The sequence below is a fragment of the Falco rusticolus genome, chromosome 10, assembly GCF_015220075.1.
Source record: "Falco rusticolus isolate bFalRus1 chromosome 10, bFalRus1.pri, whole genome shotgun sequence".
NCBI lineage: Eukaryota > Metazoa > Chordata > Aves > Falconiformes > Falconidae > Falco > Falco rusticolus.
In genome coordinates this window covers 7,322,212-7,466,390 of record NC_051196.1, presented here as the reverse complement: position 1 = coordinate 7,466,390, position 144,179 = coordinate 7,322,212, and the positions used below count along the sequence as shown (strand labels likewise).

General features: G+C 41.2%; 2 protein-coding genes across 12 annotated transcripts; one reads left to right on the top strand and one right to left on the bottom strand.

The window, feature by feature from the left end:
• Positions 1 to 7,630: 7,630 nt before the first annotated feature.
• RIC3 (RIC3 acetylcholine receptor chaperone) lies at positions 7,631 to 36,552 on the top strand. 11 transcript variants are annotated; one of them, XM_037402038.1, is made up of 11 exons: positions 7,631 to 7,859; positions 15,112 to 15,335; positions 16,616 to 16,694; positions 18,786 to 18,879; positions 24,857 to 25,005; positions 26,109 to 29,026; positions 30,948 to 31,086; positions 32,347 to 33,846; positions 33,964 to 33,997; positions 34,962 to 35,127; positions 35,446 to 36,552. In XM_037402038.1, the coding sequence occupies exons 1-6, from the start codon at positions 7,712 to 7,714 to the stop codon at positions 26,600 to 26,602; spliced, it is 1,188 nt and encodes a 395-aa protein (XP_037257935.1). In that variant the 5' UTR covers positions 7,631 to 7,711; the 3' UTR covers positions 26,603 to 29,026; positions 30,948 to 31,086; positions 32,347 to 33,846; positions 33,964 to 33,997; positions 34,962 to 35,127; positions 35,446 to 36,552. The 11 variants fall into 11 exon arrangements, with proteins under 11 accessions (XP_037257935.1, XP_037257938.1, XP_037257934.1 ...); XM_037402041.1 differs by having other exon boundaries at positions 32,347 to 32,733; positions 33,745 to 35,127; XM_037402037.1 differs by having other exon boundaries at positions 32,347 to 33,658; positions 33,745 to 35,127.
• A 6,361-nt stretch (positions 36,553 to 42,913) lies between these two features.
• On the bottom strand, positions 42,914 to 118,649 carry TUB (TUB bipartite transcription factor). Its single transcript, XM_037402031.1, is given in 15 exon segments — positions 42,914 to 48,274; positions 49,632 to 49,803; positions 50,193 to 50,291; positions 55,242 to 55,356; positions 56,463 to 56,575; positions 57,141 to 57,332; positions 58,217 to 58,338; positions 62,925 to 63,092; positions 74,181 to 74,315; positions 86,069 to 86,231; positions 87,655 to 87,706; positions 118,103 to 118,235; positions 118,238 to 118,319; positions 118,321 to 118,400; positions 118,403 to 118,649. Coding segments are annotated over 15 exon segments (2,007 nt in total). The 3' UTR covers positions 42,914 to 48,140.
• Positions 118,650 to 144,179: the final 25,530 nt, after the last annotated feature.

Below are 144,179 nucleotides of genomic sequence, written 5' to 3'. Positions count from 1 at the left end.
CACAGTGTTTCAATCACAGCATCATCCCCATCCTCCTTTTCCTCAGCTCCTCTGCAGTCACTGTTACTTCACATCATCCTCAACAGAACTAGATACATATTTATTCACCCTGACCCAAAAAGAAATACAGTAATACAACCTGTTCTCTTTGTTCATTAGCCAGTTGTCTGCTGGAGGAGGCTGTAAGAGAGCTGAGCTCAGCAGAAACTCTCTGGGCATAAAAACCAGCTTCCTATGGAAACTGTAGGACCGGTGCTTCTGGTCTGTCGGCTCAGACAGACTCCCCAGGCGCAGCAGCTGGGCAGATGCGAGAGGCACAGAAAGCATTTCCAGAGACACAGGTCCAGATTTTCTACTGGACGCTGCCACAAGTGGATCCTGCAAGTGGGTCTCACCGTGGGGCTGGAACCCAAAAGACTCTTTTGCATCGCTCCCAGCTGATACTGATACCAGTGTGGGGGAGGTACCTCAAAAAACAGTGGGGCCTCTTTGTACTAGGTCATGATTTGGCCCAGTCTACACAACGTTTGTTTGTTTGTTTGTTTGGTAAACACTGTGCAGATGTAGATGATTATCTTTCTTAGTAGTTCCTCTATGGAATCTCTCTCTTTATCTTTAGTCACATGAAAACATATCAGCTTATAAGGGGCAATTGTTAGCAAGTTGAGCCTATGAAACAGTCGATTTGATTTTCTCAGCAGCTCTTTCTCTCTTGCCTGGCTTCCAGTAATGCCTTTTGCTAGAAGCAAAGACCCTGAAAGGTGCAGCAGCTTTGTAACAGACCTGCTCCCAGATATTTCATCCTGAAGCTGTGCTCTCCAGGTTATGGTATTAGTTGTGCTCCAGTTAGTTCAGCCTGATGGCTGGATCAAACCATATGTCAAAGGCTCACACCAACCCTATGACTAAGTGTCTTGGCTGACACTGCCATCTCTGTAGCATCACCAGAGATGGGTCACTCATATTTGCTCACAGAAACTGTCTTTGCTGTTTGTTTTGCAAGATTTTTGTTTGTTGATACCATCAGGGAAACTCTTCCTTGGTTTTGAACTATTTCACGGTAATAGTTCAAAATCACCCATATTACCAGGGAATTTCCATTGTCATTTCTTGCTCAAGGTAAATTTTCTTCTGTTACTTCTTTCAACCTGGCTTTCATCTGGGTTTCTGAACCTTCAAAGATTCAGAAAGCAAAACGTTATGAACCCCACCTGGTTTCTAATGCTAGTATTACTCTATTGCACTTCCTAAGTGAATTGATGCACTCCACAGACAGGGGTTTGTGTCGCTTCTCGGTTGTTGGTGTTCAATATCCACACCTACAGGGTGCCCATCAAACTCTGGGCAAGACACCCCCTGCACCCTTTAGTGTCAAGGAAGGAAAATATAGTGTGATCTATCACATCTGAAAGCAGACCTCCACCTGTGATCAGGTGAATTATACCTTAAAAGTACCAATTTCCCACTGATCAATACAAACATGTCTCAGATATTTATAAATGTGTATGTATGTCACAGATCGCTGAAACTACTGACATGAATCCACTTCTCCAGTCCCATTCTTACACAGCCCCCAGATTTTCTATTGCCTTGTGCCTTCCATCTCCTTGGCTTCCCACAGTAAAGGACTGGCAATACAGACTCCAAATAATTATCACCTCCTGAACAGTGACAGTCCTGCCAGTCACACTGTGCAAGGAACATGCCTTCAGAGAGCACACTCGAAATGCTGATCCCAGTTATGCACCCAGGAGACAATCCCAATTATCGCTGTGCTGGAGTTCTGTTGACTTCAGTGAGAATTTACATGCACTCTGAGCACGCTGGGGTCCATCCAGGTGCTCCTCCTGAAGACAGCCACCAACAGAGGCAGCTTTGCGAGGCCGGCGTCTTCCTCCATCCAGCATCTTTTCCGAGGGAGGCTTTGCACTGTAGTCAGCACAATAAACGCTCCCCAGATTATCTGTACCTGAGCCACAATGAAATTGATTCAGAATGAAGAACATCTGTTTCCAAGTAAAGTGAAAGTTTTGCCCGGTAATTGATAAAATTAGAGTTTAACTGGCCCTAAAGGTGGCTGGCATGTAGTAAAGAGGCCATGTTCTCTGGTTCCTACTGTACTAAATGCATCCTGTAGCTGAAAGAAAACAGTGATTATCAGAAAGTCAATTGTCATTCTCCCTCTTTAGAAAAATTCCCATTAAAGATAAAGCCAATTTTAATTAGATTAAGTATCCAATTACTGTAATTACATTTTTAAAAAATTCACATCATGAGGATGACCCTTTTAAAAAGGGTTACAAGAATAATTAGTGTATTCATATTAACCAAAATGTATTGGATAATATTTATACCCAGAAGGCAAAGTACATTACACATATTTCACCTTTGGGGAAAGCTTGCAAATGTTTTGGCAGTGGTATGAATATTTATAGGGAAGAGCGTGCTTTAGCAAGATTATATGAGAAAGCATTTATATGCTCACAAATTTTTACCCAAGGGTAAAGTATACATAAAATGTAGTGCAGAGATTACGGATATGCAAAGTACGACTTAAACGAGGAATTTATATCAGTTTGTTTAATTAATTGGAGAAGAATACTATTTCCCTTTTTTTTTTTTTTTTGTGACAGAAGGGCCCACGGAATTCAAGTCTGAGCTTTCTTTCTGCTGATCAATGACAGCAAGAAAGGTGCAGGGAAAGGGTCTTCCCTCTGCAAGGCATCACCTTGTCCATAGGTTAAACCATCCTCTTTAATATGTTCCTGATCACACCACGTAAGCGATCCCATCTGTCACCTGATGTTACCTACCAACTCACCGCGGAGCTGGAAAACACGCGGGCAGCCTCTAGCCAGCACTGCTCATTTAGGGGCACATCCTCCGGTTCTCAATACGGGGAAGACTCGAAGGCATGCCAAACAGGTTTGCTCACGCACAGAAGACAAGAAACCACGTCCTTGTTCCAGGCTACCCGCGGAAGGCACAGAGGATGTAACCCATTTTTACCGCTTAGGTACAGCGCTGGTGTGGCATCCTGCAAGGACGCTAGCTGTGCAAGCTCTTGTGCTGTGCACGAACCCCTGGCTGCAGGCTAGCGAGCACAACATGCCACAGAGGTCCTCCCAGCAAGTACTGCCGGTGGCAGCCTAACTATCGATTCTTGTCTGCTCTGCAACTAACCAATGGATTTGGGAATTACCAAGGCATTACATTCTTCCTCAGAAAAAAAGCCCTCAGGCTTCCTACTGGTGTTTGCATTTACCTAATACTGGCACTTTTTACCTAATTAAAGTATTTACCTAATACTTTACTACTAATAGTAGTAAAGCTGCCCATATTACTATATTATTGGCCCTTTACTACTAAGATACTCTGCTATGAGAAGTATGCTTGCAGCATGCACATAGACACCTTGCTAAGTTAGGTGGGAGAAGCTGTGCTGGCCCAGCTTTTGGCAAAACCTAGACATATAAGGAGAGTCTTGAGTCATTTGTCAGTTTGATTAAGTTAAGAAATTTGTTCCTAATTTACATTTATATCAAAGATTGTTCATTTTTATAGCAATTTATATGTGTCCAATCAAGAATGAGCAGACAAAAAAAAAAGACAGGCTTAAAATGATTCATTCAAGTTCTTTCACATTAATTTTCTCTTCACTGAATTATCAGCAATTGTACTCGAGCATTCATGCTTCTCCTGTTTTCCAGAATTGTTGAATATTGTTTTACATAATCTGCAGTTTGGTATTCATTAGGCCATAGCATGTGGCTTCTGCAGCTCTTTACCGACGCGTGCGAAAAAGGTTCTGGCTTCTGAAGATGACCCTCCCTTTATGAAAGGAAAAAGTTTAAATAAGTTGCAAATATTTGTGCAAATGGATGGTTGATTTGATGCCGATATTGCCAGCATGGACAGTACCATGAATGTGTACAATTTCCACAGTTCACACTGTCATTGCCTGGTTTTTGACCTTTCTTGCAAAATAAAGTAGCCCATGAAGATCCTTATGAAAAAAAGCATAAAAATAAGAAAAAACCCAGTGTGATTCATACTGGATAAATTGTATTTAAAAACTTTTTCAACATTTGTCCCACAATAAGGAGAAACTGGGAAAGCTGGTAAGCACAGGATAGCAGAGAGGCAGGTAAGTGGGAGGATATCAGGGATAAATAAATATGCAGAAAAGGAAATTAATTTCTAATGTTCCTTTCCAGAAGTTCAAAATGCATCACTTGTTGGAGATTGCTATTGATACGTGCTGAAAATCTATTATACTACCTGGAAAGTATTCTGCTATGTAAGTGTTGTTTTTGAATACTATACCGGTTGTACTTATATCAGTTTGGAAACATAAATCAAGCTATTTATGAATACTAGCACTTGTGATGACACAATTCTGTGAAAACATCTCTCCCTACGTGATGGCAAACAAAATTCAAAGCCATCTAAATTGAGTGAAACCCACTTCACAAGGCTGAACTTTTTGAGACCCGTGTGAGCAATCGGTGTGTTTAAGGTACTCAGACTGTGTTCTGAGAAACATATTCAGATCAAAATATATTTATGGTTTTTCCCTTTCCAGAAAGTAAAATAATTTGTAACATCCTCTTGATCTTCTTTGTTAGGATGCCGTTTTCCGTGGTCGTTTTGTGCAGTTAGAGACAGGTTGTATGGCAAGCTGAACCAGAAGGATTTCCCCTGCAACTTCCACAAAGGACTGGATGTGTCCTTTTTGTGAAGCCAAAGATGCACACACTACGCTTCCCCCCCAGGAAATTTGTATCTGACTCTAGAAGAAAAATGGGTTTTATCAGGTCCTGCTTTTTATAAACATAAGTCTTGATGATTGAAGACTTCACGAAGAGTCATTACAACTATGCAGTCTCTATGTATAATCCCAGTATTAAATTCCTCACTTTGCTTTGAGCTGCTGCAGGCTTTTTGAGTGGCCATGGACCAAGCGCCTATGCTGGGATCAGAAAGCCAGTGATTCCACATAAAATGCTAATTGTAGCATATTGATGTCCCCACTCCTCCTTGATTTTGAATGGTGTGGGGAAAAATACTGAAAAAACTGCCAGAAGCAGTTATTCTTTTTTTCTTCCAGTAACCTTCTTAGGAACAAGGTAAGAGTGGAAAGGCAAACTGCTTCACCCAAACCTAACCACCAAGGAAGCCCCCAGACACCAGTGTTTTGAATCGACTGCCTTGGTGGACAAATGTGAATGTCTGCTGCTTGGAAAGAGCTTGCTGACCTATTGCCTGCCTGAAATGAGCCTTAAGGACTGATGCTTTGGGTATCATCTTCAGCCCCATCAGACGCTGAAGATGGCTGTCCTAAGCAACTGCAAAATCTCACCACTCTGCTAAAAAGCTGCTTCTCCTCTACCAAGAGACAAAAGCTGCTGCTCACGGTAGTGCATCATGGTAGCACATCACTGCGAGAACGATACATTTTTCATGATAGATTGAGTAATTTACTTGTTGCCAGTGGACTGATGACACATTTCTGATCCAGGTGATGCTCCTTTTGATGCCCCTACCTGTTAACTTTGCCACCTCCAGCATCAAGAGCTACTGGCAAGTTTAGGGAAGCGGCACAGACACCAAGAGTTCCCACAGTTCTTATTTCCAGGAGCAGAGGGGGGACACCCACAAGTCCTGCTGTGAGGTGCCGGAGAACTAGTGAAGGAGCGGTGGGTGAAGGAGCTGTGGAAGGAGGCAGCCCAGACAGGTTAGTCCGGTAATGGTTGGTGGGACCTGGCCAAGGGCTGCCGCCTCCCTAGGGCTGAGCTGCTCAGTAGGAACGATTTATGGAATTGTTTGCCTGGTTCCCAGCTGTTCAGACAGCAGATATCTCTTTTGTAGTGATTTTAGAGCCTGTGGTATTCTGCTGCCATAGTGGTCTGCAGTGTTACTTGAAGCAATTCTGCTCTCAGCTCAAGTCTAATTAAGGGTAGCTCTTGCGTAAAGCCAGTTAAACTCAGTAGTCACAGCCCACACCCCATGGAAAATAGTCTAATTCAACTACAGTAACACAGTGTAATATAAATATAATGGAAATACAAAACCATATAAATTAATTTGACATGACTGGCAGTTTTTTTGCTTAAGTCGGTGAAAATGAACGAGTACAAACAGTGAACTTCTCTCTTCGATCTTTGGTTAGTAGAGTAAGGAGGTGGTGGTTTCAGGATAACTTTGCACAGCGGCAACCTAATAAAATGCATTGAAAATTTGCAAATTTCAGACTCTCTTGTGAGAACATATGCACATTTACAATTTTTAAATTTCAGAGATAGGTGCTGTAAACAGAGTTAATTTTAAATATGCTCTGGACTTTTCTACACCTGTCCCATGTGCTCAGAGGAACAGAATTCCTCACGGGGAACCCAGCTGAGCCACGGCCTCCTCAGCCAGCTCCTGGAGCCAAGAAGTTTTCCCGCCCCCGCAAGCCGAGCGCGCTGCCAGGAGCGGCCCCACGGCGGGCACCGGGGCCGGGGGCACCCGTCACCCCGCCGCCGCTCGCCACGGGGGGCACGGCCCTAGCCCCTTCCCCGGCCGGGGGCACCCGACACCCCGCCGCCGCTCGCCACGGCAGGGTACGGCGGGTCCCGCCGCAGCCGTGCCCCCCGCCCAGCCCGGCCCCGGCCGCCACCAGCAGGGCCCGGCAGTGACCGGTGAGGCTGTCCGCACGGGAGGAGAAGGGGCGCCGCAGGCTGCGGGGTGCCTGCCCGCCGGCCGGATGGCAGCGCTCCTGGCAGGGCTGGTGGCGGGGTGCAGGGGGAGCCGCGTGCCGGGTTGTTACCGAAATCTCGGAATGAAAAACTTATCAACACCAATGTGATGTAGATAAGCAGACACTTCTTTATTGATGGCCGGGTGGGTGAATGAGGCCTCTCACGACCAACGCACACCAAGTTTCAAAATCATACATCTCATACAGAACTTATTCATACTTATTAAGTATTCATGCACAAACATAGTATTTCCCGAAAATCATTAACATACTCTTGCTTCCTATGTTAATCGGCTTATCAGTCCTTCGGGCCTGGGCAAACCCTTCCAAGAATTGTGGGCAGGGGTCTCCAGGACGTGGGCAGTAATCTTTGGGAGGAAGACCGTAGGTCTTCCTCATGGTGTACTTTTCACCTTTTGCCTGGTATGTGATGGTCTTGCAAGTTTGCAGTGTTCTTATCGGTCTGAGCTATTTTATGTCCTTGTCGACCATCTGTTTCTTCTTGTTTCTTTTAGTCACTCCATCTAGATAACTCATAAACAGGCCCCTTGTTAGAGAAAGTTAAAGGAAGAGAAACAGACTCCTTCTTTCATCAGTTATTTCATTAATTATGTCTTTCAAACTATGGTTACATGACCTAATTACTATACCTACATTCTTTGAGCAAATATAAGTTCTTAGCCTTGGTACAGGGCTGTACAGAGGATTTCATAGCAGCTTTTGTTGTGCAACTACTAGTTTCATTAGAATATATTTCTTATTCCTCTATATTGCTATTAAAATGATTTTAGCAAATCTGTAACAGGGTCGCGCCCCTGTCCGTAGGGACCAGCCCCCCGCCCCCCTCCCGCCCCTCGCCCCCCTCCCGCCCCTCGCCTCCCTCCGGCTGCCGCGCGCGCCCGGCGCCTGCGCGCGCCTGCGCCCAGCCTAACGGCGCGGTGGCGGCGCGGTGGCGGTCCGGCCGCCGCCATGGCGTACTCGACGTGCTGCAGGGTGGCCATGGTGTCCTGCCTGGTGCTCTGCGTCTCCCTCCTCCTGCCGCGGACCTTCCTGTCCCGGGGCGGCGGCAGGCAGGAGCCCGGGGCCGCGCCGTTCGCAGCGCCCGCGCCGCCCGAGGGTAAGAGGCCGCGGCGGGCCCCGCCGGCGGGCGGCTGCGCTGAGGCGAGGGCGGGCGGCTCCCGGCTCCCCGCCGCCAGCGCCCCCGGCCCGGCCCGCCGCGTTCCGGCTGCGGCCCGGGGGCCGGGCGGGGGTGGGTGGCGGGGGGTGCCGCCGCCGGGGGTGAGCGGGCCTGGGCTGCGCGGCGGGGCGGCTCTGGGCGGCACCGCTGCCGGCGGGCCTGGCCTGTGTGCCCCTCCCCCGCTCTCCTCAGCGGCCTGTGGCGCCAAGGGCTGAGTTCGCTCTTCTCGCTCATGTATCTTTTTATTTTCCCTTCAAAAAACCCTAGTTTCAAATCTGCCACGTTTCATTTTATTTTTTTTTTAATGTGAGGTACTAAAGCTACTGAAAAGATACATACTCACACCACTTTTTCTTCCTTCATTGTGACATCACTTTTTATTTGAAAGCTTTCTTATTTTATTATTTTCTGTATGCTTTTGTTGTGGTGTATGAAATAAAAGTTGTTTTGAATCATCTTCATTGTTTAGTTTCCTACTACCGTATTTTACAGTTGGCTTTCATGCCCCTTTCCTGGTAATGTGTGTGCCCCGTGATGGTGTGTTCAGAGCCTGGAGCTGTGCCCTTCTCACCCTCCCACTCTGGGTACTGCCTCTTAAATTCTAGAGGAATGGGTGCATGGAAGCATCTCTCGTTCTTTTTATGCCCATTGCCTTTTACTGTTGGTTTTCTCTGCAGGGCACCTCAGGAAGGTAACTAGTATCATAGCCCTAGCACTTGGCAGAGAAGTTTTGCCCAGGGCTGCCTGCAAGGTGGGGGTGAGGCAGAGAACTCTGAGGTTGTGCTGGATGCTGTCCCACAGGCACTCATGTTCAGTGACTTTATCTTATGTATTCTTCCGGCGGCCTGGTTCTTACGTGACTGTATGCTTGGGTGATGTTGATTTCATTTACCGGGGGTTTTTAAGGACATTTAGGCTAAAGTTACTGCTGAAAGAGTCTTAATGTTGAGCTGAAATCTATGACTATTGTGGCTGCCCTTTCGTGGTTACTGTGTGTATTCTTAGTCTTTAAGAAACTTGAATATAGGTTCATCAGCACTGTAGATCTACAGGTTTATAGTTTAATTGCAGAATTTCTTAATACTGAAAACCTGAATGGTCACTGATTTTTTTTTTTTTTTTTGGTAGCACATAAAGAGCAGTACAGGGCATGGTGCTGGGCCCTGCAAAGGCCCCCAGCAGATGGTTACGGGGGCTCGGTTAGGTCTGTGGAGTCACCTGCCTGAAGCAGGGATGGGAGCAGGCTCTCTATGAGGTGGTACCTGTGCACCTCCTGACTGATCCCGTGGTGACGTCAGATGATGGGTATTTGACAAACTTTTCCCACAGCAGAGCGGTCTTAGGCAGTTGTCAGTTGATATTCTGGTGCTTCTTTCTTTGGCTGCAGGGTGGACTGGTTTGAATTGATCTGACAGAAAAATTAGGTGTTTTTTTAAAAAAAACCCAACAAAAAACTTGCCCCCAAATTATTTTCAGTGATACCTGTCTGATGAATGATGCTCCTATCTGTTCTAGCACAGCCTGCCTTAAGCAGTGCTGTCATAAGTTGACTAATCACAGCAACAGTTAAAATAGGTAATATAAATACTCTTTCCATCATCAATGTGTGGTATGCTCTTTCCATCATCCTGCAGGAGATGCCAGTACAGTACAAGTTAGTGTGTGCCTGGTGCAGAGCGAGCACTCAGCATGCTCCTCTGTTGCCCCCAAGCACCTGTCTTTGGCTTTGGATGTAATACCTCACCTCAGATGATCCATTTCAGATGAGAATTTACAGTCCATATTTTCAATTTGATAGCAAGAATTTCATTACACCTGCTCTGTAGACCAAACTTTATTTCACCTGAAGTTATTTTTTTATTGGAAGAATAAATCTTGATGGAACAGTTCAACTCATATCTCTGTCATTAGTCATCTTCTTCAGTGAACTGATAACTGCAGTTACCTGACAGAAGTTTCAGAGGCTTGAAGTAATCATGTCATTCTTGAAGTTAATAAAGTGCTTATTGTAGTCTTGGGGGCAAAATGCCTCTGAATAAAACAGTCTTAAAGTTTACTACCATTTGTTAGAACTCATTGTTAGCAGAAGACTTTTTATTGAAACAGGCTTTAAGCATGGGGATAGTGCTTTCTCTAATAAAGCCATTTTCAGAGGTCTCTTCCAGGAAAATGGTATGCATAGCCCTATAGAATTTAATATCTTTCAGACGGAGTTCTTTTTCACAGAAACAGTTTAATGTGTATGAAAAAACTTACTTAAAGAACTTACTGTGAATGTATCACATTTCTAGTGTACTTCATGGACAGGCATTAGATTTTTTTTTTTTTTAAATATTTTTGAAAAGAGGAAAAAAGAGGTACTAGCAGTTTAAAAATTAATTTTAAGTCTATTGTTCGTAAATATATGCCATGCATTTCATAAAGCTACTCTCTAAGTTGGTAGTTTAAGAAAAACCTTACAGCTCCATGACAATAGGTGTATATTCTGCAGTAAGAACAATCAAGTCGCATCAGTTTTACAGGAGAAATACAGGAGTGTTCAGGTGACGTCTGTGCCCAGCTTGGATTTGTGCAATGTGCACATCAGATGCTTGCAGATGTCCTTACTGAAGAAAATCAAGATGTTTCTGTTTTGGGTAGGTTTTGTGTTTTCCTTTTTAACCTCCCACCTGCAGTATTTAATCAGAAATGTTCAGGCGTTTGACTGTGTCCATTAAAAACACCTGTGCACTGGTTTAAAGTAAGGATTTCAAAACTGTTACTCCTTCTAACCTTTCTTGGGTGGATTTCTAAAGCTGTGTTGTTGAGAACCCAGCTAGAGCTATTTTGTAAATGTGAGTAAAAGAGCAAGAACTAAATGAATGTATACTGTTTGTCTAGTACATCTTGATGTTTCACTGTCTGCCAGGATGAGAAGTATTTCTACACAGATTTAGGAAAGAAAAATATAAATCACTGCACATGTAAAAAATCTTAAATGTCGGTGTTGTGATAGTGTATAATACTGAAATGGAGAATGACCTCGAAAATGAACTGAATGTGACCGTGTAGTGTTATAAAAAAGGATTAATTACTTGGGCTTTCTGGGAACAGAGGTGTTGGGGAAATTAGAGGGTGTTATGGAATAGCAGCAGATATGGTAGAGTGGCTTGAAAGAGAATTTAGATTAAATGTCAAGAAAACAGTTTCTGTATGGATCATTCTAAGCTATTACACCAAACAGGGAGACTATGCAAGAAAACCAAGGACACTTTCCATCTAGAGATCAGGTTACTTTATCATGGAGTCTGGGTGTCTTTCTGTGTGTTGGCACTTGCAGCTTTAGAAACCTTTGGCCAATTAATCTCATTGCCCCAAGAGAGAGAGAGCACAAAGATAAATTTTTATGAAAATACACTGCTGAGCAGGGCTGAAGTTGTTTAAAGTCATCTTCAAATGCTTAGGGGCACTTAAGCACCTGTAAACATGGGAGTTGGGGTACAGTTTGAAGACAGGTTTGAGGACGGGAATTTGCATTGCTGAGGCAGGAGGATAGTTCCATATCACACTGGCATGTGTTCTTTCAGTTAAAGCTTTTGCAAAACATCTAGCTGGTTTGTTCTTTGGCTGTATTTTTTTGGTTGGTTGGTTTTGCATGCGCAATAAGGAATAGGAACTGTCTAACTTGGAAAAAACCCACATTTAATCTTAGCATTTCCAAACCAATGTAGTGTAACCATGGTTTTGGGATAAAAGCATAGAAAAAAGGCAAAGTGCCTTCTGCAGAGCATGAGCAGAGCTGTGGGTGCTGTGCCCCTGAGGAGCAGCTTTGAGATTTGAGGAGCGGCGAGAACAGCATACTTTGCTTTGCTGTCAACTTGGGCAAGTCACATGCTTCCCAGACTGCCATTGCCTGTCTGTAACCCTTCTCCTACGCTTCCTGGGATCTGAAGAGCATGCACATTTTATAAATGAAGTCATGTATCATAGGTCTCCTGATGAATGCAGTGCAAACTTAGGTAGCAACAGCCCATATGTACTGTATGTCAAACTTGTTATTTTTTTATGATACATGTATGTAACCCAGCATTTTACAGCTGGTCAGATGTTGCAGGAAGACATACTATCTAGACTAAGATTTGCTGAATTGTACAATAGCTTGAAGTCTAAAACACTTTATAAATAGTCAGGTTGGGCTTAGTAGCAATTCCTAAACCCCATTAGGTAGAGCACGTAACAGCTTTCTTGGGAAAAAGATATTTGGATGGTCTGAATATCATCAGCTGGTTGGCTGTTCTATTAGGTGTGCTATACAGTATGAAGTATGTAGATACACTTTTTAAGATCTGCTTTTTTCAGTTCAGTGTTAATATTGTTAAAAGATTAAAAAATCCACAATAATTCCACTGTGATACTGCTATTAAGGGCTTCATCTACATTCAAAAACCTACAGTCTCTTAAACAACACAAACATTACCTGGGGCATAATTAAGTTTTTGGACTACTGAAGGGACAGGATTAGGCAAAATGTGCTCTGCTTGCCCTGTAGGGGTTTGCAAAGTTGATTTGAAGCATTAAAACTAACAAACTGTTAAATATGTTGAGTAAACCTTGGGTAAAAAGATTGCAGAGCCAGGTAGGGTGTATTTGGTGGAGTTAGGACGTGCAGCTGTCAGGTCTGTGTGAACGCAGCCCTTGGGCTGTCCCAGGGGAGTTGGGAAACTTTCAAGAGCAGAGCAGCACTGTGGCACCCTTCAAAGCTAAATGGAGGTTAGCTGTCTGTGCTGCCCACAGCATGGAAAATCTCCTGTTGAAGTACTCACCATCAGCACTGGTAACCGGATGGTGCAGCAAACAAGGGCTGACGTGTGCTATCCTGTGCTCGTGTAGAAGCATCACTTGATTTTATTGGTGGAGAATATGTTGTCATCTCCATTGGAAAGTGGTGTTTCATCCCTGGAAATGTGGAATCCAGTCATGTCACCTACCGGTGCGTGTGCGAGGGTGTTGGGGTTTGCAGTAGCAGAAGGTATCTTGTTCAGTTGACAGTGGCACCTGAATTGCTGTGCCTTTCCATTTATACACTGTGTATTTGACAGCTGTGTGCATATGTTGCTTTTAAGTTGCTTGTGCCATCAATTTACTCTATAACTTGCAGTACATTTGCTATAAAAAGCTATGGAAAATTATATTTTTATAAGGAAATAATTGTAAAAGTTTAAAAATAAACAGGGAAGATTTAGAAGCAAGAGCCATGAAAATACCCTTTAAAATTATTTTCATAATGAAATGACTAGTATGTGTCCCCTTGGCCTGATTATCTTTAATTGAATTGATTCTTTTAAAGCACAAACAAGGCCTTGTGGATAATTTAGAGAACTGTTCCCTTTAAATACAGTTTCACCTTTGTCAATTATTTTCTGCTTGCTTCACCTCTTTTTTTTTCATAAAGAATATTGGCAAGAGTGTAAGATGTTTTACAAAGGTTTATCTACCCTGCTGTTTCATCCCCACGGCAGTGATGCTGCTCTCTACACATCACACTTGTTTCCACAGTGACCTACTGCTACAGGGCATTCCTGCTGGAGTAGTGGGACTTTCTGGTAAATAGCTATGCTTTCCATCACAGAATTTGAATAATTCACTAAAGGTGCATGAAAACAGCTTCCTCAAAGTTAAGCCTGAGCTAATCTGAGAGTGGTTTTGGTCAGTGGTGGTATAAGTGGGCAGTTTCACTAGAGCCTGCAGCACTCAAAGAATGTATGCCATCACCTGCAAGAAAAATGTGTTTTTAATAGTAGAACTTCACAAATTGTTGGTATCACTTCCTAACATGCATTTACTGTAATTTCTGTGCTCGGGAATTTAGCTGCCTATGATGGTGTTTCCTAGCAAGAGCAAATGTTAATTTAATCTGATTTTCTCGTCTTGCTTCTCATAAAAATATTTGCAGCTGGGTAATCACAGAAATAAAGTTAGTTATTTTCCATGCTATTTCAAACCTGTTTTTCATTTGCTTGATTCAAGTGCATGTAGCCTGCCCCAGCGCCAGTGAGCAGTGTCCAGGCTGCCCAGCATTCCTGCTGCGTGCCAGGGAGGGGGAGTTCTGCAGCTGGCATCGGGCGTGAGCTGCAGCTTGGCCTGGCAGTCCCCATCTCTGGTGCTTCCATCCAATGTCTCCCATTGCCAGACTCGGTGGCAGAGTAGCTGAGTAATTCTGTTCAGTTCCAGTCAGTGGAAGGGAGTACAGGTGCAAGTCCAAGCTGGTTATGGGGATAGAAAGCAGGATGCCAAGTACACGGAGGAGTAAAATAGTGAATTTCATGGCAAAGTTGTTGAATTGATGGCAGCAAGAAAATAGATTAATGCATGAGCTTAGATCTATCGAGATTCTGGAGCCTTCCAGTTGAATGAAATTGTCCGCAGCACGGATTCAGGCTCTCTGCAGTCTTACTCTAGCATCCATGCATCTATTTATGCTCACTCCCCTTTCTTGTTTTAAATTGTCCTTCCCTCTTCCAAGGCTTGCGACCCTTTCTTCCCCCTCTGAAATGCCGAAGAAAGTATGTCCCAAGCTATATTCAATCTCCTGTTTTCTTTTGCTTTACTTAACACCTTTTAAGAAGAACAGTTTGAGGTGCCACCACTTTTCTTTATCTTTCATAACCCATTTGATAAAATCAGGTAAAATACTAACAGCAGCAGCCAAAAATCTCTGTTGTGCAAACACTGCAGTCATGTATCAGGATGTTAGATGGATAGTGATTCGTGCATTAACGTGCCTCTGTGTAATATTGAAATATCAGGCTGGCAGCAGTAAACTGGTATGTTGTTGGGATTTTTTTGTGAAGAGAACTGGAAGTAAAAGTTCGGGTTTTCATCCTGTTAGGGGTGCTGATTCATAGGGTCTTTAGACAAGTATATATACCTGTTAAAATCCATGTTTTGTTAATTACCCTGCCAGCTCTTGAAATCAAGAGAGTAATTGTGCATACCTAAGTCCTAGCACTGCATATGTATCTGTAAACTCAGTCCTAATCTGAGGACTGAGTTTACAGACATAGTATTTAGACGTTACTTTACTCTTACTCATCACTGGTGGTGCATTTAAAAGTAGGAAAAATAGGTCAACTGTATCTGCTGCAGTTTTAGGCTGCATGTAAAAAGGTGAAAAGTAATGGAAGAAAAGTAATGGTTATGGGTTTTTTTTCAGGGAAGCTGAATCGCTTTCCACCGAGGATGCATTACCAGGCCACTCCTGACAGCCGAGCTGCCCCTCATTTTCCAAGGTCTCACCTTGCTGAAGCAGTTGCCAAAGCCAAGGCAGGTGGAGGTGGTGGTGGAAGCACTGGTGGAACTGGAAGAGGTCTTGTGGGGCAGATTATCCCTATATATGGATTTGGCATCTTCTTATATATCCTGTACATTTTATTTAAGGTAAGACCAACATAAATAGCAAAGTCAGGAAAATAACAGCTAAAAAACCTCAAAACAGAAATGATAGTCCCATTTCTGTACCTGGCTCCATTTCAGCTGTTATTTTATGCTTAGTAACATATTATTATTATGTTATGCTTATGCTGGACCTTTGACTGGTGGTTCAAAGTTTGGTGTATCCTGTGGTTTTTGCGAAGACTGTGGCTAAGAATGCAGGGATGGGTTGCTGCCATCCTATATTGGCCTCTGACCTCTTACAGGTTTTTTTAAGGGTTTTCTTTTCCCCCTGGAAGATGGGTATGTCTAGAACAATGCTAGATTAATTTTGAATGTACATATAGTATTCTTTTCTTTTATGTATGACTACATATTATGTATACTGTTCATGTCACGTATTGTGTTATGCATTTAAAGTGGGAGAGAGAGAACAGTTACAGCTTAGCTTCTGGAACAAAAGCACCACGTTGTTGGAGAATGGGAGTTTGTAAGGCTTTATTGACTAGGCTGGAACTACCCCAGCTGAGGAACTGGCTGAAAGCTAGTTTGAAAAAGCACAGCCCAAATTCCCCTCCAGTGTTTCACACATGGTTTGAACTCCGCATAGCTTTGTGTTACACAGATGTGACTTGCATGTAGGGGATGACAGTCAGCTGTATGGGAGGAGGGGCAAGGGGACTTGTGCAGATGCTTTTTCCTTTGAGTGGGGGACTGAATCCAGACTGAGCGGTGTCCAGACAGTTGAGCCTGCTCTGGATAGAGACAGGCAAGAACATAGTGAATTGACTGAACTGGTCAAACACAGAGACGGCAAAAGAAACTGAGAGCCTGCAGCTTCCTTACAGAGCCAGCTGCTATCTTTGCTGCAGGTACAAAGTTGGTAAGGAATAGTGGCAGAAAGCGTTGCAAGAGGGGCAAGCAGGGTCACATATAATTCCTTCAGAACCTTTTCTTTATTTCACAATAATTGCCCGATGCATTTTTTTCAATCCTATATGCAGGGAGAGTGGAACAGATAAACATTCTAAAATGAAATTATTCTTGATGAGTTATGCTTTCACTATGCTTAAAAATATCATTTGTGCCAAGTGTCTTTCAGGAATTTTCAGCTGGCAAGATCTCCCAGGCATCTTTCATGGTTGTCTGGTTTTGCTGCTGGGCGTGCTTTTCCATGGTTACTTTCTGGTATATTTTAGTTTTCTATCATTTTTTCTGTTGCCTTTGGGGCTTACATACTACTATTGTAGTGACTCATAGAAAGGTCATCTTTTTTCACTCATCAGCTGGCTTCCAAGGGAAAAACTGCTGCTGGAGAGCGGAAATGCCCTACTGCTGCACCTGGAAACATGAAGAGGAAGATCAGTGAGTATGACTTCTGAGTTCTATCTGTGTAGCTGCTGACTCTGTAGATGCATGGTCAAATTGGGTTCTGCAGGTTCTGGGCACACTGTAAAGCTGCTGTCACCCCCTGTAAAGAGCAAGCCAGAAGCTTCTGTGTTGGAGTGAGCAAGAATTAAAGTGAATTACTGCACAGTCTCTTTCTAATCTCATTCAGCTAATGAGACTCTGCGATAGTAGCCTGATCCCAAGCCCTGCTGGAAGCAATGGCTTTTCATGAGGTTCACTGAATTAACTGCACGGATTTGCTGAAAAGCTATGTAGCTAATGATTAAAAATGGGTAATAGGATGTCCATCTATAATTATTCTATAATCGGTAATATTCTAGTAGTAGTATATAAAGATATTAAAAGCTAGCTTAATTTTTTTGAATTTGTGAATTCTTCGCCATCACCAGACACTTCCCTACTTTTTCCCTTCTCTTTTTGCAATGCTTAAAGGTTTCATGAGTGCAATAAAGTAAGCAAAGAGTATTCTGAAATGTTATTTTGATTTTACCTAAGCATCGGTGGGATAGATCCAACTATTTGTAGACATTTATTAGATAAATTCATAAGCTTACTATTTAAGATCAGATGGGTAGTTACCATAATATTATTTAAATGTGTTGTGTTTAGCTGGCTAAATTGTAAAAGGAAAGAAAAGTACTTAGGGCTTTACAGAAAGTGCTGGCAGTAAGATAATTCTCTTAACATATCTGTAATTATCTTGACATTAATGCATATATTAGGAATACCTAATGTACTCAGTGCTGTAGATTGTATTTTCAGTGTACTTGCACTGCATTGTGCCTGGCAATTTTGTGCAATTTATTAGCAACGATAATTGTATTTTTTCCTCTAATGGTTGGCAAGAGAAACTAACTTCGCAGTAAGTTAAACATTTACCGTCGTTGTAACGCGAAGAACTGGTGATGGAAATTACTCTGCCTTTTTCTAAAGCTCTTTGTATTCCCAAAGGATTCACGGCAAGCTGTAGCAGAGCAAGGGACAAGTCACTGGGCTAGGAACCTGAAAACTGAGTCACCACTTACATAGTGACTTGGAGGAAGTAATTTCCTTTCTCTTTGCCAGTTTCCCTTCCTCTATTTTTAAAGTCTCAGACATGCAAAATAATTACATCAGTGATTAAGTAAGTAATGACATTCTCTGCAGAATAGAGATCTTTCTAAAGGCAGGATGTTTGTGGATGGCTTTCTCCATTCCTGCTATGTTGGAGTTCCATTGTGCCTTTGTGCTGCTTAAATGCGTGTGCACTTAGCAGCTGAGTATTTAACTAACCCGGGCTGGTTTCATTTTTTTCCGGCAGTGGGGAACAATGAAGTCTCAGCAATAGAATTTTGAGCGTGAGCTACAAAAGCCAAACAAGGAACTCAAGGATTTTTGTTGACATACATGCTGTTGCATCTTTACAGTTAACGCTTTTGGCTGAATTAACGCAAATACGGGTGTTCCTGCACATATGCATGTGTGTCTACTGTTGCACTATTGACACATTTTTTGAAAAAAGTGCACCCATGGGAATACTGTGCTTTTCTCTCCAGACAGACACTGTGTGGCTAGCTGTTGTTCATCCTGGTAAGCCTGGCAGACTGTTAGCCCTCACTGCCTACTCTGGCACACCTGTGCAGGGTTGGATGCCACCAGGCCCATGAATTTTATTCTTTTTGATAAAGGTACAGTTTCTCAAACTTAGACTCATTAGAAAATGCTCAGGTGCCCCTTTGTCTTTTTTTCGAAGGACTTAACAGGGAAATTCCAAAAGGTATTTTCTTCTCCCTAATTTTAATCTCCATGGCATTTACAGTGGCCTACTCACTCCGTATATTGGGAGGTTGCTCGGGAGCCATTGAAAGAAAGTGCTTTCTGTGTGGCTTATTACCATTGGCAATAGTCTTCACCTTCTTATACCAGGAAAAGTAGGTAGAACTCTTTAAGCTGCATGTGTTAGTTTCCTCACAGCCAGTTTGGTTTGGTGCAGCATATGCTACCTGTGATCATGGTACATTTTCAAAGCTCCTACTGACAGATCTTGGGATTTTGTTCGCTTTACAGCTGACTATGAGCTCACTCAACTCCAGGAAAAACTGAGAGAGACCGAAGAAGCTATGGAAAAATTAATCAACAGAGTGGGACCTAACTATGACAGGTATGTTTCAAATTACAGCATTTTAAGGAGAGATTCTGCTCTGATTAGAAATTAAACTTACATTGGCTATATTAAAATAGCATTTTGATTGCTATTTCACATTGTAGGGATTTGATTTTACACATCACACTTGTTGTTCTGCCATTTTTGTCTTTCCAGCATCTGTTTTCAAAATAATTTTTTCCAACATCATTTTCCTTAAACAGAAAAGCAACTGTCCCTCCCCTCCCCCTTTGTACAGTGTGTTATTTGGAAGGTAATGACAGGTCTGTGTAAACAGAAAATAAAATGTCTACATTTAAAGTATATGAAACAACCTGGCTTAGGTGACCAAAGTAGTATTCTGAATGATGCCTAAGCAAGCCATTTGTTTTATGTTATTTTCCAGTTCTATGGATTATTTTTCTAAATGGAAGTGCTCTTATAATCTATGGAAATGCCTGTTAGAATATCCATAAAATACTTTTTTAAGGGCAGATTTGTATAATAATCTGATTCCATAACTTAGTTCCACCTTGTAACCAGTAAATCCATGCATTTGCTTCTAAATATAAAAGTAAAAAAAGAGTTGCAAAATCAGGATTTAAAAAAATATTATGTTTGTTAATGTTTGCTATAAATCTGAGATTGCTATTCTACATTATAAAGAAACTCTGGTCTATATGTTTTTCAGAAGGAGTGTAACAACACACCAATAGGATAATGTGTAACTGCAGTGTTTGAAAATTTAAATACCATGAACGTTGAAATGATGTTTGCAAGCAAAAAAGATAGCTGTTGAGGTTGAAACGCATGTTAACTTTGTCTGGACCAGCCAGTGCTTGTTTTAACCCATTCTGCAGGAACAGTTCTGTGCCAAACGTGCACCTTATGTTCATTTAAGCTTCAAACCACATTCTCTTTGAGTGTATAGTTTTCCCACGTTGCACCTGCCCTGTATTGCGGCTGCACTCATCTCAGCAAGACAAGGTGCCAGCCTTGCCTGCGTTAGGCCAGGCTCCAGCAGGAGAACCCCTAAGCTGCCCTGCTTACGTTCGTGAAACAGAAGGATACTATTTTGGCTATTACTCACCTCTGTTTTGTAGAGCTAACACAGTGCTCTATGCATAGCTTTAAGCTGCCAGAAATAGGCTTATGAGCTGCCCAGATACTGTAATGACACTCAGGATAGGATATTTTTTTGCTGAGAAAATGGATTTAGGGTCTGATCCAGTATTTGTTGCACTCTGTGTTACTGGCTCAGAGCCTCTATTTAGTAGAACTTCCCTTCTTTGTTCAACCAAACTATTTATATAGATGGATCTAAAGGCCTCAGGGGAAATCAGAATATGAATCTAATACAGAATTTTATATGTAGCCTCTAAAGAGAAGGGGAAGAGTACCTCTAGATGGAGTAAATAACTGTTTTTCAAATACACACAGACTTTGAAGCTTTCTTAATCTACACTGTGATACTCTTAAGTTCGGTAATACTGGATGAATGTCTTAAAACAAAATGTATGATTAGAAAGTGTGATTAAAGTACGGAATACAGTGCTAGGCTTATTCGATCTGGATGTTGATAGATTTAAATAAAAAGGAAAGAGGAAGAGAACAAATTTACTTGAGCACCATTTATTAATATGCACTTAAACAGAAATCCTTAAAACAGAAAAGGCAGAGAAAGAAACAACCCGTATCAAAATTAAACTAATGCTGAAAGACGCCAGGTGAGACCATGGCCCATTATGCTAGATGTGGCAAAGTGACTCCCAGCCTGCCAAGTGAAGTATTAGTAAACAAACCAAAGGATGTATTTTGCATTGTCACAAAAAGCAATGTATCACTGTAGCACACAGTGTTTGTAATAGTGCTGAGATCTGAGCTCATGCCTCTGTGTCCTCTCACTATATTTCAGGAGCATTCTGGCTGAACTGCTCCAGGATTCATCCTGGCTTCCTCCTTCTGGTGGAGATTCTTAGAATCCAAAGACATTCTAATTTTATATATTTTTGTCAAAAAAACCTTTGCTTTTGAAATCCAGATAAGTTTGGAAGGACAGTTTATTCTCAGATAATACTATACCATAGGAAGAAATCCTCTTTCAAAGGAATAACACATAGTGTGCTGTATGATTTTATTCTGCTTTCTTCTGTAGCAAGTGTATGTGTTTTCTTGCTGTGGCTTGTCCTGCTCATTTCTTTTTCTGTCAAAAGCGTTTGAGTGAAGTGAGGGTGGAAGATCTCTCAATACTATTAGCTGGTTTTCTCAGATGGGATAGCTAATACTGTCCTGCCCTGTGTTGTAGAAGGTAGGCAGGCAGAAACTTGGATTCCCTTTTGTTTTAATGAGGTTTGAAGACCAACCTCCAAACCAACCAAGGAGACCTCCTTCCAAACTAGCGTACCAGTTGGAATTGCTACAGCCTTAAGTACAGAAAGCCCCTTGCAGAAATGCAAAGCTTTCAGAAAGTACAAGAAAAATACTTTTAGTAGGTTGTGGCATGTATTAGAAAGGACTAGAAGCAAGGTAGAGAAAGCAAGAGAAAGAAGGATCTACCTGTCTGGGTCCTCAGCAACATAACCAAACATAAACTAAGAGATGGATAAAGATAATTGTTACCTAATGCACACACTTAAATGGGTAAGCACATAGTGCCTAAGGATATAATGATTCATAGCTCTGAGAAAATCTAGCACTCTTCCCAGCTCTTTTTTTCAACAGGTTATAAATTCAGATTATGCAGTTTTGTAATTTATCATCACATCTCATCACTGAGGGGGACCTCAGTATCTCTGCTTCCTAAATTTAGACCTGAACATAGTCCAGCGTCTGTCAGCAGAGATGAGGAACCTTGCTGGGAATGTGACGATTCAGAAATAACGACTTGATCAATGGTTGTATAGGGCTCTCTGCATTAAAAGCATGTATATTGCTTTTTTCCAGGCTTTTAGCAGAGTGTTTCGATGTTGGGACAGTCATATAATGGGTAAAAAAGGTTTCCCTACCCATTCTCACAGATGTCTTTGTTACCCATATTCTTTTCACCACTGTCTGTAAAATACGGCATTTTGAAACCACTTTAAATTGAAGAATACTTGTAAATATTTTTCTCAATGAGAGTATTGTACAGTACGCTCTTGTAAAAAAAAAAATCTTGATGTCTGGTAATTAGGTTAGAGAGAGAAATAATGCAGCTCAGTTATTTGTTCTTAAAGTCCTGTTTACCAGACTGTCAGCTGGAAAAACTGAAGTGTTTACCATAAACTGAGCAAATGTGATATGGAGGAGAGAGTGAGTGAGAGGCTGTACTCTGTGGGGTGCCATTTTTGGGCTATACCTGCAATTTAATAGAGATTCTTTTAAGTTTATGAAGCAAAAAAATACCAGTTGACATGTCTGAGATACCACGTTAGGTTACGGATTTCCACTGCAGTCATGATAGCTCTTTGGGAAATGTTCTCATCTCAGTGTAAGGATAGGAAACCTTTACTTTACCTCTTAGTGAGCACTTTGGGACTTTACAAAACATAAGCATTGCCACTATGAAAAGTAATAGGTGTGTTGGAGGTACAAACACACAGAGCAAAAATAATGACCTTTTCTTACACTGTAAACCTTTTGCATCTGTTGTCCTCTTAGTATTCATAAGTGCATTTTACTCTGGTAAATCTCCCATATGCAGGCAGCCAGATGTCTTACACATTGCCAGCATTCTACAGTAAGTCTTCCTAGAGGCCTTAAATGAAGTAGAAATAGTGCATGGGCTTTGGTTTCTCTCTCTCTAGAGGGAAAATTTCTTTTAAGCAAGGTGTATGAAGGAGCAGTACTCTGAAACACAGAGCCCTTGTGTTGCAGTAAGGCAGTAGTGCTTTCTAATGGGAGTGTCCAGCATATTAGGAATTTTCCTATATGAAATGCCACAGTAATGCAGCTGCGTTGATTGATCCTATTATCTGAGCTAACATATCTCCCCATTGTGCTAAGCAGATAGGCCTCTCTGTCTTCATCCAGATGATATATATTCAAATTACATACACTTTTTGTCTATAAAAGGAGGATTAGTTTGGCAGGTCTATTACAGCTTCTGTCAAAGGCAGCTAGCTGATGAAACCATTTCTTTTTGTGTGCCTCTTAATTCACATCTCAGATTCTACAATCTGCATAGCCCAGGCTTTTGAGAAGATGCTGTCTCACGCCTTCGCTTGTTCTGTGGAACAAACTGCCACTGCAACTTCGAGGGGACTCGGTGCGACCTCCATATAGCATTGGGGCTGGTATCAGGTTTTCAAACTGTGAGGCAAAGTGCCCCTTAGGGGAACGACAGGGAAGTGATGTTTAGCCTTGTGATCTCAGTCAAGCAAATTAATCTGGTTAGCTGCTAATGAAACCAGTGGGCCTGCTCCTGAGCTAAGTTCAGTTACAGGCAGCTGTGCGTGCAGCTGTGCACGAAGTCTAGCCCAGGGTCAGCACTTTGATCACCATCGCACAAACCAGCAGTATGATGCTAATCTCTTTGGCTTTAAACCAGTATGACTGCTGCTTTTGGTGGAGCATCAGTCCCGTATATGTAGAGTAGCACAAAGTGCCTAATGAAGTGCTGCTGCAGTCATGGCAGTTAGAGGAAAAACTGAAGATGGACACTGCAAGTTTTCACGCTTATGAGAATTCAGGTGCCTGAAACAAGGTTTAGGTAGATACTGATCACCTAACTCCAAAGTCATTGATATCTTTCCTGCTCCCGTCTTCCCATCTCACCCCTAAGATCCACTGAGCAGCTAGCTGTCTAAGCCTGGAGATAGTCTGTCTGATGGTCTGGAGATCACCAGAGGTCATCTGTCTGACTTCACATACCGCCTGCAGTTCAGCATTCTGTGCATGCTGAGGGCCACCCTTTCTGAGTAACTAGGGGCATTAATAGGTCCTGCCTAAAACGTGGCGAGATTGAAAAGCACTGGAGTAGTTCCTCAGTCCCCTGAGAGCCTTGAGCTGGCATTTACGCAGAGATCAAACACCTGGTCAAGAACGCCTTGAAACTCAAGATGAAACAAGAACAACAGTCAGAACTGTTTTAACCCCCGGGTACAGCCAGTGTCTGTCTTATTCTGACTTGCTGAGGTAGTAGAGCTCAGATCACCACCCTCTGAATACAACTTTTTTGTCCATTAGATTTTTAGGAGGCTGTTTATTCCAGAGAAAATAACATGTAATAACTACATGATCTTATCTGTTGGAAGCAGTTATGTTACAACAGTAAGTAATTGCATTACCCGAGCAGTAGTAATTACTAGAATCAGCAGTGTAGAACCAGTCAGAATTAGAGTTAGCTTTTAACTGGATAAAAATCTCAGTCCTCTCCCACTCTCCCTCTAATTCTAAAGGGCAAGTTAAATGTAACACCTTTTCATTTTTAAATCTTCCTTCCTGTTTCTCCTCCCAGCTCCCCTCCAGGCAGCATTGTTGACAGGGTATAATAACATGATGATTTGTGCAACTGAAATTTCTTAATGAGGCCTTGAACATTTAATACCTTTAATGGTCATAATAAGAGACTACTAGACTCTTGAGACTAATGTCTGTGTGAGACGTTTTGATCAGCCCCACAAGTTGTTTTAAATGTTGCATAGGTTCTGAATTGCATTTTCTTACAATGCTTCAAGCAAGGCATGACCTTCTAATTCTCACCTAAATTTCTCTAGTGTCTTTTGCACCACGACTTTACTTGTGTGCCACTTTCATCTTGCGCTCACATTGGCTGTACCTGCCTTCCTTTACCTGTTTTAAATTTTCAGGCTTTCTGGATAAATGGATATAAATGGATATAAACCTTTATACTGAGCTGAAGTGCAGACCACATGCAGGTAGATGATTATAGTGATCATACTGCAGCCAGGATTCCTCAGACAGTGCTTCTGGGATGGACCAAACAGTTGGATTCAAACTCTGTTAGTAGTTTGTAATAATAGCGGACTGAATACTGGTGTCTAATATTTTCTAGCAGGACTCAGAATGTTACAACAGACCAGGAAAAAAGGCTACTTCAGCAACTCCGGGAAATTACTAGAGTTATGAAGGAAGGAAAATTCATAGATGGCATCTCTCCTGAGAAGGAAGCTGAAGAAGCTCCTTACATGGAGGATTGGGAAGGTAAGCAAGAGCCTTTCTTACCATTACTCTGATGAGAAAAATTGAAATAAGGATTACTTAGTCCCTGATCCTTTCAAAAAATGTTGTTAGCTTTATCCTTCCTTTTCAGAAGTCAGTTTTCAAAACTTTCCAAGAGATGGTTTGTTTTTCCAACCATAATAGAAAGAACATAAATTTTGAAGCATCCAGCATTCCCTTTAGTGTAAACACTACACTATCTGCTGCCAAAAGTGGCATATGAATATTCACATATGCTCCATCTGCTGCTGGGTCTTGGCTGCGGAAGGTTTCTATTTTTCCCTTTCCTTGCTGAGCTAGATTTCATGCAAAATCATAAACCCCTTGGAAATCAGATTCAATATGTTTTGGATAACTTTACTACTGATTAGTCATTCTTTCTTTGCTCCAGTGTTATAAAAGCCAACTGCAGGAAGCCTGTCCTTTAAAAATTCTTTATTTTTATGTCCTTTCTGTTACTTGATGCTTACTTGTTACATAAATGTGTTTTCAAGATATCCTAGTTGAGTTGCTCACTATTATAATTTTAAATGCAGACTTAATTCCTTGCTCTTTAAGAAGCTTTCAAAAATGATCTAAAACCTAAAGCATAAACAGTGGCCTCAAGCTCTGTTTTCTGAAGTCAAGTTCATGATGCATTTTCTAAAATGAAATGCACAAAGTCGTTGACATACCTGTTTTTTTCAGCTTCATAAATAATGCTGTTTATAGTGAAAGTCTTCACTCAGTCTGTAGGCAGAAACAAAAAGAAAAGGATCTATTTAAAGATATAAGACATGCAATTTTCACCTGTTAGTCTGCCATAGCTTTCAGCAAGGCTAAGATAGTCACTCCTGAAAGTCAGGGTTGATATCCTGGTTCCCTAAAAATAAGTGGAGTTTTCTCATTATCTCCCAAGAAGTCATGTTTTGCACATTCTCGCTATGGATTTAATACTGTGACATTTACATGGCATTAAATAGATGACACTCATACTGGCAGTGCTAAAAACAGCTGTTCTGACAAACTTGTGCATCCACCACTGAAGTCAGTACTGCTTTTAAATTCTGATAACACTTCAAGCTGCGTATCACTTTATTCCTAAGGTTATCCAGAAGAGACCTATCCTGTCTATGACAATTCTGGTTGCTTCAAGCGCAAACAGGACACAATCCTTGTAGATTACCCTGACCCGAGCCAGCCCTCTGCAGAAGAGCTGGCAGAAAGAATGGAGGGCACAGAAGATGAGGAACATCTGTGCAATGAAACGCTGCTAATGGATCTCACCATGGGAAGGGGCGGTCATGATTTAATGCAGAAAAAGGACGAGGTCACTGGCATCAGCGAAGAGGAGGGGGACCTTCATCATAGCCAAAGCAGCGAGGAGTGCTGCTGTTGTTATCAGGGTGATGATCCTGCTGTTATAGCAGAGAATGCTGGATTCCACAACGAGAGCTGCAGCGAAGCAGAAGAGTCACCCCAAGAGGACCTGTCTGTGGAGTCGGAAGATGAAAATGCAGTCCTGAAGAAGCAGAAGGCCAGTGATTCGGATGAAACAGGCACACTGAGAAAGCGCAACACAAAAGGACTTGAGCAGTAAGGACAATAGTAGATGTTACCTAGATGATGAATGTAGAGGTCATAAACTGTCATTTGTGTGGTTTTAGTTCCCAGTGAAGACTTCCCTGTGTTCATCTTCTTGTAGCAGCTTCATTCCCGTGGTACCAAATCAGTCACATCATCTACTTGAACTGGAAGCCAGTGTCCTCTTCCATGCAGTCTTGTCGTGGCTTACCATGACGTTGCCAGCAACGCTTTGTCCTTGCTTTTTGGAGACTGGTATCTTGGGGCAGATTATGCAGGTCAGGTATTTGTGATTCTTTCCTTTCTAATTCTGAAGAAACAGTCCTCAGTTTTGCCCTTTGTCATCCCAGAGTTAACCAAATGTCTCTTCTATCTTTCTCAAAAATGATTGTGTGCTACTAGTTATGAAAATTAATCCAATCCCTATATAGTTATGAGATTACCAGGAAGCTGGAGGAAAAGGATGCCTTCTTTCTCCTGCCTGAATGTTAACTGATCTGCAGAGCAGACTACAGTCACACACGTGACTGATGCGTCATTGCTGCTGTACACCCAAGAAACTGTTGTTGCTACAATCCACAGAATTCATACGCTACCCCAGCCCACTGCCCAGCTCACTCCATGCTGCGGCACCAGTACCCTAATCTATGTCGTGCTGCACAAAGAGCGTGAGCAAGGCTGAAGTGTTTAGAGTTGTTCTTTGTCTTTGCCATAGCTGCGGTGAAACTCCCAGATGAGTGCAGGAACTGAACCGTACTTTGTGTCAGAGAAGAAGACTAAAGATATCCCTGGGGATTAAAAAGCTCAAAAGCAGCAAGAAGATCTGTCCTTAAAAGTAGGGAAGAGAGCGAGGGTGAACCTCTGACTGAAAAGAAACCCTGCATCTTCCAGGCCCCCAGAACCTACTTTGGTGGCCTCCGACGCCTCCTGTTGTGCCGGCACAGCGGCCTGAAGGATGCCAGACCCTCTCCTCCCCTCTCCCTGGGACTCCGTGCAGCGGGGACGGCACCTCCCCACGCTCGGGATGGGGAAGGGCCCATGCAACACTTGGAAAGAGCAATTTTTTATGGAGTGCTAGGAGACCTTGTGCAGCTGGCCATGCCTCCTTTTCGCACCGGTGGGGTGTCTGGGTGCTTTTCCCCTTCCCAGCCCCTGGGAGCCAGGTCAGTGGGGGGGTCAGTGAGGACCCCCGGCCCTCCTAGAACACCACTGCCACCATCTTGTCCCGGGGAGCCCAGGCGCACGAGGGGAGGCGGAGGGCAGACCCTGTGCCCAGGGGCAGCAGAAGAGCACAGAGGAGTGATCCCCAGGAAAGGAGCCCTCAGCTCCCCGACCCCCCTCCTTTTCTGACATGAGACCGTCTTTCAGGCCACAGGACCCCAACGCCCAGAACAGCCATATTGGACCACACGCGTCCCCATTGCAGTGGCCTTCTGGTGTCACAAGCCGCCTCGCTGCTGTTCGCTCTGGGCTCTGTAAACACGGGGACCCTGGCAGCTGGCCCGCCATTTGCTGAGCTTCGAGGCCCTCAGGTTCCAAGGATGCCTGGAAACACAAGGTCCCAGAGCAGTGTGTGGCTGCCCATCTGCGTGTGAGGGAGAGGACACGTGGCCGCAGGAGCACAGGGGAAGAGGAGGCCTCAGACAGGGGGCACCATCTGCCATGTGGACCATGGGGTGATGGTGTGGAGCCCGTGGGGGTGACTCTGCCTGCAGATCAAGCACGGATGCAGGTGGGTCCCCCTCCAGCACAGCTCCCCGGGGCACCGCTGCGCCGTGCCAGGGCTCCCCTCCGCGATGCCACAGGAGCGCCCGGCCCAGCCGCCGCAGCTGCCGTGAGCTGGGAGGCCCAGCCTCCGCACCGGCCTCCTGCGAGCTCACCCCTTCCATCTCCCGCCATCAGCCATCACGGTGTTCATTGCCACGGTGGGGTGAGCCCTTCCTTCTCATCCCCTCCCCTATTTAAAAAAAATCCCAAACCACCAGTAAACCAAGAAAACAGCAGTAAAAATGCTTTCCCCTGCTCCTGTTTAGTACTTTGGTGACTGCATCTGGCCTGCCCTGTCCCCTCCCAGTCTCCCCAGCCCAGGAAGGACCCTGATGCCTTGGAGGTGGCGAGGGGTCGGGGCACCCAGCACACGAGCGCAGGCTGCAGGACCTGCCTCCCTCCGCTCCTTGGGGTGGCGAGGCACTGGCACGGGCTGCCCAGAGAAGCTGTGGATGTGCCATCCCTGGGAGTGTTCAAGGTCGAGCTGGATGGGGCTTGGAGCAACCTGGTCTGTTGGAAGATGCCTGTCAGCCTCACCTCTGTGCCTGGAAGGTGATGAACAGATCCTCCTGTAAGCTAGGAGTGAGCCCAGGACATCAATATTTGGCTTCAGGACTGACGCCTGCACTGAAACCTTGGTTTTGAAACCATGGAAGAGCCTTCAACAGACAAGGTATGCTGGGACCTGACGGGATCCACCTGTCCCTGTAGGGAAAACATGTCTTTGGGCGTAAACTGGTGGGGCTGATCGAGAGACCTTTAAACTGTAATCAGTATGGGGAGGGGGTGCCAGTGTTAAGTACGTTAATAGCAAGAGGGAGATCTAAAGACAACATTGGACCTATACTTGTTGAAGATGGTCATCTGACTAATGGGGATGAAGGAGAAGCAGAGGCATTCAATGCGTTTTTTGCCTCGGCCTTTAATAATATTGTTAGACCTTGGGCTGCCGGGTACCTGAGTCGGAGGGCCGTGACTGAGGGAACAGCGGCTTTTTGTTTGCAGACACTGGAGTTGTAGGGGACCAGCTGTAGCAGCTGAATGTTCACAAGCCCGTGGGGCCTGCTGGGATTCATCCCAGAGTGCTGACGGAGCTAGTGGATATTACGGCAGGATCCCTTTCGGTCTTCTGCCAAAGGTCTTGGGAGGCTGGGGAGGTCCCGGCTGGCTGGAAGCTAGCCAGTGTTATTCCAGTCTACAAAAAGCGCATGAGGGAAGACCCAGGGAGCTACAGACCTGCTAGTCTAACCTTAGTTCCTAGAAAACTGAAAAATCGTCGAGAAGATTATACTGAGTGCTATTGAAAGGTATTTAAAGAATAATGCGATTATCAGGCACGGTGAACATGGGTTCACAAAGGGAAGGTCCTCTTGAGTTTTATATCCTTCTGTGATAAGGTCACCCACCCAGTGGATGAAGGGAAGGCAGTGGGTGTAGTTTTTCTGGATTTTAGTAATATTTTTTTTTTTTATACTGTCCACCACAGCATCCTTCTGGACAAGTTGTCCAGCTGTGGGATGAGCAGGTTCACGTTGTGCTGGGTGAGGAACTGGCTGAGGGGCAGGGCGCCAGGGCTTGTAGTGAATGGGGCTACGTCTGGGTGGCAGCCAGTCACTGGCGGTGTTCCTCAGGGTTCAGTTCTGTGCCCAGCCCTGTTCAATAGATTTATCGGTGCTCTGAGTGCAGGAGTTGAGTGCACCGTGAGCAAGATTGCTGGTAATGCCAAACTGGGAGGTGCTGTTGACTTCTGAGGACAAGATGCCTTGCAGAGGGAGCTGGATAGCTGGGGGCATTGGGCAGTGATTAATGGGATGAAATGTAACAAGTCCAAATGGCAGACTCTGCACCTAGGACAGAGTGACGCCGGGCACAAGTACGAACTGGGAGAGGAGCGCTGGGGAGCAGCCCTGCAGGAAGGGACCCGGGGTGCTGGTCAGCAGCAGCTCAGTACCAGTCAGCAGCGTGCCCTGGCAGCCGGGAGGGCAAACCCCATGCTGGGGGGCATCGAACACAGCATCGCATCAAGAGCAGCGACTGTCCTGCTGTATTCGGCACTGGGGCGGCCTCACCTGGAGCGCTGTGCAGTTCTGGGCCCCACAGTTTAAGAAGGATGTGAAGGTCCTTGAATGCGCCCAGAGGGGGGAACACAGCTGGTGAAGGGGCTGGAAAGCATGTCCTGTGAGGAGCAGCTAAGGACTTTGGGTTTGTCTAGTTTGGAGAAAAGGGGGCTGAGGGGTGACCTGACTGCTCGCTACAGCTTCCTGAGGAGGGGAGGTGGAAATGGGCATGCTGAGCTCTTCTCGCTGGTGTCCAGTGGCAGGATGTGTGTGAATCGCTCAAAGCTGCTCCAGGGGAGGTTTAGACTGGATACGAGGAAGCATTTCTCTGTGGAGAGGGTAGTCAAACACCAGAACAGGCTTCCTGGAGAGGTGGTCAATGCGCCAAGCCTGTCAGCGTTTAAGAGGAATTTGGGCAATGCCCTTAATACCATGCTTAACTTGGTCAGCTCTGAATTCAGCAGGCAGTTGGACTAAATGATCGTAGTGGTCCTTTCCAATTGAGATCTGTTCTGTTCTGTTCTATGGGCCATGGAGGACAGGGAGGTGATTCAAGACAGCCGGCACAGCTTCACCGAGGGCAAGTGTTGCCTGACCAACCCAGGGGCCTTCTACAGGGGGGTGACTACATCTCTGCACAAGGGAGGAGCTACAGGTGGCGTCTGTCTGGATTTCGGTAAGGCCTTTGGCACAGTCCCCCACAACTTCCTTCTCTCCAAATCGGACAGATAGGGATTTGATGGATGGACTGCTGGGTGGATGAGGCAGTGCCTGGATGGTCACGTCCAGAGTGCACTTGTTAACAGCTCAATATCTGGCTGGAGATCAGTGACGAGTGGTGTCCCTCAGGGGTCCATACTGGGACCAGTACTGTGTAGACAGTGGGATCGAATGCACCCTCAGCGGATTTGCAGATGATGCCAAGCTGAGTGGTGCGGCTGGCACACCCGAGGGATGGGACGCCATTCAGAGGGACCTGGACAAGCTGGAGAAGTGGGCCCATGGGAACCTCATGAGGTTTAACAGGGCCAAGTGCAAGATCCCGCAGCTGGGTCAGGTGTATCGAGACAGGCTGGGGGGTGAAGGGGTTGAGAAAAGCTGGACCTGAGCTGGCAGTGTGCCCTCGCAGCACAGAAAGCCAACTGTATCCTGGGCTGCATCCAAAGAAGCGTGGCCAGCAGGTCAGGAGAGGGGCATCTGCCCCTCTGCTCCACTGTGGTGAGGATGTCCCTACTCCCGGCAGGGGGGTTGGACTAGGTGACCTTTAAATGCCCCTTCTCACCTGAACAATTGATTAGTCCTGGAACTTGAGAAGTACTAGAACTGTTTTGAACAGCTCGTTTGATTACATATCTTCTGTTTAACAACATGTATGTGTAACCACTACGGGCCGGCTGTATTCCGAGATCATCAGGGTGTATCCCGAGTGTATTTGGGGGAAAAAAAGAGCATCTTGCCCTAGATACACCAGTTGGGATTGTTGCTCAGTGAGTGTCTGCTTGGAACGATCTCGTATTTTGTTTTGCCTGGTTGTTTTTTCAGGTTATAACTGTAGCCTTATTGTAACTTGCTTATGCTAGTTACAAATAATGCCAAAATTAATTCATAGTACAGGAAGAGAGAAAATAAGAGGAAACACATTGAATACTTTGTTTTATTAGGAGTTTATTTATTTTTGCATCCTTTTGTAAGCCAGCATTTGTTTTGGTTTTGCTTCAGCACATTCTGGACTGTTTCAACAGTCTGTCTCTTTTAACCATGTCAGTAGTTTGACCCCTCGCTATGAGCAGGGCCAGTGTTTGCTTCACTGGGAATCCCCACTGCACCTTTGTCACACCTGGGAGCTGATACACAGCATTTCCGAGTACCGCGTTTTATTGAGAGGAATGTGTTAACACCAAAGACAGCCCTTAGAGCAGCATTGATTCTGCTGCAGGTACCGTCTTCTGTCCATCCCTCGGTGCCTGTAACAATGCTCTCACTGCTGAAACACTCCTCGAAGCCACACGAGTGGAGAGACGAGTGAGTCAAAGGATGGGACAATGGACAGTTTCGGTTCTTCTGTAGAAACAGGCTGGCTGGCTGGATTGATCCAGCTGCGTGACTTGCCAGGCGCACAGCCTTTACCTGGTAACTTGCCAGCAGCCTGTGCTGCCTGCACCGCACGGCTGCTGCAGACACAGCAGTAGTCCAGCCCACTGCCATGAGAAACAAGGGTGCCACCTCAGTCTGCTGCAGCTGACAAATGTGGAACTCACGTAATTTTACCTGTCTACACAAATACATGCTTATGGTGTACTTCAAATTCCTGCTGCCTGTAAAGGTACGTGAAATTTAAAAGGTTCACTGTTTTCATCTGCATTTGGGCAAGGGCAAATTTGTGCATTTCATTTTGTGCAAGACATTGTAAAAGCATGACAAAGTGGTTTTATTTGTGAAGTACAAGGTAGCATTTTTTAACAGCTGTTTTCGTACATTAAGAATCTGAAATGTAGTGAATAACGAAGTCCACACTCCAAGATGTGATGTTGACTGCTACAGACGGCACCCGAATAATCGTGCTGCTGAGGCCAGCTCAGCTCACGAGCACACCCAGTGAGTCACTGTGTGCACACGTTGTACTCTTACACTCGCAAACACGGGGTGCAGGTGAACGTTTCTGTAGGCATTTTGGTGGTTGGTGTTCCTGTACTGAGTGAGTACAGGCCTTGATACAGGACTGAAAATGGAGCCACACGTGGATGTCATGGTTCGCTAAAGGCAGCCTGCCGTACTAACGGGACCCTCGCTGCAGTAGTGGGAGGCGTCTGAATCCTCGCACTGTGGTGTGGAGCAAGGACCGCCAACCTCAGTTATCCCGAGGGTGGCCTAACCAGCAGGCTGTCCGCTGGTGTCCATCAGTATGTCCTTCGGAGCTCTTCCACTTGGCACGGCGAGTTATATTCTCCTTGTATCGGTGAGAGAAACATAGAGCAATTTGTTTGTGTGTAACATACTAAGCTTCCCAATAACAAAGTTTTAATTCCTATAGTACAGTCTGGTTTTTGACCTTGCTGTCTTCCACCTTACGGAAAGGTCATTTTTGGCAGACAGTTGAGTCTGGAATTTCTTTCCAAGCCCCTGTGTCCTGTGAGTTAGTCTGGTGAGCCAACACAGTCCCCACAGGCGCACCAAGCATGTGAGTCAAGAAACACCCTATCGCAGCACTAGTGAAAAAAAAAACCAACCCAAACCAAAATTAAGAACCAGTAAGTTTTCCTTTACTAACACAGAGACCAGTTGTTAGGGCTGTTTTTAATACGTGTGGCACAACATGCTTTGTATGTCTTTGCAGCACCAGCAGGAGGAAACGATGCTCATGCAGGCTGGCTGTGCAGCGTCAGAGGCTTGACAGCTCAGCCCCGAAGTCTCCATTGCCCTGGCAGCCCCACGCCAGGTACCAGTAACTGCGCTCTAAACGGGGCCAGCCGCACCTCGTACAGCAGCTTACCAGCAGCTCTCGAACTATGTTCCTCCTGTTCATATGGCACTGCTTCTTCTCTCTTTGCTTCAGCTTTCTCCCCTCCAAAACAGAGATGTCTATTTAGGTAAGCATTTTAGAAAAGGATCATCTCATAGGTGCGGCCAGCATTCTTAACTATTCATTGTTTGCTTTCAGCAGAGAGCATTCATAATTGGAAGAAGAACTTACGTGACAAAAAATCAGGATTCTCGAACCATTAAATAAGTAAATCAAAATCACAGGTCAGAACATCAGCAAACCCAGGACTTCAGAAAAAAATTGTAGAAGTTCAGCTGGACACCCAGTGGAAGCAGTCAGGCTTATTAAAAGCCACATGCCCTTTTACTTACAGTGTTCCCCACCTAGCAGATTAAATGGCTATACTTTTTATTAAAGCTAGAAGAAAACAGCACGTGTTGTTTAAACTAAATATTTTGATAAAACTAGATTTTTTTTAAAAGTGCGTAATTCTTCCTGGATATTTGTTAATAGTTACAGATCATTTCAGGTATTCCATGGGATCAGAAAAAAAGTACAAATATAAGATCAGTGCTGGTCCCAAAAATACTGTAAAGATGACTAGTTATCGAACAGTATTTGGAAAACATAAACCTGTATGATGTTTATGACCTAACTCACTGCATTAGTGATTTATGTTCGTATGTTGGATTCTTTCCTTTTCCAGCTAAGAAAATTACAATTAACTTTGAGGTCACAGAACAATCTAGTGCACTAGTCCTCTATTTAAATTATTTTTACTTGCACATCCCAGTAAAAATGCTGTTTCCAACCTCATGTATACTGGACGAGAGCCCTGGTTAAGGGTTACAAAATTCCCTGTTTTTCAGTGGTTATATACCTACCACGTATTTCAAAGCAAATGAATGCAACATCAGCTCAGACAGACTGAGCTCCTGTGTACAAATGCAGCTGGAAAGGCTGGTCTAGTCAAGTGATTTTTCTCATCTTTGGAGCTTCACCATTTTTCAGGGGGGACAGAGATTCCTGGAGAGCAAATAGACACCTGACACTATGTTCATTTTTCTCAGTTAACTTCCCAGGACAGCTTAGGCAGTGCCCAGAGACAGCTTCTCCTCTGCTGTAACTACTGCTGTGATCCATCACCTGTCAAAATGCAAGATTACCCAAACCTGTGTTGCTCCTGACAGAGGAAACTGTGAGCCTCCCGATACTGACAGTTTCACAGATAAAAAGGTTTGTGCCAAGGTTCACTAAGCTTGTAGTCAGAAATTTTTCTGATGTTTAATCTGACCGTGCTTTGAATTAGTTCTGTCAGTCGGCGCTATGGAGGACAGATGCTTCTCTTCTGCTTTCCAGTAGCTTTTTACATGTTTGAAGCTTGGGCGTTTTAGTAATTGTGCAGTTGATCATTCCTGCCTAAGCATAGTTTTTTTGCTCTTGTCCTTACTGAACTGCATCCCGGGTTTTTCTGACCATTTTCCAGACTAATTTTGGTAGAAATGAGCGGGCCGAAAATTCAGTCCTTAATTAGTTGTCTGTCCTTAAAACCAGCTACACCTGGAAGGAGTCGGCTTACCCCACAGCAAACAGCACTGAGGTAGCAGGAACAGGATGCGATCATCGGGCGGGGGGGACCTAAGGCAGCACGCAAGTGGGCCTCTGCGCGGCCGCATCCATTTGGAATCTCACTGTCCTCTTCATGAAGATGGGTAAGAGGAGTATTTCTACAGTGTGTACCAATTTCAAGTCTCTGGGCTCACAGTCTGAGCAAACTTACAGGCTGAGAAGGATGATGCACCTGGGAAAGTCGGGACTGATAGCATAGCGCATACGGTTCTGTGTTTTGTTCTGAATTCATATTGGTGTTGAAGGTAAAAATACAGTTTAAACAGCACTGGAAACTCCTTACGTGAAATAACCTCCATAACTCTGTGTAGGTAATTTATCAAGGTGTTTCTGACCTTGGCTAGGGAAAGACAGCATTGTTTCAAACAAATGAAGTTTAATATTTCCGCTCAGCGTTCTGTATTGACAAATATGAAATAGGCAAGGTAAATTACATGAAAACACAAAAGTCAGTCGTCGTACGTAATGGTAAACAAACACATTTACTCCAGAATACCAAAGAGTTTCTTAAAAAAATTTACTTTGTAAAAAGCGCATTCTTGCAGGTTTATCTAAAAATCTATAGAAGTCTGAACAAAAAAGACTGGTTAAATTATTGGTTCTCACAATTAAGACTCTTTTTTTTGTCAGTTTTGATATTTCCCACTCTTTAAACCCCATATAATGTAAAGAAACCTATACCGTTACATACTCAAGTTCTACTGTGTATCACTGGTTTATTTAAGAAATGTAGAAAGATGAAAAAATTAAATAAATCCTAACAAAACTGCCCATTCCTTCTGGGGACAGAAACATTCATGTAGCACTTACATATTCTACTTCTCAAAGTTTAAATAAACAAGTCAGAAACAAAGGTGTATTTCTCTTTACAGGCAGATATAGTCCCAACACATTCCAAAATGGGCATTTCTGCAGCTGTTTCCAAGCACTGGATCTTTCAGACTCTCATTAGTTGGATGAAGACAGCATTGGGAAATAAGAAACAGTTCGGCATCTACTGGGAGCTCCCAGAAATAAACCACCTCAACATTATTTCCTTTCTGAGATACTTCTAAAGGTGTGTCAAATTACAAAACATCCTCCACAGGTAATTTTTCCTGTGTTCCCCTACTCCTGAGTGTAAGAAATTATTCAAAAAGGGAAAGGCAAAAGCCTTGTAACGATGGGGTACAGGCTGACTCACTGCATGGATCAATCCCACTGGGAAGTCAGCTCAAAAGAGAAAGGAAAAGCGGTCAGGCTATCAGTAATAGATACAGACACTTACACAGAGACCATTAGAGAGGTATTTTTTAAAAAAAAATCTTTTCCACAGAAGGATTTCACTTGTTCAAAAGTATTTTAAAAGAAGTTTCAAATAGAAGACTAGTTTTAGAAATATTTTGCAGTAATGAATGCCAAGACAGTATCATGGTTTATGCTGTCAGTTTGAACAGTAGGAAAGACAACTGAGTAATTCCGATACCACCAAAGGAAATTTCTTGACTATATATGTATGTATGTATATATGTGTATGCACAGCACAGATGTTTGCACATCTAACATTGGAAAATGTTGAGAAAGTTGTAAATTAAACCCACCCCTAATACCGAGAATCCTGCCGTACTGGGCAGGTGTGTATGTCCGCTCGATATAACTGCCAGTTGACCTTATTTTCATGTCACCAAGTGCAGGATTTTTTATTTGAAATGAACTGTTAGTTTCAATCCCAAGAAAGGAATTTTTAAGATACTAACAAAATTAACAAAGCTCCAAGATTTGTCATCTTTCCTGCATGTTTTACAGTCAAACACTGTAAGAGGTTTGTCTCTTAGGGAAACACCCTGTGGGATTTGCTAATCTTGGGCAGGGCCAGTTATCCAGTTTTATCCTTTAAAACGTGGGCAACTGTTAGCAGTGTTTTGTTTTTCTAAATGCTCTGTTTAGTTACAGTAATGACATCATAGAACATGATGGCACATTTAATAGAAAAGGTCAGCTTCTTCACACACAGACATTTTAGATTCCTCTTTGAATCTGAAGATTCAAGAGGTGGCTTCACGGGTTGTACGTAAGCACAAAGTTTGGCCTTCCTTCCAAACCCAGTTTTCTGAAGCATTCATGACAGTAAATGCCCAATTTTTGAGATCCAGATAAGCCCACGTTTAAACAAAGACAGGCAAGATGGCATTAGGATTCTCGTAGGGATGCACAAGCGTGTCATGGAGACAAACAGAAGTTAGAAAGAAACGTTCAGTCACACCAGCAGGCTTTGGATTAGGCCTGAAACAGACATAAATGGGTGAAAATGTCATCATGAAGAGATCTGCACGTCAGTCGAGCTGTTTGGGAGAGAAACAAACGGTGTGGGCAGAGTTCTTACCAATGTAATGCAACGTAAGCAGTGACCATCATAGTCTGCCACTGAACACTGAAATCCATGACTCACTCTAAGCGATGCCAAGCAGCGTGCCAATTCTCTGGCAAGAAATCACCCTGCTGTCGTTCCCCAGCACATACTGCTGCCTTGCCCGCATGCTGGACTTCCTCCACGTCGTTGCACTTTCGTTTGCTTTTCTGTAACTGAACTCCTTGGATTGTGTATTCCTTTTTCTGGGCTTAGGGCTCAATATAGTGCACGTACAATTTTAAAAAGTGTTATCTTCTTATATGCAATGCAAACACATGGAAAGGTCAGATAACTTAAAAGAGCCACAGGTCCTGGTTTTTGCCTTCAGGAGGAGCTCTTTCTTCGGTATTAGGAGAGCTGTATCTTAATGGCTTTGGTTCTGCAGTTTCTTTGCTAAGCTTCCACGCACGCCTTTGCAGCCATGTCCTGTGACTGGTGACAAGCACACAGGGTGGGAAACAGCACACGGTGAAAAACACGCACTGTACACAGCAGGATGACAGTAAGCACGTAAATGGTTGCATTCTTAGTGATAAACCCGTCCGTAATAAACCTGTTGTGTGTGTTTTTCTACATGGTGGCTGCTTGCATGAGTGCTAAAAGAGGCTCTCATCCTCCAGATCCAGGCAGATATAAATGAAGAAGAAAAAGAGAAAAGAAGATTATTTTCTGAGAAACAAGCATATATCTGGTGGGCAAATAAACCTAGTTATACTGGCAGCATTTATACCACACTCCGAGTGTCAAACTCTGCTATACTAGTGAAGCACTTGCTTTCAGCATACAGTCCCCAGATCCCTGGCATTCACAAAATCCAAAGAAGGAAGCACACTGTGGTCACAGAGCTTAAATTCATACAGGTGGCAGTAAGTCAGAGAGTGCTGCAAACCCCCTGCAGCAGAAAAAGAGGACTTCGGAACACAGCCCTTAGCGTGTAGGTGCTGAGCTGTGCGAGTACCATTCAAGGAGCCAGCTGTTCAAAGTGCTGTACTGTAAGCCAGAATTGCCACGCTGGAGAACGCGGAAGGATGAGGCCCTTTACATATGTTCTCCAGTATTTTGGTCTGTAACCTATTCAGCACTTCAGAATTCACCAATAACCTTGAACTGCGCAACGTGACAAATAACCCCAGTGAGGATTACCCAACTGGAACTGAAAGGCCACCCTACTTCAAAATGAGAGCATATACACAGGGATTTAACACACTCCAATTCACAGACGCTAACTTTATAGGTGTCACTGCCTTAGCCTTCTGGAGTGTCCCCATATGGAAAAACCTGTACATGTTTGAAACAAGAGAGTTGTAGATGGGGAAAAAAATAAAAAATCAAAGGGCTTAGAACAAGGGAAGTATAGTAACACACGTTACTAAGAAGCCGAAAAGCATCTATCACCTGCAAGAAAGTATTTGAAGCGATACCAAATAGGAATGCATCCTCACGGGCTTGTGCTATGTAAAAGACTGAATAACCAGTGCTTTTGAAATCAGTTGTTTAAAAAAACAACAAGAAACCTTGTCGTAGCATCACTGAATTCAGGAACTCCTGGGAATCCTTCCTAGTTAAAGAGCCGTATTTTAAGACATTGTTTTTAAGACATATTTTAAGACCTTTTTAAGACATTGTTACAAATCTTGTAAGAGTAAGCGTCGCTGCTGTAGCCCTACATAAAATCACAAGTTAGAATTGACAGTACACAGCATTTCTGTATCTTCAGGGTATTCTAGAACACTGAATCTCCAAATACATACAGTTAGGAATGAAATACAGCCCCCCCCCCTATTTTTTTTTAACTTCGGGAAACTCAGTGGGCCTGATTTAAGTTACTTTTCAGTTCCTGACACTTGCACAGCAGCCTCACGTTTGTTCTGGGCCATCCTCATAAATTAATATGCCTGAAACATGATTTCAGCGTAATTCCAATTGCCTGATGAGAACTCTGTGTAATGTGGTTTGGTTTTCCAGTATTCCAAAATAAAGTGAAACAGTTTAGTCTTCACAGTGAAGTTCCAAAGAGGGACCCTCTGTCTACTAGTTGGTCACCCACGGCAATAGCTACAGCACAGGATTAGGGACTAAGAACTTAGTTCTAGAGCCAGCTCTAAAAATAACTCTTTTGTTTGTCTGTTTGCTTTGATAAGCTGCCAATCGCACCTGCACTGCCTTTAAAAGGCCAGTAATACTTACCTGCTGCCCCCGGGCTGCTGTAAGGCTTTACTGGCTGACGTGTAGCGTCTGCGAAGTGTTTGCTGAAGTATTGACTAACCCAATCGCAGACTGAACCCCGGCTGGGAGATACTGCAATAAGCATAGAAGTATCAAGGGGAAGACCTCCCAAAGGGAAGTGGTGCCTTTTTGGTGAGAGAGGGCTGGATCTTTGGCCCAGGTCCTCGCACCACGTCACAGATGTAGTATGCAACAGGGTATTTAGGATGTTTCACGGCACACACTCTGCCAATAATAAGAGTCCTAACTGAAAAAAGCCCTCTGTAAATCCAGGTACATAGCACTAAAATATAATGATTCTGCCTCGAAATCCTGGTTTTTTTCTTAGATGAAGTTTCAATTTTTAGTATCAAATACCAGATCTCCACATACAAGGCAGCAGAAAAGGAGGCAGAGACTTCAGTAGAAAACACTGCTCTGTTTGCGTTTAGCACTGGAAGTTTCTGACTTTCAGAAATAAACGTAGTGGGGCACAACAAACCAGTATAAGGCAAAACCCAAGGAAAGTGCATTTTAATAGCTACGTTACGTTTTTCCAGTAGGACTATTAAGCACTGCTTAATAACTTTCAACTAAGAAAATTGCTGGAAAAGGCAGCTGCCCCTCAACCAAATCAACTTGGTACACCTACAGCTCCTTCAAAGACTTATTTTCTTTGAGCTGAAACTACGTCTTTAGAAATCCTTTCTAAAATAGCTCAAAAATACCATAATGGTTAAAGACACATCAGGATCAATAGTTCTGCATCTAGCCAGGGAGGATGGGAGATTCTCCCTAGGGAAAAGAAGAGGGTGGCAGTAACTGGGTTATCTTCTGCTGTCCCCAGACTGGAATGAAAACCTCCTGTTGCACGGTGCCGGAGCTCACAAATGTGTTTGAACAGTGAATGTCATAGCAGTGCCCAGAGCCCACTCACAAAACATACTCAGGTTTTGTCTACTTGTAAGATTTTCTGGATTGGCAAAATGAGCAATCTCATGACGTAACTTCCCAAGACATCAAGACTAAATGTCCTCTAAAATCACACCTGCTGAGACAATAAGCATAGCCTTTAAAAGAAAATAAAAAATTTCAAAGGGACTGAAAATATTCCTGCTGTTATTTGGCAAGTCAACATAGGAAAGGGACATGATTCCTTAGGTGATGTTCAAGATTGCCTAAGAGAGCTGGGAAGTGTACTCTTACTAGGACTTTGGAATTCCCATCACTTACTGCGTCTGATCACACTGACAGATTTCTGCAGCCAGTCTGGCAGCCTGCATAGGCCAAACTGTATTGTGCTTGCACGGCTGCAGCTGCAGCATCAGGAGCTTACTGCTTAAATGAGAGCTCAAACTTCAAAACAAGCTTAAGGAAAGAATATTTTGAATAACTGCCTTGCAATTTCACCCTATCTGTAAGCAATAAAATCAGCGAGATTGTAATGTTAAAATCTATTAAAATGTTTATAAATTCCATTCTGTTACTTTGAGAGAGTTCACGTTACAAATTACTGATACTTCTAAGGGCATTGTGCCAGCTGGGGTAACCTCAGTAAGAAGCTACAGATACAGGGTCAAATGTGAGAAACAGATTGCACTGTAACATTGTAAACATCCCCTGTGAGTATAAAGGTAGTCACAAATCATGAGATTCATTGTTTTAAAGTCAGATGTGCGTGACAGAATCGAAGTCTGCAGTAACAACAGGTTTGAACAGCTGAGTCACATCCAAGAAAAAATAAAACCCCGGAAGTACAAAAAGGCAATTTGCAGCACAACTGCCGAGTGTCTCCCATTTGCTACATAAAAGCATAAATAGGCAGTTGCATTAACTGAACTTCTGCAGTGTGCTCAGAAATAATAGTTTTAAAACAACTGACCGTGCACACTACAACACAACCAACACCACATCACTGGGAGAAGGAAAAAAATGTATCAGATGGTTTGTCCTTACTGCTGTTTCTGCACATTCAGTGACCAAAAATGACACAAGGGAAAAAATTCAAGCCTTACCAAAATCAGTGGTAAGATTGTAGAGATCAGTTAGCTATTCAGTTTGTACATAGGTGGCAGAAAACTTCCTATTTTACTGCAGTTCCTTCAGTAAGAATTCAGTAGGGTGCTTAACACACCACCTGTCACCCACCAGCCTTAATACACTCCTGAGAAGCCTCTCAGCAGAACGGGGATGGACGTAGGCAGGTCCAAAACCTTCCTATTTCCATCCAACTCATTGGAACAGAGGTGCAAAGAGGTTACAAGACTCGCACAAAGTCACACGGTCAGCTGGGATTAAAACCCAGGTGACCTGATCGCCAGGCCTGTGTTCTAACAGCTGTTGGGCAGCCTAAAGACGAGGCTGGTTTTAACAGAGATCTGTGACTCTTCAGGACGTTTCTGGCACGCAGGCAGTACCTAAGCACAGAACAGATGCCTCAGCATTCAGGGGTACTTGCTAGGTTCTGACTCTTAAGCTGGACTTATCCCAGTTCACGTGCTCGCAAGCTTTTGTCAGAGTAATTTTCAAGCTACCATTGTAGACTTAAATAAAACCACGATAAGCTTTCGGTGTTAATGAGCAATCCAATTATAAAGTATATAGGAAGGGTTTTTCTCTCAAAAACGTAAGCATAATTTTTCTGAACTGTGTTCTCTTTCTACAGCAATTCAGCAAACCAGTGCACTGGTTCCATTAAACAGCTTCAAGAGAGCCGGTTAATTCCGGTCTCCTCAGTGAAGACCTTGATAAACATACTCTTACTGAAAACGAGGAATCTAAATTTTTTAGGCCGTTAAATAAAATACAACATATAAAATAAGTTTTAATGCATTTTCATCCAATATACAGCATTTGTGAGTATCAGCTACTGAGCTATATAGTTCACAGCAAAATACCAAAACATCGAGATAGTTGTGCAAGTCTTCTCTTAGTTCCTTGGTGAGCAACAGAAAGAACTGAAAAATACCTACACAATTAACCACAAACACGGAGCAGAACCCTGGAAGGTACATTTCATACATGAAGAACAACAGAAACCCATTTTCATGAAGTAGCACATACATGAGAAGCCTGCATCTACAGCTCGATTAATTCTAGTGCAAGATTTCTGTGTATAAAACTACTTTCTAGTAATCAAAATGAGGCCTTTTGAGAAATCCGAGTCATCAGCCCATAATTCTAATAAAGGTGACTGCTGCTTTATTACAGGTGCTGCCCTCATTTGCCAAGCAATTTTACTGGTGAACACATGATTCTCTAAAACCAGGAAAAATCTTGCAAATGATGTTTTAGGAGCGCAGTGGGGGAACTAGTTGGAATGCCACAGGATCAAACCCAAGATCTTCCCTCTGACACCTGCCACACATCAGGAGAAACTCTGCCCAAAACACCAGGCAACCCCCCCCCATCCTAGCCTCCTAAAATATTCAAAGACAAAATACTCTGGTACTGGTCTAGAGTCATCAAGAACTGGTTTGCCTTGTGACATCCAGTCGTTGTTGTATCCTTATGTGAAATCACTAGTAAGTTAATAATAACTTGAGAAAAGCTCAGACACAAGAACTGGGAGTGATTTTTTATACTAAGGACTGGGTTGATTTCTTCCTTTTTAAAGGGGAGCACTAGGTGGGCCTCAGATTTTTATAGGCAGAAAAGCAGGTCTAATGCTCAATACTTCTAGAGACCTCACTGATGTCTCTGCTTGTCCAAAGTCCCTCCTTTTGTTCATCAAAAGGGAGCCAAAACCCAGAAAGTCTGAATTGATGGCATCGGTTCACCACGACCAATAAAACTCGGTGGTGCCGTCCGACTCCACGATCTTTTTTGATTGTACAGCTACCAAGTTTTATTAGAGAGCCCTTTGCACTAAAGCTCCTTCGGTTCTAGCACCTCACGAGGACAGCCAGCTGGGAGCTCCAGCACTATTGTAAGGCAACTTGAATAGCGGGAGATTTGCCCAGGAATTATTACAAAACCATTCTCACAGACTTCTTAGCATCGGAATTTGTAACAATGGCCTACGACATCACTATTTTACGTGCCACGTATTATCCTACAAAAGGAGTGGAGTGATGTCTGCCTTCTGAAAAATAAACTCTAGTTTAGTGCAGCAACACCCTTCAGCTCACAAAATCACTTTCAACCTTTTGAAAGAGGAAAAATAAGGCAACACTACAAAGAGAATCTTCACAGTCTGCCTCAGGGCTTGTGGGCAGTTCTGCTCATTGATTTGCAACCCCTGGTTTGGAAACTCCAGTTACTGAATGTTTACTGAGAAAATTCCGATTATGTTTTAGGCAAGCTTCTTTATCTGCTGCCTTTTAATGTGTTAATTTACTCTACTGAAAAGCCAAAGGGCCAAATTCATCCCTCTGATAAGGTTTCTATTGTAGGAGCACCACTGGATGTGCACCGAAGGCATTACTCAGCTGTGGAGGCATCACTGAGTAATATTGTCAGAATAAACACTTCTCAGTTACACATCCTTGAAGAAAAGATAAAGGGATCGTGAAAGAATGAGAAGGAACAGAACATCAGAGATGAAGAAAATTAGATAAAAGGGCCAGGAAGAAACTGTTTGATGTAAACAGAGTGACAAGTTAGATTAAGAACTCTCATTAAAGCATGCAGTATTTGCCTATAAGCAGTTCAGGCAAGGAATTTGTTTACCTCTCTCTGCCAAAATCAACAGCAGATGCAAAAAATCATCAATATTGGGATTTTAAATACTATATAATCTACTGTACCCAAACAGTCACTAGGACTATGTGAAGGAAATAGACAGCTCGATGCCATTATATTCTTCGTCACACTAAATAAACAAGGTTATGCCACGCTGCAGACTGACATGCAGGCCCTGCAGTAGCTACTACCAATAGGAGTGTGCAACTAACTACTCCTTGGTTCCTTCAGTATGCATACATCTCTGAAAATACACACTGGTGCCAAGTTTTATTGCTCGTGTGGAGGAAAATCTAACCACGAGGATGGTGGAACCGCAGGTATGACTGTATGTTAGGACAGAACCTGCTGTGACTTTACCAAGTTAGGAAAACAACATTTGGAGATGTGCTGGAAAACTTGCGACCTTCTTGCACTGACATGCAGCAGTGGCGGTCACCAGAAAACTTCCATCAGAAATTATATAGATGCTAAATTAAAAGCAGCTGCTCCTGGAGCAGATGGCAATGGACAAGTGAACCTAAAGAACCCAGGACCTTGCTGAACAACAGCGAGGAATTAGGGTTTGGCAAAGGCTCCCGGGCAGAAATCCTGCTGTAACTGAGCCAGATTTAATGCGAGCTCCTCATTCCTCCTAGTCCCAGGTTAACATCCCCCTCTAGTGACCTCGACTTACAGTGGGGAATTTTTTCCTCAGCAGCTCCTTGGCTGATGTCCCTGCATGACTCTGTTAAGAGGATGGGAATCTGAGCTGCCACTTTCCTCCCGGCATTCTTACAGGTTAAAAAAATACCTGGCTGGGAAGGACGCGCAGTGAGATTGAAGTTACACAATGTGCTGGCAGCACAACTGTCCCAAGAAGTCGCTGCCTTTCCCCAGCCCTTCATTCTGACCCTTGTGCAGGAGTTCACTGCACATGAGCTTCCCTTCAGCCCATTGTTATGATCCACATTAAAAATAACCCTTTCTAAACCACCTCCACTACTACAGCCAACAGACTGTATATCTGCACCGTGAGACACTTAGCTCCTTTGACACAGCGCTGTGCACAGAGAGGCAGAAAACTCTGTCAGTTGCCACTTTCACAGGCTTTAAAGAAAACATATGAGTGGCGAGCCACGGAATGACCGCTGTGCAGGTTCCACCGTTCCCATGCTGGAGAGTTCTTGAAACCCACATCATACATCTACACCAGCAGTGGGAATTCCTGGCCAATTGTGCAGTAGTCTAACCAGAAAATTCTGGTTATCATGGGAGCTAGTTTTTAAAGACTGAGGTAACCAAAGGCCTAAGGGCCTTCTCTGTTAAAATCCGAAGTGAGATCACAGGTGGGGATGTGAAATGGTGGGCAACTACCAGCTACAGGGGAAAACAAAGCATCCATGTGCAAAGCCCAAGTATCACACCGCAGCTCACGACCCATCGTTTTGATCATTTGCTGACAGAACTGACTGCTCAGGTCTCTCAAACAAAAGGTGTCTTTCCATTTTATACCACTGTGTGGAAAGGCTTTTTGCAAAAAGATCTGAAACAAATGACAGAGCCTCCTGTTACTTAAAGATCACATTTGACAGGCTGAGTCCATCAACAGAACGCTGTCCGAAGCCAGCAGACTTTTTTCCATAGATTTTTATAAAGATTAGAAAAAGTGCTGGCAATTACTTAATTTCCATCCCTTATCTGAAACTTCCTTGTCTGTATACTGGGAAGGAGACCTGAAGGCAAATGTGAGGAAGAGAGCACATTTCTTTTATTAGTTGAAATTACACAGTTCAAATGGCACAACCTCTCCTTACGGCCTGTCCCCTATAGCCCAAAAGGGGCCGACAGCTATGAGACAAGCAGATTAAATCTCATTTTCTCTATATAACCTTCGGTTGTGCAGTGCAAGAGTCTATAAAGAGTAAAAAGGAGAATCTGAATACAGACAGTATAAAACACAACTGCTTCTCTCACATTTCAATACCCTTTCTGGTGAACTACTTACAAATTCTATCACTTTGTGTGCCATTTAGGGTAACAGTCTACAGAACAATGGCAGAAAGGCTCATTATTTCTAAAGGTGTTTTACAGTGTGCTTTCAGTTGCAGCTCTTGGCTTTTGAGAGGTTCAGAAAAAAGAATGGCTTGTTCTTTGCTTGTGTTTTGAAATATATAAACAAATGCTATTTCAGATAAATCAGGAAAAAAAGAAACAAAAAATCCACACTATTTTAAGTTATTCTGTGTCCTGCCAGTGTCTCATTTGTATGCAGCATACTCTAGATTTGCCTAGAAGGATTTAGCTCAGTAGCTGGCACGTTTACATCAGAGAGCAACATACACAGTTTCAATTGATTTCAAGCGTTCTTACAATGGGAAATAAATATGAAAAGTGGTTGCTGCTCAAAGTTCAAAAAATGCAATCAACAAATTGTAAAATCGCAAAAGGCCAGACAAATTTAATAAAATATTTCCATTTACCTTCCTCAGCTTTACACAGCCTGTTCAAAATAGTAAGATTCTCTGCAGAGCGCCTTTATCCAACTGTTTATATCACTTCATACAAAATATGTGTTTGAATTACCACAGCAATACAAGGATATAGATTCCCAACACGCGACATGCCAAATTCAACATAAGTTATGCCTTCTTGGCATCGAGACATTTTCCTTTTCCTTTTCTGTACTCCAGATACATTGTCATTTGAAACAAATTAAAAAGCAGGTAGATGTTAAAACATAATGACATCTTAGAATTCAAGTGACTTGTGCAACATTGTTTTGTGCTTTCTACTTCTCCGTTTCCTCCTACTGCAATTAAAACTCATCATGCCCTACGACATATACAATAGCAATGCATCAAGTTCAGTCCAGTATAGGTTTTCAGCCTTCAGACTTGGCTTTATACTACATGAGATCCTTGCACGTTCAAAAAAGTGCATCTTTTTTGTGATCTTTCTTTTATGTTGGATGATGTGAAGCTCTGATTAGTCAATGTGGGAGTGCAACCTTGAGGTATGATTACAGCCTCAGAATTATTCTTAAATGTAAAAAGAAACTTCTTGAGCGTGCACGCCCTTTCCGGATTTAAAAAAGACACCGTTATAATGGTGCTACTAGAGCCACGGTACAGTACCTCATGGCACATCTCCATACCATAATCAAGGACATGAGACAGAACTTCTATTTACACAAAATTTATGTCACTTCCAGAAAAATATGACAGAAAAAAAAGGAAAACTTTATTTCCTGAATTTTTAGAAGATTCCTTTTACTTCCTCTTCAACAATAGACTGGTCCTTCACAACTGCATTTTCCCTGACCATAAGTGACATGAGATGAGTGGATGCTCACCCATGCCCTTTACTCACAAGCCAGCTTGCTGTCAAAACTTGAAAGGGCAATAGCAAAGGCTTGTAGCGCGCACATGGGGTAGTTGTAGTCCATGGTGAACACATCCTCAGCCACGCGGCCAAACTGCATCACTATATAGTCAGCTGCAAGAGAGGTCATAAAAAGTGACAAAGCATTATTTTTGTTTGCAGCCCCTACTAAATAAGTACACATTCAACATCACCCTCTGGCCTAGTTCAACAAAATGCAAACAAAACATGCTCACTCATCAAACTTCGCAACACTTATTCATGCAAGTGGGTGTGCTGATACCAGAGGAAGAAGCAAGGATAGCTTGAGTGAGGAACAGCTGAGTGATAAAGGATTGCAAGACCTGTTAACTGTCAAAAAAATTACACAGATAAAGTGGGTTTTGCAAGCACAGAGAGAAAATTGCTTCTGTATAGAACGCTCAAACCTCTTATATAAACCAAGTGCCCAGTTCCTCATGTACTGAGAACCAATTAATTCTATTCCCACTTAACTTCAGGCAAGTGGACAAGCCAGGACAGCACAGGAAGAGAAGGCATGATTGCGATCTAGACCTAATCATGTCTCATTATATTCAGAAATTCTTTGACTTTTTTTCACTTTTTCAGCAAAAGGAAACCTCTGCCTCATTCAAGAGTTTGAAATGCCTAATTGCAGATGCAGGTGTAATCGTTTCACCTTATGAAGTGCAGCAAATGCATACACCCGTGTTTCAAATTCAGTACTCTCGAAGGCTGGCAGAGCCACTTTCACCAGTTTCCAATGTTCCCCAAGCATGTTCCCCAAGCATGGCACTAGTCTGGCCCAGTGTGCTTCAGCACTGAGTGATTCTGCCTGCCTGAAGGGAGCATAAAGTGGGGCACTGTCATTCCACGTGGGCACTTGCCTGTATCCCTGCTCCAGAAACTAAGCTTGAGAAAAAAGGGGGCTGTACATTTCTGGCAGAAAGCAGCACACTGGTAAGGTCCTAGTGAAGATGTGGAAGGCAGTCCTGACGTTTTCAGGGAGTTCTGTAGAGCTAATGCTACAAAGCCTAGTAATGGCAAAGTGGCTGGGCAGTGGGACCAGTCTGTCGCCATCTCCTGCTGGGCAGTGTATGGGGACCAGCATGAACAAAAACTCCAAGGAAGGACTGTGTGGTACAAGAACTTGGAGCGATACTACCCCACAGTGCTGCTGACTGGAAGTACCACAGCCCTGAGAGCAGAAATTATTCAAATGGTTGCTCAGTTCACAAGCCAGGAAGCCAAGGGAGAAAAGTAAGATCACACATAGCAGAATCACCCACCTTAAGCATTAGCATTTGAACCCAACCTGCATCAACGTCATGGCCGCAAGGCAGAGCAGCATTAAGCTGGACCCACATAACTACATTAAACTCGCTTAGGTAACAACAGTAAGGGCGGAATCACTGCCAGGCTGTGCATGCAGGACTGCTTCTGCACTTTACAGACAAAGCGCGATACTTACGATCGTTATCATGAATAATCTGGAAGTTTTTCACTGAGGCCTGTGTGACTCGACCATGGAAATTTAAAACATAGGACTGGGTGTCATCATTCCAGACTGGCGTTTTGTTATGCAGCTCAATGACACTCTCTGTATTTTTGTTCTGCCATCCTGCAAGAAGTGTCTCATGTTCCTGCACACACCACAGATAAACATTTCAGTTTAACACTCTCACAAGACAAAAAAAGTTCACAGAAAAAAAAAAAAGCTCATAAATCCTGGCCCAAAGGCTAAACTGTCACCCTCCACCCTCAAAACAGCATCATTGAATGAAGCAGAGAACTCTGAGTGTCTTAATGCCAATGTGCATTTGAGTCCTTTCCACAACCTGGAAAACATTAGTTGTATCTTTTGTTATCAAAATACGTAAGGTATTTGTAGTGCTTTTGAGTCCCAGAACTAGTCACATACCCATTGTTCTGCAATTGTGTTTAACCTCTAAACGTTCAGAAATGCAAAAAACCAACTCTAACTGAAAAATAATTCAAGTAATTTTTATCGTTGCAAGATGGTATGACTTACATTTCGTGGTCTGATGGAAACTCTTTCGTGGTCCATATTCATTCCTGGTATGATCACACTCATTTTACGAGGTCCTTTAAATCCCAACACGTTTGTTTCCTAAAAATATTTAGAGGAGAGTTCATCATGTTCTGTATTTTTAAAGTTAATTTCTTCAACAGAGAGACACAGTGGCAGCCCAGGGACCTTATTTGTTAGGCAACTCAAAAAACATCTTGAAACTTGTGCCTTCACTGGCACTGCCAAACATTCTAGCTTTGTCTTAGAAGCTCCAACAACAGGAAAAATGGAAATAGAGGTTTCCAAAAACACTCCTAGCATGGGCTGCCAGCAACCTTAATACAATTAAAAAAACCCATAAATAATCCCTTTGTTAAAAAAGGACATGAACTAACCAGATTTCTTGGCTACTGCCAGATCCCAAAATAAAGTAGCTGTAATTTAAAAATCATAAAATGCAGTCACACATTTTGATGAGAGACAAAATTAAATATATGGGTCCAACTCCATTTATTCCAGAGCCAGTACAAAAGCAAACAAGAAGAAGCTGCCAGTAAGAGCATCTGTTAGCAGTGCTGTGGTTTTCAAAGTCTTCAGATATGTTATGCTTAGAGATGAGCATGGTAAAAAAACACACACATTAGCATGAATACAAATTTTTGAGCTGTGAAAGCAGGGAAAGTAAAGAAATAACATGGGCAGCAAAAATAAATCCATGGAAAATACAAGTTCTTCCATTAAACATGATTTGATGCCTTCCTGACCAGCATTTCACAGAAGTGCTCCAGTAATGCACTATCCTCTCAAAACACAACCCCTAAAATCTAAATAGGGCTAAAATCTTATTTTTATCTGAGGCTTTCTTTTATTTTTTTTTTCCACAGAAGCAACTAGGGCCAATTATTTCAGTAAGTCATCATCTACTTTTGAGAAAGAAAAATGTAAAGGGCAGTACAGTAACTCTGGTAAATGAAGCCGTGACTAAGTCCATCTCCTCATGTTTTGTGCGATTTTATTTCCCCCTCCCGCCCCCACCCCCAGTCATGCATTTTTTCCCCCTCTACCTTTCCCAAGCAAAGGGCTCTGGACACACACTAAGGAATCTCAGAAAGGAAATTCCCATTGGTGCTATTCCCAGCATCGTACCACAAAATGCCAAGAACTGGAGACCCCCAGGCTCCAACTGGTGTGGCTCCACCACTGGGGCATTTAGAAGTGACATATTCAGATGCCTCTGCTTTTATCTATTTAATTGAAGGGTTCTGATTTTAAGAAACACCAAACTTATACAAACATGTGCTTTTGCAAGTAAAAATCCATGTATCTCAATTCACTGGAAACACCTGAAAATACCTGCCTAAAAGTTACTCATGCAGAAGCGTTATCATCCATCAGACCTTTGAAATAATTTTGGTTGTTTCAGCAAAGCACCTGGAGATTTTACACAACTCTATTAAAGATTTTCATGCATACAAGAAAAATTCCACCAAGTTACTTTGCTGAATATTCTTATATTCCTCTCCCTACATTCTCTCCTTATATTTAGGAGAGACTCACCACAGCAAAGGACAATTTTAAGAAAAAAAATCATGTTTATGCTTATTTTCTGCTTACTACTGACAATTTTGTCTTCTCTGCAATGTCTTACAAGCTTTTCTTCTTGTCAAGCTGCAGTTAAGCTATATACAATTAATTTAGATGCTGACTGGTTGAAGACGTTGTTCAAGGTAAAATTAAATAATAGCACTGAATCACTTCGCTCCCAACAAGCAGCATTATCACTTTGAAAAGAACAGGACTATATTCTTTGGATTTACTCAGAAACACTAAAATCAGTACCTCTGCCAAATGATAAGGGAAAGGTTTCCACTTGCACATCACATTAATAACCAATGATGTTAAACATTTTATTGGCAAATGCTATCCTTTTGCTGAAATCAAGGAATAGAACTGAAATTCTACGAACACAGAGTATATGAGGAAAACAGTAGGTACAAACAAGGAGCTTTAATTAAAAGCAGACCTTTCTAATCACCGCATCCCAATAAAATTAATTCCCCTTATCTCCTGTCTCATTCTCTGCTTCTCTTTTGTTTCCCTCTTCCACTATTTTGTGTGTGTAAATTCAAGACTACAAATGGCATTATTAGGGGAACATAGGCCAAATTCTGATTTCACACCCTTTTAATCTCACTGACAGGCTTGGTTTACACAGGAACAGAAAATAAGGGTTGTCAGCCGACAGAGCCCTACTGACTCGGCCAGCAGGCCAGTGATTTAAATCATCAGCTAAGGGCCTGGCCCAGTATTGCTCAGAAGCTGCACTCTCTGCCTTAGCACAACCAGTAAGCTGTCCTGCGAGCATGTGTCACAATACACTGGGCTGAAAGAAAACAGTCTCTTCCCAGGGTTGCTTTTAAAATCTTACACACTTCCATAAAATTATGTGAGCGTTTCACTACAGTGGCAATAGCTGCCACGACAAAAGCAGCAAGGTGCATATCCCTCCAGCTGACCAGAGATTCACAATTTAACTACCACAATTTTCTTCCAGCCACTTCCCTTTCTGGACTTGATTCACGTAACAATGCCTTGCCCTTAACATTTTGTGTAGAAACTCATTCCAGAGAAAGCCCAAAGAGAGGGGGGGGTTTATTGCTTTGCCAAGACCCGAGTCACACCTCAGAACACCAGCCGCACACCCTGCCTGCCAACCGGGACACAAACTGAATTGTGAGATGCTACAGATACAAAGGAATCCAGCACACAAAATCCGGGTACAAACGGTACAGTTACACCTTGCTGCTTCTTGAGAAATTCTGCCAAGCGATTCTGAAATCAGCCATTAGGTGCTGCTGCAGGTTTATTAATATACTAGCCTGCCATCGGTGGAGCAAGTAAAAAATGGTTAACAGCACCTGATAAAACTCGGTCCTTACACTAACTTTATTCCTGTTGCTTGAAACACGCCCTGAGGTGAGCCCCACAATAAGAGTTCTCAACACATTTATCCCGCAATAGATGGGGACAGATAAATAGACAAATAGTTAACAACAGAAGCATCACCAGCTCCTGCCTGTATACACTAGACCTGTGGAGATGATTCAGCAGGTCAGGCTCAGTAAGTTGGTGGGAGCGGGTACAGCTTGCTCTCCAGATAGGCACTTGATCGGATGAGCTGAGATACAGTGAGAGGCGTAGTGGTGCTTTCAAAGTATTGTTTGTTACAGTTTTTGCTGCAGGAAAAATCTCAAGGCAGGAATTAAAAGGCTACCTTAGGACAAGGGTGTTTTGGAAGTGCTTTTTCTGGCATTTGCTGGGGTTCTGCTGCAGCCAGGAACAATAATCTCACTTTCGCAAACCTTGCTAGTAATGAAACACCACTCAGATTTCCTTTTGTCCTCTGGCCGCAACACACCTGCAAGCCTGCTGCCTTTCTCCACGAGGATCAAAGTATCAATGGAAGAAGACATTTTCTTACACAAATGTTCATGTTTGAAACTGCTGATCTCAAAACAGACATACAAAAGCAGCTTATCTTAGCCACATTTTCCAAACAGTGGCCACTGTTTTGTTCTTTCCAGCACTCACACTTCTAATTACCTCTGCAGACTGCAACAGAGGCTTTTATTTGGTAACATTAATGGTTCAAATGTCGTTGCTGCTGACTTAAACAAACAATGCCTACATTTTTCAATATATAACTTCTGTTTAAACTGTTTTTTGTTTTCTCCTTGTATTTCCAGTTTGCACCAGAAGATTAGTTGCCTGGCTCCAGGGAATGCCCTCCTGTATAAACTATTAAAATTACCTTTATTAAACATGTAAGCCCTCCTAGGCTCCCACTGGAACGTCAGTCAAACTCTAAACAGACACCAAATCCTGCACTCTCTTGTTAAATCCTGTTAGCTGGGTTTTCTGAAATTCTCAGTTTCAAATCCAACAGGAATGGAGGGATACGTGTGTGTGTGTGTCTGCCTGTCTGCAACCATAGGTCACATGCCTGAGTAATAGCACACATGAACAAACATGCCATTTATACAATATTGACAGGAAAGCAGCATCCTAAGCGGCAGGAAAAGAACGCATTAGCAGGCTCTCTCCTCTCCTTTTCATGTGCTGAAATCTTCTAGATGCATCATTCCCCACAACCTGAAGCTGACCTCTCCAGGAATGCATTCTGTGCATACGCAGGGTGTATGCTGGGATGGATGGACCTCCATCTGACAGATTTCCAGGCATCATTGATTAGAGCAGGGCAGGAACTTTTCAGAAAAGTGGTTCTTGGATATTTTTTTCAGAAATTGTTGATTTGTGAAAACAGAAAACTTTCTGTAACAGTGTACATACCAGTTTTGACTGGAAGAATTACCTGGGCCCAGAGCTTTCTGGACAGAAAGAATACGCTCACTAAAACAGTTGGTCCATCCAGTAATCATGAAACAACAGCACCTGTGTTTCAAGTTTTGATTGTCTGCATCACTCCTGACAAGTGCTATTTACTGTCCTATACAAGGGGCTGGTTTCTCTCATTCAATTGAATTTTGGATTTTGTTTGGGGCTTGTTGGGACTTTTCCCAACAAAAAGGTTTAGATTTTTTTATCCCAGTCTGTCAGCCACTGCTGCAGACCTAGCTGGCCAGCTACCTGTGTCTTGAATCAGAGAGGCCCCCTCTAAAATGCCGTTACAAATGATCACACTTCAGTGCAGTAATTCCATGCGCACAACTCCTTCCAGTTCAGAAGACTCCCTCAGATGGTGCCTGCAGGCTGCGAAGCATCCTACCCCTTCCAGAGGGTTACGTAGATGGTCTTACACCTTCTGACCAAGGGTGAGAACTCAGCAACCTGGTTCTATGCACGTTTTTTACCTCTGCTTTCCACTGAATTTCCTGGTTTCTCTAATGAACATCAGCTGAGCTGTTTGATTACATCCAAGTATGAATGCTGATTTACATAATCATAAGTGAGAAGGAAATTCAGTGTGCTATTTCCAAAACTGAACTGCCCTTTCTTGCATATTTTGCCTGTGAGCAGCGCAGTACTTACATAACAAATAGCAGCTAGCTCCTGACGCAGGGTACTCCCCTCCAGGCTTGATGTTGTTTTCATTGGATTTACTCCATTGTCATAAACTGTAAACTTTGTTCCCATAAGATTTGATCTATCAAAAAAATGGAAAATCCAATCACCATTTGTCAGTAATGCTGCCTGAGACATCTATCCTTTACTGCATTGTAGCCCCAAAGGAATGACAGATAATATTGAGTACAAATAGTTGTTAATTCTAATCCCAGCTAAATAGCAATTTCTGGATTAAAGGCCGTAACAAAAATGTAAAGGTACAGTACAGCAGAGTATACAAAAGATCCCTTATTATGCCATGGACTTCTCATGACATCTTGCAAACTATTAAATTCAAGAAAGCAGCAAGGAAAGAATTGGGTGGAGTTATTTTGTTTGTTTGCTTGGTTTTAAAGATATACTTAATCTCTACAAAACTATCTGCTTTCTTACCTGACTACTAAGACTATGAGAATACAGACAGTGATTTTCATAAAGTTGTAAATAAGATCAGTCTTTCCTATTTAAATGGAAATCACACCAAGGAGTGCAAAATGCAACTCAGAACGTGCTAAACCCACATTATTCTCATTTTGTGCCTGCACTGCAATAAATAGCGCATGAAATTCCAAGATCCACAGAGGCAAATGGCAATTAGTAGCACAGTCCCTTTCCTCAGGCACAGACGAGCTAAACAGACATTGAGAGGCTCCACATAGGTATCAACAACAGACTGACGTATGATGTATGACAGACAGAAAAGAAACATGTGCTTCTGAAAGAATTCCACTACTTTTAAACAACTCTAATTAGGACCTTAAGAAACAGGCAAAACCAAAGAGATTTTAAGATTGTGTATCAGAAAGAATTTCCATTCCAAAGTATTTAATATCAATAGTGCTAGACACAATCTACTCATGCACTTCTGAAAATCTCATTAAGGTAAGTTGTGCTCATACACCCTTGAGAATTGGGCCTTTGAGCATTTAAGAGCTTCAGTCCTGCTGACTTTTAATAAAATGTGATCTTGTAAGTACTTGAGAAGTTTTGAAAACATGCCTTGGATACTGGTGAACTTTAAGACCATTATCACATCATGCAGTCAAGCCTCTAATTAACAAGTCATGGTGGCTTACAGGCTTCCTAATTTTAAATGACCTTTATTTATCTTATATAAAGAAAATTTTTAGTTGTATCAGTGTTTACCTCAGTTTTCCAATAAAACTCTCTCCACCCCGAGACAGGTCAGTTGGGTCTATGGAGATGAGGTAATTAGAGGTTTTACTCTTCTTTCGCTTCCGTCCAGCTAACAGAAACACCTAAGCAGTGCAAAAAAAATAAAAATTCTAGAATGCCAAAGGGGTTAGCACACACCACTTCCTGCCTTGATATAAAGAAACCATAGGCAATTTTTCTGTCTTCCAGCATCATTAGCTAAGTAACAGAAGGCCTCCTGGGACTTCGCAAAACCAGATAAAAATCTGGAAAGGAAAAGTGATTTCTCAACCACCCAGTCTATTATTTATGGTTTAAATAATTCAACTCAATCTATTTTGTAAAATGTTTTAAGTTGCTCTGGCTCTTCTCATTGAATAGAAAATAGGTGGGTTTAGGCCACAGAATGCAGAGAACCCCAACTGCTGGCTGTCACATAAAGGTGCCGTGCATGGATTATTTAAGGCCAAAGATTAGTCATATGAAGAAAGGCAATAGTATTGCTCTGTTCTACGGGTTTGCTTTTGGAAGACTGTAGGGCAGATGTCAATGAAACTGAAAATACATTCAAAGTATAGGATTATATTTGCTTTATAAGATTTCTTCAGATTTTTAGTAATATTTTTATATTCAGATGCAACTGGTATGCCATTCAAGTTATTTTATGACCTTTTTACCGTGCTCCCTTTCCAAGTGGAGGTAATAAGTAGGGTACATCCCTCGGTCCATTCCCTTCTTGTCTCTTGTGATTCTGCATTTGACAGTGACACCCTGTGGAGCAGGTCTTACGGCAAATTCCTCCAGGTCACCAACATCTATGAGAGGCTCATTTGTGGAAGGACTGGGGGCTGAGGCCGCTTCCTAAAACAGTAAACAAAACTCAGGTTTCCTCAACTCTGATTTGCAAGGTTGTTAAGTACAAAGGAATCACATTTCATAGAAGCTGCACTTTAAAAAAATAAACCCAATGGTCATACTGTCTTCCCCATTCTGATTCCTCAGCAGCCTCGAAGGCAGCTTATCAAGCTAAGGATCTCTCCCCATCCAATTGGTCAAGCTCTTGGCTACCAAAGGCCTAGGGAGCAGTTCTCTGTGCCACAGATGCTCAGCGTACAGACACACTGACAAAGCAGAACAGGGTGGCGGCACAGGCAGACTGCTATGTTACAATGCAAACCCTGGCTCACACCTTCCCATCTCACCACACTTCTTTTTGCTGAAAGGCCATACCCAAGGACAGTGATGGCCTTTGATGAAAGGAAGAAATGGGATACAGAGAGACAGGTTAGGCTAGAAAGAGATGTAACAGCAACGAGAAGTAAGTGCAGTATGTAAGAGTGGGGCACCATCAACTGGTTTAGCAAAAGCTTGTGATTTAGAAGATCTGAACAAGCTGAAGTCTTATTTTATGTTCAGATGGTAGCAGCGAGAACACAAAAATGCTCAGAAAAGGGCAACAGAAACAAAAGATCCTTTGGAGCACCTGCAAGCGGTAGAAAGGTAAATATTTACTGTTTACCTTTCTCTTCATTCAAGTTCAGACAATATTTGCTATTCTTTTCTCCAAGTCATTGTTTTTATTGCTTGCTCCTATAAACCCAGAGAGCTATCACAGTAAATCACCTTGGAGATACGTTAGTGCATATTAAAAACAAAACAGGAAAGCCAGGCCTATCCTGACTGCACTCTGAAATCACGCAGTACCTAGCAGCCTGCAGGGTCCTTCTTTGGCACTCACTCCCTACCTTGTTGGATTTTTTGCTTGTGGCAGAACCAGGCCTGGTGTTACTGTTTAACTGTGAAGAACTAGAGCTGTCTTCATCTTCCTCATCCTCTTCCTCATCAAAATTCATGCTGCTTGAAATGCCTGAGGAGAAAGCAGCGCACTTGTATGAAATACTAATATATTAAAGCTGTTCATACTTGCTGTAAAACATCACTTAGTATACTGTTGCACCCTGAGGCTCACAGGTGAGAGAGGGTGTGTGTGAAGGGGTTCACCATGCAAGACAGCATACAAATATGTGGGTGAGACAGCACCTGTCCCAAGCAGCCAAAACAGCAAGTGAGAAAGGAAGTATGGTTTCCATTCCACAGAGAGGATCGAGTTCCCCAGTGATACAGGAGCAAAACTCAGTTAGGAATTAAATTCAGATCTTCTTCATCCAATCAAGTACTTCAAGCATAACACAAAAACCTGAAACTGGAGCCCAGTGGACAACTTACCACAGCCACTTGGAAACCTTAACAATTAAAATACAAGCCCTTCTACAACATCCTTTTAACTGTTCCTATGTGATCTGATGAAGAGCAGATCTTAGACTGAGAAGAAACATTCACATCAAGGAAATGTTCTCATGCATATTTATTTCATGTAAAAAACAGTATCAGCGCAGGCCAAAAGGAACTGCTTTACAACACTTAAAAATTTGACTTTACAAGAATCTGAAACCTCACACATTTCAAAGGGAAACACAACTTTGAACATCAAACAGGACTTAGCAGCAGAAAGCATCAATGGTGGGACACTTGCCAGGCCTAGTTTTTCAAGGAGTATCATGCAGATGAAGCCACCCTGCATTCAGGTTCAAACTCTTAAGTTCCACATATTAGAGGCTAACTACACAAATTTTTTTCCTAAACAAAACCCCCACAAAAAACCACAATAAATGAAAACACCTGGTCCAGAATTTCCACTATTGGTAAGTCCAATGTAGAAGGATAAACAAAATGCAAAGATTCCCAGAGCCAAGCAGCATCGGCATAATTAACTTTTTCCTTCTGTACTTACCAGGAACATGATCCAGGGCGACAAGACTGGATTGGGAGGTGGAAGAGGACCAGGATGTATTTGCATGGGGATCTGGGAAAGGAAAAGATCCATGGGCTTGATTCTGCAAACCCTTAATTGAGCGAATGAGCCTAAGTGGCCAACAGGACTCAGCAGAGGGCTAAAGGCTTACTGGATGGGGCCATAATGCTGCTGCCTGAATTCTCAGTTATGGACATTTTATCTTTCTGCACAATCAAATTCACACCTTCTACCTGCTGTCACCTTCTCTTTTAATATTTTGAATAAAGTCCAAAAGCTCTGGATCACAGAGTGGAACCTTCAAAAAACATCACCCACACTAAATGGCTGTGCTAGAAACCCTTCTGTGCACAAGGTGCTCTGAATGGGAGGTTTCTGGCCTACATTTGAATTCTAACACACACAAAAAAGTGACATACACAGACTGTACACAAATATTCATTCAGTAATACCAAAAAAGGTATTCAGACTCTAATTCAGATAGCCTAAATTATAACTAAATCCCTGTGCCTAGTGCATCCTCATCATCTTTCTCAGGCTCTCTAAACTGTTCTTCCGGGACTTCCAGGGATACACAGAGAGACTTTTAGCTTAGGCTTTTGGCATATGAGCTTGGTCTGCAACAAACAGAGACTGAACCAAACTACTGTACAGAAATACAAACTATAATTGCTGATACTATCAGAGATAGTAGCAGCAATGGTTTTCTTCAGTTCAAATTTTGCAACAGAAGGAGAAAAGAAAAAAGGCATTAAAATACTTCTTATTTTATTGCTGCTTCCAATAACTTCAATGCATATCCCTTTAAAATAGCTTTTGACACCAGATGCACACTGGATAATGAAACTACACCAGCATAGTAACAGTGAGTATATAAAACAGAAGCATACGCAATGCTTGTGTTCCACCCAGTTGCTCCATGAATGGTCGTGTTACCACTTCTTCAGTTCCCCTAGTCCGGACACACACCACACAGCATGACAGCAAAAAGGTTCAATAAAATCTGGTTATGCAAGGGAGGCCTGAGTTCACAGGTCAACAGATATTTTCAAAGCCTGTAGAACTCACTTATTAATCACACATTAATCACAAGCATTATTTCTTAATAATGACAAACACCTTTAAGTCAACAATGCATGGGTAATGCAGACAGTCCATCTCCCCAGCTGGCAGCTGTGCAATAAAGCCATACTTCATATGCACAGATGTAATTATTTCTACATCTGTGCTCACTATTTTGCCACCAATATTTTGGTGGTGAAAATTCCATGCCAGTCTCTGAAAAGTCTGCATTTATGACCTGTGGGGAAGAATGCTTCAGAGAGCGCCTGTTTTGTTTGTGAACCCAGAAATCAAATCTATTCCTTCCCTTAATCTCAAAACAGTTGTCACTTCAGGTGGCAAAGAAGAATTAAGACTAAATTGCTCATTCCAAGTCTTTACTGAGACATACTGGAAACTGATAAATGTACAGAAAAAATGTTCGTTCTTCAGTGTTAAAACTTACGGAATTCTGGCTCTGTCCTAGTGATTCATTTGCCAGAGAGGAAGTCTACATATTAAGACTTTGGAAATCAAAATGACGAATATTTCCCGCAGGAAGAAAATTATTCTAGTATGGCAATTTCCAACAGATGGAGAAATCAAAACATTTGGCATTTTCTTGTAAGTGGCATATTCTTTTCACACTCAGGTAGCCTATAACCTCTTGTCTTGTAACAGAATTTGACTCACTGGGGAAGCAGAGACACATGCTGAGCGGCTTCTCTCCACAAAGTTAGTGTCAAAGAGTAGAATGGACACAGGTCAGGGCTACGCAAATCTGACAGGACTCAGCCTTTCCCATTAGGCCAGCTAACATTTATCTCTCTGCTCTTCTCCTTATGCTCCTATTCCAGGCAAGAGGAGGACTGACGGGAGACAGCAATTCTAAATGCTTTTCAGACCAACGGGTACATGGCAGTAAGGGCATGCCACAAGCAGTGAAGTGGCAGAGCGGCAGTGGGAATCCAGATGAAAAGCTCTAGCTCTACATAAAGTTTCCCATGAATATTGGGATACTCCTAACTTTCTAACAAGCCTCTTCTGCTGGTATCAAGTGGCAAACCATACACACATAGTAAAAATATTTTATGGAGATGCTGATAGTTGCTGTCTTGTCTTAATACTTCTCTGTGTCTCACAGAGCATAGCTCTGTTAATAAAAATAAGCAAACCTCCACATTCGCATTTAAAAAAAGGTTCCCCCCTGCCCCAAGCTGAAGCATACTAGTGGTCTACTCTTAGCAGAATCTGTTTGGATCAGGAGTATACTCAGACCTGGTAAGAAAAGGTCAAACCATATATTTAAGAATATCAAGCAACAAAGCAAAACAAAACCAAATCAAAACAAAAAAACCTCACCCACTGCTTTTATTTTAAAAAAATGAACAAAAAATTGGAGAGAATAAAAATATATCTTAACCTGGAAAAAACTTCAAATATAGAAATGATCCTCAGAGTAAAAATCCCAGTGCTCTGACCTAATTTGAGAAGTCTGTTGATAGTTTTAAATCAATCAGCTTTAGTAAGTAGTGAGCCTGATGATTAAATATTCTGAGCCATGGTCTAAGGCAACACAATCACCACACAGATCAGAACTTGTTAGTCATGCCAACACCCCTCCGACTCAAATGCCCAGGAAATACCGCACTTGGAGAAAATCTGCCCGTTTCAGTTGAAGTTGCTCACATCTGCAGAGTAACGTCCCAGAAAAAATGAATCTTAGTGAGAACTGCTCTGCAGACAAGAGGCGGGTATTTAGGTATGAATAGTCTTTTCTAGATGAGTCAAGTTTGCACTTACATTTTGCTCTTTATACACAAAGAGTTTATTCTTAAAGCATCAGAGCACTCTTGGCTTGAGCCATCTTTGCTTCAAAAGCTGTACACTGAAGAAGAACAACTCCAAAGCAAATGCCTTCAGAAAAAGCTTTGTGAGAATGTTAAGGTATTTTTTTTTCCTTCCTACAGTTAATGTCTAATGAGATATAACAACAGTGCAGGAAGGAAGGGACAGATGCATGAATGTGTACATACACAAGCTATCTCCCAAATCATGCATGCCTCCAGGAGAAAAAAAATATTTCAGAACATTTGAGGACTATGCATGGTGGGAAGTGCTGCAGAATACACAGTGCTATAATTCTCACCTCCGCAGACATGAACACACATTATGAAAACATGAACAATGTTTAACTGACAACACAACTAAAATTAATATTCTAGTTTGAATGTTACTATTTTGTACTCTCTTTTTAACCCTCAAGTAAGTGATTTCCAGGGTTGTATAATATAAAAATGTGAACAGATGGATATGAGCATTAGCATCTGCCTGGTACCTTAATAGCAGCACTGCACTGCAGATGGGAAAGCCGCATCCCTAAGAGCCTGGAGAGCTCTTGTTCCTTGGGACAAAAGAGAACTATTTTTTACTTTTCCCCCCCCCCCAAGATAATAGAATAGAGTCTAACAGGCTCTGAGGAGAAGAAACACAGAGTAGCAGTCTCTGCTTAGGCTAGGGCTAAGAGTAAGGATAGGAAAAAGGAGTCCGTGTACATCAAGCAAGCAATAATAACAACGAAGGCAGCTTTGGCTACTTACCTTTTTTCTGCATCGCTGTTCGAAGATCTTGTTTGCTTTGCTGTTGTTGGCCACTAGCCATTTTTTCTCCATCATCTTCATCATGGCTAGACCGTCCAACAGTGAGAATCTGCACGTGACTTCCTATCTTCTGAACATTATCTTGAAAAGCTGCTGGGCCATCAATCCCTGTCAAACAATAGCAAAAGCCTTAGTTGTCTTTGTGTCAAGAAGTTACTGAGTTGCTCGCTAACAAAAAGCATCTTTTCCAAGAATCAGAAATCAGAGGTCACATTTCTAAACTTAAACAAGACTAAACTAGCTTCCAAGGCAAACATCTTACTTCCCACATACTGCACTAGAGAATCTCCAAGAAGTGATCAGGATTTCACTGTTGCCCTCCTCACCCCCCAATGCACCAGAAACACTAAAAACTAAACAGAAAAGAACTTCACTAGAGAGGACTGACAAAGAAAACCGATGCAGGTCTCATAAGTCCAGAAACATAAGCCTGAGTCCTAGATTATGCCATGTCCCCTAATAAACAACACTGCTATTATGAATTGATGCTTTGAAATCTTGAAAATTCACAAGTCAATCTAGTAGTACATACAACAGGAAGAGCAGCATGTTAACAAGCATAAATATGCCTACTGAGTTAGTAAATTGCTGTACAGTTAAAACATCACAGTGGAACCATAAAGTAGATAATACATATTCCCTGGAACCTCCATCCTCTGAGATGTTCAAATCCCAACCAGGCACAGTCCCAGGCAACCTGCTCCGAGCAGGGATGTGGGACTAGACGGTGCCCAGAAGGTGCCTTCCAGTCTCAGCCATGCTGTGGTTCTGTGGCTTCTGATGACAGCCAGAAAGAACCTGTTTACCTCCTTGCAGCTGTAAATCACCTCTGAAGACAGAAAAATGAAAAAATGTGTGTTCTTATCACAACCTAACTTTTTTTTTTCTTCAGGACAGCAAGTTAAATCATCAGATTACAAATGTACTTCAGCTTTTAGTTAAGATTTAGTGCTGGTATATATTACTAAATAAGCTATATAAAAATGCACTTTTGTACCAATAAAAATGGTAATATTATCATGTACAGATACACTAAATACGTAAGCCTGTATACTGTTGCTGTTCTGAATTTTTTGTTACTAAGCAAGCAACACTGTGGAGAATTAGCAAGCATTACAAAGAGCTAGTTCAATAAAAGACTATGATGCTTCTCACACCAAACAGAGCTGAATGCATCCTGTAGTGACTGGGATTTTTTCAGACTGTGATCTCCAAGAATACAATTTCAACCCGCTTTGCCAGCAGCTGTCAACTTGCATTAAAGACAACTGGATTACACATTTAGCATGCTTAGCTGTACTTTGCCGTACTTGCTGCACTGCCACTGCGATATGAAGCTTAAGTGGAAAAGAGTGGCCCACACCCTCAGGATCAGGAACAGCACTGGCTGTGCAACTACCTAACAAGATGCAGTCTAACACTGCAGAAGTATTAAATTCACAGAGTTCAAGACCACAAGGATTTATTGACTCATCTGTATCACACAGACTCTTATCTGGCAACTTCCGCACAAACCCTGTAAATTCTGATTTACTGAAAGTAAAACTAATAACAACTAACAATAAATAAAACAATCTGTCCACTGAACCCTGAAGGACTAAATAAAGTCCATGGAAATGTTTCTCTCATCTTGGTGGGGTGGCAATTTCAGGCAGAAGCTCTGTGTGATGCAGAATGAACAGTGTAATTTCCTATGTTGCAGGTGTAATACAGCAACAAACAGAATAGCATTTTTCTTAAAAGTTATCTCAGGATAAGCACTACAGTAATGGTGCTCCAGAACAGACAGGTAGCTGCTCAAATCCACTCTGGTATTTTTAACAGCTTTAACCACACTAACCATTATCATTAGAGTGGCTGCCTAAAGTTAGATTCTTACCTTAATACTCTTAATGCCTTAACAAATTCAAAGGTGTTAAGCATCCATGAGTTTAACAAGATGCTCGTACCTCATGTGTATCTATCTAGTTCCTTATTAAGCTTTGGACAATACAAACCTAATTTTGACAACCCGTTTCAAAAGGAACAAAACACCTTAATTATTCTTCTTCAAAGCAGAGACTGATCTGCAGCAAATGAAACGCCTTTGACAGCATTAGACATTGCACTGAGACTCTTTTTTCTGATGCCTGCAGAACATTTGCGCTCACATCCCGTGTTGTCAGGAACATCACGTATTATTAAGCGTTAGGACAAAGGCTACACTGGCAGGTCACACTTTCAGAGAAGAAAAATCAATTTCAGTATTCTGAAGAGTGTATCACTGGTAGAGTGTGTTATTAAGCAGTACGAATGGTTCCACTAGTGACCCCATTTAAGGGAATGGAAGATATAGCCAGACGAGGGGGGGGGGGGGGGGGGGGGGGAGCAGGGAAAGAACCTCTGGTGCATTAGAATACTGTAGATGGTTCGTGGCAAATGCAACACTATTTAATATTTGTATAGTACATCTTTGTAGCTATATATGTATGTGTAAAATGGTATTAAATGCAAGCATACATTTCTTTTTCCTGTATCATGAGATATAATTGTATCTTTGCAAGTCACAGTTCAAAAGGCAGTTTTACTATTAACTACCTAATGTCTGAAAACACTTCCAAGCTTTTGTAATTGTGATACTCAAGGTGGATCTCTCCGGGTGTTCTCACTTTCTTTGCCTAGCTGACTCCTTTTCACCCACTTACTGGAAGGATGGTTCACTGTGCAATAAAACAAACCATTCATGTCTATAGTTACCAGCTTCCCTGTTTAAGGACAGGGTCAAAAGAGGCAAAGAAGCTGAGTGGGCTCTGCCAAAAAGAAAGTCTTTATTGCTACACTCAGTGTTTTCTACAGCTTTTACCAAAAATTAGGTAGAAAAAAACCCAACAGAGATGTCCTGGAACACCTGCTAAGAAGAAGAGGGAATTTCTGAGAGGCAGTGAAGGAGGGCAGGGAGGAAAGAGGGAGATCAAAACAACCCCCGGAGTACCAGTCCCTTCAGTAAAGGCCTTCTGGTAAACTTTGACATGGCCACGTCTCAGATGAAACCCAGAGGTACCAGAAATGAAAACAAAGAAATAATGAAAAAAAAGCAACAGAAAATTGGCATTCATTGGTGTTTCCATCCTATAAACTAGTATTTAGCAATGCCTGTATTCTGTTAGCACCTAAAATCTTCTAGACAATATTTATAAATACAGTATCATGCTCTTACAAGCTGGTAATCTAAACTAGCACATAGAATGTTTTTATAACCTGAATTAATCTAAATTCTAAGAAATTCAAAATACATTAGGTGGATATGCACTTAAGTTTGATCTCAGGTATGAGATTTTTAGATAGGATTTTTTTTCTTCTGCTTCAACCACACAAAATGTTAATTACCTACACCCCTCAAAAAAAAAAAAAATTAAAAAAAATCACAAGATCCAGGTCTGGAATGAGGTGACAGAGAAAAAGGTATGGGGAAAAATAAAGGACAGAACTGCTACCGAAAGCCTTGGAAAAGGAATAAAGTTGCAAATCTTGCTTAGTGTTTATGAGGCATAAGAAACAAATCTAAGCTTTTGTGCCTTCTATACCACACTATGCCTGTTTGAAACTTCAGCTTCTAAAGGATGGACCAACAACCCAAAATCCATTCAGTCTCCCTGGATTTAGTAACAACAATGTATTTCAATGATATGAAGTTGAGACCTTGTTTTATTGTTCCAATCCAGCAATTAAAGGAAATATCTTAATGTAAGGGTCACCAGGCATACATTTCTCTACCCCACATGCCCAGCAGCTTTCTGCTGAACCACTTCCAACAAATTTGGTATGTCCTATAGATAGATACTAAAATGAATATGGATGAGCCATCTCAGTTCTACTAGATGTAGTTATCAAATTTCTTTCTGATGAACAAGTACAGACTGCATGGGATGGCAGCTACAGACCCTGAAGTACATCCCTCCTCCTTGGTCCTACAGATCTAGAGGTCCTTTTGGGGTGTTTTTTCCTTCTCCCACAACAGCACTAGTAGAGCATGACAAGTGCAGTTCTGGCTATCCATTTGATACCCATGCATTTTTGTTTCAGCTTCACAATCTTCCAAAATTATTTTTTCAGGAACGAAATACAACTTCCTAACCCTATTTGCAAGTGGGAAACTAAGGGTATAGTCATGCTGAACGCAAGTCTTAGATGTTCAATAGTCCTGTCTAAACCCAGAATCTGTAACAGATTAGGTCCAAGTGGAACTTCCTCTCAAAACTGGATAGAAATTGAGCATTTCTAGACACCCCATCAGAGAAATTCTCAAAGTCATCACAGTCTAATGACTCTATAATACTACAGTAGAATACCAACATTAAAGAGGATAGGGCAGAACTGCAATTTTGATTACTTCATTGCTCCAGAGATAATCAAGAAAGAGTATTTAAATTTTTAAGGGACAATGGGGTAAGGGGAGAAGGTCAAATGGGAGGAAAAGAGTACATACTACTGAGCTTTGTATGACCAGGGAAAGCTCAGAGAGGCCGCTGATACATGTGGCCACTACTTCTAGATGAGCACAAGACCAAACATGAGGAAAGATTTTGCTATCTGACAGTAGTGCACGATGCACTATGGTAGTCTTGAAAAAATCAGTTACAGATTAAATATATGGCAAACTACCCAGCAGCAAATTACAGGCATAAGCATAGTGAGTCAGCTCTCCAAAACATTATTTAAGTATTTAACTATATACTACATGAATCCCCAGTAATTGGATCTTGCAGGAAAAGAATTTAATTGTATTTATACACATCATGTTCCTTTCTGCATGCATTTATACATGCAAACATTTTGCTGTGAAAAGATTTTCAGCAAATGTTATTTCCTCTTAGTTTTTAAATGAACTCTTAAGTACAGGAAAGAATGATTAACTGATTATTCACAGAGAGTCTTTACTACTCCTAAGACACCATGAAAAGACAGATTTCTAAATTATTTGAAAATAATGGTTACAATAAATTAAGAATTTCTTCATAGGACATCTTCAAACTAAGAAAGAAACTAAAAAGGAAGTTATCATACATCAGAGAGAACTAACTGAGCTCAGTGACTGAACAGCAAATGAGATTACGTATCAGGAAAGGAACATAGCATAGAAAACAAGTATTTCTGTCCCTACTTTACCAATGAGGAACTGCAGGACACAAAGATTCTTGTCATTTTATAAAGCATTTAAGACACAAATTCAACACATGAAGTCAGGCATATTGCTCACAGACTAAGTTTTAAGAATGCTTAAGCCCTTTGCAGACCAGATCTGAAGAGCTGACCGAGGTCAGGCAAGAGGTCCCTGGAAGAGAAAATCTCAAGCCACATTTTCTGAGCTCAGTTACATCAACAAGGGTTCTACAAGTATGTCCTTCCTCTACAAACACGCTGACAGCAAACGCAGGCACACTAGATATTTTATATTTTTTTTTTAAATCTTCTTGTATGTGCCTTCATAGGCAAGATACCAGGTTGGATAAGCCACCGGGTCCAACACAGAATTCATACCCACATGGGTAACACCCAAGGCTGTGGCCAGCAGCAACGCTGCAATTGCAACTGTTCTTCAGAAGCACTGCTATTCAGAAGCTGCTCTTCCTCCCAAATTAGGGATGGCAGCATGACCCTTCAAAGGCCAGCTGGCCTCCTCCGAGGTCAAAGACAGGGAGTCTGTCCTCAGAGAAATCTGTTCCTGTTAGACTGACAGCAGAACAAATAAAGAGTTTTGTCCTTTAAAGAACTTGGCTTAAAGCAAACCCTGCTTCCGCTTCTATTGTCTCAAGTGATACACGTTTGAAACTAGAAAGACAAAACAACAGTTGATTATGTTTTTTTGAATTCTGCATTCCTCAAGAAGTGTGACCACTGGGTATAATAATTTACCTCCAGAACAGTGGAACAAGAAAGTAGTATTTCACTCCCTCTCCCTCCCTCTCTCAATCAGATGAACCTATCCTCAAAAGGAATTAACTGAAAAACCAGAATATTTAAAGGAGGGAAAAGCATTTTTTGAGTCTATTTTTGAGGACTATTGTAGCTGTCAGTATTTTGTAAGCCATTTCCTAGTACATGGCTGTTCTCACAGGGGCTGCACATCCACTGATATGGGTTCCAGCAACTGCAAAATCACAAAGGGATTTGTTTATGGGGAAAGGGGGCGAAGAGAAATTTTTTTTAGGAAAGGACAGCTGGAGGTGATTTAGTCCAAACTTCCATCAAAACAAGGGCTACTGCTAAGACCAGACCAGGACACCAAAAGGAAGTGCTTGAGCACCAAGCTCTACATTCACTTTGACGAAATCTAGAAAACTGTAGCAGGAACTGTACTTTCATAAATCTCTATCCTGAGGAGGCCAGAATGAATTCTTCACAATCTAGTTCACGTGTTGCCAAAGCACAGCCTGAAAGGGTTCTCAGATCTAGAAATAACAGGACTTTTCTTGGTGGAAACTCACTTATTGTTCCTCCTACCCTTTCTCTTTAATGCACAAAGAAGCTGAGATAAATCTACTCCACATGAACTTCCCTCCCCTTGTCAGAAAGGAAGTGTTACAGTGAGAAATGATGCTTCTTATCCAACAAATGGTGCTGCTTTCTTAAGTCAGCCAGCATTAATGCAGTTGCTTGTTACATATAAAAATGGGACAGGATGCACAAATCAAAACAGACAGACAGGCGTGAAAGGGAGAAAAGAAACACAGAAGCAGCAAACCAAATCAAAACGTGAAATAGCCATCCTGGCAGAAAAAGCGCTGTGTCTCAGAGCAGCTCATTTGCTTTCTGACTCTCATAAGGACAGCAGGGAATACTCAACATGCTATAGACTTTAAACGTACAACATAAAAGAAAAATTGCTGGGAAGGTATTATTTGACCATTTAAACACATCCATATTCCTTGTTTCAGTGACAAAAATCTTCATTTATATAGCCCACGGCAGCGAGTGAACCAGTGCAGTTCAGAGCAGGGTTCTCCTAGAATGTACTTACATGCCAGAAGTGCAAGATTGCTAGGAAAAACACTCAGAAATAGACAAAGAAACAACAACATCAACTTTTCACAGAATGATTCCTGAATTCTCATATTAGATTTCACTTTGAATTAACTCCTTGCTTTGCATGGTCTTCTGGGGCTTTTTTAAAGGTTGTGGTTTTATGTTCCTGTTTGGCTTTGCCCCATTCATTGCACATAGCCAAAAAAGCACTTTATCCAGTATATTTATTGATTTCTTCACAACCCTGGGGGGGGGACATCCAACCAAACACAAAAACCCACACCACTATGTACCTGTGATACTTTTTCAAAGAATCATCAAGGTATTTGATATCTAAAGATGCTCTGGTTTTGTATTTTTAACACTATGTAGGGTGCATACTTTTCATAGGTTCCTGCTGCAACTATGTTCACTTGTTTGCATTATTTTTCTGTGGAACTATCTAGCAACACTGTACACTAATTTCAGTAATATCCTTCATCACGCCTTACTAGCATCACAAATCAAATCAGAATTTGATCCACTGTCTTCCCTGGAAGGACAACCCTTTTTTCAACAAACAAAATTCATTTGTTGCATTTTGGGGTTTTTTCCAATATTGAATATATCATGTCAAACAATAAACTGGGAGAACTTTCAAAAATACCAGTTTAATGAGCTAAGCTAATACAAAATGTTATCAGTTTACTGCATTTTCTTACTGCCTCACAAAATGATGTTTCTTTTTAAAAATAGGCACAGGATATACTGGATACCACCATTAAGAATGTAATGCAAGAAATAATCACAGATTTTGAAAAAAAATTGCTAAATACCACACACTAGCCATCACAGAACCACAAAACATGCTGACCCCTACCTTGAGAAGCACAAGCAGTGCTACGTGAGCAATTAGCCACATTCCTTTTCTTGCCTTATGTCAGCATAACCTCATTAAACCTAGTATTTCCCTTGTGTTTGTCTTTAGAACATTGTTCTGATCATAGTTTCGTCATTCTTGGAGCCACTTAAAAAAGCAGCACACATCTAAGACCAGAGTACAATCATTATACTACAGCTTCAAGAGCAATTCATGTATAATTCAATTTATTTTTTTCTCTGAATTAGCTTATTATTCACAGGATCTGGTCTAAAGGTTTTTTTCTTAAAGCACAGAGAGCTTGGCTATGCTTACAGAGGTGATGCTCACTATAGCTAAATACTAACAGAAACCTTGAAAATGCTATTTTAGCATGTAAAGTGCATTCACCCCGCTGGTTTACAGGACATACAAAGGTTACAGTCAGTAGTCAGAGTGGAGACAAAACCTGAAGCAATTGAAAAGCTGAAAGCAGAACCTAAACCTGCCAAGATTTGGTCAAATTACCAATGAACTTCCTCACACAAAATCTCTTGTGTCACAAAACGGTATAAAACCATTTACCCTTCATCCATTTTCATTGGTTAGATCTTAAGTTATTAGCAAAACCATTCAATATTATTATAAAATCTTTTCTTAAAACTCACATTCACTCTTAGAAGTAACTGAAAAATTGACATAAGCTCCACTCAGGGTTCTGCAACCACTTCCATTTTCTTCATTCTTAAGTAACACAACTTAGCTATGTCTCTAGTGGATTGATCAGTAAAATACCTCTGGAATTTTAAAGTTGCATTCAGTTTTACTTTTTTATCCAATAACAAAATATTTTGCAGCTTCAATAAGGATGCAAGACTGGAAATCCAGTTACAATCCCCTGCAAACCCTCCACATTTACAATATTATCAAAGGTAAACTAGGTATGATTCCAAGGGTGAAACTATACATGAAGGAACAGTTAAATACCAGTATCTGGAAAAAAGTAGATGAGCTGGATGAGAAGGGACTACGTGTATGCTCTGAACATGCTTTAAGTGACAGGGATATTGCTTCTGATTTGTTATTAATCATTAGCATAAACTCCAGGAGAGGAGACACTCATAATGTGTGATGAGCAGCACCTCCACTTCATGGAAAAGTACGTAAGATGCAATTGATGGGCAAATGCTGAAGGCCAGGGAAGACTACACATAGCATAGCAGGATGAGCACTAAGAATTGCAGCAGAAGCAGAGGTTTCTACAGCTGACAATACTAGTTTCCAACACATAGAGCAGTATCAGCATGCCAAAGTTCTCAGTCTACATAAAGTGACATTACTTTTACTGACACAACTTGCTTCTATTAAAATATGCCAACATTTGCCTGTCTGGGGAATTTTTCAGAAAATGAATAAAAATATTAATCGCATATGAGAAAAATACGAGGTGTTTCCTGCTATGAAATAATAAAAACCTGTGCAATTCCTTCACAGTAAGCACACACTGCCTACACCTAGCAAGCAAGTTCTCAGAGAGCCACCCAGCAAGGGCAGCCCTCAGCATGCATGTGAGCAGTGTCTGCAGAACAGCCCTGCAATCACACACTCCAACAAGGACTGCTTCTTGCTAGGTGCCTCACTAGCCTGCAGCTAGAATTTTGTTCACAGAGTATTTCAGCCAGGCGCTCATCAGAAAACTACCTAGAAGACATGTGAACGTGTACGCATGTTTGCTGTTACACAGTGCAAATTTCTCAAACCAAACGTGCTGTAATTGACCAGCACAGTATCTCAAGTTCTGAGCACAGTACAGATACAGACAGCCCATAAAGGCAAAACGGGCACTACATGAGATGAAACAGAGCCTCACGGTTATGCAGTAACTATTATTTAAGTACTACCCCCACACAATGCTCATTCAAAAGAATGCCTAAGACAGGCTTTCTTTTAAACTAGTAAACGAATTTTTGCTCTTCAGCAAGAGGTAATTCAAAATAAAATTTGGCATCTGTATTCCTATGCTGGAGTGGCATCATTTTTACATTAAATTGAGAAACATTAGCTTCCTCTTCACTCATTTGGCCAACAATGTTTATATTCAGTTAATTTCAGCTTTGACTTTTACTTATTAAGGCTAAGTATTGACACACCATCTTTCTTTCAAATACATGAATGAAGTCTTCACCTCGGGGCCAGACTCTAAAGCCTATCTAACCTAGGGCTTTCTTTGCAGCCAGAAGGACCACAGACGTAAGAGACGCTGGAGAGTCAGATCTCAAGAATTAAGCTGCAGTATGTAAAGGATGTGTAAAGGATTTTGATAAGGTAGGCTCAAGGCCTGCAAAATCCTTACAGATAAGCCCCAATACTCTTGACCTCAGTAATTACCCTTATTAGTCACTGCTATCTTTAAATAGACTCGTCAAGGCTAGACAGTTTTCTTACTTAAGCAATAATGGAGAGACTGCTGGACACACAAGAATACAGTACAGTCCAGGCAGGACAGTATTACAGTGGCTTTATCCAAGAACTGCAAATTATTGGAAAGGTATTTATTTCATTAGTCATTTGATATCAGCTAAAAAGAAACTGTATGTTGTACAAACCCTCTCTCTTTCTGTGAGTGTGCATGTATACACACACACATATACAAAATTTTAATACTTCTAAAGTAGCTCGTTACTTCTTCCATCTAGTCGAAGTAGCTCAAATGGTAAATGTAATAATGGCAATGTCATTTTTACCTACCCTTTTGTCATTATCAGTAGTATATTTTTTTGTCTACCTAATCTTACCCAAAGCCACTGCTGAAAATTTTCCATACAAACGCTTCCCGTGTGTCAGCCAAGTGGGACAGAGTAACACTGAAGTAACAACTTGAAGAACCCCTTTGAGGATGTTCTCCCAGTTTTGTTGAAATGATTTTCTAAATGCCCACTTAACCTCCAATTTGTATCATTTAAAGCTCAGTAAGAGTCTGGACAGAAATGAATGCAATTTAAGACTGTTTCTCCAAATTACATTACATGAAGATAGCCTAACATCCCACAGTGGTGTAAAATGGGTCTCATTTCTGTAACGCTGCAGGAAAACACCAGCATCTTTCCACCAGTACCTTTGTCCTCCTCTGCAATTCGAACACTCTCCTTTGGAAAAGACTCAGTTTACAAATTTTAGCCCTCCTTCACCCCCAGGCTGTACATGTCGAGACAAGACCAAGTCACTCACATTTTCCAATCTCATACAAATTTCAAGAAATTACTTTTAGGCGATTTTCAGAAATTCAAATAAACAAAAAAACAAAGAGGTATTTTGCAGTCAATTCAACATCTGGCATTTAGCCGCATGCAGCTAACCTTTGTGTTTCCCTTTTTTCTCTTTTCTGGTGCTGCCAGTCTGACAACTCGCAGCTGCTGCCTTGGTTTTTTTAGTTGGTTTCGGAGCTTGGGCATCCACTACCACTTTTACATCTTCCTGTTCGGCCTCCTGCACTGCTTGAGAGATTCAGGGTACCCCACCAAAAACAAAAACGGAGAGAAAGAAGAGAGAAACAGAAAGAGAGGAGAGATTGAATTGAGAACACTGTGAAGGCATAAAAGGGTAAGCAGACATAGCAGAGTTTTTTTGGTATTTCAGACAATTCATGCAGAGAGGAAAGTCAAATAAAACAGAATTTACACAGCTACAGTAAAAACCTGGAAGTATTAGTTTAGTTGGGATGTATTTCTGAACTTTTGCCTCCTTCCAATAATATATCAGCTCCGAACTTTCAGGCCAAAAGTGACACCAGAATATTAATGTGTTGGTGAGCTATTCTAGGAAGCACTTTTGCTCATGGTAAAGTTCTGCCAGACTGATCATCAGCAGTGGCAGCAAGAAGGCAGAAAAATTTTATTTAGACTTTGTGTAGTGCCTATGCTTAAAGCTACATCCTAACCCTGTAAACAAGGAATCATCGGAAGGTTATTTTCAGAACACATCTTGCACAACTCTACATAACACAGTATGACAAGGAGAATGGCCGTGCATTTTATGTTGAAACTGTACACAAGCAGAAATTAAAAACTCCTCCTACTTTGTAACATACACAAATTAATTCTTTAGAAGTCTCAACATAATATGCATGGCATAAACTTTGAATGTCAGCATAATTCATGCAATGCTAGTTGTTTTCAAAGTAAAAAGGGGCTTTACAATTTTCTAAAAGCATGACACACTTTGAGGTCAATCTTTATTCTGGCCAGGCAAAGCCTTGAAGTGAAATAATATTGAGTTTACAAAGGCATAAAACCAATTACCTTTGTGAAATACATAAAGCAATCATCAAACTTCACACCCCAAACAAAACAACCTGTAGGTGGGCACTGAGGGATTTTGGTGCCAGCTGCTGGTCACAGTTAATTGCTAAGCCCCACTGGCTTCACGTGGTGACTGTGGTTTACCTCAGAGGAGTATCACCCTGGCACCTGGGGCCTCCCACCATCACTTCCTTTTTCCCCAAACTAAAATGCTTTCTTTAAAAGGATAAAAAGAGTCCATTAAGAGACCTTACTGGAGAGAACTGGCCACCCATAAAATTAATTTTTAAATATCCTGACAAACTTCATAAACCCCCAAAGACCAAAAGATGGTCAACGATGTGTGGACTGCCAGTTATCTCTCTTTGAAGATGGAAGTCCTCCCCAGGCTTCTGGTCTGTGAGGCAACTTTCTTGTTTACCAAATCCTTCATGCGCATGAATAGGAGTAGAAACACCAAGGAGATTCTCTAAAGGAGTAAGATGACGGGTTTAACCATGTCTGTGAAGACTGTAGTTTACAAACCTACAGTTACGCTCCTCAGCACAGCAATCTGTTATGAATAGCATTGCATTCACAGCACAATGAGCATCTGAGAAACTCAAACACATGCTCCTTTTCTCATTACGTAGAGGAACAGTTCAAGGTTTATAGAGAATATACACTGATTTAGTAGAGGAGTGACTATAAGCCCAAAGAAACAGCTGGTCACCGCCTGACCCCTCATTCCTGTCTTTATCAATCACTAATCACAAGACTGCAGTTCTTTTGCTGAGTGTAAAGGAGCACTGGATGTGAGTAAGACGTAACCAAAGGCATGAGTGCACAGGGCACCAGGGAAAATGGCACATAAAAGACAGTACACCGGGTCTTACTTCCACAGGCGTGGCAGCCTCAGACTAAGCAGAAAACCAAACAGTCCTAACTCCACAGTCTCTAAATAGGTATGATTTGCCAACCCAGCAATCTATCCTGTATCTGTGGCTCGGTCTCTCTTTAAAAACTGGAGTATGTTCTTTTAATTGTTTTAAAGATTATAATCCACATTATAATTAAATTCAGTACTTTACAAATGACCTATATTAAATGACCAGACAGTTCTTGAAATCATTTAAAAAATGACCATATTCATTCACTCAGATGAAGCATCATTTACTTGGTCCAAAGCAATGATTAATCAGCAAAGGATGAAACATTCTGACATTGTTAATTGAAAAGTTGAAGACTTACTTCACTATCTTGTCAGCCATCCTTTGAATTAACACGTAAAAGCCTGAAGCTTTTTGAATTACTTTTGTCGCATAACTTTCAGCAAGAGATACCTAATTATAAGTACAGTGATGGAGCTCTAAAGGACAGAGAAAGAAATATTTCCATTGCTTTATAAGGCAGAGAAGAAGATTTCAGTCCAGTAGCTATTTTGAGCATATACCATCACTGTTGTCTATGGTAAACAGGACTTTCAGACATAAGTAATGGAGGCTGCAAAATAAGATTTAACCCAGAAGCATGCAGATACTGCAGCTGGGTTCATGAAGGAATTGGCACAGGATTTCCTGCTTCTAATTACAGATGCTTTCCCAAGTTTTACCATTACATTTAAACCACTACCTCTAAAATAAATCCAAACCTAATCGCAAAATACCAACTCCACCACAAAATCATCTTAGTTATTAACTATTCAGCAAACAGCAGAACTCAGCTGAAGCTCATCCACTGTTTTCTCTTGTGACTGCAGATATCAAAGAAGTTATGTAGCTTTGCTACTGACTGTACAAATTCAGTTCAGGACAGTACAGAGATCCAGGGGACTTGGCTACATATTTGCATTTAAGCACAGGGTAAGCACTGGTCTCCCCTGCCCAGAAGTGCTGACCCCCACCAAATACCCGCCAGGTAAGTGCTGCCCAGGGCCAGTCAATACTTTGATCCTTGCAGAGGAGTGGGCAATGGGCCACCTTCTGAAGCCTGCCAGCTTTGCTCAGTGGGTCCAACAGGTTTACATGTGGAGCTAAGTAAAAAACACTGTTTTCTGTTTCCAGTGCCTTCTCTTACCCTGGAGAGTTGTAAGAGCCAACATTTCCAATACTCTCTGCACTCACCTGGCAGCTGGTCATTAGTGTGTGGAGCTTTGAACTCAGTGAACCAGCATTCCTAGTCTGTCTTTGCAGAGATGAAGCAATTCGTAGAAGCAATGTTTATCCCCAACCACTTTATCAGCAGATTAAATGTCTTCTCCTCTGCCCTTTACTACATCTTTGGATCACTAAGGAACAGTCTGACAAGAATTTCCCTTCTCAGCAGGTTAGGAACACCTTGAAGCAAACTCTAACCTGCATTCTCCACAGGCTCTAGACAGCCCCATAAAACAATTCACAGTTCCCTGCAAGAAAGCCTGAATAAGGAAAATGAGATAAACTGGCCTCCCTAGATAATATTGACTGATATGACAATATGATTATGTCCTTAGTTGGACATTAAAAAGTTTAAAAGAAAGGTAGGCAGTACCACAGGATAAATAAATAAAGAACCTTAAATGCAGCTATACAGGGATAGCGTTTCACAGACTTTCACTCAAAAAATGCATTAATTTCAGTACAAAGAAGATTTAGGCAACTTTTAAAATCCCTACTGATCCCTGCCTTAAACAAACCACCTTTGAAAATCTAGCCTGATACTTTGTATGCCCAACCCCAAATTATTAAAATCTTCACTTAAAAAAGCTCTACAGATTTTCCTTTTCCATTAGAATAATCTGTTTGTACTAGAATTCATATTTAGACAAGACAAAAATGGAGAAGCATATGTTGTGTTGAGACAGAATTCCAAACAGCAAATAATGCTGGACTCTCAGATCTGATGTTTCGTTCTCATTTGGACTCATAAATTGTAAGAAGTAGTTCTGAGATAAATGGCAAGCTCTCAGACAAAGCAATGACATGATTTTAATTTTAGTGTTATTCATCAATGTTCATGAAATCAAGTACTGACTACTAACCTCGATACAGTATTAGAAAAAAATACTTTGGAGGATACAGAAAAGAGCACAGATTGCAATATTAATTCAGGATCTGGGCTGAAAAGAAAAAAAGGTATTAACACAGTATGAGGTGAGTGTAGAAGGACTTGCACCAAAGCAGAGAAGGGCAGTGTCCTGGCTTTGCCTTGCATCACCAGTGGGCTGACTACTAAAAGCAGGAAAAAGAAGTCTCTCCCATGAACCAGTTCTATGTGGGAAAACACTGCATGTTACAGGGATAAAGCTACAACACAATCAAACAAAAGGATGCAATTTATAAGTAAGTGAATACTCTATGATGCAGACAAACACAGAATTGAAAAAAATAGTGAAAGATAGTTACCCATACATATTTCTATGAGTGAATGAAAATGAAAAGCGTGTTTTTCCATCTGGCCTTCATGAGAAGTTCACACAGGAAATTAGTTTCAAAGTAGCATGCAATGAAAATTCAGGAGTTTTTTTCCATTTGCATGACCATTTTCTTGATATGAGTGCTTGCACACTCTCATGAACTTAAGAGGAAGAAAGAAAAAAAATATCTATGAATCGTAACTTACCAATCTCTATCACATAAAAGTGCCATGTGCTAAAAAAAAAAAGTTTTTTGATCAGTACACTATGTGAAGAATGAACTGAGTGAAAAATCACAAAAAAATTATCATTTTAAATGGATGCATTAAAAATTTGTGCAGTCTGTCTGGAAAACACCTTCAGTAGAAAGAGGCTGAATCATATGATGAGGGATGCGAGACAAATAATTGGCTCAACTGTGTAAGGCAAATATTCATTATATTTACCAATGTCCTCTCAACTGTGAAAGTAAAATCCGGAATCAGTATCACGCAAAGAAAGATAAACTACAGTTCAGTCAGAGTATACCTTAACAAACCAACGCAAATTGGTTGTCCTTTTCTTACAGTTGCCTAAGATGGTCTTGTGTTTCACTGTAAGAATGGCTTGCTATTTTACTTTGCAAAGTTCTAGCCTTAGTGAATCGTGTTGCTTATTTGGGCTGTTGTTCATTATTACTTTATTTCATCAACTTAGATTCTCAACTGGTCTAGCATTTCTACAATCACCTCAAAGAGACTGGATTCGATCAGAAATACTCTGAAGATGGGAAAACCCACTGTATTTTACAATGCAATGGAATTTTTTCATTAGTTTTATATAGACAATTAGTTAAATACAAGGGCCTGAATTAGGCATGTTAGTTACTATTTAATCACACGCAGAGATTTGATTTCTGCTTTAAAATGGTTATAATCAAAGGTATTACCCCTGCAGCTAGTAACAGATTCCAGATGCCCAAAAGCTTACATTGCCTATAAACTCCCTATGGCTCCTTGCAGTTTACGTATAACACTGATGTGTTGACCAGGGTGATTTTATAAAGGCTAAAATACTCGTAAGTGAAAGTGAACATGAATGAGCTGAGAAAAAAGGAACAAGCATGCACGAGAGCCTGGTGCTGCCTAAGGACGTTACTAAAAGCTCACTGCTGTAAGATTTCCTCAGAAAGAACAAAGAAAGGAATTAAAGAAAAGATTCTTCATAAACCTCCCATATCTGACACTGGAGAGGGGGAAAGAGGAGAAAGCATGTAGAATGGAGGCTTAATAGCAAATTTTGGACTCTTTGGGAAAGCAGACAACTAGTAAGGAAAGCTGAAATTGTCCACAAAAAAGCTTTGCCAGGAAGATGAAGGACAAAAAGAAACTACAGAATTACGTTGTGTGTTGGGGCCCTGAGGGCACCAGTAGGCTTTAATTGCCCTAAGGAGCCTCCCTGGGGGCCTCTACCTGCACCCTGCCCATGGGATATGGCTCCCTTTCTGCCCAGCTGGGCTCTGCTGCCAGCCGGGCTGTGTGCCGCTTCCCAGCTGCCTCTCCTGCTACGCCGTAGGTAGCTCATCGGCTCCAGGGGCCCCTCATATGTACACTGCAGCCTTGCCTCCTGGCCCCATCTCCTCTCCACTCTGGAGGGCCCTGGCCCCAGTTCATCCCTTGTGCCTGGGACCACTGAGAACCCTGTTAGCAGCGGCTGGCTCTGCCCACCACGCTGAAAGCCTGTAGGGTGGTGCTCCCTGGCACAGAGATTGTCAAAGGCAGAAAATAACAGCTAGTTGTCTAGTAGCAACTAAAAGTAAACGTACTTCAAGTGGAAATTTAAAGCAAAGAGAAGGGAATTTTTCAAGCAATTTTTAAGCAATTGCCTCTAAACTTCCTTCTCAAGTCCTTCAGTACCAACAACCACAAAAAGACCTGTAAACCACCTGCTACCCGCTGCTCTCTGGTCCTTGCTGCTGGGTGAGTTTGTTTATTTTGGAAATGTACTAGTGCAGTAAGGACTGCGGATAAATCAAAAAGGTGTTTTAAAGGATGAAGGTGAAGAGACTGCGGCTGAAAGGGAGATCACAGAATATATGCTTATTGGAAATTAAGTGTTTTGCCTGCATGGTACTTGGGAGTGCTGCCTGATCTCAGTATTAATAGTCTTGAGCACAGAAAATTCCTTGCTATCTACAAAAAATAAACTAATACCATCTCATTACAAGATCAGTGGAAAACAGGAATGGCAAAACACTGTTTTGATGAATACGCAAATATATGGGTTTTTAAAGGAATGGTTAACTGATGTCACCTTATAAAGTTGACAGCTTGGTACTCATCAGACAACTCTCTCATCATTCACAGTAAAGGAGCAGAACGACACATCAAATTTAACAATCCAGACCTATGACTTGTCATCAAAAGTGTGTTCAACACACCACACAACCATTGCATCTAGATGCACTGCCAAATGTCAAAGAAAGAAAGTAAGAAAGTAATTTTGCCTTTTCACACATGGTTAATCTAAATTTCTAAATTGGAAGTTGCCATGAAAATTACTGTGAGAGTATCTAATTGAAAACATTTTTAATTTCAAGTCTTTAAAAAAAAAAAAAAAAGGCACAGCTGCAACAAAGTATGGTAATATTAATGAAAGCAGATCTGGCACTCATTCAAATCTCTGCCTTCCTCAGCGCTGTGAAAATAAAAATCGCTCCCCAATGGAAATCCACCATTTTCACAGAAATACAATTACTTTTCTCTGTAAAAATGAGCTTTTATCATTTGCATTAAATGTAATTAAATAACATAATTAAATTCTTGCAGTAACTAGTATCTCTGCATGCTACTTGGCTCCAGGAATGCTCAGTATGTATTTGCAACCCAGACTGAAAAGAACTGTACTCACAGCAGAATTCTGCAATGTCATATCAGGCTAAAATGTTTGTTCAGGTTTTCAACAAACTTCACAAAATAAGTGGTGTAGAGATATACATGAAAACAAACCAGCAGATGTGACTGTGAGGCATTACAGAATGGCAAGTGAAATTTAATAAGAACTTCAAACAAACAGGAAGCAGTATGTCCTTACGAAGGACATTGAATCAAAAATAGGCAAGAGCACAAGAAAGAGAAGACAAATTTGTAAGTGATCTCTTCTACACAGAGGGATTAAATTTATTCCAGTGAATAAATGACTGTTGTCTTTTATATACAATGTAAACTTAACCGCAATACAAAATATTGTTATTCTTATTTTGCTATTTATAATGATGAAACAGCAATGAAGTTGTATTTGGTACTGCGAGGGGCATTATTTGTAATAATAACAACTGGAGCCAAAGATCATGGAAGTGAATGGAAGGATACCTATTGCTTGAAATGGCCTGGATAATTTAGGCTCTAACCTGGAAATGTGATCCCAAACCACATTCATACCTTCATTTCAGAGCAGAGAAAGGAAAAAGAGGGAAAAAAAAAAAAGAAGACAGTGCATCCATTTTACACGAAGATTTTTTGTTACTTCCATATACTCAGCTTTGTCCCGGACTTGTCTAGAAATGCTGCCATGAAACTGTTTCTCCTATTCGTACGCCTATGTTCCTAGATGTGCAGATTGTAAAACAAGAGGTTCTGTTCCCATGAAATAGATCTCTATAATCCTTTCCAAGTAACAAAAGCAATTTCCTGCACGCTTGGTCCTACCTGATGTACAGATGCTGACAGGCAAGCACTGCACTACCACTGGCTAACACTCCAGCTCAAACTGACCACCATTGGACCAGAGTGCCAAGGGTTCACTTTATCTCAAGTTGGACTGCTCAAATTAATTTCTGTCAGTTCCCACAGATAACTCAAATACTTCTGTGGTTATTAGTTAATTAAGCATTATGCCAAAACCCAATAGGTTTTAAAAAGATATACTATGTACAAATCGTTCCCAAGCTACAGGATCTGAAAACTGTAGGTAAAATATGGGCAGGAACTGAGAAGAAATATGCTGGCTGCAGACTTGCACCCTGGTAAATTCTGCAGAGCCACTTGCTCAGTGAAAGAGCACCCATCTCCCATCTTTTTTGTCTCACAACACCTAAGAGGAATTGCTAGTAACGGTTAGCAGGGAACAGAGATACCATTGCACCTTATCAATGTGTCATCCCTCTGCTTTGAAGGTATCCAAGAAAAAATCAGTGATCCTGGCAATAATCCTCTCTGCTCTGTGGACACACTCTTTCAGCAGAATCATCTTGCTATTTATTAAACTAACAAAAAAGAAACTCAAAAAGCCCTGTACCTGCTCTGTTTCATACTGAATTGAACTGGCCCTGGCATCTTCAATCCCAAGCAATTCAAGTGTAGGAAAAGCCGCATCTATATTATCCCCTTTGTGAGCTGCCCCAGCTGAGCTCAGTCACAGCCCTTAATTAACATCCCTCCATCCTATCACATCTTAGATTTATTTGCATTTCCCCTTGGCTCCAAACTAGATGAAGCAAAATACATGTGCAGCCAGAGGGCTAGTAGCAACTCCCTGCAGAGGTTCAAAAGCAGCCAAGGGCTCCTTTATATGGAAAAACTTATGATCAGCTTAACTAGCAAAATATGCTGTTCCACTGTATCTACCTACAAACAGCTCACCAGGCCAATGTTCTATATCAGAACAAAAGTGACTGACTTTCTACTCCACACTGATAATTATTCAGGAATGAAATGCATTTTTATTCCAGAGACGAGTTGCCCATCAGGGAACCACTGCAGCACATACAACTGCATCAGAATAAGCTATGGCAGCGTATGAAAGAAAATTTCCCAATGCAGAAAGCCTAATATCTCAGAATTGCTGAGATGTTATCTCTGACCTACTTTGCCCAAAATACCATAGAGATATCTCCACACAGGCATCCAATTATTTGTTGAAATCAACAAGTACTTTTGTGCTACACAGAATTAGTACAAGCTAAAAAAAGAGAGTAGAAGAGGATAGGTGGAAATAAGTGTTCTTTTTGTAGCATTTGCAGTACAGGAATTGATTTCACAAACATGCTCATCCAAGCAATGTAGTTCATTCAGCAGACCGTCAACTCCCATCAAAGAGTCATTCTTAACTTAAAATCAGCATGCCCATAACAGAAACAAATGAACGGAAAAGCGCAAAATAGTTCTTTAGAAACAGCCCAGCTGTCTCATGCATCCGACGCTGCCACATACAAATGTTTTCATTGAAGGGGAAAAAAGTGCCAACCCTGAAGCTGAATACCATAGTTGAAAATGGCCATCAAAACTGAACTATGTACCATGCAAACAGTGTAACCGAAGACACTAAGCACATTCCCAGAGAAGACCACACCAAAAAAGGACGCTTCTGGAGTTCTTACAATATTTTCAAAAGCACTGTTCCTAACAAAGGATTTTACAAGGCAATCAAACACTTTGCTAGGTAATTCAATTCTTCTAAATCAGCTTTTGCTAACTGCACGGTTTATTTCAAGGACAGCTGTCCCCAGGGATTAACAAACCCCAGAGTGAATATGAGAAACATTAGTATATTTTTTTTGCTTCTCTGAAACCTTGTGAAATATTGAAAGGGTTTGAGAGACAAATTTAGAACAAACTGATTTAAGGAAAATAAATTAGTAAGTATTCCAGTAAATGGTGTGGTCTGAATATTACAGGAAGGGTCACTTTTACCTTAAGAGCACAGTTAACCTCACTTCAATCCGAAAGTCCACTCTGGTGCAAACTGTTGCAAAATTAGTGCAGATATGAGATTTGCTACCATTTATGGGACAATAATGTCTGTTTCTCTGATCTCTGAAAATTAAAACTTTGTTCAACTGACAATACAGAAGCTTTAGCATATGACGGCACCTCTGTACCATAAGACACTATTTCTTAAAGCAGTTCTTGTACCTTCAATAAGCTACTGAGTGAAAGAGGAAAGAGAAATTTTCTGTTTTCTCCGATTAAAAAGTAAAGAAACAAAACAAAAATTCTGCATTAAATTAAATTCTTAGGTCAGACTAGAAAGAAATTTAGTTTCCTCTTTAAAATCTTCTTCCCAGGCCCTAAGAAATAGACACTAAAGAGAGAGAAATATTACTAATGCTTTTAATATTTATTCAAAAAACATAATTAAAATAATAGTAAGAGAAAAAATAATTCTCCATTTGAAATCACTTATGATAGCCTATCTGCTTGCAGAAGCAAGATTAAAAAGGTCCATTATTAATGAAACCTTAACATTTAATCAATGCAATTTCCAGTTTCTAAAAATAAATCCTGTAGGTGTAACCACACCAAAAAGTTTCACCAGTTGCAAACCAGGGGTAGAGACCCTGAAACCTGCACTTCTCGCAGCGTGATCAGTTAGTCTAGTGAATACCTGCCGTCTCCTTGTTGAAAGACGTGACCACCAACTGAAAATGAAATGGTATAGCATGTGCAGTATACTTGATAGAGTTCTGAACTGAATGATGCATTAAGTCTTCGTTTGTTTGTTTAAGAGCAGGATACTGGTTAGTTTGGTGTTTTTTTCCAGAGGTAGATTCACAAAGGCTTCTTAGGTTTTGGGTTTTAGACATTAAACCTTAAGTACTCTGCCACCTAGTAGCACTCCCAACCTGAAAAGAGCCAACTGCATTCCCAGTACCAGTAGATTTCAGCTCGTTCCACATACTCATCACTACTGAGGGAAGGAAGACTTTTGCTATTGAGGCTTATGAATCCCTTATGACTCAAACCCAACAATCTGCAGAACAAGAAAGTTTAAAAATTACTGTTCTAGCTCTTGCATGTGTTAGCAACCTGAAATGAGATCTACAAGAGATAAAACGTTGAACAAGGGTTACCCAAGCTCCCTCTAGGAAATCCTGAGGAAAAGTATGCATTACCCTCATTAGGGGCCAACAAGCATGGCCCATGTGAGCACAGAACTAAATAACTACTGGTTTCCTTAGGATTTATGTCTGATGATTAAATTCTTTGAAGTCTAACAATAAATGAAACAGCATTAATTTTTTTTCCCCTATGGCTGTGAGACCTGAAGTGTCTCTGTCCCTTCTGGATTCTCTAATCTTTAATAAGAAAGCACAGGCTATATTGTACAAGCTTGAAATGTTCTTCTCTACCTACCCACCTATTTTAATGAACCTTGCAGAAACACAGTATCTTTGAAATTATTATATTCAAACTTAGCTGAAATTAGTTAACAAGTTTCAAATTTATCACTAACACTGTGTAGGCTTAAGCAAATTTACGTGCAGAGGAATACACAGAGTGGAACACATAAGCTTTACTTCAGGAGAAACCAAGACTGAAGACACTTAAATATTCATGGCAACAGGGACAAGCCACTCTCTCTTCCCCACAGCAGTGAAATGGCAGATGGCAGCTATTTACCTTGCTCCCTCCTGTTAGGCTTGCATTGCAAGTTCTGATGTTTTTATCCCCAAACACAAGTGAAGGATATTAATTATCTACTAAAAAAAAATCCAGAAAAAAACACCTTTGCTCCCGTTAGCATAAATTCAACAAGAAGAGCATCATACTATGACTTGCAGTAAACATATATGCAAGAGATAATATTCGTATACCATGATATATGATGCTGCTGTTGCTGTTAAGATACGATTCAACCAACGGTGCTTGTTCTTCCGAATGTTTCATTCTGCGCGTTCTTGGGCGACTGTCCACATTGGACTGAACCATTAATGGGTCCTGGCGCTTTTTTTTCTGCTTCTGTTCTAGCAGTGCTCGCTGAGGAAAATACAAAGAAAAGCATCCGTTACTGGACTCCAAACAGTAGCAACCTATGAAGAAACACAATGGATATCTTTATACCTTCTCCAATTTTCCAGTGGCAACAGTTGGCAAGTGGGATATTGGGATATCAGGTTATATGAAATCTTTCCAAAAAACCACAACCAGCTCACTGCTAAAACATCTTCTGCTGAAAACAGCAAATAATTAGAATAGATCTTTCTAAGCAGTCTACCAGCTGTCAGAGCTTGCTTGGAAATAACCGTTGGGAAAACAGTGTGAGTACTGGCTGTGAAGCAATGGGAGGGTAAGCAAGGGCATCAGGCAGAGATGCCAATTTAAGTTTCTGTAAATTAAAAGCAGGTAATCTGCAAAATAGAATCAAGCGATAATGCTCGACATTAACCTAATTTAACAACTATACAAGATGAACTTTAATTAAACACTTGAATTTCTCAGCTAGACCTGCTGAAAACCAAAACCTTCAGCATCCAATGACACCATAGGCATCTCTCTCTTTGATCCCTCTTCCACAACTTCAAGCAACTAAACTGTTAATTTTATTTATCCATTACTTTACCATTTCCCTCCTCCTGTACAGTGATTTTGTGCTTCTGGAAAACAGATGCACTAAAACTGAAGAATAAAAATGGAGAGTGGACTCTCATCTCCATAAATTGTGTGAAACACCTCAACATGACTTCAAAGCAATCCGAATCTAGTACAGGATTACATCATAAATTAAAAGTATTTGAATTTGAAAATGAGATGCTGCTAGACATGCAAGCTGATAAAACAATGGGAAAAGAAATTTATAGAAAAACATAAAATTAAACTCACGAAGTTTAACTATAAACATAACAAAGTCTTGTGAAAAGGGGACCACAGAAAAATCAAAGGAAAAGTGGAAACCTCAAACCCCATTAGAACATGGTGGCAGCGTTCCCTAAGGTTTCATGGAAGAGATTCTGAATCACTTTTTCTTGTACAAGTCATGTTGGAATACAGTAACAAGTATTTTACAACCACAACGGCTAAATCGATGGAACAACAACAACAACAACAAAACAACAAAAAACGCCAAACAACTAAAAACACTGTGGTAAACCTCTGTTGGCTGGCATGTCTGGCAGAACCACCTGTCCTTTCTGGTCCATCAAAGGAGTAATAAAAACTGTGTAAATCAGCTTAAAACAAGTCCAAGGCAAAGCAAGTGAGTTATCACTCAAACCACAGTCACTAACTAAAATTTTAATGGAAGTTAGACTTCTAAGCAAGCTGTAACCTTCACAGATCTCTCTTTTGCATTCCCTAATCAAAGGATGCAATTTTCTATCAATTACCAGATACATGTGTCAGTGATTTTGTTATGCCAAGATCTAGACTTCAGAGAGCAAGAAGGCTCCCTCCAAAATCTTACCTGCCTGTCAAGCTTCTGCTGACGCAGGCTGCTCCCCTCATCATCCAGAACACTGCAAAGACAAAGAATAATTAATTGGAACAAATTTATCACTCAAAACACCACTTAACAGCAGTCACTGGAAGAAACTGTTGCAGAAGTTATACATATAGAACTCCCGCTATGTTCCATAGAAGTTTGCCTGCCCTAACCTGCAAAAGTTGGCACAAGAGTATTAAATGCACTGCATGAAAAACTGAAAAATTGTGGTTCACATAAACGTCAACAAAAATATATGTATTATTCAGCCAGTTCACAAAGAAATGCAAAATCCAGTCTACAGCTTGTTTTCTTCTCTATCTTCGAATGCAAAATGTCAACATACACAGCAATGGGGTTTGATTGAAAATTTGCATATAAAACATATAAAAAGTGAGTGTAAAAGAGCTGCTTAGCCACTCAGCAGTATTTAAAATTACGTTAGGAAAATTAACTGTCTAATCTTTCACACACTGAAAACCAGAATTTATTCCTAAATATCTGAAAAGTCACGCTCATTGCCATGCACTCCAACTTTTAGAGACTGGCAAGACAAACAGTATTGCTCACTGCCATATTTCTTTCTGCTAATTGTTGCTAGCTGAAAGATTAGCTCCTGTGCATGCAATCATTTTCATTAATTAGAAGTTAAAAACTAATGGCATTGAAATCAGAAAATTATTTTTGTGAAGTACTTTATCAAATTACTGACTACGTTTTATTTTTTCTGGAGAACAAAGGTCTCTATTGTAAGAACATTATGGTTAAACAATGACTACAGATAATGAAATCTTTTAAACTGTAATATGTCATCTACAAGGAAAACAGTGCTATAGAACAAAAAAACCAGCCTCTTACAAGTAGAATTCATTTTCTCTTACAACATATTTTTGTAAAAGATTAGCTCTCCTTTTTTTATAATCGCTCTTAACAATCAAAAAGAAAGAAAAAAAAAAAAGAAAAAAAAGAAACCAGGACAAATGAACCTGGATTCTGACCTACATACAACCCAACTGTATTGCAATAGAAATTTCATAAAAAACGTGACTTCCCATGTATTAATATATACTCTTTAGAAGACAGTAACATTATAATACAGTTAGGTATGACATCTAATAAAGGCATGCAGAACACCACCTTTCCAATGCCAGCATTATCAAAGACCTATAATTAAGCATTACTGGTGGCATCACCCTTTTAAAATTTATACACAGGTTATATGTCACAAAAGGCTGATATTCCACAGAAGGAAACTATTCTGTACAAGTACGCTGGATACAAAATTAATCTCTTGTAGAGGTAATGCATTACTCATAGCCCACAAAAAAATTAAAGAAATAAACCCTCACAGTAACAAAAAATATTCTGCTTTACACTAAGCATTCTTCAATTGATAAATTACAGAAACAAGTTATAAAAAGAAGACACATTCCTCCTCTGTAAACAATATCAGGGGTTTTTTTTCAAGAGAGCTTCACTACAACTGCATTACATATTAGCTGGCCTGCTATAAAGTAAAACAACCCTAACTGATATCTGTGGCCAAATGATTGAGTAAAAGATGCCTAAACATAAAGTTGCAGGCTTAATGGCCTGAACAAATCCTCCTCATTTAAGACAATGCTTGAAAAAAGCCAAAACCATGTAATGATCCCAATACAGACCACAAGAACGGCAGGGGCAGCAATGCATATACAGCTGTAATACCCAAAGGTCAAGAGCCAATATAACTCCAATCCACCAGTCATTTGCTGAGCTAAGGAGAAAACTCTGATCTCTTCTCTCATCTTCTGCTTTATAAATCAGACTATGCTTACTCCCCTCACACATATTAAATAAGCTACAAACACACTTCTCAGACATTCCCATAAACCAGAAGTTCAGTAATTAGTTTTAGGTGAATTTAATGTTTTTCAGTATTATGCTAGACTGGCTATAATTCACAACCAAGGTGTCCAAGCACACCGGATGATTCTCACATACCCTGCTTTCCCATCACACCATATCCTGGCATAAAACCCTGCACGGAACAAGGGAGCAGGCAAACACTCTCTGTCAGGTTCCAAACCTTAACTGTGACTCCCTGGTAAACCACAACAAGCTAAATTCAGGTTCAGGTAAAAAAGCATAGCTCCCTCAGGTCTCTTTATTCCCAACCCTACCATAGTAAAGGTGGCAATTTCAGTGACACCACAGCAAACACCAGGAAGAGGAAGGGTGTGATTTGCATTGATTCACCACTCCATGAATGCAAAGCAACTATCAGACACACCAGAGGACTACCAAAAACATGAAACTCCATTCAAAAAGTATGGATGCTGTAATGCTAGAACACCTCTCCATATTGTCCTTCTACTGCAAGACGTCGCTTTTAAAGCCTCTGAATATATGAATCAGAGCTGACACCAAGAGCAGCATGCCTTGAAAACCAGCTGACAAGCTCGTCTGGAACTTCCAGGTCCTTCATTCTCTCCGTATTTTATAAAGTTCTGAGTAGTTTTCCACAATCCTGTTGTAAATATGCAATAACTACAAGCCTTGCACTCCAACTTTCTTCACCGACACCGAAGTTCAGCAGAACACAGTTACTTCAACAATTACCTCCCTCTCCAGATTACTTGACTTGTACAACAATGCCTTACTCCCAGCAGCCAGCTGCACCGCTCTCCTGAATCCTTCCCACTGTAAAAAAGGCCTCATTACCACCAACTCTGTTTCATCAGTTACTTGATGCCAGTATCACTGAAAAGCTGCAGTTCTGTCCTTTCTTGATGCCTAAATAATGGTTATGGAAGTGCAAATAAAAAGAGGATCCAATTTCGCCTATATATTCTTCTGCTGTAACAGCAGACCACTCCACTTGGAGACTCTGTACTTTGTTAATATTTTCTACAGAACCAGTGGTCCCTAGAGTTGCTGATTAGCAGCCAGTATTTCACATTTCCTAATTTTCAATGGAAGAACTCTCCTGAGACTGGGTGACTCCCAAATTTGCCATTAAGAGACACCAAAGTTTTAAGAAATGCATACATACATAAAACAAGCTCCGTTTCTTCACCAATTCCATCAGGCCCTCACTCTTGCTGCCTTGAGAAACACCTGCATTGGACTCTAAGTGTGTAACCACCACTGACCCTTTTTCTTAAATTTCAGTGAAGCCCTGCAGAAAGATTTAGCAGATGATCTTGCTGCAGCATCTGGCAGTTCATGCACTCTGACAGATGCTTCAGGGTCCAAGAGCTGAAATCCAGAGAACCTACACTTTTCAGAAAACACAAAAGTCTAGGAGCAGAAGCTCTGCCTTTGCCTTTCCTGGTCTTTGAAAATAACAAAAATCAATTCCTCTTCCCTCTGGGAGACTTGTGCATTTGGCAAGGACCCAGCCTACCCTGCCCAGTTTCAGAACTGGCCATGCTTTTGTTGCTCAGTGGTCCAAATAACTGGGAGGGTCAGAAACTAAAGGCCCAGTACAGTGGAAACTACAGGTGCAACATCGCAGGACCACCACAGGAAATAACCTCATGGAGAGCAAAGCTGTTAGAACAATTCTGCCTACATGTTTGATGTGATGCTAGAAAATCCCAGCAGCAGCATGAAACTCAGTCAGTCTTAATAGAGAAATGTAACTTCATAATTAATGAAAATTGAATTATTGATGAGAATGCATACATATTAGCAATCTGCTGAGCATGCTGAAGTATCCTGAAGATCCAGTAAGGTTCATTTTTACTCCTATTTGATCAAGTATAATGTACCCACCTGGCATCTTGGCTATGGCTTTGAGCCATTTAAAACAAAAAGCAATTTTACACTATATATAATATTGTAAACAGTGCTTCAGGTCTGCAATAACAGTCTAGGCCAAATTCAGTTAACAAGTCAGAGCTTGTATGTATTTCCTTGCAGATAATTATCCAGGGAAGAGCCATCCATCTATACACAACACAAGCAACCTATTAGAGCTTACTGGATGTTGGGCTTAAGAAGCCAAGCCTATAGCTATATAGCGTACAGATTCATATTAGCAGTCTGCACCATGGCTCCATAAAGACTCAAATATTAAATTTTGATAACATTATTTTAAAGTTTTAAACATGACGTTTGATTCAAATATCCCCACCTCCTATTTTCTAAAGGGAAATATGTTAAATGAACAATCACCTTTTTGTTGAAGTATTACTTTTCATATCACCTTTTTAAGATACCAAATCTATTTTACAGATACAGTTTCAACATTAAATTCAATTTACAAAAAAATAGCCAGGCTTTCTATGCTGCTACACGCGATAAAGAAGACAAAAATACAAGCAATAATTTTAGTATTCTAAGCACTTCATAATCTGTATTCCTTAAAAATCATTTTAAGAGAAACCCAAGACCAAGCAGGTTTCAAGGATGAAGCTGCATGATTACATGGAGCTTCATAACTTACTTCTGAGATGAAGGCAGAAGATGCTGTAAATCAACATCTTGCGAAACTCTACTGTATTTCCACATGGATCTAAGTAAAATTGGAAAAGCCTAATTCAAATAACACATTTCACAGCAAGTACTTCACCTTTACTCTTTGAACATGCAAACTGCTTACATTTCAGTAAGCCATTGCAGGGGTAAAAATTAAGAAGAAACGTTTTCAATCAGAATGTGCAAGGTACATGTAGTCACAGATTTAATTAAGTGTTTTTTTTAAAGGAAAAGTCTAACACAGTAAAACAGCTCTTTCGTTTCTGCCAACAAACGAGGCAATGCTTTTGTCCTTCCTGACAATGCTTCATAAAATAACATTTTCCATTTTAATAACTTTTTAACCAAGACAGAGGTCCAAAATCGTATCTATCACATCTCTGCAGCCCAGCACTAATTGCAGTGAGAAGTGTTGCTGAGCAAACAAGCAGACACATACTACCACTAAACTTTCATATGCTGTTTAGAAGTGTCACCCTTGCATTTTCTCTTTCTGCTGCTTCATGATAATACATTACTAACAGTAGCACCCAAAACCTCTATGTGAAATCAGGGACCTTTGCACAAGCAAAATGAATGCACGTAAGTTAGGGAAAATTCCTGAAACAAACAGTTCACATTATAAAAAGGTGAAGAATTTGCTTTTAAAAATAATACTACCCCCATTTACAACACTAAACCAGAAACAATGGAAAAGCAGAGGAAGTATTTTCATCTTGAGTTTCTTCTGCCATTATTGTCAACTACAGTTCAGAAATAATGGATGATCAAGCCAGATAACAATAAAATAAATAAATAAAAATAGACCACACAAGACTAATCTTCAAGATCACTCAGATCTTTTCCAAGCACTCTTGCTGTTAAGAAAGCTGGTATGTTGCTGTGTCAAGAGAAACAGATTATGGGATCTTTCAAAGCATGGCTGACTCAAAAGGGCAAGAATGGGTGTAATGTGCCATTTGCACATTAAAAAGTCCCTAAAAACATATGAAATAAAATTCCTGCAAAGAGATAGCACTTGGCTTATTGGATACCATCTGTCATATTCACCCAATTACACTCCTCTAAAATCTCTATACTTCCATAAGGTCTCTGTAGTTCCAATAAAACGCAACTGCTCTGGATAACGTTACTGTTAAGCCATTAGGAACAAGCTTTCCAGCAGCACTGTTGAAATGCTACTGTGAAAGCTCATTACCAGGGTCAGGGACCTGCAGGCTGAAGTCATGCTCCAGAGGGAATGGCACAGGTTCTTCAAATCAGTGAAATTCAATGTATTCTTAACCAGCAAAGCCAGCAAGCTCTATAAAGTGCCACGACCTGCAAAGCCCCCACATAAAATAAGGTCTGTTCCCCCATGTATGCCATATGTTGAGTTCACTAGAAGCCACTTGAGAGAACATTACTATATCAGACACACACCCTAATCAAAGACTTCTAAAAGAAACAAATTACTCTGAAAGACTGTGAGGGCTCCACTTAATGCTAGGAATCATCAAGGTTTTCTGATCCCAGAGCAGTTGCTCAGTCTTCTGATTTAGAGTAAAACCTGCAGCTATCTTTATGGTAAAATGAGTAACGTCTTTCCCAAGCCATCTAAACAAGCAGAAGTCTGGCTGTCCTCTTCATTAAAGAGCAGCCCAAGGACATTCAGTCTTAGCTTGCCCTTCTACTGCCAACAGCAGCAGCTCCTGTATTTCTCCCACGCCATGTTCATACAGCAGAGAGGGCAACAGCTTACCATTACCAGTGCGCCTATCAGTTACCACTGAACCGACCAGGAAAGTACAGACACCAGGAACTGCTGCAGAAATGAAGACTGCGTTTTTTTATGTAAAGCTTCAGATAAATAAAATTGTTTCACAGTGAATCTCACAGAGCAAATAAAAGCATGTCTGTCCAGGAATGCAGCACTGCTTCCCCTGCCCCTTAGAAAACCTAAAAGAGAGAAAAAAAGGATAAGGAAAAAAAGGCAGGAATACGAACACAAATACTTGATTCAGAATTATCAGCACCAAATCAGCCACAAAACACAAAAAGATGCAGAGGATCATACACTATGCCAATGATCTAAATGGCACTAAAAGTAATGCCTGCAGGGCAGATGGCTGAAAGCAGAGACTGAATTTGCAGTTGCACAAATAATTACAGAACCAAATGCTTTATTTTCTTTTCAAATCCTGGCTGGCAAACTAGCTTAAAAATCAGTAAATGAACAAGACCTTCCTGAATTGTTGGTCCTATTTGCTTCAGTAAGGTTTATCTAAATGACCACTGTACATTAAAATCTATGACACTCATGTCCGTCCAACAGTTCTGGCTTGGGGATTTAAAAAGAACAACAAAAAAACTTTTTACCACTCTATTTTCCAGAACATTATTAGTTAATATTTTTCTCTTCCATCCCTCTTCAGTCACATGATAAATATTTGCACCTCGGCAAGAGGTAACAACATCTTCATCAATGACCTGGAGGAGACAACTGAATGCACCCTTATCACATTTGCAGAGATGACAAGCTGGGGGGACCAGCCAATATACTCAGGGCACGGCTGCTGTCCAGAGGGACCCTGACAGGTCAGTAGGAGCCTTATGGAATTTAACAAGGACAAACGCAAAGCCCTGCACCTGGGAAGGAAGACTCCCCTGCAACAACACAGGCTGGGGACCATCTGGCCAAATAGGACCTGGATTCTTGATGGACAGCGAGCTGGACATGAGCCAGCAGTGTGCCCTGGCAGCAAAGGCAGCCAACAGTGCCCTGGGCTGTACCAATAAGAACTTGGCCACTGGACCAAGGGAAGTGATTAACATCCTTCCTGTTCTCTTCACTTGTGAGAACCCATACAGAAAATTGCATCCAGTTTTGAGCACCCTGGTACAAGAAAGATGATCAACTGGAGCATCCCAAAGGAGGGCAGAGGTCTGGGCACTGGGATGGAGCACTTGTCCTGTGAGGAGAGGTTGAGGAAGCTGGTCTTGTTCAGCCTGGAAAAGGGATGGCTTTGGAGAGGCCTAATCACAGCCTTCTAATACCAGGCAATCCAGAAACGTGCAGTCTCCATCCTTGGCATCTTCAACACCCAAATGAATAAAGCCCTGATCAACCTGGCCTGACCTCACAGCTGACTGTGCTGTGAGCAGGACATTGGACTGGAGAACTCCATAGGTCCCTTCCAGCCTCCAGAAGTCCCTTCCAGATTCTGTGAATAGCATCCTCCTTTTGGGTGTCACACAGAACTAAAACATCAGTGTCACAGCTGAGCTACAAGGCAGATTATACAAGCAGAATAACTGAAAGAAAACAACAGGAACACACGCTTTTTTTTTTTCTCTGAATTCCATGTAGGTAAGTGTTAAGCTAAACTCCAGCCAAATCCTGAGCATGACCACATAATTGTATTTTTGCTCTGTTTTAATTAGCACACTTCATCCAAATATATCTCCAATTGTTAGAACTTCAGGGGTATATGAAACAAAGAAAAATTGTAGAAATCAAGTCTTCTGAATGTTTCACTCAGAATAAGTTTAAAAACATAAATCACCAGTCAGATAACACATTGGAAGATGGGTGTATTACAGGATATATAGAACTAAGCACTTAAGAGCAAACAGTCCAACAGACTCTCAGTGTTCAAGGGAACAACACAAAACTCTACAGGTACTGTAGATATGCTTTGTATAGAATCACAGAATCATTTAGGCTGAAAAGACCTTTGAGATCATCAAGTCCAATCATTAACCCAGGACTGCCACGTCCACCACTAAACTACGTCCCTAAGCACCGCATCTATGCATTTTTTTAAAAACCTCCAGGGATGGCGAGGCCACCACCTCCCTGAGCACCCTCTATTAATGAGATCCAGCTTTGAGTTTAATCAGAAAACTGCTATTCACCTTCCAAGAACAAAACTGAGGTCACTGGGAAAAAGAAACGACAGTGTAGTATCTGAAATGTCTTGGCTGACAGCTTTCAGTGAGGATGCTAAGAAGCCAGGGAAAGATCTAATGAGAGGAAAAGCAAGTCTATTCCCTAAAGCACGTTGCATGTTTTAAATAACCTGAACTACAGGGCTGCCACTACTGCCCTGGAAAGATCAGTTTGAACTAATATTTGTACAGATTCATTCTCTGCAATTATACAGAGGTGAATAAGATAGCATACAACAGTAAATTGCAGGTAATGAAAATAACACCTAAGGGAAGAGCGGATGGCTGGGCTATTTCTTGCCCTCCCTCAATACACAAACTCGAAATGCAATTTTAGAAAGAAAGGCTATGTCTTAAAAGAGAAAGGTGAATTTAATAAACATGAATGCTGGAGCACAAACACACAATAGCCTTTGGCATTATGTAAGCTATGCTAAAATTGTATTTAAAGTAGATTGATGAGAAGTGCCTGAATAGGAATAAATTGGAAAGGTAAAAAAACCCCAACACAACAACCGTGACCTGGAGATACACTACCTGCAATGCAGATGGATCCAGATGACAAATGACATGACTTTCAGGAAGAGCATTTATTGAAAACGCCTCGCTGCCAGCCACAGGAAAAAAGATCCAGTCCTAACTAATAGTCAGTTTGCTTTCTCTTTAAGTATCAAAATTCGACCCATCTCAGTCATTAAAACACTAAAATCTATGCACAAACAAACCCAACCCACTGATGTACAAAACATCCAACCATAACAAACAGTAAATTAAACAAGCAGAAACTAGGGAGAAGTATTGTCTGGATAGGAGACTGCACTTACTGCAGAATAAGAGTTCTCCACCTGGGCCGTAGAGGACAGTGATGACTCTCCCATTCCACTACTGCTGCACTGGTAAAAGATGTCACCTAGAACAGACCTCTGCGATTCTTATACGGAACAGACTGTCAACCACTGTAATCAAGAGAAAACCTACAGAAGACTGCCGGCTCCTTTCCCTCCCTCTCTTATAATTGTTTTATGAAACATGGTTTTGCCCAGCTGGCAGCATACTGGACCTATTTTATATCAAACAGTGTAACCTTCCAAGACACCTGTAAAATGAGATTAACAAACAAGTCTTAACTCTTCTTAGAAACACTTTCGTGATGCAAGAATGAAGCATTACAGGTACAGTAACTAACCTAAACACAGTGCTGTATTTTAAAATAATAGTATAATTGTGAAGTGTTTAACAAACAAAACACTGATCCCAACGATATGGCCAATGCCACAGGTGTTCAGTGAGGCTTCTCCCTGCAGTAGGCATGTAAACACAGGCACAAATACACTGAAAGAGATGATATCTGAGGCAGTTCACTAATGCAGCAACTTATTAAAAGATCCCGCTGCCTACTTATGTGTTTAGGACAGGACAGGAAAAAGACACAGTGGTATTCATTGGGTTTTTAAAAGGAACAGTAAAATTAAGCTATCAATTTATTGAAAATGTGAAGGTGAAAGAGACAACCTCGTCTCCCTTAGCTGCTATAACAATCAAAACTGAAGAAAAATACAGTAAGAATTATAACTCTGATAGGAGATGTTAGTGAAGGGAAACAGCCAAGCTCCTTTTTCCTTTTTACAGGTGGTTTTACAGTTTCTGTGGAGTACAGTTTCTGAGGGAAGACATGTCATTTCATGATAAATACTAACCCTGAAACAAAATATTTTGTCACTTTCTTCCCCCTACGCATACTATCTTTATAATCCAATCTAGTATTCTTTTGCTGGAACTGAAGAAAGCGGATTTTTCATTTTGGTTTGAGTTCATTCTCTGTAGTTACCTTCTCTACAAGTAGCAAATTCTGACAATCCTGGACAACATTTTTGTTGGAAGAATGAGTTTGCCATATCCTGGTGCCTGAGTACATGACATGGATTTCAAGATGGGTAAAATGTTGATGGCTGGCAAAAGTAACAAATATCATTTGGCCTAGATTTTGAACCCAGTAAGGAAAAGTAAGTCAGTATTTCTAACAGCACTCTATGCAGATGAGGTATTCCATACAGTCTGACCTGTATACTTGAGCCCTGATCGAAAAAAATGTTAATTCAATCTCCTGAAAATGTTTCCACTAATTTCACATGGCATAAAAAGATGAGACGCTGTGCACAAACCCTTTCAAGTTGGGATTTTTAATGACAAAAACTCCTAGAGACAGAGAATTGTTTTCACAATTTGCACATACAGTGCCCGCACAAAAGACAATCTTTTTCTGATGGAGTCTTCCAATTATCAATATAATCTTAGAAAAGCATAGTAATAATAAGGTTGGGATGGTGACTTCCCCCCCACCCCCGCTTTTTTTTATGAGACAGAGGTATTCACTCCTTTCTAAAACGTGGTAATGTCTATAGTATTCAAAGATGATTGCAAAAGAACTTACACATTTTGCCTTTTCTGATTTATGAATTCCCCTTGTGAATAAACAACCAGAAGAACATTATTCTCCATTTCAGACCTAAGGCAATCTTTTTCCTTTGTCTCTGATGAGCAATCAAAGATGGGTAAGTGGAATCCACTCTCAAGACTTGCGAAGCAGCAGGAAAACTTTATAACATGGTCAGAGTTCTCTGCGGCTGTGAAGCAAAGAGCTCCTGAGAAGCAGTGGCAGGTAACCAACACGAGAGCTTTACTCACAGCAAGAATATTACTGACTGTCATTTGAAAGCTGGTCCCTCTAATTATCTCAGTCGGTCATTCTTCTGCGGGTTTAGGGCAAAGGCAAACATTGTGGCACCTGGATGGCATTGCACCAGTGATTCCTTCAGGGTACATTATCCAGTATGTAGGAAACCTCTTAAGGACTGATATTCATGCATGAAGGCTTCCCAATGCAGACATCAATGGGACCTGTGAGCCCATTCTATGTTCTTGGCCTCCACTCAAGATTTCTGCTCCCTGAAGAACTGGAGGGGGCTCTAGCCCACAATGCTGTGGTGGGCCACCACAACAGGCTTGTGCCAATGGCAGGACTGGTCAGAGAAAATAATTCCATTACATTGATCAGCTCCAGATTTTGAAAACTGACATCCTGAAACTCACACCTGCTCTAAAACAGAAAGCAAACCAAAAGCATACCAATTTTCTATAGAATAGATACACCTACAGAATTGAGCCCCTGATAACCCTGAGATCTTTAATCCTATGCCTGTCCACCTGCCTGACTGCCAAAATAAGCAGCATGGAAGACCCCAGAAGCTACAGAGTACTGACCAAGAAGCACAAGAGATGGGTCATGTATGATGGAAGCTGCTGAGGGGGTAGGCAGGCAAGCAACTGAAAAAAATCCCAAAGGAATTTTGCCCAATAAAACTTTTTCAGGATTAGGCTTTCTCCCTGAATAATTCTAAGGCAATAAATCAGCAAATTCTCGTGAAAGCTCTCCCCTCTCCAACACATATTAGTATGCAAAATAACCAGTTGATGAAGAATCACAGAACAGTCAGGGTTGGAAGGGACTGCTGGAGATCATGTAGTCCAACCCACTGCTAAAGCAGATAAAGCATCTACTATAGCAGATACTGTTACATCATCATAATTATTATTATTTTACATATTATCATAGAAAACTGTTGAAAACTGTTGAAACTACAGTACAGCCAACAAAGACTGTCACTCATTAGATTTCCTAAGTGTTTAAGGTTATTTAAGAAATCGTATTCCACAACTTTAGCCATCAGCTGAGAAAGCCAACTGTATGCTGGGCTGCATCAAAAGCACGGCCAGCAGGTTGAGAGAGGTGATTCTGCCCCTCTGCTCTCATGAGACCCCACCTGGAGTACTGCATCCAGCTCTGGGGTCCTCAGTACAAGGACATGGACCTGTTGGAGCAGGTGCAGAGAAGGGCCATGAAAATGATCACAGAGATGGAACACCTACAAGGACAGGCTGAGAGAGTTGGGGGTGTTCAGCCTGGAGAAGAGAAGGCTCCAAGGAGACCTTATTGTGGCCTTTCAATACTTAAAAGAGTCCTTCTAAGAAAGATGGGGACAGACTTTTTAATAAGGCCTGTAGCAATAGGACAGGGGAGTAATGATTTTAAACTGAAAGAGGGTAGATTCAGACTAGATATAAGGAAGAATGTTTTACAATGAGGGTGGTGAAAGACTGGAACAGGTTGCCCAGAGAGGCTGTAGATGCCGCATCCCTGGAAACATTTAAGGTCAGGCTGGAGTGGGCTCTGAGCAACCTGCTCTAGCTGAAGATGTCCCTGATTATTGCAGAGGGGTTGGACTAGATGACCTTTACAGGTCACTTCCAACCCAAACTATTCTATGTTACACCTTTCATGTTTCTCCATGGCAATTAACCCCCTTTCAAAGATACTACCAAGTCCAGGCACTGTGTTGGAAGAAGGCAGCATTGGAAAGGAGGAAAGAGAAGTCAGACTACTATCAGGCAAGGATCAGTCGCTCTAGCACAGAGTTTGTAAAATTATCTCTGTTATAATTTTTTCTCTATGGGTGGAGGAGAAAAGTATGCCTTATTATAAGGCGTATCAGCCTTTTTTTCCTTTTTGTTAAATTAGGTGATTTTCTCCACATCTGTGTGTAATTCCCAGTCCAGGAAGCTGAACTACCATGGCAAATTTCAGCCTGTGTCAGTTTCCAACTTTCTCTACTAAAAATAATTGCAGAGAGAAAATAAAAGGGAGGAGGAAAAAGCATAACAAGGAATAATGCTATATAGAATCTCATGTCATATGACATATTAGGAAAAGGAAAAAATACTGGGTTTTGACACATTTTAGGAAAAAACCTAACTCGTCCCATTAAACCCATATTTCTGTATTCTGACCATATTTTATTTAACCTCAAATATGCTAGCATGCATTTTTGTGTTTCAAATTGAGAAAAAAAATAGTCCTCTTAATAAATGCATTCACATTTACAATTAGAAGTATCACACTGAGCAACAGTCTTAACATTGCTACACAACATGCCTCTTTTTGTTGCATACAAAGGTACGCATAAATTTTAAACCTTGCATAAATTTGAATCATCTCTGATTTTCATCAATATTAACTGTGCTTACCAATTTGAATTTATATACCTAGTTTAGCATATCACCTTAAAGTACTTCAAATAAATTAGTCAAATTTAAAACAGATCAAATACTTATTATTGGAACTTTTTCTTTCCATTTTCGCTATTAATCATCAAAGTCCCAATCGTACTTCCTCTTGGCTGCCCTGTGACCACCTTTGTTACATCTGACAATCATGAGGCACCTTTTAGCTAAGTAAGTGTACTGAAGGAAATGATATTAGGAAGTACAGACAAGCCTGGCCTTTTCTTGTGCCTCAAGCAGGAAGATTTCAGCTATTGAAGTCTCCTATTTCTATCATCAAAATTCTGTTTACAAAACCACAATCCAAAACAATACCTGGCTATTCAGAAAACTCCAACAGTTAATAGAAACCGACCCTGCAGAGAGGAGAAAAACCAAAATGTGGGTGATCACAATATAACCATGGCTGGAACCTCACTAAAGCCCAATTTTGCTGGGAAAAGCAAGGATGCTCTGATTTGAGGGAAGCCAGCAGAGCAGAGCCCGCTAATATGGCAAAGGTTGTAATCTTTTGAATCCATTTCTGATACCTCTTCACACAAAGGTTTAGTTTCCAGGGTTGTGGCAGTCCGTCTTGATCTAAGAAAGATTCCAGCAGCTAGAATTATCTCTCCTGATACAAATCGTAAGTGCACGTGAATCCACCTGGTGTGTAAAGTTTTACGTTCAAATGAACTATGAAGCTAATACATTATAAACCAGGAAGTCTTCAGTCAAATCTTCAGTCAGAATCTCATGGCAAATTTAGCGTGCTTGAGAAACGCTTAGTTCACAAGGGCAGTACCAGAAAGCAAGTGCACGTTGCAAACTGAAAATTATAGGATACTATAGAACCAAACTCATCTGGTTCTCTCAAATTCCTCCAACAAAGTTATCATTTAGTCTAATAATTACTTCGGATTTTTTTCTCAACACTTCATAACATATTGTGTGGCGGTACAAAGTACTATGTGTACTTACTGTAGTAATATATAATTGGAAAAATATAAAAAAGCAATTAATTACTAAGAAATTTGATGACTTGATAAAAGTAATACATTCTCTGCTCTTCCCAGTTTGACCTCTCAACAGATAATCAGACAAGACATTATTCCCTCATATTTAACTACATATACATAGATATATGTATATTTAAAAAAAATGTGAGAGAAAATCTGCAAAATGACTACTTTTTTTAATACAGTTTAGAAAACTATCTTCATTAACTGGTATGACTCAAATGTTCTTCAGCATTGGGCAGTTCATTGATATAGCAATCCTTCCTTTCAAGACATAAGATTCTGCTCATCTATGAGACAGGCAAGAATGTATGCTGCCAGCAAGAAGTGAGAATTGTGGGAAAGGCATGTGGCAGCATGCAGACTCACAGTTTCAGAGAAGTGGGAACTGGTGTCCCTAAAAAGCTTTGGATCTCCAGGTGAAAATCTCCTCTGCAGTATACAGCCTATTGTTAACACAGTTATCAGATTACTGGGAAAATAAGAGCCAGTTATCGTGACCCAACCAATTCATATTTCTAACTGCAACTATCTTTTCCAAATTACTGTTCTAGGCTTGAAAACATCTTCACATGAACAGCCTGCGTGGTACTGTTTGACAGCCTCCATCGGTCCCCCACGCAAGACATTTCAGACTCTGGAACACCATTTCCATTATATTTGAAGAAGACTGAAAATAGAGTCCGATACATGCACACCATCTAATTTTTAGGGTTCCAGTCCTGAACAGACAAATAAAACTTGTTATTGCTGGACATAAATATTGCCCACTAAGCCCACTCAAATGGCTAAGTATTTGCAAAATAAAAGCTTATGGCATGTGAAATGGTGAACAGCAAAAGAAAAGGCTGATAACAAATCATGAATTTTTATCTTTGCTTTCTAAACTGCTTGTCAAATACGCACCAGTTCTATCAGAGTAATCAGGATACTTTTTCAATTGTTCTGAAAATTCCTAGGATTTGCACAAACATTTTCCCTGGATTTGCACAAACATTTTACCCTAAAAAAAGAGTAACCTTTTTTTAAAAAATAAAGTATGCATAAGATAATTAGATTTTAAAAGGTGTGTCAACTTTAGGGTTTCTTTTTTTCTTAAATTGGCAAGAAGCTGTCACCTGTAACTGTAATAAAATATCCAAAGGCGTGAGATCAAAAAAAGATTTCAGCATTTATCTAATCTACTACTTTTTAAACCGATCTTACCTGAGTTAAGCATTATTTTTCCCTTTCACTGTGTGACAACTGCTAAGCAAATAGGGTACCATGTTTTATAAAACCAAGAAGAGCTATCATACAATACCACAAGCATTCTTTGCCAGTCATGTACTACTACAGATTTTCAGTATCATTTGACCTCTCCAATAAAGGATACAATACCAGCATGACATCCAAGGAACTAAGCAGTATAATTCTCACTAAGGTTGTGCCATTAATCCCTGCACAGAGAGTACTGAAAATTTATGCTCAAATGATGTATTTCTAGATATTTGTCGAAATTACAGTTTTCTAGAATCAGATAATAATTATATAGGATCGCAAATTGTACATATGTCAGTTCCTAGAAACAAAATGGACAGCAAAATCTGCAATTCTAACGGCTGTTTTCATGCTAAATACAGATACAGAGAACACAGCCATTCATTTACCGATTAAGACAAAAATTGTTTCCCTTGTCTTTTTGTTCTCTTTTCTCTAAGTTTCATGCATATTATGAACTCACAGAAAGACAGAAATAAGTTTACTGGCCAGAAGTAACACAGGAAAAATCTACTGACTCTTTACTTAGTGCACAGAATAGACAAACTCTCCTTTTAGAAACATGTCAGATGTACAGAACATTGGGTATCCCTGGGTTTAGGGGTTTGGGGTTTTTTATTCCTTTCTTTATTTTTTAAAGGAAAGGTGAATGAAGTCCTACACTGACCTTCAACCTGTGGGTTCAACCTGTGGAGCTTAAATGAATATTCAATTACATTGTGAGAAGGACTGCTTCCTATGTGTTTACAACTTGACAAAAATACCTTCAAGACAGAAAGAACAACCACAATCTAGATTAATGTCACTTTCCACGTATCCAGAAAAAGTGCAAATCTTTCGCCATCCCAAACATTTTAATAATAAAATCAAAAATTCTGTACAAAACCACTTCCATTTCTAATTTCCAAACTCGTGCAGGTTTAGAGATACCCCACTGATTAGAGCCACACTCTGTAGCAGATTAGTTTAAGCATGACAGAAGCAGGAACTGAGGCAATTCAAGATACTACACGTCTTGAATTTTATGCTTTCCATTCTTTGACAAAGAAAGCCAGCATAATCTAATTTGCTCCAGCATTTCATTTAAAAAATCTAGAGATAAACCATCTTTGGTCATGTGTTAACTAAACAGATCACAGCTGAAGTAGATCAGATTAACTGCTGAAGAAAGATGGTGTTGACAAAGCACAGAAAAGTTTAGCAGCACTTTTTGTGGAGACAAACGGCACATTAAAACATTCAAATTTATTTGCCAGGAGGCTGTCTTAAGCTTAGGTTTAATTTGTTGTAAAGCAAAGCCTGGGAGAATAATATGTTTTTATTGAACAAATTGCTGTTCAGGTGCTATGACATCAGTTACAAACTATTACAGGAAAGGGCTTTTCACCATCCTTTTCATATTTTTTAATATGTGGCTGAAGCTGTCATTTTAATTATTCCCCTTCACCTGCTAGAATGCCTGTTAGCAACAATTATAGCAAAAGCAGTCTCCACTGGGGACTGAAGCGCCACTACAGCCTTGTCAGTAGACACACTTCTAAGCCTGCTAGTTCCCACCTATGAAACATTTTCAAAATGTGGGTGGTAAAATGCAAATAGAAATATGTGATAATCAGATTGGTTGCTGATTTTCTAGAACAGGAAGCAAATCATGTAAAAAGCAAAGCAGGTAAAATTAAATTCAAAACATTTAGGTCTTTGTCAGAGAAGTATTTAAGTTCCCTGTCTGACATGAAACATGTATGTTAATACTGTATTTTGCATAAGACTACAAGACAAAAAGCAGTGAACAAGTGTATCTCTGGAAGTTTCAGGAAGGATTCTCATTTCCACAGGGGTTCTGTAATAAAATTTGACTACAGCACTCAAACTTCAAATTCCTTCACTAGCAATTCAGTATCCGCATAATATGGGAGGGTTGCCTGTTTTCTTAAGGAAGAAAGATTTATGCATTCATAATGTCTGTAATTTTTTTCTTTGGTTGACTAATTTCAACCAAAATTAAAGAGGGGTAAATCTTTCTAAGTCCAACAGATTTCATGATGAAGGTGGTGGCTGGGTAGAGAGAGACACCTTAAATAGTCTCTCTGGAGAGAGGAAGATTTTGGGCTCAGCTCAGTAACATTAATGAGAATCCACACAGGGAAACATTATGAACAACAGCTATAGGAATTCTGGCTTCAAAAGCTGTATCAATCCTAGGACCACTTCTTACAGGTATATGCAGAAGATCCCGTCCAACCCCAACAAACTGTAAAGAAAGTTTACTAGGTTGATTTTTTTCTTGTCCACATACGCAGAGTTCTCATTATCTTAATTTGGATTTCTTATAAGAAAATCAGTAATACAAAAGAAAGAAAAAAAGATAATCTATTTTAGAGGCAAGAAGGGTGAAAGTGGAAGACAAAGCAAATCTAATTCCTTCCCTGATCTCACTACTGAGTTTTTTTCCTGGAAAAGCCACACCTCTGCTGTATGTGCAGTGTCCCCATCAGTAACACTGGGGTAATACCCTCTGCCTTTGCAACATCCCCCAGAGCTCTACACAAAGCGTAGCATGTGCAGGTGAGACACAAAACAGGCAGTGCAGAACAGCACCACGCTGAGCTGCACCCAGACCACTGAGGGACACTGAGCTCTCGAGCCATGGCCACACCATAAATCACCAGGTGCACACCAGAAAAGGGAGACAACAGTAGGAACAATAAGCAAGCACATGTATCTCAGATAGAGGAAGCTGTATCAGACAGAGCTGGAGACCCTGTTTAACCACACCAGATGTAATTAAACCACTTCTGGCACTGTGGAAGTGCATTTCTAAATGCATTTGAATGAGGCAAAAAGTATCAGTTTAGCTACTGGACCATTAAAAAAAGTGTGAAAATAAGGTCCCCCTTTGGGTCTAATCAATACTCATATACCAGCAGATGTTTTTCTACACCTCTCAGATAAATACATATGACTACGTATCTTCTGGTTTCTTTCTGCAACACTAATTGCCCACTGTTATTTGCAGTTTTCATAGCTCTAATATTTCACTGCACAACCTGTGAGTTTGTGTTTATTGTAGGACACAAGTTTACAAGGTGAACCATTTCAGCCTGCAGGATCATCCACTGAATGTCATTCAGCTTAATTCTCTCAGATTCAGAAGGCTCCATTTTCTCACTCTGTCAGGACCTAGCCAAAACTAGAACAGGATGAGGAGTTCAGCCCAAGAATTATGGAAGGAAAGCTGGCTGGCAGAAGCAAGCTAGAAACATGTGAGACAGCAAAAGCTTCCTCTGCGTGACCCTTCAAAAGTGGGGTAGTGTTGCACTGCTACCAGCACACATGCCCTTACCTCTCTGTGCAGCAAACCTGGAGCACGCAGTGTGCTTCTCTGGACTGCCAGCCTCACAACAGTGCCTGCAGCAGTGATCAGAGACTGCTCACCCACACTGCTGAAGCTATGTGTGCTTGCAAAGCTTTCTGCTCCCCAGGGAACCTACTCTCCCCTGCTGCCACGTGCTGACAGAAGGGCCTCTGCTTGAATCTGAAATCTTCAGAAAGACTTTTGATGACAGTTCCTGGATGGGAGCACAGACCTGAAATCCTGCTCAAATATTTATCAGCTTTACAATTAATAAAAGATTTAAGAAGAGCTGGACAATTTTAAGGAAATACTGTTGTTGACTTACTGACAAATTTAACTTCACCCGTATTATGTCCAGTCACTCTCTCAGCAGCACATAACACTATTCTTCCCAAACCAACATCGGTCATTTGACAGCACACTGGACAGAGCACCACTGATCAAATTTCCAGATACAGACAACTCACACAAAAAGGGAAAGAACGACAGAAACAAGCCGAGTAAGCTTCCTTAAGTATTGAGTATCGTTAGACTACAGAGGTAGGCATTTTGTGATGCGAAAAGAAAACAAATGTCAGTCATTTCACAAAGTAACTATTTTAGGGAATTATTAAGTGACTCAATCATTGTTTAGTTATAGACTTTAAAGGACTGAAAATGAAAAATACAGAAACAGTATCATAGCCATTTTGATGAAAAATTAGCAACAGAAGTCATCATGTGCAAAGTGAAAAGCAAAACCATACAGAACACCATCTTTCTATTTACTATTTATTGCAATATGCAGCCATGTTTGGCTTTGTTAACCCAAGTCCATAGTAAAATCAATACTGCAGAGCTGGCTGAATTTTCATCCCAACACACAGAGAGTAACATTGCAGACCCTTTGCAATGTCAATTGAGCACATTTACAATTCATTGTGCAATGCAGTGAAAACTTCTATGCCTCTAATGTTTCTTAATGTTTTTCTTCAGAATAAGGTTTTTCAGATGAGAATGAGTTGTTCTTGCCAAAGAACACTTAAACCTGCAACCTGTTATATGCTGTTTGTCATTTTGACTAGGCAGCAAAATAGTCATCGTCCTCCCTTCTCTCTCCATCGCATTAAGTATTTTCAACAGAAATTTCCAACTTTCAAAGAGGTTCAAAATTAGGAAATAACATGAGCAGAGAATCAAGAGTGACCCTGAGCACTCTTGAAAATCTAGACATTGACTTTTCAAGGCTCCCTGTCTACTATTACATTCCATCCTCTGAAAGGCCTATACCAGCCTAATGCTAAAATACAGCTATCCTGCACGTGTTCTTAAATCCTCTGTTTCAAAATCTTTGTATTTTAATGGAGTACAACAATCGATAAACTGGAAGCCCAGCAACTGGACAGTCACTTCCAATGAGCTCCTAGTTGCTTTACTATCTCCTGCAATTTTTGTTATGGCTTATATTATTTGGTACCACTTCAATGAAATGACAGCTTTCAGAAATCATAATTTATTGTGAGTAAAACTAATTTTCTAAGCCCTAAAATCTTTCCTCTCAAGTCTAAAGTTTACTGGATTCTTTTGCCAGAAATCTTTGAAAGAGAATCCCAATTTATCAAATTCAAATCTTGTAAACATAATGATCTCCAGAGTTTCAGGAGAAAATCTGGGTGATGGGGGGAACAGGCCCAGCCCATGCCAAAATAACCTGAAAGTCCAGGCACTTATCTGAAGTATTAGAAATATCTTCCTAAGGAATCAAACACACAGGGCAGAGATCTGAACACTTGAATTTGCATATCCCACTTTCCAGGCTATGCAAACGTAATTCCACATTTTTTCCAACAGAATAACCTGGACGTCATTCTGATACAGGGTGCACAGGATAGGAAAACTTTTTTCCTTCCAGTACTACTCAGAACAACATCTACCTTCCAAAGCCTCAAGCATATAGCACTAAATGAATAAATAACAGAAAGTGCCTGAGAATCAAAACAGGAAGGAAAAAGGGAAGGAAGGAAAAAAGGAAAAAGGGAAGGAAGGAAGGGAGAACTTTAATTTAATTTATATTTCTCATGTGCTGTTTTTTCTTGATCTTTAAAATCTGTAAGTGATATTCAAGCCTCAAGGAAGTAATTAACAATTTTGCAAGGTGCATCAATACTGCCAGAATACTACACTATATCATTATTTGAAATAGCTAGCATTTAAAAGGCATCTTCCAGGATGCCTCAAAATCTAGCGATGTCATGATCTTTTTGCACTGATAGGATGGGCCAGTTTCTCAGGGTATTAATATAGTATTCCATAATTAATATATCTGGCATATCCAAGAAGAATTATTCTAGTGTTCTGAAAAGCCAGAGCCTACATTAGGCTACTTATAGATGGCCAGTGCTCCTAACAGCCAAAAATTAACATTCTTATTTTAGACCAGATAACTTTTAATTTGAAGTTACATCGACATTGTGAACTGTGCTATGATAGATAACCCAGCTCGCTGTAAACAAGCTAACACGTACACTGGAAACAATTTAAGTCTGATAGTCCCTCACTGCTCACAGACTGCACTGCATTGCTCCTCAAAGGAGGAAATCACTTCGCATTTCCCATGTGGTCGTACGGCTGCCTTAGCTCATGTGCAGCTCGCCCAAGTGCCTTGCTGCTGCACTGCAGTATGCTGCACGGACCTACCACGGAGATCAAATACAGAAGGAAAGGATTTAGCCAATTTGACACCAAGCAAAGCTGCAGGGCTCTCCGTCTCTCCGTCAGCTGTTGAGGTGAGCAGCTGCGGTGAGCACAGCTGAGGGAGCATGCCCAGGCAGGGGAACTCCTCCATGTAGTGACAGAGCTCCAGGGAGGTGAGTAGGCTGAGGAGTATCAGGGAGAGCGAGAGAGAGGTAAGACTACCAGAATGGCACCCTAGCTCCCTGGGACAGGCTGGGCAGGCAAGCAGGATGCATGGCACAGAGGGTTCCCTGTCCCCTCTCCACCTGGCTGAAGGCTATTAGGAAAAATTTCTTCACTTAAGGGGTGGTCAAGCACTGAAGCAGGCTGCCCAGGGAGGTGATCGAGTCACCAACCCTGGAGGAATGCGTAGATGTGGCGCTTAGGGACATGGTTTAGTGGTAGACTTGGCAGCATTAGGCTAAGGGTTGGACTTCATGACTTTAAGGGTCTTTTCCAACCTAAACAATTCTACAGCTGCATAGATTTAACGACAGGCAATATGTAGAGGCACTTGATCTCTGCCTTAAGGAGAGGCAATAAAACAATGCTAGTGCTATTCTAGGGCAAGCACAAAAACTTTCTCTAAAACCTTATACTTCACTTTTTAAATCTGCAGCAACAGCCAGTGAAGTCATTTAAAATTCAGTAACCTGGAAGAACCAATTATCAAGATCCGATTCATTGGTGTGTAAAACATTGTTAATGTCATTTAATGTTGCCCTACAGACACAGTGTCCCAATAGATGCATTATTTACCTGTATAACTAACCTAAAGTTCTGGATAGACGTATAAGAGTTCATGCAATCCCTGGGTCTCCAAAAGACTGTTTAATAGAAATGCATGCTCCTAGCTTGAGTTTTGGGATTTATATCTGTCAAAAATACTGGGATGTATTCCAAAGTACAGTAAACGTCTTAGTCTTTCAGTTGCCACTCAATCTGATCTGAACAGTTAGTCTAAGTGTCATTGTCCTGCCAAGTTATCTATTATTTAACTTCTACAATACAGCAAATAATTTCCTCAAACTTTCAGATGTATTTTTAATTATTTTTTGTTACTGCAGAAAAGTGAAAATGCTGCTGTAGTAGTGCTGGGCAGCAACAAACTGCTCTGGAAAAAACAGAAACCAATTTTTCCCTATGCTTCTTGCTATGGGTACCGTTACTGGAAATAACTAGCCTTTAGCTTTATTCATTTTGCTTTCAAACTGATACCAAATTTGAAAGACAGGCCTGTTTACATCCCTTGCCTAAACACTGATCAAATACTGACGTATCTGTATTTCACTTGCAGACACAATTTCCAACTTAGTCATCATCTGAAGTTAATCAAGGAATTTCTTCATCTTGTAATTTCTCACCTGCAGGTAGTTAGAACTGTGATTACAATTAAAATTACCATTAAAAACTTCACGCTGTGGTTTCATTACCTGTGTCAAATGAGCTATATTAATTATGAATTATGATACTCACAACCTTATGTTAACATGCATCTCAACAGGAACTATGAAGTTTCCACTGAAACCTGCAATTCAAGACTTAATTCTGGTAAACATCTCAGAACTTAAGCTAAAACTCAACTTCACGAAAGAATGACTCAGGTACTTGTGTTGTCAGAGAGCAAGGTAAGTATGTCACTCACAAAGTGCACTCACACGTTCATATTAATGTATTATATACGGCTTGCCATTATTTGCTCAGCTAATACATAAGCTCAGACAAGGTCATGGAACCAAACCAGTTCCCTTTTTTAAGTCAAGAGAAAGGCTCTTGTGGCACCTCTTTCTGACTGCTTCTTCCAGGCAACCACGCCACTACATGTAAGGCAGAGGGCGGTGTTAGACTCTACAGCATCCCTACCCCAGGTATAAGGGTAGTTGTCTGACTGCACAGAATCAGCATCCAAGATCTGCAGGGTTCTTGTACTGGCAGAAGCAGTTACTATCCTCTGCTGTATAAGGCTCTACTGCATCTCCCCAAAGGAAGTGTTTTAAATTGGGTCACATCTTCCCTTTAAGGATAAATAATAGATTAATATGTAATCTCTCAACTTATTAGCAATCCAAAAATATGAAAGCTACTTCTGCTGTAATCACCAAAAGGGAAAGTAAAGATATATTTTAGCTTCTTAATAATGTAAAAGAAAAAAATACAAATACATCTACTAAATAATTTAATTACAGAGCAAACCCAGCATTTAAAGAACTTCCCAAGTGTCAAAGCTACACAATGTAAACATAACCTAAAATTATTCAGTAGATGACCTGCAATACATCCAGTTATTGAACATGTATAAAACAAAAAAAGCTACATTACCATTAAGTATTAGACAAAACAAGCTGGTGTAAGACAACTATGTCAGCAAAAATAAAAAAAGGTTTCATCTTTTATCACACGTACTCATCCTGTTCCAAAATAATTACTCCAGTCTTTCTACCTTCTCCCATAGTTACCTTTGCACCCCCTATCCACCCTTTTCTGGGAGCACATTTTCTTACCTATTTAAGTCACTATCCCCTTACTTCCCATTTTCTTAAGAACAGGACAGTCAAAAGAAGCTGATGATTCTATGTAACAAACTTGAGTGCAAAAAATAAATATACCAACAACTGTCCTGACCTTCTCGCTCGTATTTTACGCTGTTCTTTTGATTCCATCTTCTGAAAATACTCCAGACTGCCGACTGTCTTGCTGTATGGCTCCATACCGTTACCACTACACCAACAGGAACAGAGCCCTGAGACGGGTCACTTCCTCGGAACTCGCTGGAACCATTCTGGTATTACGTCATAACGAAAGAGGTTCCAGAACTCTGAGAGGCGTTCTGCTCCACACCGCCCTCTATCGGCGTGACGCAGGTTATGAACGAGAAGGGCATCTCCTAATCCCAGTTACCGGCCTTCATATACTACGGGAACAAAAGCTTTAGCAATAAGTGAGATATAAAATAAATACCGTTTTTAACATCCATGCTTAAAGCAATAATCTTTGAATAATCTGAAATTCACAATAATCTTCAAAATAAATAAATTCAGCTTTAAAAATTGCAAACAGTACTAACTACGTAAGTAAGGCAGTAGGAAGTTGGGATGGGTTTATTCAAATCCACACAGTAAAAAACAAATTAAATAGCAAACATTTACAGAGAAGGGTATCTTCTGCAGGGACCATGTAGCTGGCAGGACAGAATTCTATTTTCATAAATACGCTCAGAGTGGAAAAGAGAAGAAAACAAAAAAGACAGCAAGGGGAGCAAGATAGGTACAAACAGCAAAAAGATACCGGTTCATAAAGAGAAAGAACAAAAAAGCATGAATTAGAAAATGAGGTTAAGTCAGCACGAGGGGAAGAGGCACAAGGAAGAAGTGTGAAAAAAATCCAGCTCTCTAGAATGGCAATTTTTAGTTACTAATAAAAAGTACCACCTTCCAGAAAAGCTGCTTGCATGCCTAAATAGATGCTGCTTTAGGGAAAGTCCAAAAACCCTTTGGCATAAGAGTCAAAACTGTCTGACTCGGGGAACTGCTAAAGGAGACATAGCATTTCATATTCACTTTCCGGCTGTGATCCAAATCTGGCACAGATGGCTTGTAGATGATTGTCACTGCCAGAAACCTGCAAATGATTGTTGCTACCAGAAACCCATTGGCCTATTATGAAATGAGTTTCCGTCTCAATCTGGATGTCAATACTGCAAAGGTGGGAAGGGGGCAAGGAGGGGGGATGGGGGTGTGACAATACCCTAGGAAAACACACCTAGTTGGTGTGGCTGCTTCTCTGTCATAAGGCCCAAAGCACACCCTGCAAGAGGTGGCAAAGCCCCTTACTTAAATCCACCTTTGGCACACTGCAAAGCATGGGATGACTAGGTTTCACTCCCCGCTCTGCAGCTGATCTCCCTTGAGCCTTGTCCCATTTCTATTTAAGCCGCTTCCCCGCAACTTCCACAGGTCTCTATTTCCCTTGCTGGTAAACCTGAAGTGATACTTCATTTTCGTCACCTCTTTTCTGCCTGGTTGATTTAGGCTATCAGCTGCAGGGTAGAAATTGCCTCCGACATGTGTTTGTACAGCTCCCTAACACCGATGTTGGGCAATACAGGACCTTGATCCCAGCTGGAGTCTCCATGCACTACAGCAGTAACACCCTATATAAGAGCACAGACCCCCATGAAGAGAGAACTCTAACTTATAACAATTTAAAAGCACACAAGTAGGCTAATTTTATACATCGCAATAACCTGAGACAGGAGACAGCCTAACTGAGAGGAAGCACACGCTCTTTGTACTCTTTTCCTTAGAAAAAGCAGCTCTCATAAATTATCAATGCCATTTCCCACAGCAGGCAGCTGAGAACAAGCTTGCCTGCATTGTGATGCACTCAGTCACAAACTGCACCTTGCAGCGGGGTGAGCCCGCTACCTGCACTGCTGCCTTTAGACTGTCGAGGCTTAAGGGTAGATAACATCCCAATACCTCAAATAAATGCATAGAAACAAGTGTGGGACAATCTTGGTCTTCAAGACCATTATTGTTCCAGGACTTGTTTACACATCACACTTAGAGAAATCTTATCATCTGTTCTAATTGTCATGATTCATGAATTTACAACACAGCTGTGCTCCACAATTTTCATCCAACTGTAATCCCTCACTCTGCAGATAAATAACTAGTGACTGTTTATAGCTGCAATATCTAAGCACAGCCTTAAAACTTCAGAACGCATAAAAGCTACAAAAAATTGAGCATAACACAAAAGTCACAAGTAAAATCATGTATATTACTACCATCACCACATACATTTCAAGACGTATTATGCCACTCAAAATACATGCTGTATAATCTGCTTTATACAGCACCAGACCCCTGTCGCACAGTTCATGGGTTCCCTTTGGGCTATGGCAGGTTTATCCGCACAAACCAAGTCTCAGTAGAATTACACAGACACTATAAAGAGAATTCTGGGGACTTGCGGCAAATTTATTCCTATGTGGACTGCACTTTTCAGCTGACAGTGTTTATATATTTCTCATTATACAGTTTAGATAGTTTCGTAAATGCTGCTTATTAAGTTATAGCATTAAGATTTATTGTTAAAGAAGCCAGTGAAAATGTAAGAACAAATAATAATGACAGGGACTGGGACCTTACTGTGACTGAGTTTATTAATACTTTTATCTTCGCTAGCAACAGTTTCATTTAACCATAGTCATGTAGTGCGAGGAATGTGTTCGCTTACTCAGGACACACCAGCATAAAATAAAAAGTAATATGTTAATTTCAGAAATTCTATAAATTAAAAACAAGTTCAGGAAAAAGATACGAAACCAAAACATATAATATTTTTGAACAAAAAAGCTGAACTCCTGTGAATCTATAATGACTCCCAGATACTTCTGCTTTGTATTTTCTACTGGAAACTGCTGAAGGATACCAAAGGAAAACACTACTGTGCCTGAGAACAGAATTCCTCAAGAAGCTACACCTTACTCTCAACTGCATCAGGAACCACCTTTGGGGCTGGGAGCACCTACGTGAACTGCAGCTGATTTTTCACTTGCATCTAAACTATTTTGATTCTTTATAATAAAGGACAGAAACATCATTAAAAATGTTTCTGTTTAAAGAATTCCTAGTTCATTGTACCTGGTGTGAAGCTCCATACAAGTGCTTAATCATATGCTTGAACTATCTATGAAACAGTTTCATGAACATAAATGCAATATATTTCCTTTTAAAAACAATTTCTCAATTGTATTTCATAACACTAGTGAACTCAAATCCCCTCATCCTATAACTATTACTATTTCAAAAGTAGAACATGTAAGAGAAGAAGAAAAGACATTAAGGGCGAAATGCTGAAATCACAAACTCACAAATAATATGAAACTCTTATTCACCACAGCATGAAAAAGCTAGCACTGACACTTAAAGAATTGCCTACTATTTTTTGTTAATCCACCCAAAATTTTCTCAGTGTCTTAAAAGTGGAAGCATAATATGCTTTGCAAGTTTTGGACATACATGTGGATTGCTTAATGAGTTGTGCACAACACACACAACTGATTCCCCCTGGCTTGTTTCACTTGTAAGGAATAACATGACATTTTATTAAAGAAGAAAACCACTTCTCTGCTTGAATTAATTCAGGTATATAGCTGCATGCACGTTTGATTGCCAGGACGAATGACATAAGCTTAGGGGTCATGCTACCATTTTAAAGCCCGTGCCAAAGTTGAAACAGCTTTGCCAAGCTCTGACAAGGGCTTGCAGCATTTTCTAGCACACTGTAGATCAGCAAGGCTCAGGCTATGTCACACCTATCTTTACAGACTTCAGCACGCTCTGTGCTCTGTGCCCCACACTAGCAGCAGTGGCACTGTTGGCCATTACATACTACCCAGGCCATAAAGAAGGTGGGGAACAGGCCCCCAGGCTTTGCGAGTCAGCATCCATTGAATTCACTACAGTAAACAAAGGTCTGAAGCAACAGAGCAGGTAAGTGTGGGGCACTTCGCTCACAGGGAGATGCACAGAAGGGTGCACATCAGGCCTTTCCCTCTCCTCCTGGATTTCACTCCCACAAAATGGTACTTTGACCTAATTTACTAATACAGTGCTTTCATGGGGAATCTCAGTCACATATGCATTCAGAAACGCTTGTTCCCTGGGTAAGTATGTTTACGGGATTCTGCAGGATGCTTTAAACGAGCAGGTTCAATGAGATTTGCAATGATATACCTCTAAACCAGGAATTAGCTCTGAAGACTGAAAAATAACTCAACTTCTTGAGAGAAGACTAGGTTAGAAGCCTAAACAAACACTTCAGAGCAGAAGCGCGGTTTGTTTGCCTTTTGGTTTGGAGCAGTCCTCAGCAGTTTCTGACCATAAACATGGTTAACATTCAAAAATAGTATTATATTAGAAAAGACATGAGTATCATCAGATCTGTGTTTCTCTGAAGATCTGTGTTTTGTCTCCCTTTGCTTTTCTGAACGGCACTGAGCAGAAACAATAGAGATGTTTTATTTCCTTCTTTGAGGCCACTGCTACAAAACCCCACAGCAAACTTTGGCATTGGCCTCTGCAGAGCCTTGTGTACAGTGAGAGAACGGAGAAACAGTTCCTCTGCTGCTGGGAAGAGCTATGAACAGCTGTTCTGGTATTTTTGCCTTCATTACAAGGCTTCAAATTGCATCAGAATGCATCCGCTAGTCATTTTTGAAGCCTTATTGCCAATTCCTTATGTCTTTTCAAAACACAGGGTCTGAAAGAGCTATCGGAGAAAGAATGGTGATATTCTTGGGTCCATTGTAATCAGATTTCTTTAATTCTGATTCTTATATTGATTAGAACTATCACGTGCACAGATTAGAACAGCAGGCTTCCACTTGTGCATCTACCGCTTATATATTTCTCTGTATTAAGAAGTGAAAAAAAAAAAAGGAAAAAAAAAAGATTAGATAGATATCCTAAGCTAAACCATCTGTTAACAACCAGACCAATTAAACCAACCCGCTTTGCTGCCTTAGCCAGAACACCTTTTTAATCACGCTTTCATTCTGCAATCATTCAGTTTGAAAAAGATTCTTCAATGAAAACTAAAGAACCCCATAACGCTAACGTCGCTCCGAACAGCACACTCAGAAATGCTGTCATTATTGCTCCGCAGCGCAGCACAGCACAGCCCATCCCGCCCGGAGCTACATCTTCTTCGGCTCGCTTCCTCCTCGCACTGGCAAGGCAGGAACAAACTGTTCTCTGCTTCAAGCCGCAAACGCTCCCGCTCCAGAGCCGGGCGCCCGTGGTAGGGAGGGGCAGGGCACGGCCGAGCTGGCCCCAGCTCCGCAAAGCGCGGGCGGGTAGCGGGGCCCCTGGGCAGGGCGAGCGGGGCTCTCCGCACCCCGGGGCCGGGGCCGCTCCCGCGGCGCGGAGCCCCCGCTGTGCCGGCTGACGCACGGGGCTCTCGGGCAGCGGCCGCCGCACGGCGGCTCCCGTAGCTTATGGCAACGGCGGAGCCAATGGGAGCCGCTCGCCGGGCGCTGCTATGGCGATCCCGCTCCCCGCCATGGCGGCATCGCCGGTCGCCACCGCTCCGCGCCGTCAGGCAGCGGCGGCCGCGCCCGCCGCCTCGCTCCCGGTGTGGCGCCTAGCGGGCGGAAGGGGCGGCGAGCGCCCGCCGCCGGGTCCCCGCGGCCGAGGCGCGACGGCCGCCGGCGCGGCGCTCCGCCCGCTGCCGCCCGGCCCACCGGGGGGGGCCCTGTGGCGGAGGCAGGGAGGAAAGCTCTCCCGCTCCGGAGCCGAGTGCGGCTCTCCCAGCGGCGCTCCCGCGGGCCTGACAGCTCTCCCCAGTGACCGGCCCCTGAACTTCGCGGAGCGGGACCGGCCCGAAGTTGGGAGGCGGGACCGAGGGCCCCGCTCCGAGAGCTCCCGGCAGGCACAGCCCGCGACCCGCTCCCGCAGGCGGGACCCACCGCCTCCCCGCCGCGTCCCAGCCCCGCCGCCGAGGCACGGGCGCCGACCCGCCAAGGGGTGGCGGTTCCAGCCCGGGAGCAGCCCCGCTCCCTCCCGCCGCAGGGTCCCCCCCGCACCTGTAAGGGATCCAGTCCGCCTGGTGCCTTGAAGTCATCTCTCCCCGGCGACGCTGCCCGGAGCCGAGGCGGGGGACGCGGCCGCTGCTGCCCGAATCGGAGCCCGCCACGGCGCGGGCAGCATCCTCCGTCAGCGCGCGGTTATCCCGGCAGCGGCCGCAGAAACATCCCCCCGGGGAGGGCTCCCAGCGGCGGGCCGGGCTGCATGTGGAGGGGGGCGGCCGGGGGCAAAGGGAGGCGGCTCCCAGCCCTTCCTCCCTGCCCGGAGCGGCGGCTGTCGGGCACCGGAGCGGGGGAGGGGGACGCGGGAGGGGGCGGAGGAAGGGCCAGCAGCGGGCAGGGAAAGGCAGGGCAGCAGTGCCGCGTCCCCGCTGCCGCTACCCGCCCGCCCCCCCGCTGCTGCTGCCGCCGCCGCCGCCGTGCTCAGGCATCGCCCGGGCGAGGCGGGCCGCGCCGGGCTGAGCCGCCCTCCGCGCCGGGCCCGCCCCTGCCCCGTCAGCCGCGCCGCCACTGACTCAAGGCCGGCGCCCGCCCCAGCACTGGGCATGTGCGGGGCGCCGCGGCCGGCGAGGGCCAGGCTGGGCTCGGCAGCGGCCGGGCCCCGAGACGGGAAAAGACGGCGCCCTGAGGCGGGCAGCGGCCGGGCCCCGAGGCGGGAAAAGATCGATCCCTGAGAAGGGCGACGGCCGGGCCCCGAGGCGGGAAAAGGCCGAGCCCCAGAGGCGGGAAAAGGCGGTGCCCAGAGGCGGGCACCAGCCGGGCCCCAGGGCGGGAAAAGATTGTTCCCTGAGGTGGGAAAAGACCAAGCCCTGAGGCGGGCAGCAGCCAGGCCCCAAGGCGGGAAAAGGCCGGGCAGCCCTCACAGCTGACTGAGGCAGGGGAGAGGTGTGAGGAGAGCTCAGGCCATGCTTATGCACTTTTAAGTCCAGCCCTTTGAGCAAAATCTATGTAATTCAGCAACTCAACCCAAAATGGCTGAGGAGCCATGGTTTGGGGTCCATTTGTAAAAGCTTAATGCATCCCTTAAGGGAAAATTCAAGTTTTCGATTTGCCAATGCCAGACTGGTGCCTCATGGTGATGCAGAGCCACTGGGACATGGTGGCTGCAGCCCACGTCTGCTGGCCCTGGCACAGCCATGAGCACCAGCAGCTCACCTGGGGAAACCATGGCAGAAGGCTAAGGCTGGCTGGGAGCAGAGTGCAGCCATGTCTACCTGAGGAGCCCACCTTTTGCTACGTGTGTCTTACAGGCCACCATCTGCTCCTCCCAGCAAGACCGGCTCTGCTCCAGCTCTACAGCCACAGCAGAAGTAAAACCCATTTAAACTATTGACCACGTAAATCCCTCCTGCTTCCCCCTGGCCTTGTGTCAGACTATATGCCTACAGAAACAGTTCCTGACTTTGTGGAAAAAATAGGATCTGAAGAAAGAAGGAACTAGTGAAAGACAAGGATTAATGAAAAATCTGTTTGCTTTGAATAATGTCTGATCCCTAGGATCTCAGAAGTTTTGTTTAGGTAACGTTTGTGCTGTGTATGGAGGAGACACTTAAAGGAAAGAGTTGTGAGTTAGCTGAAGTCATCTTTTTGCACAGAACAGGTGCTGTGAAATGGAAGTTATATGTGGCACCCAGTGTACCCTGGAAAGGCTAAGACGGAGGGGGGCACCTAAGTGACAAAGGCATGAAGCTCTGACCTACTAAGCCATCCCCAAATTGCAGTGTTGGTCTTGTGCTTGATGGTGTGAACTCATGTGGAAGAAGAGTACAGTACAGGTTATCTCATTGCAAGGTATTGCAGAATTAGAAGGAAGGATGAATGATTTAGGTTTCGGAAAGGTGCGCATCTGAGTGGAGAGTATAAAAAATGTTCACCTAAGAAAATAGAGACAGGGAGTTTAAAAGTAAGTGTCCAGAAATAGCAGAGCAGAACAGCAGAAAAATACCCTTTTGTTTTGATTTTATAGCATTAAAAAACCCAAGGCAGCATTATTTTGCAAATAAAACCACACTGAAGGAGATACTTTTTCATACAACATAGATTGGTAGAGTTCATTACCTAAGAGCTTGGCTGGGGCCAGGAAGCCAGAAAGAGTCAACAGAAGATGGCACACTTGACAGCAGAAATATTTCCATATTCTTCACTGTCATAAACTCTTGGGAAGCTATTTTGTTTTAAAGCCAGAAACCAGAATTTAAACATTTTCCAGAAGTTGAAATGAGGTCTGCCTTTACGGAAGAATTCTGTCACATCCGTATGGATAAGTTAACTTACTGCTTTCTTTACCAGCATCAGGCACTAGACTTGACCTCCCTTCCAGAGAGGAACAATGGTCACCACTACCTAGCGAGGAAGCAGCTGCAGGAGAGAGAATCTATCTGCTGGTACTAAGCTGAATGTTTTTTTAAATATGCCTATTAACGGGGACTTCTTTAGAAAAGAAGACAGACAAAAACTGGAAGTGTTTCGCATCTTCAGAGTCAAAAGCTCTCAAGGCTAACGATTAGAATATCTATTTTCAAAACACTGTAAGTATAAAGTCTGATAAATGAGCTAATGCACACACATCAAAAAGATCCCTCTGAACCTTTGAGTGATATGAAATGTGGAAGTGCTATACCGTCATTTAAACAGCCCAAGACCACGTTTGTGTTAACAAATACAAAGCATACCAGGGTTACTGGATGTTCAAATGGGAGGCCATCAGGGTGTCCTGGAAGATGGGGTTGCACAGAGCATAGTCTCTGTCTAGGGAGAGCTGACACGAGAAGAAAGATCAGGAAAATTGTATGGGGAGAAAGGAAAAACAATTCTCTGATATTTTATCTGCTTTTATAAGGTTTACTTACACCCCCAGCCTTCTTTCTCATCCTCCCCCACCCTGATTCTCCCTCATCCCTTCACCATCTTGGGTCACTTGCTTTTATACTGCCTCACTCTCCAGCTTTGGTTCTTTCTCACTGGCAATGTGCTGCCCCCATTTCTGAGCAGGTGAGCTGATCAGAGAGTTAATTCCAGCCCTCTGCAGCTGGCAGCATTAAGAGCGGGGTTACTGCATATCTCTAACTCTGAGCAAGGTCCCAAATCAGTAGTCTCCTGTGGATGGCACTCTGCTTTGTCTAGATGGCACATTGAGCTAACTGAATGACAGGGCAAGAGTTAAAGAGAAATCCTTGCCAGGTGGATGACTAAGGTGTTCAATTTGCTGTTTAACAAGCCTCAAGGCTGCCCTTGAGGTTCAGATCTGTTCATTGACATTTCTAATTATTTTCTGCAGTTCAGGAAAGACATGGCTTTTGCAGGTGCCAGTTTCCCCAGGTACTACTACAACAAAAACTAGGAAAAAATACCGCATGCAACAAATAACCCTTACATGCAATGATGATTTCTAGGTACTATCTGTAAAGAGAATTGTATTTCTCAAAAGCCATGCCTAATTAGTTTCAGATACCAGCCTGACTGATGGACAAGGTAGTCTGTTAGAAAAACAGTGCTTTAAAGGTTCAGCAAAGGATATATGAAACAGATGGAAAGCAGCAACCTGGATGCAAACCTAGCTCCTCCACTGCCAAACATGCCTCGCTGAGTACCATCTTCCTCATATAGTGTGCTACCTTTCCCATTATTCCTTTTGTGTCCTCTGTGTAAAATAAGTGTCCTACTAATACATTTTTTGATTGAGATGATGAATAATACAACACAACTATATCTAACAGTTGGAAACATCTGCATTTGCAACTGAAAGCCTTCTGGCAATCTGGGCAGAGAGCAAGACATCAAAGCAGGGCTCTGCTGAAAGGGAGTTGGGAGAACCTAAGCAAGCAGTAAAATAAGAAACTGATGTAAGCTGTTTCCTAAATGTACAGATTATTAACTTTTAAAAGTTTAATTTTCCTGTGATGGGGGAATTAATTACTTATAATTTAGCCCATGAAAAAAAATCAAGTAGTAAATGTATATACTGATTTGAAGAAGTGCACAGAGTATGTTTTATAGAGAGGGCTTTATCTATCTATATTCTGTTGTTCCTCTTTCTAGAGCCACTGTTGCTTCTGCAGTAGTAAACACATTCAGAGCTTGTGTGCTACAGATAGAAAGGTCTGTATGTTGTGTGGCTTAGAAGGTTTCCTGCATTTCATAGCTGCTGTGGTAGGCTTGGGATATGTATTGAACTAAATTCCTGTCTCATTTGCCTTTTTAGCTGACCTGAAAGAAGATAAATTTTAGAAAAAAGAGAAGTATAATAACACCATACATTTTCTTATTTGTGGACCCATCCTGGTTTTATGCTGTGGTGTAATACACATCGTAACTCACAGTTCCTAACCCATTCATAAGACATCTGAGAGACTAACTTGATCTTTGCATTTTAGGTCTTTTAAAACAGCAGAAGCTTGTTTGTTGTCTCTGGATCAGCTCAAGCATAGTGCAGAGAACACTCCTATCTGGCCTTTTAAATTTTATAACAGCACAAACAGGACAGATTTGGCATAAATGTGTAAGGATTCTGGCTTTTCTTTTATTGGCTTGGATATTTCTAATTTTAAACTCCAAAAGACAAGGAATAGGGATGTGTTTGTGCTGGCATAACTACAGAAGTAGTTGTGTTTAGATTTTTCCATTCCAATATTTCTAAAATCAAGCTATCGTATTTGAAGTAAAACCATGCCAAATAAAACTTATCTGCATTCATTACAAACCTAAAGTTCCTAACAAGGTGCACGAACTTTTCTGTATAAAGCTTAGATCAGTTGTGAAGGCATCTAGGATATTTTGTTTGTTTGTTTGTTTGTTTGTTTGTTTGTTTGTTTGTTTGAAAAATCAAACGGTGCAACTAAAGAGGACCAGATGCAAAAGCTGAGGTTTTGTATAATGAGCCGAAATTCAGCACATTCAGTGGATTTCTTCCTAAGCAGTGAGTCCTGGAACATGTTGAAACAAATTCAAAATTCAATCCAGGGATGATAGTAAGGGCATTAAAACTTTCACAAATCAAAAAGAAGAAAATGCTCACAAAAAGCAAATAAAATCAAAGCCCTGAATGGTGATTTTAGGCATAAATTTCAGTAACACCAAAGTCATACAGATATTCTGCTCAGTTTTGTGGGCTTTGGATGAGGCTTCTACCAAGTTGACTGTCCTTGTGTTTTAAGCAGAAAGAAGCCCAGGTTAAATCTTGTTTCCCTAGCAAGAAAAAAAAAAAAGGCATTATTTTTGATAGCCCCATTTCAACCATAACAAGAAAATTTTGTGGTAAAGGTGAACAATTTAGAGATGTAACTCTGGCAAGGGCACAAACTGGTATGTGAAAGATGTATTGCAGCCTTTACATAGCTCATCCTCTCCATCTTTCCATGAAAACTCACTTTTCCTTACTGTATTTCATCTATTCTCATTTCAATAAGTACATTTCTGTTTCTTTATTGTGAGGCTGTGAAGCATAAATACCAATCAGTAACACACTGAAATAAAATAAAATCTATTCTGCAATAACAGAATAGAGTTCCCTTGCCACCCTGAGTGATTTTTCACTTTAGTCACTTCAGTTTGAACTCGCCTAGTTCCACTGAGATTGTGTCTAATATTAGGTCTTTTACAATTAATATCAAGCTGACACCTACATCTAGATATTCCTATAAAATAAGTATGAGAAAATGTTAACAGTTGAGAAGTGAAGATTGTTAAGCTCACTTTGCCAGCACTGAAAACCAAATCTGGTACAGCACTGTCCTGTTGTTTGCCATTGGTGGCCTGCTTTCAACACCTGCTAAATAAGTTTGTAGTCAATCTGACAGCCGATCCCGTAACAACACTTAGCATGTCTCTCAAAATCTTGCACTGGATATATCCAATGCTCTGATTTCCCACTGTGGGTAATAAACCCTGTTAACTAAGGTGAAAACAAAGTCTCTTGCACAGAGACACAGTAAGTTACATGACTGCTGAACATAACGTCACTGAAACTTGAGTAAGAAACTTGTATAATCGTAATTAAAGCCTCTGTCATCTTTGGAATTGCTATCCCATTGAACATTTATCTAAATCCAGTGGGACTGCTAGTAATGGATTCTGCTGTATATACCCTTCAGACTTGCCTTTTTACTGCCCTCTAACATTGTTCCTACATCCTGATACCTAAAACAATTATTCATGAAGGATGGATTTTCCTATGATAGTGCTTAAATACAAAATTGTATAATCCTATCACGTTTCAGCATACTATTTCACATAGGTTTTGCTTTTAAAGGTTTATTTTCCCTTTGAAGGTTATTATTCCTGCACTGATGCTTTTTTAACTTTTCTGAACCATGCACACTATTTACATGTCACTCAAGGCAGTTAGAATACCAAATTTAAAAAGACATCTTTTCAGAAAGGTTCCCCTGCCCAAAGTACATGTCTCTCTCCTGTAAGAGAGGTCTAAATTCATAGCAAACCGAATGCCAGTTTACTGCCCATGAAAATTATGTCACTTTTTGTTTTTCACTTCAATCAAGGACAGTTTTCAGTTCTGACTACTTTTTTATTATTTTTTATTTTCCCCATGGAGTCACAGGGTGGATGGCAATGGAAGGCATGCCTAGAGATCATCTTGTCCAAACCCTCTGCCTAGAACCACACCAACTACAGCAGGTTTCTCAGAGCTGTGTTCAGGTAAGTTTTGATTACCTCCAAGAATGGAGACTCTGCAACTTCTCTGGACAACCTGTGCTGTTGTTTGACCAGCCTTACAGTCAAAAGGACCTGAGGACCCTGAGGTGTCCTTTCAGGAAAAAAGCAGGCTCTTCCAACTCAGACTGGGAGATCCATGCTGAAATTCTCGTAAGCTGTTAGCAAATGGAAGCACGTCTTAGCCTGATGAAAGGATAAACCCCAAACTGTTTCTTCATATTAAATAGTCTTTCCTTTGCAGCATGGTGAATAGGCAACTGTTCTTAATACTGCAAAACCTCAGGATTAATCTGAAGCAAAGTACATCCTTCATAGTTGTTCTGTAAAAGCATGCATAGGCATTACTTCCAGTTAACGTAAAACAAAAAAAAAATCCATTGAAATTATAAATGTAAAACTGTCTACCCCAGCTGAGGATATAATTGTAAAGGTCATGCCTAGCTATTGGGGAGCTAAACAAAAACCCAACAAAATCCTGTCTAATCTCAGAGATGTTTCCAAGTCACAAATGTTTCAGATTCAGACATGACTTATCTGCCCTTAAAAGCCGTTAACTTCACCTGACGATGAGCCAGAAAATTGAAATGCTCCCAGCAGAACTTGTAAGTAGAACTAGAAATGCTTTGCCATAGGTGTTCATTTGGAACACCATGATAATGGCCTTCTCATTTTATAACCTCTAGATTTCTTCTTCCATCAAAGATGATTATTCAAAGAAGTCCGTTTATTTAAAAAAAAAAAAAAAAGCTTTGAAAGAATTAATGTTCCATTACACTTTAGCATAGAGTTGCAATCAAATTTAAATGAGGTTGAGTCCACTGTACATGGAAAAAAGATTTGAATGTTTTTGTTTGGACTTAAAGCACCTAGAAAAATAGGAAACTAGTTTTAGAACAGCTGAGCATTTTTGTAACTAGAAAACATTGTACAGTTTTCAAAGGCTTCAGATTATATTTAAGATTAAATAGTATCAAGTTATTTTCATTTGCTTGCTTTAAAATGGTCTAACTTCAAAAGAAGCAGTAATAAGTGTTTAAATTATTGTTTTTCTGCTCTGTTTCCAATAGAATGGGTTAAATATATTTGAGCTTGCAATGGAAACACCTGATTTTCCTTCAGAATTTATGGAACTTATTAGCCTGACTTACTGCAATCATCTGTACTTCTGCCCAATATGACGCTATTCTTAATATGACTGCTTTACATCATCTTTGTAATGCAATAAAATGCCACATTCACATTAGAGATGATAAACTCAGGCAAGAGCTAGATTATTTAGTTTGCCTACAGCTATATAGAAAGTCTCTATATGAGCTAGGAATTGATCAGTTGATCTTCACTGAAACATCCATCTGCAGCACACACAAATTATATTTTGGGTACCATGTGCCAAATGGTTTCCGAGTTCTCTGTATTTGCCAGTACAAGGACAGGATGAGAGTGCATTGCTTACTCAGTATTTCCCTGAATTACAATCTAATGCAACTGGTAATATTTTAAAATATACAGATACACTAAATCAGCTTAAACAGCTGGCTGAGAATTTCTGTTTGCAAGACCTATTAATGTTACTGATTTCACTACACCATTTTTTCACTTTCCCTCAGTAGATGACTAAGGCTGTGGCCAAACAGTTCGACATAAGGTAGATGTGAGACACTGGGTTCAATAACGTGGTCCAGCCTAAAAAGACTTTTTTTCTTTTTTCTTTTTTTTTTATGTTTTAGCACATTCTTATAAAATGTCTTAGTTCACTGTTTACCAGGTTCTCAGTGGTTTGGCTTTCAGCGTTTAACAAATACTTGCAGGTCACCTCACAGCTTCCACGGGAGAATGCCAGGGCAGTTTCTTTTTGACTGGTGACGAGGTAGCTCCCCATGTGGACACCTGGGCACTCCCTGCCTACAGCCTGGGGATGGCCGTGGGCTCATTGTGCAGCCCCTGTGCAGCCTAGCGCCCATCTCCAGCAAGTCTTCCCACCAGTGCTTCACACCTAGCCTTGCCGGGGCTACAGAGGCCCCCCAGGCACTCCAGATGCTCCTGTCTCACTGCATGTTTGCTAGCCCCTCAGAAAGGCAACACCTGAATGGTCTGGCGTGAAGCAGGTGAGGTCCCACCACCTCAGAGGGGAGGGCACCGGCAGCAGGCCAGACCCTGCTGGGCTGTAGCCCGCAGTGCAACACTTCATTCAGAGGAGAGAACCCAATGCTGAATTATTAACAGTTCTTCTGTGAGAACTCCATCAGCTGTATCTGGCAGGCCATGAGCACATTTCCCTCATCTTGTGGTTTGAGCAGAGTCCTCTCACCAGAAAGTACAAATAAAGCAGTTTTGCTTATTATTTTTTCTGTACAAAAAGCTGGAGGAACTATTGTTTGCAAAATATATTTCCTGGCAGATAGGAAGATAAGCTTTTAAAATTTCCCTTCTAGACAAAAAATGATAAGTATTTAAGCACCAACTAATTACTAAGCAAATCATATCCTTTCAAAGAGCTCTGTAAAGAAAGCACAAAGGATGCATTAAAATAAGACTTCCACTTAAAAAAATCAAAATATTCAAAGAGACATTTCTTGCATGGCAGAAGATAAGGTAAAGCAACCTTTCTTATGTAATTTGGGGATAAGAATTAAAAACAAAGGAAAAGAAATCAAATAGTTTACATCTCTGTAAGTAAATATTGTATAAAAATTACATGAATACAAAATTTTCTGAACCTGTTTTCACACAGGAAGATGACTGTATGAAATCTATCTTCTTTTTCTTCATTTTACTTTGCATAAACTAATCTTCTTTTTTGGCCTCTCAGACCCTTTACAGACAACATCTACTTTCTCCTAAATTACTGTTGGTAGATATATCAGGATGTTCTTCTCTCTAATACCCCACTCAGGAATTGCTACTTTTACTTCTTGGGATTTCTTCACACTTCCCTATCAATGACAGTTCCATGCTTCTTTTCTAAGCCAAATCCTGTTGCACCTTCCTTGCATTGATACCACATTTTCCTCTCTATCCTTCCAGTTGCATTCATGTGCCAAACACAGTTATTCAGGTCTGGATCATATTAACATTGGTAATAGAATTGTAACCACATCCACCAACACCACCCCCCCCACCCTTCAGGAGCAGCAAGTTATAAAGACAAACTGACTGACAGCAGGGATAATTCCAGATTCATGCAAAATGTATTACTTATGACTAAATCAAAAGGAGACTGAGATCAACACAACATTCCTTCAGTGAGCGTTAAATATATATATATATATATACACACACACAGTGGATGCTATGGAGAATGTGAAACTAGGCAGGTGATCTGAATTGGTAAAAGATATGATACATTCACTTAAGTAAATATTTTTGTGGAAGCTTAGTCACAGGCCTGGATTTGGCGAGAGAGAAAATGTAAAGGGCATGAGACGACTCAGGATGTCAGTCTGTTACTGCCTTGCTGCTGGTACCACCCATCATTCCCATTCCTGCATAAATGATGTGCCAGTGTCTCAGTTTACCTTTCTTCTTTTCATCGCTATGTCTCCTTTTCTTGAATTTAAAGAATCTATTAAGATTCTTCAGGCAAGACTGATGTTCAGGTCTTCAAGAAGGGATTTTTATTCTCTCTACAGTATTGCCCCACCTGTCCCTGGACAGCAGAGTTAATCTCTGAGGGTCAGCACACTTTGACTAGAAGATAAGCAAGAAGGAAACCTGAGACAGGGAAGAGCTGGGGGAAAAGGTATTACAAAATGGGAGTGGAGATTAAAAAAAAAAAACACAAAAAACCCACCAGATTTTCTGCATTTACTAAAAGTCTGTTCCAAAACTACTTTTTCCCAGAGAATACTAGTATGTTTAGATATGTTCTATATTCATATAATATACATATACTTTGTACCTCTAGCAGCCATAATGAAGCAATTGTGCATACTGGATATTTGGCACTGACTTGTTTCTGCTATACCTGCTTTGTGACTCTGCTCCCTCTCAGAGTCCTAACCATAACAACGCCCTTGAGAATCCACTCTACAAAAAGCACTGCCTCTTCCTCAGGAACTTCAGAAAAGTTTCCTAATTCTGACATTTACTGTGTATTGATCTTTGCCTACACTGTCATCCCTTACATTAGGGAGGTGGTAATGGAACAGCTTGTTTACAACCAGTGCTGTATTGTACTGTAGTATGAGGGAGATGTGTTGAGACACACTGACTCAAAGACCTAGAGAAATTCCCTTGTGTGCCTCTTGGCATATTTTCCAATTTAACTCTCAAGCACACTCAGTTAACAATAAGACCCTGCCTTTATACAGAAATGTCAAAGCAAAACCAAGATTCAGTGAAGGAAATTAAGTCAAGGAGAAACAGAAAAAACAGAGCCAATGCAGAAAACACTGGAAAAGATCACTAAGGGCTAATAGGCAAATTGATGTGGAAATGGAGAGAACAAGACAGAGGGGAAAAAATATATATCAAATAAACCCAGACAATAGGAGTCTCAGGTCTAGAAGACACAGCTGGAGTTAATAGTCTACAGTCAGAGAAGCTACACACAAAAGGCCCGTATATCAGCAGGCTGGGGAAAAAAAACATCACCCTACAACAATGAAAATCCTCCAGAAACACCAAATATTGTAATAGGATACAGGAGTAAGTCAGTCAATTAGAAATGAGTCAACAGATGACATACACAAAGGTATGCAGCACCTGAAGTGGTACAGAAGCAGATGGTGGGTAGTGATAGTTTTCTCCTATTTACCAACTTCTTACCACTCGATGGCAATGAATTTTGTTGCACAAAATATGCCAGCCATACCATATGAGCAACACTTGAAAGGAAACATAACGCATGTTTTTCAGAATGGCAGATCTGACTTCAAATTGTCTTTTAAAAACAACTCAATCTGTAGAAAATTGTATTGTGGTGCTGACTTCTGCTGAAAGTACCCAGCCTTACAGAGCACTGTTCTTGGAGATTGTGTGTTTCCTTGCTGTTTGCCCTAGGTGTCAAATACTAGTTGAAGAGTTCTTGTTTTATCCTTTACTACTCACTTTGTATGCAGACACTTTAAAAGACCTAAATGTATTATTACATTGAGATAAGATATTGTAGGGCAGTCCGTGGCTCAGATGCAAATTATGTTCTGGAAGGAAATAACTGGCAATAAATAAACATCTCCAGAAGTCCACTGGAATTGGCGGAAATATTTATGCACATTTATTCTATAGTCAGCCTAATATCATCAAAGTAGGGATTCTGAGAGGAAGAAAACACAATTATACTAGTCAGCCTCAAGATGTATTCTATCAAGCTCTCCTAATGTCAATAAGTGCCAGCTTTCCTCAATACAATTTTTAATTATGTGCAATTAAATCTAACTCTGGATATTTAGAGAAAATTGTTCATTAATTGAAATATTTGGAAGAATCAATGAATATAATTTCCTTTAAAATGAAACCTTTGACTTAACCGTAAATCAGAAAAGAATACTGAAAACTTTTTAGGTTTTCTTACTGGCATCCTTCACTGTGCACTGGAGAGACTATAGGGTGGCAGTAAAACACGAGGGTGCCTCTGTGCATATTGCCCCTACCCAGAGGTAAGTCTACTTTCCTCCTTTAATATAGCAGTTGTAAAAAATATTAAGTAGTATGAGTAGGCCTACCTGCTTACATGACACAGGCACACATTTACCAAACATAAAATGGAGACTCTGGGCTCTTTGAACACCTACCCACCAATGATTTGTGTCACTGCATATAAATTATTTTCATTTCCCCACTGACATGAAATGAATTCTAAGCAGGTACAAAGGGAGTTGTGCCTCTGTTCCAATTGCAATCTCAAGGGAAGAATTGATTAAATATATTTATCTTGAAAAATGTCAGGTTTCCAGCATCATAAGTTTATTTCAAGATCCTCAAGTTACGTTTCCTATCTTGTGATCAGCTGCATCCCTGAAGCAATCTATCATGCCTTTATTAAAAAAAAAATATTTCATGAACAGAGTTAGTGTTATTAACACCTGTAGCCCCTGAACAACAAGAGCACTCTGGGCATCAAAGCAAAGGATCAAAAGAGGCAGCAAACTAGAAAACTGCAATTTAACAAGAGCACATGAAATTAAATTTCAACTGAATGAAATTCTCAGTCCAGGGCCTGATTACCTGATCTTGAACAAGTCACTTCACCCTTAGGTCTCTCTTTCCTCGTGCGATGTTTACAGTGTAAACATGCAAGGCAGTCAGTGTGATGCAGGACAGGCCCCAGATGTATTTGTCTGCTCTAGCAGTGCCATTATCTGGATGAGGAGCTCTGCCAAAAAAATAGAAAGCAAACATGGAAAAAAAAATCTAAATCAGTTTACACTAAGCTGAATTTGTAAGCCTCATAATTTAAGTAATTTAAAATCTAAGATTTTTAAGAAGGCCAGGTCACTTAAGTGCCTATGAGTGCTCAGTCTTGAGGTACTAAACATACTGTTCCCCATCACAGGAACATTTCTTACTTAACCATCCAGTCCTCATGGGCATGAGGAATTTCTCTCACTGCCTCATAATAAGCACCTTCAGCAGAGAAGTTTAAGAAAATAGAGCACAGAGATCTAATCGAAAGTTTTATGCCCTAAATGAGAGTCAGTTGAATCAATTTACAACAGACTGCACACTCTGAGTTGGAAGAATGAAACTTACTTTGTTAAACCAAAGGGCATACAGTGATTTTAATCATATTCCCCAACAACAGCCAGGCTGCTGATTGTTACATAGTTTACCAGCACTGGAAACACCAGAGTTCAGAGGTTATTCCAGAACATATCCAGTTGGAAGTGGCAACTCTATTAAAAAGCCTTGCAAAATTCCAGCAGCAGCTGCTGAGCACGTTGGGCTGAAGACAAGCTAGGGTTTAGGCTCCTTCCAAACTTCTTTTCAGCAACATATATGCTGGTGAAAGATTAATGCGTGCAATCCTCCATAGCAGTGTATATAAATTACAGGTTATGTGCTCAAAAGAATAGAGAAAACAAAGATGGAGATATAATTTCTACAGATTTGAAAGTCTATTTTACTGACAACACTTCTGATAATCTATAACTTCACTAACTCATCTTAAAAGAATAATAATCCCCTCTTGTGCCATTATATAAAGGCACATGGAAGCTATATGGCTCCCCAATTCCTCACATTTCTCCAGAAGAAAGATTGGTACTTTAGCCTGATCTCTGCCATGAGTAAAAGCTGTCCTTAATGGTAGTAAAAGTGGAAAGTACAGAGGGAACAAAACCTTTCCTTTACAAAATGTTTCCTACCCCAAATGTCTTAGGGTACCTGAAGGAAGAGACCTGCCAGGCCTAACTAATGCGTGAGGAGCTGTATTGCCTGGACAGTTGGCTATCTTAGTGGTTTCACCTACTTCCCTCCTTATTGCAACATATCTGTCATTGGCTGAAACATTGGCAAAGATGTATCTGGAGATACAGAGGGGCAAGGGCTAGGTGAACTCTCACAAATTGTATTTGCATCATCAGATGATAATTCCATGTGGCTACTACTCAACCTCCATCACCCTGCATCCAGAGCTAATGCCACGTACTTTCGTGCAGTCCATTCTCATCTTGCATTTAAAACTGATATTTTTCAACAAAGTATTTCCCCATTATACATTCAAAGGGAAAGAGAAAGAGCAGACTGACTTTTGCACAGGCAGAGATGTTCCAGGGCAAGATCATAATTTATTTATTGGTTTAAGTCTGAATAGCTTCATCTGAACTAATAACTCTCCTAAGTTTGTTCCGTGTGTGATTTACTCTGGCAGACAAATTGATAAGTGCAAAGAGATGGATATAGCAGGCAAAATCTTTTCCATTTCAGTTCCAAAGGAATATAGCTGCTGCATGGTAGCAAAACATTTAATAAGAGAATAAAAGTTCAAAGCTAAACAATTGAAAACTTGGTTGGGTAAAATCAGTTCTTTTGCTAACCAGCTCTTGTGAAGTGTTTTATGAAAAATACAGAGCCAGGCTCAGTTCCTGGATAAAACCTGTAATTATTTTATAAAGACATACAGTAATTGAGGATGATTCAGAGATAGCTGAAGAAATAGCAGCTGTATCAGTCTTCAGGGAAACAGTTCACAGAACTACACTTTTAAAGACTCCTCAAGGGCAACTGCTAGCTATAGTCCATCTGTTCATAAAAATCAAAATGAGAAAAAAAATCAATTATGATTTAAATTTAAATCAGATTTCAAGCCCAAGGCTTTTAAATTTCTTTGTCTAAGATTGCAGACACATAGGCTTTGGATTTAAGACCTGCGTGATCTGTTTGAAAGAATGGCTGGCAGGTCACACCAGTTCAGGTCTCTCTGTTAGGCCAAATTTGTGAATGTTACTGAATTTTCCTCCTTTTACTCCCAGTCAAAATTATATCCTAAACTTCAGTTTCCACAGCCTGGCCAGCATAGCAGCCCACAGCTCTCCAAGAAGGTAGTGTGCTGTTCTGGCTGTCTGCCAAGGCAAGATCCTGCCCTGTAGGGACAGAGTGGTGGCTCTCTGACTGCATCTCTGTCCCTTTACATTTCAGAAGCAGAGGGCCCTGAAAATCAGGTTCCACATTCCTAGCTCAGATCTATGAACTGTAGGAAGAAATTGGATGAAAAGATAATGACAGAAGTGAAACTGAGGTCATATCAAGTATTTTTTAAATGAACAGATTGGTTCAACATATTAAGGCAGTGCACATAGATATTAGTTGGAAGCAGAACTCATAAAGACAAATTGATGGGTATTCTCACATGCAAGGGATGCAACTTGGGAATTAATAGAATTGAATTTGCTGTGGCAGCATAAACATCAAATTACTTTTTTTGCTGGGAGAACTGCAATCCTAAGAGCTAATACCATAGCAAGACCTCTTCAGGGTTTTTAATTGCGTTGGCAATGTGAGGTCAGGGACTTGTTCTTTTGTGAGATCAACTTCATGTTATTAATCTGCAGAGAAAGATCTGCATTCAGATGGATTTATCAACATTGTCTATGTTATTTGAAATATATACTACAAACCCTGTGGAAGTAGGGAAAATACTGTATGTAACGATAAAAACTGCAAATCAAACTCTGAATTTCCAAAGGGACTAGCAGAGCTTCACTGACTTGGAGTGAGCAATGAAGATTTACATCAGCTGAGCACTTGGTCCATTATTTCTGTAATACTATGTAAATCATCATAAAACATGACAGATGCAGTATTAATGATGAGCTGCTAAAACTTAACCAGGGTCTCCCTCAAACTTTGCTGCTTCAATCAGGGCTATATATGACACTTCTGGAATAAACTGCTTTTTCATTCCAAATCCATCAAATTTTATATTTTGCCTCTCCTTGAAGTGATGGATTTTTGGCTGGGATGAACTTTATAGTCATGTCTTTGCTGGTCCTGGGCTGGAGTTCACTTTCAGAGTACAGCCGCCTTCTGCTTCTGAGGATGCATGGAATTTGTGTGAGAGTCAGCTAATCTGATGGGCAAACAAGTTCTCTTTCACTGAGCCTGGAGGGTGAACAAGCTGACACTGGATAAGGATGAAGGGGAAATCCAGAATAATGAAGAAGGAAACTCCCAGAACCAGCTTTCTTACCCTTCACCCTCCAGGCAGGGAGAAGGGTGTACAGACAGCACAAGAAAGGTGCTTTCACACACTTCAGCAAACTGCAGCTCTGCCCACAGTACTGCTAAATAAAGGATGGACACCTATCAGTGCAGGAAGAAACACAGCACCTGCTTTTGCAAGGAGATGCTGTTTAAGCAGGCACCAGTCATCATAGGAAGTAAAAAAAGAAAATAATGCACTAAGTGCTTCTTAATGCTTTGCAGCAGAACTGCAGCATATCCCTCCCAACACAGCAGATGTCTCTCATTCTCCCACTGCTCTCCATGAAGTCAGACAAGGTATTTGGAGGGTGTGTGGTGAAACTGTCCTTTGGGGCAGACCTGCAGCTTTCCATGTGCTTATATGAAGGCATGTGTGGGAAGCAAGAGAATATTTAGGCTGCCCTCCAGCCTCTTGAAGAAGCAGCCCATCCCATCTCACTGCATTGCTTAGCCACAGCCTGTTCAAGACATTGGGCCTGCAGGTGGCTCAGTGTACTATCATGCAGAAGTGGTTACCTTTTTCAGAGAAGCTTGGGAGGCCCTGTGAAAGTGGCACCTGCACTGAGGATCCCTTGCATCCAGAAATCATGCCACGCTTCTCCCATGCTGCAGCACTGGCTTTAAAAAAATCATATGCTTCCCAAATAAATTGAGGCCATTTTGAACTGCCTCTTGGCTTTTAGCTTTAGGATTATGGTTTTCACATTTTCTCTACAACAGGGAGTGCTGGAAGTATTTTCCCTGTAAATGCACAGGCTTAAGAGATCACAAGGACTGAGACTTTAGGCTGCACCTCATGAGAGTCTCAGTGTGCTGCAAAAGCAGGCAGTAATGTTAAGCAGACATGTAAGAAGTTCAGCTGATTTCAGTGAAAGAGTTCAGTATGAAGCAGTGACTGTGCAAATGTCACTATGAAATAGTACACGATATAGCCATGTGTATGCAGCATTAGCATATTAATTCTGTTGCAGACAACAGTACTAATATGGTCTTGAGTCATTTACTGATCACTAAATGATTAACTTTTACCACAAATATACTTTTCATTAATCATTTTTTCCATGACAATTGAAAGTGCATCAGACCACAAACCATCAATACAACAACTTTTTCCAGTACTTTGCATTTTCTTATGAGATGAACTAGATAAATTAACTAGTCTTTTCTCAGCTGAAGTATTCATCATTTGGGTGAATAATTGTCATTTATATCAGTAGCGTTCTCCATTCTAATAGTTTATGTGAAAAAGAAAATCGAAATTAAAAACATGGCACTCTTGAGCTGAAAGATGCTGACTCAACAGCACTTTTATAGATGAGAATTTCCCCAAAGAAATGGAGAAAAATAGGGGATAGGGAAGAAAAAACCTGCACATCATAAGGCCAAATCCTGGCCCACAATAAAGCTTTTCTAGGAAAATGTTGGTGATGAAGAGCTGATACAGGAGCACCTTGCAATTCTAAGAATGACATTACTTCAGATTCACACCAATGCCAGCATCTGAGGGTGGTTTAGCATTCTGCCTCCAATACGAAAGCTAAGCCACCTATTCAGACCTAGTCACATGCAGCCCATTTGATAAAAGGCTGCCTTTGCTGTCATCCCCAGCGTCTCCAAGATGTACAAAGCTACACCAAAGACTAAACAGCCCTGAAAGCTTCCTGCCACTTGTTGCAAGGTTTTAGGCTTTTGCTGCAATAGGCAAGCAGATCCTGTAGCAGCTATACCTATGCCTTCCCAAATTGACATGCTGTCTTTCTCCTCCAGCACAAAATGGAAATTTCACAAGTAACTCAGAGAAATGAAGCTTCTCCCACAAACTGTTTCCTTAGAGGACAACAGCATTGCTAGAAATTGTTGCTAGTGTGACTTGACCTACAAAGAACCTAAATGGTTACAGATGGAGCAGACTTTGCATTTTCATTTTATTTCTCTTACAAATTTGTAAAAGAAATATTAATAGCACACTAATGGTAGCAATTACTATAATGAATGTAACAGCTGGTACCAGCAGCTGCGTATATGTTTCAGTTTTATACTTTCCATGTATGGCATGAGGTGGCTCTGAGCAGTTGCAATCACTGTCTCTCACTTTTCCTTTCTGAGGATCCTATTTTCAGTAAGTCAGTGCTTGTGGCAAAAAGTTGGAGAGCTACTTTTGTAAATATGTCACCTCTCAGGAGGTTACTCACAGCTCTAAGAAATAGGTAACATGTTCAAAGTATGATCAGTCTCTCAACCTACTCTGGTCCTCTTGATAAGTATGGTTTTGCAACCAAAGAGTGTATCTTTCAAGGTGCATCAAGCAGTTTGCTCCTCCTCTTCCTAGAAAGAAAATTGAGTGGAAAGGCTCCTGCAGTAGAACTATGAAGCAAGAAACAATTCTGCTCCCTTGGAAACAATTACAAACAAAATGCATGTCTGGGCTCCCAGGCTTGACACCTGCCTGGCTCTGCCTCTGAAGAGACCTCATGAGAGTAAATGAAACAGAAATGAAGCACAGACACTAAGAAAGGGCAGAAAGGAAATAAGAAAATTGTTCTGGCCCATCTTCACTCAGATTAAAGCCAGAATTTTAATTGGGAGTGAACTAGGCTCCTGCTCTGCAGGACATGGGCATCTAGCAGCCATTAGACTGATAGGTTTTAGTCGACCCCATATGATTATGCCAGCCTTCCCAAAGGCAATTCACTTCAGGGCTTTACCTCCAAATTCCCAAATGCTGCCAAATTTGTCATTCAGCCTTCCTGTTTTAAACTCAGAATTCAAGACTAGTCAAATGCTTTGCTGCATTCATATGCTTTTCATGCTAACACAGCCTAAGTGCTAAGGAGCCTGAGGCACTTCCAAGCTTCAGTAAAAGCATGCTGGAACTGAACTGAATGCAGGAAACAAAGGAAGCATGAAAGGCAGTGGGTACTTCTGGTATTCACTTTACATGGTGTAAAAACTTGAAAGGCTACTATACCTCTGCCTGTCATCTGTTCACCTACTGAGCATTCAAGGAAAATATTCATTGAATCAGAATTCTTTCCAGCCATATCTGATAAGAAATTTTGGATTCCTTTTGAACCAGGCCTCAGCCTGTTACCCAATCAATCAACTAAAATACTACAGAAGTACTTTGTTTCTCCTGAAGAGCTACATGTTCTAAAATTACCTCAAATCTTTCTCATAACAAAATGCTTCCAGAATTCACCAAATTCCCAAGCTTAAGTCCACATCTGTTACCACATTTGGAATCCCCCTCTTAGAAACTTGAGTCAAAGCCAACTTTCATGGCCCTGTCGTCTAAACTAACAGTACTGGTTACCCCATGCTCTTATCTTTAAGATCTATTCCAGTTTACACTGCCGTTATGAAATGTAATGACTGCATTTTTTAAAACCCTCTCTGTCAAATGCTTAGGGTGTGAACAAAACACAGGTTTTACTTTTAAACTTTATGTGCATTCAGCAGGACATTATGCAGCAATCCTCTGTCAAAAGATGGAAAAGTGAGTGTAAGGCAGAGAGTGGAGAGAATATACCAAGGTCGTTGTTGAAGGGAAATTAATTTCCTAGAAGCAACAGAAGACCATATACAGTTTTTCCATGCTAAAGTACAGCTTTAGGATCTTTACTGTTCTGACATTGCTAGAATGCAAATCTCAAAGTACAAGGCTTAGAGAAAAACAAAGGCAAGTAGTGTATCTTTAAGGTCTGCAAAAAACAAAGGGACAACTTAAAGGCAATCTGTCAGTGTAATAGCAAAACAGGCACAGTTGCTGACTTCAGCGAGGAAGCAGACAGCTGCTGTTTGAACAAACTAGAAGCTCTGAAGAATTGCTGGCAGCTGTGTTAGAAGGACATTAAAATAATAAAATCCTGTGGTCACAAGGGCAAGCATTGCAGATACAGGTGAGTCATAGACTATTTCAGAACACAGGTTTTTGAACTTCACAGCTATAAGGGACACCTACAATGTGGCCTCACATGTGCCTCTGTGGCTAACACATGATCAAAGAGAGAGACATCCTCAGATGATGACTCATCTGCCATAGTATCATTTTTAGGCACCTTTGTCTGGCTTGCTTAATCCTAAACAACTTCTCTCCATGAAAAGCAAAGCAGAAGTCCTATTTCTGCTCAAATCAATGGGTGCTGCATTGGTGGGAATATAGCCATAGAAGGTCTTGGCTAAATGTCACCACTGCTATAAAGACTCTTGTTTAATTTTGTTTTCTTTAAAGATGTGGAAGAAAGACTGCGTTCTTACACAGATTCTAGAGTATCATCCAGAAATGTTGTGGTAGTGTGAACCCATTGCAAAATTGTGGTAAAAGCTGTACAACAACAGCAGGTATTCAGATAAGTCTTACATCCTTGAGAAAGTATGAAAAACAAGATCAATAAATGCACACTGAATTGTAACAGATCAAAAAATGCAGTTGACATTAAAAATTAACATAAGCTTCAAGATGATTCTGCATGGCCTTTTCTGGTGTCTTTTAAAAGTACCAGCCATAACACAAACACATCAGGGGCAACTGTCTCACTGCATTGTTATAGGATTTTGCTCTTCATTTAAAGCTGAAAAGGAGGTGGCTCACAGTCCAGATGACATGTCATCCTTTTTTTCCCTTCCATTATTTTTACTGCATTAACTGCACACCAGTGATGTCACAGCTTAGTGGAAAGGCACCATACTGTGCATCAGGACACCTGGATTCTTCTTTTGCCTCAGGCACTGGCTGACACTGACCTTCAGCAAGTTTTCAATCCTTATTTTGTTCATTCAGGACCAGGTTGGTCTCTGCCAGTATTAGTGCAGTGCCCAGCACTTTATGTAACCTAGCCTTTATGTAACACATTAAGACAAGCTGCAAATATGCAGGAGGAACAATACTACGTGCATAGCAAATGGAGAGGAACGCCCATACAAGTTCAGGGGGAAGAATTTGTGCCTCCTTCATAAGCTGCTTCTGCAGTTCAGCAACTCAGCCCCCCACAATGCTGTGCTTTGCATCCACAGCTAGGACAGGTAATCAATTCAATAACTGTATTCTGGCCAAATTACAGTGTTATCACTTCAGACCAAGTGGAAGAAGAGCTTGGTGGCAAAGATACAGTGTGGAAGGTCATGTTTAAAACCAGACTATTTCATCTTTCTTCAGGGCCTTATGAATTTACTTGTCACAATATCCTAAAGAGCTAACACCACTTTCAGACAGGTTTATAGGGGTAGCACCACTTTCCACAGGCTAGAGAAGAAAGAATTACCGTGCATAATAATAATATAAAGAAAATCAAGTGCAACGCTTATACACTTGGTCAAGATTGTAATTGCTGGGTTTTTTTAAATTCTATGTCCCAAACTGGAGACATAGCAAAAAAGCGGGGGGTTGGGGTGGGTGGGTAGATGAGGGACTTGACAATGCCACAGACTTCAGCATGAACACTGTTTTCGTAACTACACCCTGTTTTCAGATACTCCACATTTACTTATGTTCTGCTCAAGGTTCATTCCTACCCTGACTGATGTCCCAGCTAGTGAAAGCCTCTGATGAAGCTAGACCTCAAGGGGTTTCCCATGGGCTAAATACTAAAGCGTATTATTTTTAAATCTTGAGTTTTATTATATTCTGGCCTCTGAGACAGAGAAAGCAATGCATTAATTACAACGTATTTTTCAAAGAAATTACTATGATCAGGAGTATGTCACTGCATAAATCTACCACTGAGTGAACAGCAGATGGGAGGATACATTTCTTGTCCCTAAATGCAGTCATAGACCATACCTGTGGGACTGTCCATTTCACTCACTATCTAAAAAAAAAAAATAATAATTATGGACTCTCACGTACCTTTCAGAACCAGTAGCACTTGCTGTACTGTTACCTTCATATAGCTGCCTGCTATAATATAAAATGCAGTTCAAAAGTATAGATCTTCCTTGCTTTTGTACAGTTGATTACTCCCAATGCCCTGCCACAGCTGCTGTTTTGTGTAACACAATCAAATTTTGCCATGTGGAAAGATACTGTCCCGGTGAATCAAAGAAAAAAAAATAATGAACCAAAAACCCCTCACCCAAGAAAAAAACACCACAGGTTTCAGTCTTGATGTAAGAAACTGCTGTGTCATACACATCATCTGCCCTTAGTCTTCAGTATTCCTTACATGTATTTCTTCTTTACGTTATTGTCAAACAAATCCCTCAAAGAGAACCTTTCTGACCTTGTGATAAGCTGACCTTGCTTTGTTCTTTAATGTATTATTTTCCTGCTTGCACAGCCAATTTTTCCATTTCTTTTGGTCAATGAGTTCTCATATGCTTTCCTGTCAGTCCCACCACTTCTGCAGAAACCAGAAAGGCACAAACTAAAACCGAGCTTTAGTTTAATTTTAAATCATTAAAGCTGGATTTCAGGCAATTTTGTGAACATTACTAAAATGTATAAAGTGGCTCTCTGAGAAAAAACATGAGCATAAACCTCAAACAGCATGGTTTTCATTCATCTATTCAGTTAGTAGCAAAGCCTGTTGAACATTTTGTGTAAAAGAAAAGGTCCCTAATATCATGACTAGTATTTTTAAACACAGTGCCTTGCTTCAAACTCTTAAGTAACAGCCTGAGTGTCAGATAATTTGTTGTAGGTCCTCTAGTGTGAAGACAATCTACATTTTTGAACATGTTTTCGCAAAGAACTTCCTTATTCCTGCAGTCAATATTTATCGGTGTTTAAGAAATAACTTCTAATGCCTGTGGCAATCCTGTCTGAGCTACACGCGGTGATCCACGGACTATACTGTCCCTCAGAAAGTACTCTCACATCTCTACACAAATATATACCAGTAAGTTTGCACCACCATTCAAGATAAAAACAACCTTGTACTACCTAGAATAGTAGTGCTAGCCACTAAAGGAAGTGCAGTTGCATGCTATTTTCAGCGTGTATTCCTTCTGGATATGGAGCTGGTTTAACCTTTGCTGACAGTCTTCTCAAAGGTGTCTGAATGTCTGAACTACTTATTTCCTTTTTCACTGGGGTGAAAACTATGTATGATGTCACGTAGCTGAGAACAGGCTGGTTTTGGCAAGGTGGTAGGTTTTGGCAATAAGAGTCAAAAGACCTCGAGCATGTTTCACAGCAAGAGGTGCACAGCAATGTTTCTCACATACCCAACTTCACAAGGGACTGAGCTGAAAGCCCAGCTGATACTCTACCAAATCAGCCCTGGGGTCTTCATCCTGCAATATATCCAGTCCCACAAAATCACCACCAAAAGAAATCCATGTATTGATTCTAAATTAACTTACTGATGCCTTAGTAACTAGTTTTTTTATAATGCAGCAGCCTAATGAATGCTCATAGTCAGCCTGAAGAAGCTGGAGAGGAGAAAGGCAGCAAAACCCCCATGAGCTGGAGCTCAAATGTCAAGGAGCACTTCTGCTTTTGGGATGCAGTTATCTGAGCTATGCAGGGCCTTTATTGCTGCCAGTATAGAGCAGTGCAGAAGACTGCAGGAGCACTGGTCTTGGAAATGAGAACATAACCCAAATTCTACCCTGTTATACAAGAAAAAATTTCACCAGGAAACTTACTGAAATCAATAAACTTTTGCCAGATTTACACAGCGGTAACACAGATTAAAAATTTGGCCTCCCGTAGTACATGCTTTCAGCAACAAGCAGATGAATAGTGTCATACACAAATATCTGACTTGTTAAAATGAAGTTCAGCAATGCAGGTATGTGATTTTGGTATTTAAGTATTACAGAACCGGGGTAACTATTGCATTCAAAATGGCTTAGTACCCTGGTGCTTCCCAGTAATGACTCAGTACGGTGCAGAGATCCTTTGCAAGGTAGTAAGCTCCTGCAACTAGATAACCGCCAAATTACTGGAGCAAAATACACCTTTTCCTACACATAGTGGTAATGGCTGTAATTGATGCATTACCGTAAGAATTTTCTTTTCTCCTTACATTTTTAAGCAGGTTATTGTTAAATACTATGGACAGTACAATATTATGCCAAGACTAGAGGGGACGATTGGTGTGGAATTTTTTAAATATCAATTTAATTTAAGCAAGAAATCTAACTTGCATGGACTATTATTTTAGTACTTTTCTAGAAATACATAGATTTTTCTGCCATGGATTGTGTGGTCAAAATCCAAATGCAAGAATATCTTTCCCTGAATATCTTTGTTTTAATTATGTTCCAGTGACTTAATATTTATGCATTTAGAAAGTAACTACTGGGGCATTTTAAAAGGTTCCTGTGAATGGCAAGCTGACAAGTGCTTGCATATCATTCTAAGTAAAACTGCTTCACATTGTTCTGCTGACTATAACAACTATAATTATGCTTTTGTTCAAAATGCTCAACATGTTTCAAGGAAGAATACAAAATCTTCCCTTAGTGTTCTAATGAGTTTGCTTTCCACTGAAGAGCAAATCCTTAAGTAGTAGAACATGTAAATTAACAGTATGCCAAGAGCTGCCCTAAATAAGTATCACCCTGTCATTTGCAGTTAATTTGACTCAGCCTGACAATGCTGAGCTATTAGGCTTCTTGGGTGCTGAGCTTACAGAGGGGAAGGTAGCAGTGTGACAAGCTGTTGATTGTGCTTAGACAAACAGTTGTCTGTCATACTTGCCAGGCCTTTGCTTGGTTTTGTCAGTATGCTCACTATAGGCTATGTAGAAGAAAGATAAACCTGGGTATTTAGTCAAACTATTGGCCATTCCTTTATTCAAAAGTTGGATTTGAAGATAGTCACAATGTTCTGAAAACTATTCAGTATTTTGAAATTACTCAGCAGCTCACAGTGAGTACATACCTGAAACCAATGGAGATATTACTGCTTACTTCACAGAGCCAAGAATTTTATTCCTGGTCTGTTAATTTCCTGTGAAAAACTCATTAGAAGTTTCTGCTGCTTGCATTAGCATTAGAAAAACACTTAATTATTTTTACTTAAAAACAGTCACTTCATCTAAATCAAGCATAGGCACACAGATTTTATGGACTAAATAACATTTTCAGAAATAAATGAGTTCACAGCCATGCTTTTAGATCAATTTGACATAGAATAAAATTCTCATGTGAACACAAAATAAGATGTAGCAGTCTTTTCGGTGTCACAACAGCCTGTTCAGGCCATGAACGTGAGCCCCAGTGGAAATTAGTTTTTGAGAAATACTCCATTACTTACACTAACAATTAGACTTCTACAGTTCTAAGTTAGTGAAATTTCAAAGAAACTTTATGGAGATGGGGGCCAATTGATGTTCTGAAATACACCTTTACCTTAAGAATTCAATATGTACTGCACCCATATTTCAAATTATGTGCATAGTCCTAGTCCTCCCATTTCCAAAATGCGACAGCAAGACAGAAAAGATATGGAAAGGCAAAAAAACCCCGCCACATCCCAATCAGGAATTCTTTTATGGAGTGCTGGGAGACCTTGTGCAGCTGGCTGTGCCTCCTTTTCCTGACAGTGAGATGTCTGGATGCTTCGCCCCATGCTGGTCACAGGGGGCTGCGCCACTTGCAGGGAGTCAGGTCGGGGGGCCGGGGGTTGTCAGTGAGGACCCCCGACCCTTCTAGAACACTGCTGCCACCATCTTGTCCAGGGGAGCCAAGGCACACAAGGGGAGGCAGAGGGCAGACCCTGTGCCCAAGGGTGGTGAAACACTGGCACAGGTTTCCCAGAAAGGCTGTAGATGCCCCATCCCTGGAAACATTCAAGGTCAGGTTGGAGGAGGCT

What these genes read in the sequence shown, in the direction of transcription:
- RIC3 (XM_037402033.1), top strand. Translation starts at nt 7,712, where the DNA reads ATGGCGTACTCGACGTGCTGCAGGGTGGCCATGGTGTCCTGCCTGGTG. An exon ending in AAACATGAAGAGGAAGATCA is followed by an intron (nt 16,695 to 18,785) that starts GTGAGTATGACT and finishes TTCGCTTTACAG; the next exon opens with CTGACTATGAGCTCACTCAA. An exon ending in TTACATGGAGGATTGGGAAG is followed by an intron (nt 25,006 to 26,108) that starts GTAAGCAAGAGC and finishes TTTATTCCTAAG; the next exon opens with GTTATCCAGAAGAGACCTAT.